At 36.7% G+C, this 144179-nt stretch overlaps 6 protein-coding genes across 7 annotated transcripts; 5 read left to right on the top strand and 1 right to left on the bottom strand.

The window, feature by feature from the left end:
- The first annotated feature begins 26434 nt into the window (after positions 1 to 26434).
- On the top strand, positions 26435 to 77443 carry LOC141326235 (all trans-polyprenyl-diphosphate synthase PDSS2-like). The gene is made up of 8 exons (XM_073834955.1): positions 26435 to 26975; positions 41938 to 42072; positions 58677 to 58875; positions 68077 to 68151; positions 71261 to 71422; positions 71563 to 71691; positions 72414 to 72449; positions 77166 to 77443. The coding sequence occupies exons 1-8, from the start codon at positions 26749 to 26751 to the stop codon at positions 77319 to 77321; spliced, it is 1119 nt and encodes a 372-aa protein (XP_073691056.1). The 5' UTR covers positions 26435 to 26748; the 3' UTR covers positions 77322 to 77443.
- Positions 77444 to 83271: 5828 nt separating this feature from the next.
- LOC141326236 (BEN domain-containing protein 3-like) lies at positions 83272 to 88074 on the top strand. The gene is made up of 4 exons (XM_073834956.1): positions 83272 to 83429; positions 84133 to 84187; positions 85235 to 85389; positions 85494 to 88074. The coding sequence occupies exons 2-4, from the start codon at positions 84136 to 84138 to the stop codon at positions 87753 to 87755; spliced, it is 2469 nt and encodes an 822-aa protein (XP_073691057.1). The 5' UTR covers positions 83272 to 83429; positions 84133 to 84135; the 3' UTR covers positions 87756 to 88074.
- An 834-nt stretch (positions 88075 to 88908) lies between these two features.
- mtres1 (mitochondrial transcription rescue factor 1) lies at positions 88909 to 91013 on the bottom strand. The gene is made up of 4 exons (XM_073835189.1): positions 90925 to 91013; positions 89695 to 90134; positions 89404 to 89476; positions 88909 to 89224 (listed from the first exon to the last, which is right to left on the bottom strand). Exons 2-4 carry the CDS (start codon positions 90123 to 90125, stop codon positions 89042 to 89044), a joined length of 687 nt encoding a protein of 228 aa, XP_073691290.1. The 5' UTR covers positions 90126 to 90134; positions 90925 to 91013; the 3' UTR covers positions 88909 to 89041.
- A 354-nt stretch (positions 91014 to 91367) lies between these two features.
- On the top strand, positions 91368 to 96420 carry matn3b (matrilin 3b). Its single transcript, XM_073834958.1, has 5 exons — positions 91368 to 91578; positions 93036 to 93542; positions 94275 to 94850; positions 95519 to 95618; positions 96029 to 96420. The coding sequence occupies exons 1-5, from the start codon at positions 91410 to 91412 to the stop codon at positions 96072 to 96074; spliced, it is 1398 nt and encodes a 465-aa protein (XP_073691059.1). The 5' UTR covers positions 91368 to 91409; the 3' UTR covers positions 96075 to 96420.
- A 478-nt stretch (positions 96421 to 96898) lies between these two features.
- Positions 96899 to 121408, top strand: wdr35 (WD repeat domain 35). 2 transcript variants are annotated; one of them, XM_073834959.1, is made up of 29 exons: positions 96899 to 97106; positions 97306 to 97423; positions 97548 to 97619; positions 97733 to 97825; positions 97935 to 98063; positions 98895 to 99028; positions 99199 to 99364; positions 100999 to 101147; positions 101737 to 101862; positions 101936 to 102121; positions 102596 to 102628; positions 102968 to 103024; positions 103132 to 103192; positions 103988 to 104132; positions 106291 to 106360; positions 106819 to 106872; positions 106950 to 107059; positions 107600 to 107816; positions 108567 to 108647; positions 109275 to 109411; positions 110831 to 111034; positions 112592 to 112738; positions 112936 to 113068; positions 113187 to 113297; positions 115416 to 115580; positions 116155 to 116295; positions 116568 to 116724; positions 118877 to 119117; positions 119477 to 121408. In XM_073834959.1, the coding sequence occupies exons 1-29, from the start codon at positions 97083 to 97085 to the stop codon at positions 119625 to 119627; spliced, it is 3612 nt and encodes a 1203-aa protein (XP_073691060.1). In that variant the 5' UTR covers positions 96899 to 97082; the 3' UTR covers positions 119628 to 121408. The 2 variants fall into 2 exon arrangements, with proteins under 2 accessions (XP_073691060.1, XP_073691061.1); XM_073834960.1 differs by lacking the exon at positions 102968 to 103024.
- Positions 121409 to 124282: 2874 nt separating this feature from the next.
- Positions 124283 to 125848, top strand: kcns3a (potassium voltage-gated channel, delayed-rectifier, subfamily S, member 3a). Its single transcript, XM_073834617.1, has one exon. The coding sequence runs from the start codon at positions 124340 to 124342 to the stop codon at positions 125846 to 125848; it is 1509 nt and encodes a 502-aa protein (XP_073690718.1). The 5' UTR covers positions 124283 to 124339.
- Positions 125849 to 144179: the final 18331 nt, after the last annotated feature.

Consider the following 144179-nt stretch of genomic DNA (forward strand, 5'->3'; position numbering starts at 1 on the left):
CTCTTACCCAACAATTAGAGTGAACTCTCATTGTCAAAATGCAAGCTCAAATGCATTTTATTTACATTTCTGTTTAAGGACCTTTATTTACAGTGGAGGCCAAAATTATTAGAACACTAGTATTTTCCCTTATTAAAAAATGGTTTTAAGTCAGTCTTTTTCTGTAGTGTGTCAGTAGGAAATATCAGTTTACATTTCCAAACATTCATTTTGCCATTAATTGTAAAAATCCAGTGAGATTTGCACAAGGAGTTTGACAACAGCCAGTGCTTCACACAGAGATCTGATCTCCTCATCATCCAGTCTGTCTGTCTGGAATGACATGAAGAAACAAAACAAACTGAGACAGACTAAAAAGGTTTAAATGCAAAGGATGGTCACACCAAATAATGATTTAATTTAGGTAATAGAAGTTAATTGATGAAGAAAATCTATTTAGTGTATTATTTGTGACGGTATTTTCATTTTACAGCAAGTTTACACAACTGCCTAAAACTTTTTACAATACTGTAGCTTTGCAGGTAGGTTTCTTGAAGCATCTTGGAGACGTTGACACAGTTCTTCTGGATTTAGTCTCAGTTTGTTCTGTTTCTTCATGTCATTCCAGACAGACTGGATGATGATGATGAGATCAGATCTCTGTGTGGAGCACTGGCTGTTGTCAGACTCCTTGTGCAAACAAAAATCTCACTGGATTATTACAATTAATGGCAAAATAAATGTTTGGAAATGTAAATTGATATTTCCTACAGACACACTACAGCAAAAGATAGAAATAGGTTGTCGTTGAGGGTGCCTCGTAAATGGTGTAAAACAGTGATTTATTTACATGGCTAGTCCGATGCCCGAGGCACCCTCAACAACAACCTGTTGTTAGCATCGGCTAACTAGCGCCAGATTTCGGAGTGCAGGGGACAAGCCGAGATGAGATACAAAAGGTAAGTTCACACTCGGTATCAGTGTTGTTTTCGTCAACGATGACGATGACGAAATCATTTCGCTGACGCCACTTTTTTTCATGACGATAACGAGACGATGACGAGATAAAAATGGCTCGTTGATGACTAAAACATGACGAGACGTGTGTGAGTTTTCGTTGACGAGACGAGAATAGACGAAAATGTTAGTGGGTGGTCCGTCAGACGTTTAAAATGCATGACATTTCCGCTTATTGTGCATGCCAATTAAAACTTAAAAAGTATCTGACGCTATGGCATTATTGTAATTATTGGTGAAAATAGTCGATCCGGAAGCTCACATTGTGTTGAACTATAGATCTGCTATTTTCAGAACTTATAAGTGACACTACCCAACAGCAAAATACTTACTGACCTACATTAATTTGTTAAAAGACTACTTTTTTCCCTTTTTTTGACTAAAACTAGACTAAAACCTTTTTGACTTTTCGTCGACTAAAACTAGACTAAAACCTTTTTGACTTTTCGTTGACTAAAATTGGACTAAAACTATCACATATAGAAGTGACTAAAATTTGACTAAAACTAAGAAGCATTTTAGTCCAAAAGACTAAGACTAAGACTAAATCTAAGATGGTTGTCAAAAACAACACTGCTCGGTATCATGATTCAACACACTCTAGGTCAATATCACACCGGACTTCTCCTTTAAGCAGTGTTGCCAGACGTACGATAATTATCGTATTTGTACCATAATTTTGACCTCTGTACGATGTACGATCAATAATACCACAATGTACGATAATTTCAGAATTTTGTGACACCATGGTCGTTGTAATTATAGAGTTTCTATTCTCATCTAGCTGTGTGGATCCTACGTCTACCTTCATGATTGTGAGGAGACGTGAGCGTGGCGTTACGCATGTCTTTCATCCAATCTTACGTCTTCTCAACCAATCATCATAGAGAATGGCTCTCTCTCACGAGCACAAGTTAACGTTCCTGTCGCAACTAGGTCAGTTGTCTCAAAACTGAGGTTGTTAGTTTAACATAAAGTATAGAAAATGAGTGCTGAAAAGGATAAATAACTGTAACATCTAGATTAATAGCTGTATTTTGAACGTTTGACTCGGGTAAGATAATTAGTTTAGCATTGCAACAAGGTATAGAAAATGAGTGCTGAAAAGGAGAAATAGCTGTAAAACCTAGATAAATATCTTTATTTTGAATGTTTGACTCAAATACGATAATTTTCTCCCAAATACGATAATTTTGAGCTTCTGGTACGATACTTGGACATTTCCAATCTGGCAACACTGCCTTTAAGAGACATTGTTGTCACTACAGCTGCTTGAGCACGGAGAAAATGGTGGACAGTGTACAGATGGTTAAGGGTGGAAAAGTTGCTAATATAGGACAGTGTGTCAGTGGTTGTGAGTGGGGACTGAGCATTATGATGTCATACTGCTTAGAAAATCAAAATGGCTTGATAATTGAAAAAAAGATTTTTTGAGGATTAAAAAAACAGTGAATGGATTTTTATCATTGTAGGGTGGTTGTGTCCACACACTGCTAAGACACATTTAAATGCAAACACCATGTAAAAGTGAATTTTGCATCCGATGTCCCCTTTAAAGAAAAAATAAGGAATAAATACAAATCCATTTATTTTGTTCAGTTGAATGTGCGCTTGTAAGTTCGATACTCAAATACTGCTTGTGCCACTGTGTTTCTTACCTGCTGGTGCTTTGATCAGAGGGGGCGGGATTAAGGGCACTATGATTGGCATGCCTCCGTGCTCCTTAGAGGAGGAGGGGTTTGCGGACGCCTCGGATGTCACTCCATTCCGTGAATTTGGAGTAGAGCCAGAGCTGTTGGCGTGTGGTGGAGAACCACTGCTGTTCTCCACTGTGGATGCTTTTGGCAAAGAGTTCTCTAGAGAGGAGAGAAAACCAGTGGTGGGTCGTTTATGATGCTGTCGTAAACCACTCACAGTGTGAAATACATAAGGTTAGCGGGATCTATATTTGTTGTGTGAAATGTCATTGGTGGGTTTGACTGTCATGGAATTCAAATGGCCACGATCAATATGAATTCTTAGCTGACCCTGTTTACATTCTCAATAGATTTATTGATTTATTTTCCTCTGAAACTATTTTCTTTTTGTACTGACTTCACTTAGGCCACAGGGCTGTTGGATTTTTTTTTTTTTTTTCTGAAGAAACCATGTAGAGTGTTTTCACAACGTGTCATCAATTGGACATAATAGCGGCACTGAACGTAACAATGCCACTGAACCGAACAAAACGTGCATATTTTGCTAATTATTTGCATATTATTGCTGCTTTAATGTTTAATGTTTTGGGCTGTACTAATCGGACCAGTAAAAACATTTGAAATACTATAGACTGCCAAAAGTTCTAACAAACCAAGGAGAAGAGTGCAAAAACTGTCTGTGGAACAGAAGACGTTTGTGGTTGGCCAAACTAAACGAGGATCACCAGGGCAGTAATCTTGACAACATTCATGTTTGTTCTTATCGTTTTCAGTCAGGTATGTGAAATATTAGGCTAATATCTTAATTAATACCGCTTGTACGTATCTTTACCACCTATTAACTTTAGTTTGTCAAAATATTGCACCCTTTCCTGCTTCCTAAGTCCTTCTCTATGTGATTTAGCAGCTTCCACAATTTTTTCCATGGTTTAGACAGCTTAAATTAGCAGAACAACATATTCAGTAGTATATTGACCGTGCAATCCATGCTGTTGTTTACATCTGAGCATTGCCAATATGGCCATGCATCCGGGCAACTGACCAAACGGTGAAGTAAGTGCAAACCCTCTATCATTTTCAGATATTATTATTCATATTCTATATTTTTTCTGATTAATGTACTGTTTTGCTTAGAGATACCAATGGGTAAAAAATGGGTTGTGTATTGTTGTGGCTTTATATTGACTAAAAGAGCTTGGTATGTATTTACTGCATAAGAAATTGTTAAAATACAGCTAAACATATTTTCTTGAGGATCAGTGTTTAATTTTTAATTCACAAGTCATTCACATCTCTGGGACCCTGAGACTCTAGCAGTATCTCAAACGTACATCTCACATTACTGTTTTGATTTGTAACACAACAGAAATCCGATTAAAATAGCTCTTACAGAGTCCAGAGACGACATTCCCATACTACACACATACACCTCCACCTGCAGCAAATAAGACAAGATTCAACAAGGGCACCCAAACAGATTACTGGTAGATAGCAGAAAAGCCCATTTGTAACTCTAACGGCAGGCTCGTTTAGAGACGATCACGGCTAAACGAGTTAATTAAGTCTGATTGTCCTTTGCCTAATCTCTCCACTTCCAGCAACATCAACTAACAATAGTGAAATATCGTAATCTGCGGCTGCGGATTTGTCTGACGGCAGAAAGTAATTACGGCGAGCATCACATGGCAGGCGTGGTAGGTTGGAGAAATGTGGCGCTAGCTGGGAACCGTCTAATGCCTAAATCACCATTTTCTTTAATGGAGGCTGGAGTATGGACTTAGCAAGGAATTAGCCAGCTCATTGTTTCGGCATCTCTTTCTCTGTCCCCACAGGGCCGCAGAAAAAAATGGCTGACAGTTTAAGACTCTCTAATGCTCTGGCACAGAGGCCAGCCAGGAGACAAGCATGGAGGGTGCAAAGATAAAGCTGTTGGTTTATCGGAGTGCTCTCGGGGGAACGGCGGAGGAAGTTCAGGAATTTAACGGTGCATTCTCTTTTTAACAACAGTTCAAATCTGACAGTCCTTGTTTTCGCTCCTGTCCTTGTCAGGATTTTGTGTCTTATTACCGCTCTAGAATTCCCTCTAGGCTCTTTCTGGTGGCAAACAGGTTTGTGAAATTAACCTGCCACAAAGAACCTATGGGGAATTAAGGGATGATAATATGATAAAAATTAATGCAAGTTCTGCATATTAGTGTCAACTGTTCAGAAGATACAGAATATATACATAAGATACTGAAACTTTCTCTGAATTTAAATCTTAAGTGTGAGCAGAGAAGAAGAAGATTTCAGGTGCCCAAATAATCGTGTCTAGACAACTAATCAAAATTACACTATTGCTCAAAAGTTTGGGGTCTGTAAGATTTTTTTGGTAACACTTTACACTAAGGTTCATTAGATTACATTAGTTAACATGAACTAAAAATAATACTTCAACACTAAGTCTTAGTTGTGTTTGTTAACATTAGTTAATGCACTTTGAACTAACATGAACAAACAATGAATGACTGTATTTTTATTAACTAACATTAACAAAGTTGAATAAATAGTGTAATAAATGCATTGTTCATTATTCATTCTTTTTAGTTAATTATTATCATTATAATACTAATGTTAAAAAATGACACCTTATTGTAAAGTTTCACTGTTTCACTTGTACAATTTGGTAACACTTTACAATAAGGTGTCATGCATTTATTACACTATTTATTCATCTTTGGTCATTTTAGTTAATAAAAAATACAGTTGTTCATTGTTTATTCATGTTAGTTCACAGTGCATTAAATAATGTTAACAAAGACAACTTTAATCTTAATAATTCATTAGTAATTGCTGAAATGAACATTAACTAAGATTAATAAATGCTGGACAACTATTGTTCATTCTTAGTTCATGCTAACTAATGAACCTTATTGTAAAATGTTGCACTCAATTTAAAATAAGTTTTTTTTAAAATGTAAATTGTGATGGCAAAGCTGAATTTTTAGCGGTCATCAATGCCACATGGTCCTTAAAAAAATAAGATCCTTCTCATATGCTGATTTGGTGCTCAGTATTTCTTATTAATATTAATGGTAAAAACATTCGTTTTTAGGATTCTCTTATGGATACAAAGTTAAAACATAATTTATTTAAAATACAAATCTTTTGTAACACTATAAATGTTTTTACTGTCACTTTTGATTAGTTTATTGTAGTCTCGCTGAATAAAAGTATTAATTTCCTTTCCAAAAGAAATAAATCTTACCAACCCCTGAATTTTGAACAGTACTACTATATGCTATGTGTAAATGTGTAAAAGATAAAGTTCTGTGTCTGTGTCAGATCTCACCTTTCAGGACAGAGATGTGTTGCCGCATTTCTCCATCAGGGTAGTTGCGGATCTCTATGTCATCTGAGTCTCGTAACTCCACTTTGTCGTATCCGTACCATCCAAGCAACTCATTCATGGTGTTTTCGGCAAAGCTCTACAGAGAGAGAAAAACAGAAAACAATTTAAAATGCAAATTTACTTTTTGGAAGTTGATTTTTATTGTAAGCTGTAAGGAGTCAACTAATTTATGCTCACGTATCATAGGTTAATCCTACTGAAACCTATTTTTTGATTACAGTATTAGTCATTTCATAATGTTCTTACTGAAAATGCCTCCACACACATACACAGAGGGAATCTGAAAGAGTGAATAATTGCAGTCTGTTTGGGAGGTGTACTGTGCTGAGACAATCGATGTAAAAACCTCTGAGTGGCAGATTTTGCAATGCGGATAAACAAAATCTCCACAGGGAATCTTATGTTTGCATGGCTACTGTGAACCAAGGCCAAAAGTAGTTTCATCCAAGAAATCCACTAGCTCATCAATAGACCAAATCTGACTTGAAAATAGCTTCAAACATTTCAGCTCCATATCCTTTTAAGAATGAAATCTGGAGAGGCTATAGACTGACCAGGGCATCAAACAAACATCTTGCAAACAACACTAAGCCAGACAACCGGAGAACAGAAGAGGAAAAAGCATTATTAACAAATCAGAGCTGAGCTGACCGGACCAAAGCCCAATCTGTGAAGCTTCAACCTGCTAGCCAAAAAACATAGGTCATAGTTTATGAGATTTTAATGTCCATTTGCCCTGTCTCTGGCAACAATTTATTTTTTTTTAAATTACCTCAAAATGTGCCAAACATCTCTGTAAATGTTTGCTTAATGAATAGAAAACTGCTTATATGTAGAAAACAGTAAGATTTTTGATGCTTTTTAAAGGACATGTTTATTTGATTAAAAATACAGGAAAAAATGTAATATTGCTGTTTCAATATACTTTAAAATATAATTTATTCCTGTGATGCAAAACTGTATTTTCAGCATCATTACTCCAGTATTCAGTGTCACATGATCCTTCAGAAATCATTCTAATATGCTGATTTATTATCAGTGTTGGAAACCGTTGTGCTGCTTAATATATTGTTTTTGAACCTGTTAATTTTTTTTTTCTGAATTCTTTGATAAATAAAATGTTAAAAAGAGCATCATTTATTTAAAATAGAAAACTTTTGTAACAATAAACTCTTTCTAAGTTTTGACAGAAATTAATACTTTTGTTTAACAAGGATGTGTTAAATTGATAAAAAGTGATAGTAAAGACTTTTGTTAGAAAAGATTTCTATTTGAATGAATGCTGCTCTTTTTAACTTTTTATTCACCAAAGAATCCTGAAAAAAGTATCAGAGGTTCCAAAAAAATATTAAGCAGCACAACTGTTTCTAACATTGATAATAGCAATAAATCAGTATATTAGAATGATTTCTGAAGAATCATGTGACACTGAAGACTGGAGTAATGGCTGATGAAAATATAGCTTTGCATCACAGAAATAAATTATATTTTAAAGTATATTAAAAATGTTATTTTGAATTGCAATGATATTTCATAAAATTACTTTTTTCTGTATTTTCAATCAAATAATTGGAACTTTGAAAAACATGAAAAATCTTACTGATCACATACTTTTGAGTGGCAGTGTATATGAAATGATATTTTTTTAAATTTTGTTTTAAAATCTCAATGTATTCAACTCTAAGACATAAGGGAGCATCTAAACATTCAGATATTTATTTCTATACATGTATTATTTATTCTTGTCACTTTTTCTGTTTTAGTCAGTCTGAGGGAGGCTCTCACCATCAAGTAGGGCGAGTTGCCATGGAGATTGCCTGCCTGCCCCGCCCCTGGGTGGGGCCGATTGGACGGGACCTGATGAGACACGAGTCAACAACTGTCAATCAAACATAGAAACTGTCAGTCAATCGCATTAACTGTCAAGCAGCATGTATTTTGGGACATAAACATATTAGATTTATATGGGCCTTTACTCTTTAACATATTTACTCTCCAGGATACACTACACCACTACATTAATGAACACACATAGACATGTAATCTAACAAAAAAAAACAAAAAACAGGCTAAATAAGGGATACACTTTAATGTTATATGTTATAATGTAATATAATCTTTCATAACTGTTGGATTGTTCTACAGCGTATTTAATATCACACATCTACTTTTTACAGTACAAACTGATGAACCACTTTTCCACTCCTTCCCTGCACTTCTGCTGTACCGCCACCAGGTGTCTGTCCTGCCTCTGGTCTGTAAGGTGAGGCGTCTGTTTTAGGATTGAGTTCACAAGGTCAGTCACAATGCAGTAATCACACCCTGTCCACAGGAAACCCTACTAGACTGTATCAGCACAGCACGGATCAATCCAGAATCACCTGAGCTCCGCTCTAAAGTGTTTTCAGGCACTTCTAAAGTTCTGATTGTCTGGGAACACCAGCTGAGCTGAGTTCAAGGGGCCCAACAGTTCCTCAAGAGTGCTTACTTGACTTAGAGTGTTAACATGGGGTCACACAGTCAAAGCTAAGGTCACATGTATATACAGTAATTATTCAAATATATACAAGTGCCCAGAAAACTAATTTTGGGACTTAAAGGGTATTACTCACCATTATGTCATTCCAAAACCTTCGTTCATCTTCGGAACACATATTAAGATATTTTTGATGAAATCTGAAAGCTTTCTGACCCTGCATACACAGCAATGCAACTGACACGTTCAAGGCCCAGAAAGGTAGTAGGACATTGTTAAAATAGTCCATGTGACATCAGTGGTTCAACTGGAATTTTATGCAGCTATGTGAATACTTTTTGTGCGCAAAGAAAACAAAAATAATGACTTTATTCAAAAGATTTCTCTCTGTCCAGTCAGTTTTCGGTGTGTGTTCTCGATAGTATCACGGCGCATGTGTGTGGTGCTGCTGGCGCAGGAGACGGCGTTCTGATGTAGAACCCAGATGCGCTGTGCCTTGTTTACAAGCAGAGGTATGCTCACACATGTGTCATTACTTTTGTTTTCTTTGCACACAAATAGTATTCTTGTAAGTTCATAACATTATGAATGAACCTCTGATATCACATGGAATATTTTAATGTTCAGAATGGTTCTTACCACCTTTCTGGGCCTGGGAACATTTAAGTTGCATTGCTGTCTATGCAGGGTCAGAAAGCTCTTGGATTCCATCAAAAATATCTTAATTTGTGTTTCAAAGATGAACAATGGTCTCACAGGTTTGGAACGACTTGAGAGTGAGTAATTAATGATAGAATGTTCATTTTTTGGTGAAATATCCCTTTAACATTTAATTAAACTTTTTTTTATTTTAACAAATGTTTATACATTTATTACAGTGCCCAGTGTTCACTTTTAAATACAAAGGGCCAAAAATCAGTCACACTTGTTTGAGGGCTGTGGATCAAAAGTAAATGTTATGTTATTTTTAACTATATTGTATTAAAATCTTTTTTTTTTTATTACTTTTTATTAACACTTAAAATTATTTTTATACAAATGTATTGTCATTATTGTTTATAGTGTAAAAACTTTATAAAACTAAAGCATGTTAAAAAATTATAATGAAATTAAAATATGCTTTAATAGCATATTAAATGCCTCTATTTTTCCCTCCTCTTGTGATAAGGAATGGCAGGGCAGGTCAATTTAAAGGTCATCACGGACCAACTTTGTTGTTGGTTGATGTTAGCTTCTAATTGAAACACTCTTAAAGAGATAGATCACCCAAAAATGAAAATTCTGTTGTTAATTACTCACCCTCATTTTCCAAACCCATAAGACCTTCGTTCATCTTTGAAACACAAATTAAGATATTTTGGATGAAATCTGAGAGCTTTCTGACCCTGCATAGACGGCAAAGGGTCCTACCACAGTCAAGGCCCAGAAACACAGTAAGGACATAGTTAAAATAGTCCATGTGACATCAGTGGTTCAACTGCAATTTGAAGCTACAAGACTTTGTTCAACAATTCTTCTTCTATGGTTGAACCACTGAGGTCACATGGACTATTTTGTTGATGTTTTTGGTACCTTTCTGGACCTTAACTGTGGAAGGACCCTTGCTGTCTATGGAGGGTCAGAAAGCTCTCGGATTTCATCAAAAATATCTTAATTTGTGTTCTGAAGATGAACGAATGTCTTACGGGTTTGGCAGCATGAGGGTGAGTAATTAATGACAGAATTTTAATTTTTAGGTGAACTAACCTTTTAAAAATGGAGAAACGGCTATTAAAGTGACACAATAAAAGGTTTGTTATACATGTTTTTTTTTCATCCAATCGAAGTGCATGCACAAATCTATGCATGCACATGTAACCATTACAAAACAAGTTGAGAAAACATTGTTACAAAGCACAGAGGAAATCTGCCAATTTAAATCGTCCCCATGTGCATCACTGCTGTGAGTTAGTCTTTAATAAGTGCTGCTTGAGTTCTGTCAAATGCTCTGGATCCTGCACTAAATGTTACTCTATACACATAATTGCAATCTGAAATTCCCTGCACTCCTCCCCTCAGAAGGCCGCCCGGTAATTACACACGCTCTGATAAAACCAAAAAATCACTATGAAAAAAAAAAAAAAAAACAGATAGAGAGAGAAAAAAATACTGCTGTGCTTCTTCCCTTATAGAGACTAAATGAAATGGGAAATGTTTGGAGAGAACGCTTTTCATGGTAGACTGAAACATCAGCGAGAAAAGTTACAAGATACGAAGCGGCAAATCTCATTCCCTCTCTGCCGCCTTCCCTCTCTGTTCGCCGTGATTGTGACGGCAGGGGGAATCGGACACCCTGCGCGCAGTAACAAGAGTAGGTCACTGTACACCATGATAAAATTCCCTCCTCCCTTCACCAACTTTCCTTCTGACCAACCTCGTCTCCCTCTCTCTCTCCTCCCAACCCACACTTTTCCATTCCCTTCTTGCTTTTTTCTCTTGTCCCTCTCTCATCCTGAATATCACTTTCTTTTTCTCTCCTCCATACTCTCTCCCTCTTTCTTTCTCCCCCCCCCCCCCACCACCACTATGCTCTGCTTTCATTTCCATCTACCTTCCTTGATATCCGATCTGGCCTGTATTCTCAGCTTTCAGTTTTTACAGCTTAGGCTGCCTATTGCTGTATACATTCCTTTCTCCTCTCCCTCTCTCTCATCCCCCTCTCCGTCGGGGCAATCACCAGCACGGGGCTTATTTTACCATGCTGCACATGAAAGCAGACGGAGATGAAGGCAACACTGTCAGACGTCTCTTCTGTGTATCTCTCTCAGAGGTATAATCCTCCACAAGGCCACATTGTGTACAATCTACCATATCTCTTTGGTTGCTTCTTTCCTTTTGCTATTTTTCCTTTGTCTCATTTCTCAGAAGTAAGAGAAAAATTAAACAGAGATTTGTTTTAAGCAGCACCAAAGCAAGGGACTCCTCATAGGCTGGGTGTGTATGTGTGTGTGTGTGTGTGTGTGTGTGTGTTGGTGGAAATCTGATACGTGAGAGGGAGAAATTCATAATGCTCAGGTCTCAAGTTCTCACTGAGGCAATAAGAGAGAAGTGCAGAGTAAAACGCAGATTATATTTATACACACACGCTCTTTATGTGTTACAGTATGCTTTGTTTGTGCATGTCGGGGGTTATTTACATAGGTACAGACCCTCAAACAGGAAGTGACTGTGGTAAAAAAGTGAAGACTTTTCCTTCACCTTCAAAGAACAAGCAACCAGACTTCCTAAATACACACATATATACTTTCAAGAAAAAAGCTACAAAGCTGTCACTAGGTTGGTTTTCTAAGGTGCAAAAGCTAATAGGTACCTTATTTACCCCTTTAAAGCTTCTTTATAAGTATATATTAGTGTCTAAAGTGTCCATATTAGTACATTTGAAAAGGGTACTGAGAGTGTAGAGCTCACAGTTGAAAGCATGAAAGAGTTTAAGCCTGAAAAAAATGACGCATTTGATAATACAGCTGGGATGGGAGTATTCAACCTCGCTGTGATTTTCGCCCCTGTTACTGACACCTGTTCGCGCATGTATCTCAGACCCCTCAAACAGACCCTTGCTCTAAACCCTCCTCTGGTTACTCTACACCGCATATCAAATTTAGCTTTGATTCCACAGAACCTGATCTGTGTCTGTTGACGCAAATGTTTGGGGAAAAGTTTTGTTTTGTCTCCATGGCTTTGCTGTTTCCTGTTTTTCATGTTACATGGGGCGTGACACGCGCACATTGTTCATCTGCGCCGTTTGCATATGCATAGGACCACCGCCCTCAGCTGTGGCGGCGTCTCTGTGGTCTATCTGTGGTAGCTGTATGGGGTATCTGCATGGGGTATCTAGGGCACCTGCATGTGTCTGGCGAAGACGTATGGGATGTTGTTGTACGGATGTAACCACATATGCAGGACTAGGGAAATCAAAAGTGATAATTTAAGAACTAATCTTTGTTAGTCAAACCACTATTTTGAATTATACACTCCTAAATCTGTGGCATTTGTGGTTTTACATTACACAAAAGGTTCTTCAGATTATTTAAGAACTGTTCACTGAAAGGTTCTTTGGGGAACCCAAAGGTTCTTCCATGGAAATGCTGCAAAGGAACCTTTTGGAACCTATGGACTCCTAAAAGCTCCACTGAAGTGCATTGAAACACGCAATGTTATTATGTATTGACGTAATTTCAACTGAAACAGGAAAAAAGGGCAGGACATATCAAGCAGTCCCGCCTCCTTTTTAAAATAACGCAAATAGCGTTTTGTTTGTATCACAGCTTGGGCTACAGCCGTTGAGCCGTTGAGCCGCTGAGTATGACAACCACAATCTCATCCATATCGCTGTAAAATATACCATTCGGTGTAGAATTCAAATGAGTCCGATACGCTTTGTGGTCTGCGCTGACTCATATGCGCATATGATCCGTTCCGTACCATCGTGTCTTTAGACTTGGGCAGACTGTGTGTGCACGCTGCGGCGTGCGAAACCATACTTCATTCACCCCAATGCATATTTACACTGTCTGAATCGTTCCCTATCCCATATTTAGTGCACTACGTGCCATTCACCGTACAGAAAATACCAATTCTGTGATCAAGTGACCGATTTCAGCTGCAGCTACAGCGTCTATTTATAGTGTAGGGGGCGGGACATTTTGGATTCTAGAGAGCATTTGATTGGACAGAAAGTTTGATGAGATGCTGAAGTGCAGGGTAATGTCATCAAAATCGTTGACCAATATTTGTGGAAGGCTTATGTCTTGTAAATGTGAATTTTGTCACTGTTTTGAAACACATAACTTTAAGGCTAACATATTCATACTAAAAGCCAAAAAACTTCCATTTTGATTTCATGGGGACTTTAAAGAATATTTTTCTAGGGTATGATCTTTTAAATTATCTTTCAGGCAGCAATTTGTAACTTTTTGGTAACACTTTACAATAAGGTTGATTAGTTAACATTAATTAACTACATTAGTCAACATGAACTTAGTTAATGTTAATTTTAGCATTTACTAATGCATTATTACAAACTTGTACACAAGTTGTGTTTGTTAACATTAGTTAATGCACTGTGAAGTAACATGAACAAACAATGCACGACTGTATTTTTATTAACTAACATTAACTAAGATTAAAAAATATTGTAATGTATTGTTTATTGTTTGTTCCTGTTATTTAATACATTAACTGATGCCAACAAATGACACCTTATTATAAAGTGTTAGCAGTGTGTATAAGATTACAGTCAATCTCACACTTCATCACATAACTGCTTTAAAAATCTCTTCATTATTCATTTTTGCAAATTTTAGTTAGTTGAATCCCATCAGAGAGATCGAAGGGTGAGAAGGTTTGTTGTGGGTGGTTGTCTGTGAAAAACACCTGTGTGTTTCAGAATAGCTGAGGCAATTATGATCATCATCTGTCAATTATTTGAGAAGTTCCCTAGTTGACGCATATCAGCATATCAGTGTGAAAAGCTGTGCCTAAGTCCAGCTAGTACACTATAAATGACAAAAAAGATATACCACAGAATTAATGTGTGTGTATAAACTGTAGTACAACCCATTACCCAGCATGCTCAGCTAATTTGCTGTTGTATTTGCATGTTTGTATATGTTACCAAAGAAGGTGGTGCCTGATCACGGCACTGTTTTGTTATGGTGTTTGACTATGTTATCTTTTTTTGTTACCGTAAATGATGAGTGTAATGTTAATATTATATAAAATCTGTTATATAGGTGTAATTTAAAAAAAATAATAATCCTGAGGTGAATTGCTGCTGAATGCTGTCTGGAGCGTTTGGCTTGAAATAGTTGGTAGGGTTAAAATGTGGTCTAATGGTCTCACAAATGGCTCTCTCTGTCAAAAGCAAGGCAGAGATCAGCTTCATCCACAGCCCTGTGGTAAAAATGACAACTGTACGGATAAAATAACAGACTTGTGCTTGACTGGTACACACAACACCCCTTACAAAGCCAGCACTCACCACAGACCTTTGGAGATGAGCATAGTAAATTACAGAAGACAACAAAGACTAAACAGAGTGTGACACATTTGAATTATCGGGAGAAATCACTAAATTATGCACCAAATTCAACAGATTAAAGACGAACAGTGCACAAGCTGTTATGTATAAGCCACAGTGTTTAAACTGAGTTTTATAAGTCGCTGCCTACCTCACTCAGGTGACAGTTTTTCCAGCATCCTTCATCAACACCTTTATTCTTGCCATATTTTAATCTCCTATTTAGTAACCCAAAAGGGTATATTACAGCTTCTTCTGTAAGCTGACAAAATGCCAAATCTTTTTAACTTATCATGTGCATATTTGATAATGCTTTTGATAGCACCCATTGTCCAGGCTTTTATTTGTTCTACTTTTAGAACGGGAAGGAAAAAAACATAATGGAAAACAAGTAAATGGAAGATTCACACCATTTGAGAAGCAAGGTATTTGTTCTAATCGCTTTCTGTCAGAAACTGACTGTACAAAAATTGATTCCTTATTAAAGGAAAGGTCAGCAGTGTGAAAGACAATGTAAACTTGTTATAAGGCAGCGATGTGTTTTCACTTCAATTAATTGATAAAAAAAGCAGCAGACAAAGGAAAAAACTCAAACGCTCAAAAAATAAATAAAAATAAAAATAAAAATTCCAGATCTATTAATTTTATTTATTGATTACAACTGCAAGTAATATTCGCACAGATATTAAACTTTTGATGATGAACGTTTTTCAGTTTCTAAATTAAAATTAAGTTTCTAAATTTTAAAGTTCGAAAACATCTAAGACTGCAAAAAAAGAAAAAGGTGTGATGAAAAGGCTGAAATTCTTGAAACAAAATATCAATTTGTTTTTATTATAATTTATATAAAAAAAATAAAGTGGTTTTGTTTTATTAAGTAATATTTGAAAAAACATTTGTCAGCCAAATCAAAGTTAGTTATGTAACCAACATGCATGCAGCGGTTTTGTTGTCATTTGACATAAACAGGAAATGATATCACAGTAAAGACCTATACAGACCCTGGTGTCTGTACTGTTTTTTTTTTTTGTTTTTTGTTTTTTTGTTTTTTGTTTTTGTTTTTTGTTAATGAAAATGCAAGGTTAGGTGAAGTCAAACAGAATAACCTGAATGAAACTTTAAGATTCATGAGATTCATGATAAACAAAAATGTATGATAACTGTAAATAAAACACCAAACCTAACTAAAAATAGATAACAGACACATTCTTTTTAAATAATGACTAAATAATTCGGTGGGTTCAGGCCCCCTGAAACCTCCAATAATTCACACCTCACATGAAACAGCTTCAGAATAAGTCAGTTTCTGCAAGGGCAGCATTGCATCCCTCTCTTGTGTATGTGCGTGTGTGTGTGTGAGCGTTACGTCAAACTGAAAGATCGGTGGCGTTTAAGGAGACCGGGGAGACGCACGTGTGTATCTCCGCTACAGGTCGATCAATATCTGTCAAATTTAGAGCCCCGGTGGACCTGTGAGCATCGCGCAGGTTCCGTTAAATAATCACTGTCAAGAAAAGAAAGCAAACGGAGCAAATTCACCAAAGACACACATGCGTTTACAGTGACCCAAACACGTTATCAAATTAATAATAACAATAATGAAATGCGTCTCTGTGTACCACAATGTTGCTATCAGAATGAACGTAGCTCGATCTGATAAAGAGCACAGATAAATTCTGGCGTTTCCAAAACATTAGGCTGCATGGCAGCTGATGCAAACGCTTCAGACAATGAGCACCACAAAACCAGGAGACAAAGCGCCTGTGTGCGCCTTCAAAACATACTAACGCACGGCTCTCCTCAAACAGAAAAAAAGTGAAAGAATGTCCCTAGTTCTTGAATAAACGAAACTATGATTGTATAAACCAAATACCCCCAAAAGGCTTTTTAAATGTGCATTTGTCACGATCAGACAGCGCTCAGTCAGTGTAGAACAGATGAACATCTGGAGTGACCAGCGCTTCTCATCGGAACAGCTGGACAGCTGCACCCTTCCAGCATGTTTTCCATTTCATTATTGAGTTTTACGCTGTTCTGGTGCTTCTGTGTTGTTTAGCAGAGTGATAGTAACGCGCTAGTAGTAGTAGTAACGCAGCAGTTTGACGCGGAGACTGACGCACTGGATTTTCCATCAACTACAGTGGGGATTTCACTCTAAACCATCTCGTGATGTGACTGTGGACATTTTATACTTTAGGCGCGTATGACATGGAAAGGCACATAAATATGTGTTTAAATAAAATCCATAATGCAGTGTACAACTAAATGGATTATCTCAAGCATTGGAAAGCAAGACTGGAGAGGTTTGGAACGTGTGTGAATTAAGCTGAAAAAAGAAACGGGAGGAAAATAATGCCGACCTGTTCTGCAACCCAGAAAAAAAAAATCAAAGTTAGCTGATTAACCCCAAACACACAGCGCTTGAATGAATCGGTTCTCTATATTCAGTCCGAGGGCGGAGCGGCGGTGCGCTCAACGCATCCAAAAATGACAAGCCTTTATGGGCGCCAGTGAGAGAGAGCGCACGCACAGCCTACCTTCATCTCTGCGTTAATTTCCCTCTTCACGGGGTGAGCTGGCTTTCTGCTCCTCTTGTTTTCCGGAGGTCTTCCCTCTTTCTCCATCTCAGCCATGTTTTCTTTAAATCTCTGTCAATATTTGGGGGTAAAAACCCCGCGGGCGCACGGCACGGAGCGAGGCGGGGCCGTTTCAGAGTTGCGGAGTGGCAGCGAATGGCAGGCGTGCGAGAAGCCTCAGTGAAGTTGATGCTGCTGGTGCTGCTGCTGCTGCTGCTGTTGCGGGCTCACCGTGCCCGGTCGAGTCAGCCATCTTCTGCCTGCTATTTCTCAGCGGTCTGAGCGTAAGCAGGATCGAGCCCTCTCGGAAAGCCAACCGAGAGGTTGAGAAAAAAAAGAGCGAGCCAGACAGGGGGAGGGGCCTCCGCCGTAACTCTATACGGCCACGCTGATCCCGGGAAGGCTATTTCCTCCCCAATTTTCCACAGATCGGTTTTCACTCAGGACTCCACGCGTGGCGGAGGTTGTCGCGCGATAGGAGTGAATAGGTGCCGTTGTCTGATGTGTTATCGTTCACCCCGAGCGCGTTATCAGCGCTCCGCAGGGGGTGCTTGATATTGTCAGACGAGACAATTAATAGAAATAAAACAGTCAAGGGGTCCTTTTAATTAAACATCTTTGAATGGGTGGAATTATCATAATGGCTGTTAGTGTTTAGAAGACAGATATCTGCAGGTAATTAAAACCCACTCTGAAGGTGTATGTGTGAGTGACAGACAAGGATTTTACAGAGGCAAAACGAATGGGTTACAAGTAAGGGAATGAGGTGTATGCCTCAATAAGACTTTATAAGCACTGTGTTTCCCATTAAAATTTGTCCCTTAACACTGTCTTTTAATTTAGCTTGTCTGATAAGATGATCAAAAAAGTTCTTAAATCATTTTTTTTAATTACCATGAATTTTATGGGTCCAACAATAAGCAAACAGAAAATCCATAATCCATAAATCCATAAAACTTGACAGAAAAATGCGCTGTAAAAGTCTTTTAAGTCTTTCTGCTTAATTTTTTTGTTACTTGTCCTGTCTTTGTAGGTGAAAATTGAGTGAACGTTTACAGCGTGGTTGAATTTGTACACTCTAAAAAATTCTGGGTTAAAAACAACCCAACTTGGGCAATTTGTCAACCCAGCGCTGGGTAAACATTGGACAGAACACATGCTGGGTTATTTTGACCCAGCTGGTTGGGTTAAATACTTTTACTCAACATGCTGGATTGTTTTATTTAAGCCATTTATTCAACCATTGTTTAAAAATTATTATATTGCTGGCTTAAAATGACACAGAATTATAAAGGCAACAGCAATAATCAAAAGATTAACATTGATTATTAAGCAAGAACACGCATATGGACAAAAATATAAGACAAACTGAATTAATTTGGGTGATAGGCGTTTCCATCATGCGAAGGACTACAGCTGACGCAGATGATTGATATCTTGTCCTTATTTGTTGCATTGCATAAAATAATATAATTTACAGTAAAGTCTTTATAAATGAAATAAAATGTATACAAACTGAATAAGTGCACAGCGGCGCTTTACAGCGGCTGAGAACCGCTTGCTCCTGTAGAGGATGCAAAAAGCCAGCGCTCTGACTGTAACTCAACAGCTGGGTTATTTTGTCAGAGACAGGCTCAACCCAGCAGGGTTAACCCAGCATTAAAAATGACCCAGCAGCTTAGTTACAGGAAAACTACCCAGCACCAGAGTAAAAATATTAAAAACAACCCTTTAAAATGACCCAACAAGCTGAACCCAGCATTTGGGTTTTAAAAAACATAGCATTAAAATGACCCAGCAGCTTAGTTAAAGAAAAACTACCCAGCACCTGGGTAAAAATGTTAAAAAAAAAAACAACCCATTAAAATGACCCAACAAGCTAAACCCAGCATTTGGGTTTAAAAACACATAGTGTTAAAATGACCCAGCAGCTTAGTTACAGAAAAACTACCCAGCACCTGTGTGAAAATGTTAAAAAAACAACCCATTAAAATGACCCAACAAGCTAAACCCAGCATTTGGGTTTAAAAACACATAGAGTTAAAATGACCCAGCAGCTTAGTTAAAGAAAAACTACCCAGCACCTGAGTAAAAATATTCAAATTAACCTAATAAAATAACCCAACAAGCTGAACCCAGCATTTGGGTTGAAAAAAAATAACCCAGCATTAAAAATGACCCAGCACCTTAGTTACAGAAGAACTACCTAGCTCCTGAGTAAAAATATTAAAAACAACTCAATAAAATAACCCAACAGGCTGAACCCAGCATTAAAAACGACCCAGCACCTTAGTTACAGAAAAACTACCCAGCACCCAAGTAAAAATATTACAAATAACCGAATAAAATGACCCAACAAGCTGAACCCAGCATTTAGGTAAAAAATAAAAATAACCCAGCATTTTTTAGAGTGCAGAAAAACTACCTAGCACCTGAGTAAAAATATTAAAAACAACTCGATTTAATAACCCAACAGGATGAACCCAGCATTAAAAATTACCCAGCAGCTTAGTTACAGAAAATCTACCCAGCACCTGAGTAAAAATATTAAAAACAACCTAATAAAATGACCCAACAAGCTGAACCCAGCATTTGGATAAAAAATAAAAAATAACCCAGCATTTTTTAGAATGCAGAAAAACTACCCAGCACCTGGGTAAAAATATTAAAAAACAACCCAATAAAATGACCCAACAGGATGAACCCAGCACTTGGGTTAAAAAAATAACCCAGCATTTTTAGAGTGCAGAAGAAATACCCAGCACCTGGGTAAAAACTATTAAAAACAACCCATTAAAATGACCCAACAGGCTGAACCCAGCATTAAAAATGACCCAGCAGCTTAGTTACAGAAAATCTACCCAGCACCTGAGCAAAAATATTAAAAACAACCTAATAAAATGACCCAACAAGCTGAACCCAGCATTTGGATAAAAAATAAAAATAACCCTGCATTTTATTTAGAGTGCAGAAAAACTACCCAGAACCTGGGTAAAAATATTAAAAAACAACCCATTAAAATGACCCAACAGGATGAACCCAGCACTTGGGTTAAAAAAATAACCCAGCATTTTTAGAGTGCAGAAGAAGTACCCAGCACCTGGGTAAAATATTAAAAACAACCTAATAAAATGACCCAACAGGCTAAACCCAGCATTAAAAATGACCCAGCAGCTTAGTTACAGAAAAACTACCCAGCACCTGGCCCAACAGGATGAACCCAGCAAATGGGTTAAAAAAAAATACCCATTATTTTTTAGTGTATGAAGTAAAAAGAAATGGAACAAACACAGGTGAATCTGCAGCAAAATATAAAAGTATAATTATTTTATTTATTTATATATTTATTTTTTAACTGACACATGCACTCTAAAAATGCTGGGTTAAAAACAAACCCAGTGATTGTGTTGTTTTGACTCAGTGGTTGGGTTAAATGTTTAACCCAGCTTTTTGGGAAGTTTTATTTAACTCAACTGTTAAAAAATTAAAAATTACTAGGCTGGCTTAAAATGAACCCAAAATAGATTGTAAATTAAAAAATCACATAGAGTCATCAGCAATAATCAAAAGGTGAACATTTATTAATAAGGAATTTAAAAATGTTTATTATTTAATTATTATTTATTCAACTTGATAAATGTTAATTTATTCAACATATTAATAAATTATTAATAAATTATATTCAAACTATTTTGATTTAGTTTTAAGCAAAAACAGTAACTTTTAAGCAATTGTTTAGTTAAATAAAACGTCCCAGAAGGATTAAACATTTAACTCAGTCGCTGACTTTGTCCATATTTCACCAAATGCTTGGCTGTTTTTAGAGTCTGACTTTTGACACCAACAGCAACAGATATGGAAAACATTTTCTTTTTATTTTGCTTTTGCTTTTCTGGCTATGTACTTGATTGCGTGAGTAACATTTTTTTCACCTGCTATGCTTCATCCCTGTCAGAACTCAACTGTAACCCCTTTTGGGGTCACAACCTACTGGTTACATCTTGGATTGCACACAGAGGTCCACCTGCAACAAACAAATCAGTTTCTTCATCACTTTGACTTAAGTAGTAAGGTTAGGCTTCTCTCTGTGAATCAAACTTAAGCTTCTGTGAGGAAGATGGAGCCTAAAAGTCTGGACAGAAAGAGTTAATGGAGTGTAAAGATGGAGACGAAAATTTTAAAAATGGGTTTAACCGTAAAAACATCACGTTTCCCGGTTCCCTCCTTCTCGTTTTCTCCATCGCCAATCCACTGGTGGATTGGCTCTGAAGCATGGCACACGTTGGTTAGGATGGCACAAGACCTCCTCTCTCTTCTGGATCGGACCAGAGGCCGTCGTCCTTGAAAGCGTATCGACGTCCCGTCCCAGATCACTAGCAGATGCGCGACGGCCTGAATGAGTGCATTGTTTAGCACACACAGCTCTGGCAGCCCCTGCCGAACATTAGCCCATGATAAACAGTTACATTCTAGCAGGGATACTGTTACCCCTCTTGATACTAGAGGAGGTGCTTCAGTCCGTTTCTCTAACAGGCCAAACTGTGTTTTCTCCAGCGTGGATTGGCTTTCACTCCGATTCGATTCCATAGCTCTTAGCCTTGTGTATCAAGTGCAGAGGAATATGGTTTGTAAACACAAGTAAGGCTCTAATATGCAATGACAAATAAGATTAGAGGATGGAATTTACATCTCTTGGGAAATGCCTGGTGGAAAAAGTGTGGTCATGAGACAACATCAGCCTTTTCTGTTCTCATTGTAATCCCTGCTTGTTTATACTGTGTGTGTATTGTGTCCGTCGGAGTGTGTGTGTGTGAGAAAATGCGTGTGTTAGTGTGTCTCCATTTCAAAAAGATACTTATGGGATTTCTACAAGAGGGAAGTATTACAAAAGGAATTAAAAGTAGATGTAAAACAGCTGGATGCCGAATCCGTCACTGCTTCGGGAAAAATAAACATTCGTTTTACAATCACAGCGACAGATGAAGCTTTAAAATGCAATATTCTCTCTGAAATGCGGTTGTTTCATGTATGCACCACAACTTAATGCAGAAACTCACCTTGTATTCTCTTTAGATGGGACTTGGATCACCCACAGAGTCTATGCAAAATACAGCTCTCCATTGAAGCCGCCAAATGAGGGTCAGCCTTGCCTCCGCACAATCTTTTCAGGAATTCAAAAAGTACAGAATGACCGTTTGAAAAGTAGGTTTCCAGTGCTGATTGCTTTCAGTCATTTAGTAACCAGACAATTTTCATTTTACCTTGGATGATTTTTATGCCTGCTCTTTAATTAAATGGTGCAATGACAGAAATTCTGTTGTCCATATCAAACACGAACTCAATTCAATTTCAGTTTTTCCCCATGAATTCCTCTTTATGCACTGAGGTTTACCATTATACAACAAACTAGATACTATGGTTGAACAGCAACTTTCAAATGTACCAAAATAGCTTGCTGTCTTGGTTACCTCCAGGCTTATCGAAGACAACTCTATAGAAAGACAAATGTTGCTTGTGAAATTTTGGTTTGATTAAATGACTTCATGGAGCACAACAGACCTCTTAATTACGTGATGATTACAGCTTTAATTTGTTAATTAATCATAAGTGACAACAATTGAAAGAATGACAAAGATTGGATCGAAAAGACAAATGAAGCAGCGAGCAAACACTGTACTGCAGCAAATAAAGAACGACAGGTGAATTGAATGTGGATACCCAAAATGCAGAGCTCTGCTGCAGGAATCATGTAGCAGATGGTTGATTATTTAGGCGTTGGTATAATTTCATTGAGTGCCATTAGAAAGACTGAGTGGAGGATTTGTAGATGCAGTAAACAGCCATTTTTTAACCTGTGGAGGTGTTTGTTGACAAATGAGCAGAACTTTATGCTAAACGTGAAGGTTTTGAACAGAATAAGGCAGAGGCAGAGATGGAACAATTTCTAGTTTGGTTCCTAGTTTAGTAGCTTCAGCTTAGTGAGATAACAAAAACCCAGAGACAGCATGAAGTGGGTGTGGTGTGGAATGATCCAGAAACTCTCTTAACAGAAGGAAGAGATTCACGGATCCTATTCAGAATCAGAAATTAAAAGTTGTTCGCAGTGCCATTATATCTGTGATGATGAGGGCGTCTGTCAGAGTTACCATGTAGACTTTTGGTAAATAACTTCTGAGACAGTTGACTGTAAAATAGGTGAGTGGGGAATCTGAGATTCATGTGCCATGTGTTGTTGATTAAAGTAATGCAACCCAGTCTTAAATAGAAGGTCGAATTTATTGAATTTCAAAGGGAGAGGAGAGCAAAGAGGCCCTTGATTTTTTCCCTTTCTGTCAGTCGCTCTTTATGCCCACAGCAGCATGTGTGAATGTGTGATCAACAGTTTGTTTCTCTCTCATTATTCTCAAACCTATAGGTTCATTTAATGTCTACAGAATGGGGTGGTGTGGCATTATGATTAACAGTGCTGGAAAATTGCCAGTTAAATGTAATGAGCAAGCCATGATCTTACAATTATACTCATAATCCCATATTATTTTTCATTTAAAAGATATGTTAAAAATACAAAAATGACCAAAATACATTGTAAATACAGTTAAACATATACAGTACATTGTGAATACAGATACATACACACATAAATAAGACCTTAAAAAAGACCAAAAATCTCTTTAACCCCTCAGAAGCTCTGTTTTATATTCATATATATATGAATGGTACCATGAATGGTAAAAAAAAATTAACTGAACTAATGGAAACAGAACCTAACTATAAAATGTATATGGAAGTAACATTTTAGATTTTTCATATTTTATTTGGACAATTACAAAACAATATTATGGTAACATTCATGACATTAAAATAATGCAATAAACATTCATTTAACAAGGATTTCTGGGTATGTCAATTTATGGTTTTTCACTGTTAAAAAAAGGTGTTTTGTTTCTTTTCACTTCCAAAAAATTGTAAAATTAAACAAAATGTCCTGTTCAATTTATTACAGTTTTTTTACAGCGTACAGTTGAGGTCAAAAGTTTACATACACCTTGCAGAATCTGCAAAATGTTAATTATTTTACCAAAATAAAAGAGATCATATACAAAATGCATGTTATTTTTTATTTGGTACGGACTTGAATAAGATATTTTACATTAAAGACGTTTACATAGTCCACAAGAGAAAATAATAGTTCAGAAGTTTACACACACTTGACTCTTAATACTGTGTTGTTACCTGAATAATCCACAGCTGTGTTTTTTTGTTTAGTGATAGTTGTTCATGAGTCCCTTGTTTGTCCTGAACAGTTAAACTGCCTGCTGTTCTTCAGAAATATCCTTCAGGTCCCACAAATTCTTTCCAACCCTTTCCAGCAATGACTGTATGATTTTGAGATCCAACTTTTCACACTGAGGACAACTGAGAGACTCAGAGGTTGAACGCTCACTGATGCTTCAGACGGAAACACAACGCATTAAGAGCCAGGGGGTAAAAACTTATTGAATTTGAAGATTGAAGTAAATTTAACTTATTTTGTCTTCTGGGAAATATGTAAGTATCTTCTGTTGCGTCTGAAGGGCAGTACTAAATGAAAAAAATATGATATTTAGGCAAAATAAGAAAAATGTTCACATCTTCATTGCTGTTCAAAAGTTTACACCCCTGGCTCTTAATGCATCGTTTTTCCTTCAGAAGCATTAGTGAGCGTTCAACCTTCCGTAATAGTTGCATATGAGTCACTCAGTTGTCCTCAGAGTGAAAAGATGGATCTCAAAATCATACAGTTATTGTTGGAAAGGGTTCAAATACACAAAAATGCTGAAACACCAAAGAATTTGTGGAACCTGAAGGATTTTCCTGAAGAACAGCACGCAGTTTAACTGTTCAGGACAAACAAGGGACAACTATCACTAAAAAATCTGTGGATCATTCAGGTAACAACACAGTATTAAGAATCAAGTGCATGTAACATTTTCAACTATTATTTTCTCCTGTGGACTATATGTAAACATCTTTTATGTGAAATATCTTATTCAGGTAAGCACTAAATAAAATATAACATGCATTTAAATGCCTCTTACTTTGGTAACATTTAGCAGATTCTGTATTGTGTATGTAATTTTTTGACCCAGAATCTTGATCAGCTTAAAGAGATGAAATGATGATTGAAATAATAGATGCACTGCAATAGAGTGAAATAGGATAGCACAAATTTACTAGTTTGACCCAAGGCATCAGTTTAACAGACAGAACTGGGCTAATGTTCTTAATCTGTTAACCTCACTGCATGAAATATACAAGCCCATAGTTAAATTCAGCTGAAGTAAACTAGATAATCTTAAAAGAATAAAAACATGTGTAATAGAATAAAAAGCATGTGTAATAGAATAACAATGTCAACTCTTTTCTGCTTCAAACACAGTAACCCTGAAAAGTAACTTCTGTCTGAGTAGTAACATTGTGGCCATTCAAGAGTGTCACAAAGGCTGCAGTGTCAAAATAAAAACATTATATGTCAGTTACACAACTCACGTTGTGTAAAAAAAAAAAAACCTTTTGACATCATTAAGGTTCTTGCGCTTAAGTGAAATTCCCTCCTGGCTTTTAACAGTTGATACAGCTGAAGTTAACATTGTTATCCCACGGGATTCATTTGACTGGCGTGATCTCAATATGGGGATTATCACAAATCCGGAATAATCACACCACGACATGCAATACAGAGCTGTGTTTCTCAACCGGTGGGTCACAACCCAAAAAATGGGTCACAGGTCTGTTCTAACAGGGTCATGCACAGCAGACTAGAAACAATGGCAAATGCAAACAATTACATGCAACTAACCATATAATCGCACGTTTAGGATGGCTTATCGACCTTTAAAAGGGAGAAGAAACCTCATAGATTTTATTGTTGTTTTCAAGGGATGTGAGTGTAGACCTAATCCAAGTATTTTGCAGTATTTTGGTGCAAATTTATCTGTCAAAACAACCCTTGGCAGGTAGCCTACCAACATGGAAAGGTTAACTTTCACTGTGTCAGGAAAAAATAAACTCTGAAACATATGTTGTTCTAATCGACTAAGGAATAAAAAAAAAACGAAATAAAGGAAATGTATGACACTTAAAATAGTCACTTTTTCACGTTTTCTTGAGTTTAGCAGTTTTCAGAGGGTTTTGGTGACGAAAGGGTTAACCGCGCAGTCTTTACGACAGGCCGTAAAGTGATTCGTAAAAGATGGCGACCCGGTGCAGCTGTCAAAACGTGAGAGTTTAATGTTGTGGGAATGCATACTTAGAAACCAGCACGGACTATCTATTTGGAATAATCTACTTGCATTAATTAAAAAAACAACTTTCGACCAGCGGAGGTGACTTCTGTGTAGAAGAAAAGGATGTTTTCTTCCCTAAGGAGGTGACATTGGAGAGGACAGAGGCTGCTGGATTTGACAGTAAATAAGTGAAAGTGCGTGTAAGATCTCTGATGTGAACTTCTCTGAAGTACCAGTGAACATTTATACATTGAAATAACTGGTCTATTAGTTTTATTTGCTTTTAAAATGGCTTGGAGGTCAAGGCTCTCTTATATTGGATGGAGGCATCTGAGTATTTTTTCCAACCCCTCTCCCTCTAACTGGACTAAAGTGGTGTCTGATGCTGAGAAGATCGTAGGATATCCAACTTCATTCATGAGTTTACGCTGTTTACTCAGCGACGAGCTCAGCAATGTGGCTATGCATGTCAGGAAACTGGTGGGAACGAAACACCCTCTGCTGAACACCGCCAGGTAAGTTACTGTGTTGCATTCACGTCCTTCTAGCTTCTAGTATGAATCTCGTTTGAGTTGGATTTTTTCATTAATCTGTCGAACCGGTTCACAAAACTAGTCTGAACGATTCGATCACGAATCAGTCCAAGTGGTTCTTGAGTTGTTTGACTCAACCGAATGGAGCTAAATGTAATTTGGACTAAACGAGGGTTTGGACGGTTGTGTGAAACGTTAGTTACTTTAATAGCTGACTATTTCAAATAAATGTAAAAAAAAAAAAAAAAAAACATACTGGAAATATGGTTGCGACGGTTTTTATTAACATACATATTAAACAGAGTTGTGTACGATTATTTATATATAATGAGCACAAAATCAGCATATATTATGATTTTTTTTAAAGAATGATTTTTGAAGGATCATGTGACACTGAAGATTGGAGTAATGGGTGGTGAAAATTCACCTTTACCATCACAGGAATAAATTGCATTTCAAAATATTATTCATTATATTATTCACTATTTAAATGATATTTCACAATATTTTATAGCATTTTTAACCAAGTAAATGCATCTTTGGTGAGCAAAAAAAAAAAAAAAAAAATCAAATAAACAAATTTTTTTTCTATTTGAATATATTTTAAAATGTAATTTATTTCTGTGATCAAAGCAAAATTTTCTGCGTCATTACTCCAGTCTTCAGTGTCACATGATCATTCAGAAATTATTCTAATATACTGATTTACTGTTAAAGAAACATGTATTATTATTATTATTGTTGTAAATATATACAATAAAACAGTTGAGCACATTTTTTGCAGGGTTCTTTGATGAATAGAAAGATTCAAAGAGCAGCATTTATCTGAAATAAAAAGTTTTTGGAACATTATGCACTATACCATTCTAAAGCTTGGAGTCAGTATATTTTTTATTTTTTTTGTGTGTGTGGGGGGGGGGTTATAGAAATTAATACTTTTATTTTGCAAGGATGCTTTACATTGATCAAAAGTTATGATAAAAGACATTTATAATCTTACAAAATATTTCTATTTTAGATAAATGCTGTTTTTCTGAACATTAAAGTAACCTGAAAAAGCTGTTTTCAGCATTATAATAAATGTTTTTTGAACAGCAAATCAGAATATTAGAATGATTTCTAAAGGATCATGTAACAATGGAGTGAAATCACAGGAATAAATTACATTTTAAAATGTATTCAAATAGAAATCAGTTATTTTAAATAGTAAAAATAATTCAAAATTCTACTGTTGCTGCTGTACTTTATGCATTCAAATAAATGCATAAATATAAATACACACACCCACACAAATTATGATTTACTTAACGGTATGTATTGTTTGAATGAACCATTTCAAGGAAATAAATTGGACTTCTTATAACCAACATTTATGTACGTCTAGCGTTCATGAGGCCAATTTATGAACCCCACTTATATGGACAAGAGTTAGTTTGTGAATATTGATTAGGTCAGACTGACATTGCTTTGTAACCTCCTTAGAATGGTCTGACATGTGACTAAATTATTGTTAATGAAACCAAGCCTTTAGCATAGTAGCACTGCTTAACTGACTTCTTGACTATTCCCAATATAGAGGGTTTGTTTACGTCACGGTTTGGTCAGGTACTCGAATGAGCAGCCATATTAGAGATACTCGGATGTAAACAACATCATGTTTGCACTGTTATTGTATTACTGAATACTTTGTTCTGCTAATTTATGCTGTCTAAACCACGGAACAACCATGTGGAGGCTGCTAAATCATATAGAGAATGACTTAGTAGGCAGGAAAAAGTGCAATAGTTTGACAAACTAAAGTTAATAGGTGGTAAAGATACGTTTGAGCAGTATTAATTAAGATATTAGCCTAATATTTCACCTACCTGACTGGAAATGATCAGAACAAACACAAATTTTGTCAAGATTCTTGCCCTGGAAATCCCGGTTCAGTTTGGCCAACCACAAATGTCTTTTGTTCCTCAGACAGTTTTTTGCATTCTGTTGTTCAGTATGACTGATGACGCGTTGTGAAAAAACTCTATACTATCATCTGCACTTCAGCCAATCAGTTCTAATACAACCTGATTAATATTCATGATTCATATTCATTACTCACACACTGAGTATTACCTGCATGTAGTGGTTAATGATGTAAGTCCTTAACATAAGTGGCCCTCAGAGGACAAACTAAGACCACACAGCTTTATAGGCATCATATGAGTTTACATCCTGCATGAATTTCTGGGTAATCTCCAGTACCAACCTGTTCCCTTTGTTAATTGACAAAGCAGTACAAGTCAAGTAATTTCAATAAATCAATAAGATGGTTGATGTTTACTTGGAATCCCTCATTGTAGTCCTACATGTAAAGCTGTTAAGTATCATTACTGCAAGTCAGCACTTCTTGGTGACATGCACCTTTTTTAAGTAGGTTAATGAATAGTAAAAGAATGAAATTAAGATGACAATTCTTGTACAGATTGTATTTTTCAGGCTTGCATAGTTAAAGCACATTCATTGAGCTTGGAAAGCTTAGTTCACTTCCAGAATAAAAATTTCCAGATAATTGAATCACCTCCATGTTATCCAAGATGTTCATGTCTTTCTTTCTTCAGTTGAAAAGAAATTAAGGTTTTTAAAAAAAACATTCCAGGATTTTTCTCCATATAGTGGACTTTAATGGAAGCCAATGGGTTGAAGGTCCAAATTGCAGTTTCAATGCAGCTTCAAAAGGCTCTGTAGGATCTTAGCTGAGAGTAAGGGTCTTATCTAACAAAACGAACAGTCATTTTCTAAAAAAAAACAAAAACAAATAAAAATGTATATACTTTTAACCACAAATTCTTGTCTAGCACCAGCTTGACTTCACACATTACATAGTCATGTTGGAAAGGTCACGCGTGGTGTTGGCAGAAGTACCCTTTACAAAAAAAGGTAAAACAATGATGAAATATGACCGAACGTTTCGCTAAATAACACCCTTGTTCTTTGGCTGGGATCGTGTAGAGCCCTTTGAAGCTGCGTTGAACCTGCAGTTTGGACCTTCAACCCGTTGATCCCCATTGAAGTCCACTATATGGAGAAAAATCCTGGAATGTTTTCCTCAAAAACTTAATTTCTTTTCGACAAAAAGAAAGATATGAAAAGATTTGATGACATGCAGGTGAGTAAATCATCAGGATTTTTTTATTCTGGAAGTGAACTAATCCTTAAACAAATGACACTTTTGTCCTCTCCTATGTCTACAGGTGTGTGTAACCTAATGATTTTGCATCTTGACTCCAGAAGTCACTAGTTCAGTTTGGGTTAGGGGTGATTGGGAAATGGGAGATTTATTAAATTCACTTGAGTATGGCACTTAACCCCTAGGGTACTTCAAGGAGATTGACCCTGGAGGTAAAGTACTTAAAAGTCACTTTCAAGTGGCCAAATTAAAGCTGTCTCCCCCCAGTGGCTACCATTTGCAGTTCTAGTCTGATTTTGTGCAACTTTGAGACAGACAGCTCCCTCTGTGATACTGTGGATCAGATTTGTTCCTGGACTTTTCTTTAGTATAGTACTCTGTCTGCTTTTTTACACTGCTGTGAGCTTTATTTTATTTATCCTATAATGTGTGTGGTATTAGCTTTAGGTGATTTTGTGTAGTAACTTGGCTAAGTCAAATCATATTCTGATCAGTCAGTGATATTACAGTTTTTAACAGTCAGAACTCAAGGGGTGTAAATGGAATTTTATTCTAAACCAGAATTTACCACAACCACAAAATAGGATTAACAAGATAAAAGCAAAAAAAAAAAAAAAAAAAAAAATCCCCTGCTGCCTATAATTCACTAAAAATGAAAATTCTGTCATGCTTATGTCGTTCCAAACCCATATGACTTTCTTTCTTCTGTGGAACACAAACTCACAAAGAAGATATTTTGGTGACCGCTGGCTTGACATGAGGGTGAGAAAATGATGACAGAATTTTATTTCCGGGTGAACTAACCCTTGAACTTTTATTCACCTGAGTGCTGTCCAACCGAATGACATGCAGAAAGTTTTACGAGGAAATAAAGACTGAGTGTTTGTGTGTGTGTGTTTGGTTTTAGAGGGAGAGGGAGAGAGTTCGGGAACCCAATCCGGCCCATCCAGACGACAGTGCTGGAAACAGTAGCCCAAGGGTGTAATAACCTATACACCTAAATCTGATATGACAATCCATTTGGGAGGGGACCCTGTCTTCTCCCCTCAGCGTCAGTGCAGATTCAGCCGTCTCCTAAGACGCGCCAAAGATATTTATACGCACAATTGCAGGCTGGCGAGTCGGGCAGTGCCAGCTCACGTTCCGCTTCGCCTTTCTGTTCATTCTTAAAAAAAACACAGACCTCAGCGAAGTTCAGAGCAGTTTGCGGTTGCGGTAAGAGCTTGCGGAGATGTCCGTGACACGTCAGGGGAAGACCTTCACAGCTCCACACACATACAAAGGCCCTGTGATGCTCTCACGTAGGTTCTTTATAGCAGAGGTTTTAAATCTTTTATATGACACAGAACCCAAATATTAACATCTTAATTTAACATTCTAAATTTAAAAGGCACTTTTTACTTATACTGTGACAAATATTCGGATGTAAACAACAGCATTCTTTCCAAAGTTAATGTACTACAGAATAAGTTGTTCTGTAGTTTTTTTTTATTTTTTTTATGCTGTCTAAACCATAGAAAAAACGTGTGGAAGCTGCTAAATCATATAGAGAAGGACTTAGTAAGCAGAAAAGGGAGCAAGATTTTGACAAAATAAGGTAAATAGGTGGTAAAAATATGTGCAAGCAGTATTAATTACGATTTTAGCCTATTATTTCACGTACCTGACTGGAAATGATAAGAACAAACAAATGTTGTCAAGATTCTTACCCTGGAAATGCTGGTTCAGTTTGGCCAACCACGCTTTTTGTTCCTCAGTTTTTTGCACTCTTCTCCTTTATTTATTTTTTTACTTTTGGCAGTTGATAGTACTCTACGTTCAGTGCCGCCAATATGGCTGATTGATGACGCTTCATGAAAACACCCTATCATTTATTTATTTATTTACTTATTTGGATCTATTTTAATTTATTTTAGTATTATTTATTTATTTACACTTTTTCCACCAACATGTTTCTATGGACCCTCAGTTTGAAAACTCCTGTTCTTTGGTACTCATTGGGGCCACCCATAAAATTTTGTCCCAGTCCACATATAAAGGGACAGCCCAGCTGCATACACGCATAATATTCCAGACGAACAGAGTGCAGTGATGTAATGTCACATTTTCCCTGACATCATTCGCTGTGGCGTTTTGATTGATTTTTACAGCATTTTTCTCTTAGTAGTTAATGCAGTAAAAGCAGCTAGATGTAGAGTTCAATGTATTTAAAAAATATCTTCTACACACTACTGTGAATATAAATCCTCAGTATGTTTGTCTGTAAACTTATTATACGATGAGGAAAAAAAATATTTGATCCACTGCTAATTTTTGTACGTTTGCCTACTGACAAAGAAATCTATAATTTTATTGGCAGCTTTATTTTCACAGTGAGAAACAGAATAACAAAAAAATAAAAAATAAAAATCCAGAAAAAAGCATTTCAAAAAAGTTAGAAATTGATTTTCATATTAATGCGTGAATTAAGTATTTGAACCCCTATCAATCAGCAAGATTTCTGGCTTTTTTCCCAGGTGTCTTTTATACAGGTCACGAGCTGGGATTAGGAACACTCTTTTAAAGGGAGTGCTCCTAATCTCAGTTTGTTACCTGTATAAAAGACATCTGTCCACAGAAGCAATCAGTCAATCAGATTCCAAACTCTACACCATGCCCAAGACCATAAAACTGATGTAGATTGTAGACCTACACAAGGCTGGAATGGGCTACAAGACCATCGCCAAGCAGATTGGTGAGAAGGTGACAACAGTTTGTGCGATTATTCGCAAATGGAAGAAACACAAAACAACTGTCAGTTTCCCTCGGTCTGTGGCTGCATGCAAGATCTCACCTTGTGGAGTTTCAATGATCATGAGAACGGTGAGGAATCAGGACTACAAGGATCTTGTCAATGATCTCAAGGCAGCTGGGACCATAGTCACCAAGAAAACAATTGGTAACACACTACGCCGTGAAGGACTGATATCCTGCAGCACCTGCAAGGTCCCCCTGCTTAAGAAAGCACATATACAGGCCTGTCTGAAATTTGCCAATGAACATCTGAATGATTCAGAAGAGAACTGGGTGAAAGTGTTGTGGTCAGATGAGACCAAAATTGAGCTCTTAAAATGGGTCCTGCATGGCTATGACCCAAAACACACAGCCAAGGCAACAAAGGAGTGGCTCAAGAAGAAGCACATTGAGGTCCTGGAGTGGCCTTGCCAGTCTCCAGACCTTAATCCCATAGAAAATCTGTGGAGGGAGCTGAAGCAAAACCTTAATGACTTGGAGAGGATCTGCAAGTGGGACATAATCCCTCCTGGGATGTGTGCAAACCTGGTGGCCAACTACAAAAATCATCTAACCTCTGATTCCCAACAAGGGTTTTGCTAAGTGGTCAAATACTTATTTCACTCATTAAAATGCAAATCAATTTATAACTTTATAGAATTTTTCTTCCTGGATTTGTTTAGTTATTCTGTCTCTCACTGTTAAAATAAACCTACTATTAAAATTATAGACTGATAATTTCTTTAGACAGTGGGCAAACTTAAAAAATCAGCAGAGCAACAAATAATTTTTTTTTCCTCATTGTAAATATGCAAATATGCTCATCCCACCCCCAGATTTATCTGATTGGTTCACTGACTTTTATCCACTGTATCATCAAAAAATGGTTTTAACCTTACATAGCGTCTTAGAAATGCACTGCTCACGCTGTAGGATGTGAAAAAAAGAAAGAAAGATGCACTACAGGGAACAAAAACGTCCATCTAGTGCATGTTTTCATTGGCTAACCAAAAAGCAGTGTTGTGTGTGAACAGGCCCTTTGAATGTTTCACACATATTAAGTGTACTTCACTGCGCGCTCCTTGTTCGTGAGGGTCATAAACACTTTCCAGCTGGTCTGTAACGTTCCATCACTCTTTCATTCCCGCTTTCCAATCATTTCTTATCACCACTCGTCTTGTTTTAATGACTCCCTGCTCCTCCCTTTGCAGTAGAGTGAGTTTGTGATTTAATGATGTGTGTGTTTGTGTGCATGTTTTGAGATGCAGTTTCTGTCGGATTGAGTGATGATGTGTGTGTTTCTGGGTGGTGGATGTGACCAGATTATTTCAGACCACTCTAGTCTGACCTTTGCATCAGTATGTTTTTAAAATGCTGGCTGAAGCCATCTGGGCTGGTGGACAGGAGGATGTTAAAATCCTGATTGTTCAATGGGATGGTCTTTTATATTTTGGGATGTGACTTGGTGTACTGTATATGAGCACTGCTTGACAACATTTTATTGTTTATTTAGTACTGAGCTGAATAAGATATTTCACATAAAAGATGTTTACATATAGTCCACAAGAGAAAATAATAGTTGAATTTATAAAAATGACTCTGTTCAAAAGTTTACATTCCCTTGATTCTTAATACTGTGTTGTTCCTCGAATGATCCACAGATGTTTTTTTTTTAGTGATAGTTGTCCCTTGTTTGTCCTGAACAGTTAAACAGCCCGCTGTTCTTCAGAAAAACCTTCAGGTCCCACAAATTCTTTGGTTTTCCAGCATTTTTGCATATTTGAACCCTTTCCAACAATGACTGTATGATTTTGAGATCCATCTTTTCACACTGAGGGACTCATATGCAACTACAGAAGGTTCAAATGCTCACAGATGCTTCAAAAGGAAACACAATACACTAAGAGCCATGTAATTTGAAATCAGTAATGGATTACAAATTGTAATCAATCTACTCAGCTCTGAATATATATATAAAATACTAATACAAGCCAATAGCAAAACACTGAAATCAGAGTAATGGGTGTGTGCTGACCAGGTTTCGCTTAAACTATTTATGACCTTTACCTGATAAGTATACAGTTTAAGGCGTTTACATGACCTGCACAGTATTGGGTTATTATTAAGCATAATCTATGTATGTAAGAGGATCTGTGTAACCGCATTCATTGATTGTCCTGTTATCAGCCACTTTTATGTATTTCCATGTATTTCCATCTCTCTCTTGGATATATTTCTCGTTTGTATCTTAAATGTCTCCAGTCTCTCCTTTATTCTTTCATTCTGTCATGATATGTCCTGCCCACCTCTCTCGCTCTCGCTCTCTCTCCTCTCTCTCTTGTGCTGGGCTGTTTGGAAGTGGGCGTGTCTGGGTGTCATCTCATCTCGATTACCACAGTTGTGATTCATGACAAGTGACTCTCTGCCTAGAGACGGGATTACAGCCTTGTCGTCACGGGAACTGCATTGTGCCTCATTGCCCAATGCCCAGCAACCAGAGACGATTGTAGCCCTGGAACGCTAGTGATATGTACATCCTGCACGACCTGCACACTACCTTAGATTCATATCAGTCAGAATTGAAACTTTCTGTTGCTTCACCCTTACTAAGTGCACACAAAAACAAACATACAGCACAAGGTTAGGCTCAATTTGCCAGTGAAACTCTCAACTGGAGCGCTCAGACAATTCACTTCCTCACTGATACGGCTCAGATGACTAGTTTGATCACTGAACAGTAGGTTGTCATTCACAAAGAACACGTTTTCGCGTTCCACTGCAGTGCTTTTCCATTCAGTAGACGAATGTGTTTGACTGTTGTGCTTGTGTATGTTGCATCGTTTTTATCACACGTTCTAAAAATGTGGCACTCAAGTCAGAAAAATGCAACTTCTTTTTTTATTCCACTGCCCAGAGTTTTCTGTGTTTTATGTGAATGGTACCTTAGGGGGCTGTTCAAATGTGTTGCTTTTCCATTGTTTTTCTATGTAAATTTGCGCAAGATGGATGTGATTATGCTTCCAGCGTCTCAGTGTCGTACAAAAAGTTAAAAGAATTTTGTGTTTTTTTTCTTTTCACTGAGACGTCTTGCATTTTTAAAAGGATAGTTCACCCAAAAAAGAAAATTCTATCATTAATTACTCACCCTAATGTCGTTCCAAACCCGTAAGACCTTCGTTTATCTTCGAAACACAAATTAAGAGATTTTCGTGAAATCTGAGACCTTTTTGACCCTGCATAGACAGCAACAGTACTACCACATTTAAGGCCCAGAAAGGTAGTAAGGACATTGTTAAAATAGTCCATGTGACATCAGTGATTCAACCGTCATTTTATGACACTACGAGAGTACTTTTTGTGCGCAAAGTAAACAAAAAATAATGATTTTTTTCAACAATTTCTTCTCTTCCATGTTAGTCATTGACCTACGTTTACGAAAGTACGTTTTAATATTACGCCATGTTGGACAATTAATATGGGCCATTCTACAGAATTGGCTCAAAGTTGGAAACGTCTTAAAAAAAAATTTCCACAAATTTTGTATGTATGCAAATTGTGTAATATCCAAGGTACACGTTTCTAGTTATTGTACAGTTAATTTTCTTATTGTATTTTGAGTAAGTAATATTTGTCCTCTCCCCAATTTTGTCACTACGGAAACACAGTAATGTAAAACTTAATAGGAAGAAGGGTTATATTGATTTAAGATTTTGCTTACATCTTCCTTGTAAATATATTTTTTTCTGTTTTATTAAAACGTTTCAGTGGTAAATCAATAACAATTACAATTTGAACAATATTTCAAGTGTGATTTTTATGAGATTTGTTGTATTTTGAATCCATTTTTTCTTTGTAAAAGGCAAAAAGATGATCATGCTGATATCAAACTTAAGGATTATACATTATCATAACATCTTCGTTGAAAATTCAATATACTTTATTTCTGACAAAACATTCCATGTTTCAGTAATGACAGTAATGTTTTGGTAGCGACCACATAACATTACAGAATTTTAACCCACATACTAAAACACTAAAGCATACTAAAATACTGAAAATTGTCATAACTGTACTAAAATTTAGTTTATTTTCCCCAAATAAAGGATTGTGTGTTCCCTTTTGTCACTATAGGAACAATGATGACGTTACAGTCGTGACTATTACGGTAGTGACTGTTTCGGTAGTGACAATTTAGGCATGTTTGAACCTAGCTCAAAGATGCTAATCAGCACATAGTTAGCTAGCACAGTTCTGAACGGCACATATAAAAACTAAATGTTATGGAATAAATCAAAAAAGTGTTTAATTATAGAATAGTGCTCGGTAGTGACATTCTGTAGAATTGCACACAGATTTTTCTGACTTCAGACGCATTTACCTTAAAATGATGGGCCTATCTATCTACTCACCATGTAGCTATAAGAGAGAGAGAGACACAGGAATCCTAATCATAAATGTAGGGGTGTAGTTAAAATCAGTCTCAGACAATGCACTGTTTTGGTAGTGACATTAAAATGTGGGGCACGTTTTTTATTTTAATATAAAACATCTAAGATTTGAATGCTTAAATGCTTTTTAAATGTGTTTTTTGGTTTTGGGACAGCAGTTTGCCCCAATTCTGTAGAATGGCCCATAATATCGACAACAGAGTTTTGTATTTTTGCCATAAATGTTACTTTAATTTAATTTAGTTTGAAATATAATAGTATTGCAGGGCACTCATTTAGAAGAAAAAGAAATATGTTTTATATTAAAGATAGTCAGCTGTTTTTTTTTTTTTTTTTTTTTTTTTAAAGTGGGATTTAAAAAAACAAGTTATTTATGCAAGGACATTGTCAGTTGAAGTGTCTCTAAAATGATCAAAATGCAAAGTATTTGTTTCAGAGGAAAGAGGCCTTTGGCCATTTTTGCTACTGTGTCCTTTGGAGGCAATTATAAGAAAGTTATTTGTATTATATGTGTATTTTAAACAGATAATAGAGCCCAGTAAAAGGTCGGTGGAGTTGGACGCCTTTGCACAGAACCAACCACCAACTGTCATACAGATGCAAATTAATCATGATGTTGAAAGGCAGGCTAGCTCATAACAGCGATGACCTCTGCCTCCGAGACCCCCTCGTGGAACTGTGATTAACAAGCCCGCGAGTGTCTTTGTGTGTGTGTGTGTGTGTGTGTGTGTGTGTGTGTATCCTCCTCCGTAGAGAGAAAGAGACAGTGAAAGATGGAGAGATGGGAGGTGAAAAGAGGGCGAGACTGTATTGGAACGACATGCTGGCTCATTAATATGACACTGTGCATTTCATTTAAACACAATTAGGATATGGCGAGGCCTGACGGTCACACACTCGATCACACACACATACTAGAAACTTTTATTTTCATAAAGTTGCCAGATGACAGTATTAGGCAAATTTTAGTTTTAGAGGCTGTACAAACACAATGTGTTTTTGCGTTCCACTGCACTGCTTTGTTGTTTTTCTATGTAAACATGCGCTAGATGGATGTCTTTGTTGCAATCTTGGCTTGCGCATAACATGACATTTTAAAAACACAACATTCAAGTTAAAAGTTCAACTTCAAAACATTTCACTACCTGCAAAAATGTGTTCTTTGTGAATGGCCTCTTATTGAACTAGAATTTTTACATGCTTGCTAGGGTGTTGCCATGTGATTGCTAATGTGTTCTGAGTGTTTTTGTTTGTGTGTTTCGGTTTACAATCTCATATTAGTTCCATCCATGTGTTTTTAGGGCGTTTGCTAGGGTTTTCTGGGTAGTTGCTTAGCAGTCCATGTAATCCTCTGTAGCTGCATTCAGGTAACAGCATAATACAGTTGTCAATCCAATCACACTTTATGTGCTAACTGGAGTGACCTAACATATAACCAAATTCCATCAAGATTTGGCTATGAAAATGTATTTAATCACTGTCACTATGGTTACAGGTGTTATTAATGGCTACGATGAGAATAGAAATGGGGATGCACTTTATTGACTCATTCACACAGACCGTATTCAAGCTGTTCCTGGCTGCTGTTATAGGAACAGGATATTTTGAGAGCCACACCTGCTAGTAAATACTGTTGTCAATTCCAAACACTGTGTGAATATACCCTGGTTCTTAGATACATCTTGGGTCCCTCCTTTAATGCAAGTCTATTTACAGTTGTATATGGAGATCAGTCTGTGGCACTGTTGAGGTGGTATGGATGCCCAGATTTCTTTGACAATGGGCTTCAGCTCATCTGAAATTTTTGGTCTCATTTTCTCATTTTCCTCTTGACAATACCCCATAGATTCTCAATGGGGTTCAGGACTAATGATGAGTTTGCTGGCCAGTCAAGCACACCAACACCATGTTCATTTAACCAACGTTTGGTGCTTTTGGCAGTGTGGGCAGGTGGCAAATCCTGCTGGAAAATGAAATCAGCATCTTTAAAAAGCTGGTCAGCAGAAGGAAGCATGAAGTACTCTAAAATTTCTTTGGTAAACGAGTGCAGTGACTTGTGGGTTTTCAAAAAACACAGTGGACCAACACCAGCAGATGACATTGCACCCCAAATCATCAGACTGTGGAAACTTAACACTGGACTTCAAGCAACTTGGGCTATGAGCTTCTCCACCCTTCCTCCAGACTCTAGGACCTTGGTTTCCAAATGAAATACAAAACTTGCTCTCATCTGAAAAGATGACTTTGGACCACTGAACAACAGTCCGTTTCTTCTTCTCCTTAGCCCAGGTAAGTCGCCTCTGACGTTGTCTGTGGTTCAGGAGTGGCTTAACAAGAGAAATACAACTGTAGCCAAATTCCTTGACACGTCTGTATGTGGTGGCTTTTGATGCCTGGACCCCAGCCTCAGTCCATTCCGTGTTAAGTTCACCCAAATTCTTGAATCAGTTTTGCTTGACAAGCCTCTCAAGGCTGCGGTTCTCTCGGTTGGTTGTGCATCTTTTTCTTCTACACTTTTTCCTTCCACTCAACTTTCTGTTAACATGCTTGGATGCAGCACTCTGTGAACAACCAGCTTTTTTGGCAGTGAATGTTTGCGGCTTACCCTCCTTGTGAAGGGTAACAACGATTGTCTTCTGGACAACTGTCAGATCAGCAGTCTTCCCCATGATTGTGTAGCCTAGTGAACCAAACTGAGCGACCATTTTTTAAAGGCTCAGGAAACCATTGGAGGTGTTTTGAGTTGATTAGCTGATTGGCATGTCACCATATTCTAATTTGTTGAGATATAAATTGGTGTTTTTTTGTTAAATGTGAGCCAAATCATCACAATTAAAAGAACCAAAGACTTGAACTACTTCAGTCTGTGTGGATTGAATTTATTTATAAAACGGTTAGTTCCATTCCTCAATTCTGATTGGTCAGCAGCTGTGTCGTATTCATGATACGGCACTGCTATGACCGCTTCACTCAACGGTTTTGTGTATCATTGAACCCCCTTAGCAACCACCCTTAGCAATGTAAACACAGCTGCAGCAGTTAGGGACTACTTTTTACAGCGGAAGGCAGTTAAATGATTTTACTTTATGAAAACATACAACTTAATATATATAAATTAATATATATTTTTGATTTTAATATTTTTATTGTGTGGTAACCGTTTTATAAAAGCAATAAGGTACTTGAGGCCGTGCTGTATCGTGAATAAATCAAACAACGCCCTACAGCCGTGATTTATTCACGATACAGCACCGCCTCTCGTACCTTATTGCTTAATTAATACACGAGTTTCACAATTTCAGTTGAATTACTGAAATGAACTTATCCACGACATTCTAATTTATTAAGATGTACCTATATATGTAAATGTCTTTTGTGTGAAATATCTTATTCAGGTCAGTACTAAATAACATGCATTTTGCATGACTCCTCTTATTTTGGTAAAATAATTAACATTTTGCAGATTCTACAAGGTGTATGTAAACTTTTGACTTCAACTGTATTTTAAGTCTATTTTTAAGTTGTTGTTTTTTTTCCTTGCAAGAGGTTCAGTGGAGATATGTGGCCTTGATTTATAGAATTACATAGTTGTTTTTCTAGTGGCTGTTCTTATATGCCTTAAGTGCAAGTATCATTTCAGTAATTTAGTGTGTTCCATTAGTTGTGAGCAAAGCACTGTTTTTAAAGCGGATCCTGGAGAAACTCAACAATCTCTAGCTGCTTTTGATCGTTATGGCTTTTTAATTAGCTGATGAATCACATTTCTGCTCTTCATAGCACCATTATTTCTCATTCCGAAGGGTTTGATGGGGAGTCATGGCCATCAGCACAGAGTACTGACCAATAGTTGGACTGACTCATTAATGGATCTCACATATGACTCAGTGAAAATGTTCAGTTGATGCTGTTGCCTTGGAACACTTGTGTGTATTTTGGGAAAACTACAGGAAGTTTTTATATCTTCTGTATACACATTACTGTTCAAAAATTGGGGGTCAGTAAAGTTTTTAAAAAAAATCTTTCTTATTCAGCAAGGATGAATGAAAAAAAAAAAAATCTTGGATCGCTGTTTTCAACATTGAAAAAAAGTAATGTTCCTGAGAACCAAATTACCATATTAGAAATATTTCTAAATGGTTGTGTGACACAGATTTAATAAAAAAAAAAAAATCACACTATAACGCTAGTTAAAGGGATGGTTCACCCTAAATGAAAATTCTGTCATTAATTACTCACCCTCGTGTCATTTCAAATCCATAAGACCTTCCTTGTAGCTTCGTAAAATTACGGTTGAACCACTCTTGTCACATAGATTATTTACAACGTTTCTGGACCTGGGAACATTTCAGTTACATTGCTGTCTATACAGGGTCTGAAAACTTTCAGATTTCATCAAAAATATCTTAATTTGTGTTTCAAAGATGAACAAAGGTCTTGCAGGTTTGGAACAACATGAGGGTGAGTAAATAAGGACAGGATTTTAATTTTGGGTGAGCTATCCCTATAAGAAAGACATGTTATGTGATGATAATCTTTTTTTTTTTTTTTTTTTTAATAGAGGTTTCGTGTACGACAGCCGGAATAATCTACAGATGCGAGGTCTCATCGTGCTACTGATGTCAAAAGCAGCCGGTCCATGTCACGGTACCAGTGACCCGATTCATGACAGTATGGTCAGCGGCATCTACCCCAGGTAAAGATACCTTTCTTTCCTATTTTTACAGTTTTTTCCCTCTTTCTCAGGGTCATGGGGCTCTAACAGCTTGTAGCTTTGGCCATTAGTGAGAAATGATGCAACCACACTCTTAGAGGCTTAGAGAAAGTGAGAGAGGGAGAAAGACCAGACAGAAAGATGTTTGAAAGACAGCAAGAGGAAAGAATATAGAGAGGGGAAGGACTGTGCTATGCATGAACATCACTAGTTTACACATACAGTTTAGGTCAAAAGTTTACATCCCCCTTTCAGAATCTTCAAAATGTTAATTATTTTGCCATAAGAGGGATCATACAAAAAGGCATGTTATTTTTTTTATTTAGTACTGACCTGAATAAGATATTTTACATAAAAGATGTTTACATAGTAATTATAGTTGAATTGATAAAAATGATTTACTTGCCTTTGATTTTTAATACTGTGTTGTTACCTGAATGATCAACAGCTGTGTTTTTTTGTTTAGTGATAGTTGTTCATGAGTCCCTTGTTTGTCCTGAACAGTTAAACTGCCTGCTGTTCTTCAGAAAAAATCCTTCAGATCCATAAACTATTTGGTTTTCCAGCATTTTTATGTATTTGAACACTTTCCAAAAATGAGTGTAAATTTTGAGATCCATCTTTTTACACTGAGGACAACTGAAGGACTCATATGCAACTATTACAGAAGGTTCAAACGCTCACTGATGCTCCAGAAGAAAAAAAAAATGCATTAAGAGGCGGGGGTGAAAACTTTTGAACAGAATGGAGATGTGTAACTTTTTCTTATTTTGCCTAAATATCATATTTGCTTCATTTACTACTGCCCTTCAGAGGCTTCAGAAGATTACCTAGAGACATCAGTATTATTGGTTTTAGTGATACACTGTTCTTATGCTGTTTCTAAATTAATTTGAAAACTGGATGTGAAATTATTGCACTATAAAAGTATGATTAAAAACTTTAATGTTAGGTGGTATTAATCATTATTATTTCAGAAATTTGCGATTAATTAGGCATTTTGATTGATTGACGGCACTAATCATAATATATGGACTATAAAATCCAGATGTATAAAATATGATATAAAAAATAAATATATTTTGTTTAAAGTTTCGGTAAACTCTTTCAGGCTTTACAGGGTTAGACACATTTTGCCCTTAGTAGATAATGTTAAATGATCTTTTCTGGTAACAAATGCATTTTTAGAAGTACAGATATTCCATGCTGTCTGTCAAGGTCATGGAAAGTCATAGTAATTACAAAAGAACTGGCAAAATATTGTTCAAGCAATCAAAAAATATACTGTTACCTTCTTTGCTGCTCTGTGGAGAAGCCTTTGCAGTTGAAACAAATCTAATACTCTTGCGAGGTATTATATTACAGCGGACACTGTTTGTTAAAGTTGTCTTCGACTCTTTAAATAAAGTTTGCCTGCTGAAATCCACACCCTGATGAAGGATCTTCAAGCCGCAGTGCGTTAGTTGTGGTTTTTAAAGTTGTAGCTGGATTTTAATATAGCCGTTTTAATATCATACCTCAATTATTGTGTTTTATGGATTGCTGTCAGTAGTTTTAGATATAGTATAGCATGTCAGTTTTAAGAGTATAGCATGTCACACCGCAGGACATGTCAACTTCCTAAAAGTATTCAATGTCAGCATATAAGAGCTTGCCTATGTGTGTTCAGAGGTGGGAAAGGTGGAGAGAGATTAATATAAACTTAAAAAAAAATCTTGGCCGGTACCCGGGCATTAGGTTTAGAGAAATTTTTCATTTGGACACCTTGAAAGCTACAGGCTGCTGAGGATTTTATTTCGGAGCCGATGAGGTTTACATTTCACCTGAGGCCAATTAGAAATGTAGCCAGTTTCTCTTTCCATACTCGAAAGTGAAAAAAAGAGCATGACATTTGTTTTCAAAACGTAGCATTGAATTCGGAGAGAACAAGGTTTATTGGAAAACAAGATCTATGGTAACCGTGTTGCATGCGTGTGTGTAATAGACAGATCATCGGAAACAGGATATGAAAGTGTGTAGGGTAAATTATGTCCAGTTAAGGACAAGAAACCGACACACACTGCACACACACACACACACACACACACACTTGTGCATCCACTTCCACTGGTGCGCCTCAGAAGGACTCTTGCTCTAAACAGGCTGGTGTGTGTGTGTGTGTGAGTCCTTTGGCTGCAGTGCCAGGGAGTTACCAGAAGCGGCTGTTGTACTTGGCAGAGTGTGTGTATGTGTGTGTGCGAGCACACAAGCCGTCTGAATGAACTCTGAATGAACCGTCTGAATGAAGCGCTGATGGCCTGCACCCCAGCAGAGTCGGAGCAGAACTGCTGTCGGACAACATCTCCAGGACGCTGCGCTCCATTTGACTAGTAAGCAATTCTTCAAATAGTTGCGATGATGGCTTTTGTTATGCACATTTAAACGATAGTACTGGTGCTGTCCAATCTATAAAGACTGTGTCTGTTCCTCGAATAGTGAGGTCAAAACAAAAATTTAATGCAGGATCTAGAAAAAATCTAATCGTGATTAAACCAGAAAAATGCACAATAAATGAACAAAAACAATTTTTAAAGCTTGGGCTCCTAAATATTAGATCACTCGCACCCAAAGCACTTATTGTAAATGAAATAATCACAGATAATAGTTTTGATGTACTCTGCTTGACTGAAACTTGGCTAAAACCAAATGATTTTATTGGTCTGAATGAGTCTACTCCACCAAACTACTGTTATAAGCATGAGCCTCGTCAGATCGGTCGTGGCGGTGGTGTTGCAACAATTTATAGTGATATTTTCAATGTTACTCAGAAAACAGGGTACAGGTTTAATTCATTTGAAGTACTCCTACTTAATGTTACTCTGTCAGATATGCAAAATAAATCTCTCCTATCACTTGCTCTGGCTACTGTGTATAGACCTCCAGGGACGTATACAGACTTCCTAAAAGAATTTGCAGATTTCCTTTCTGACCTATTGGTTAATTTTGATAAAGCATTAATTGTTGGAGATTTTAACATTCATGTTGATAATACAAATGATGCGTTAGGACTTGCGTTTACTGACCTGTTAAACTCTTTTGGAGTCAAACAAAAAGTCACTGGGCCCACTCATCGTTTTAATCATACACTAGATCTAATTATATCGCACGGACTTGATCTTACTGATATAGATATCGTACCTCAAAGCGATGATGTTACCGATCATTTCCTCGTATCGTGCATGCTGCGTATCACTGATGTTAACTATATAGCTCCGCGCTATCGTCTGGGCAGAACTATTGTTCCTGCTACCAAAGATAGATTCGCAAATAACCTGCCTGACTTATCTCAACTGCTCTGTGCACCCATAAATAAACATGAACTAGACAAAATGACTAGTAACATAGGCACTATCTTCTCTAATACATTAGAAGCTGTTGCCCCAATCAAGCTAAAAAAGGTTAGAGAAAAACGTACTGCGCCATGGTACAACAGTAATACCCATTCTCTAAAAAAAGAAACTCGTAATCTTGAGCGTAAATGGAGAAAAACTAACTTAGAAGTTTTTAAAATTGCGTGGAAAAACAGTATGTCCAGCTATAGACGGGCTTTAAAAGCTGCTAGAGCCGAGTATATCCACCAACTCATAGAAAAAAACCAAAACAATCCAAGGTTTTTATTTAGCACAGTGGCTAGATTAACAAATAACCAAACACCTCCTGACCTGAATATTCCTGCACAGTTTAATAGTAATGTCTTTATGAATTTCTTTACTGATAAAATAGACAACATTAGAAATACAATAACAAATATAGTTACTACTGCAACTGATACTTCAACATTAGTCATTACACCGGAAGAAAAACTGCAGTGCTTTACAACTATAGAACAGAAAGAATTAAATAAACTTATCACCACATCTAAACCAACAACATGCCTATTAGATCCTGTACCCACTAAATTACTAAAAGAGTTGTTACCTGTAGCAGAAGTACCGCTTCTTAATATTGTTAACTCATCATTATCTTTAGGTCATGTCCCAAAACCATTCAAACTAGCAGTTATTAAACCTCTTATTAAGAAACCACAGCTAGACCCTAGTGAACTGGCAAATTACAGACCCATTTCTAATCTTCCATTTATGTCTAAAATTCTAGAAAAAGTTGTGTCTGCTCAATTGTGCTCCTTCTTGCAAAATAATAATATCTTTGAAGAATTTCAGTCAGGTTTCAGGCCCCATCATAGCACAGAAACTGCACTTGTAAAAATCACAAACGACTTGCTACTTGCGGCAGATCAAGGCTGCGTCTCATTGCTAGTTTTACTTGATCTTAGTGCTGCGTTCGACACTATAGATCATGAAATACTCATAGATCGATTACAAAACTATACAGGTATTCAAGGGCAGGCATTAAGATGGTTCAGATCATACCTGTCCGATCGCTATCACTTTGTGTATTTAAATGGGGAGTCATCGCAGCTAACACCAGTAAAGTATGGAGTGCCACAAGGATCTGTCCTAGGTCCTCTACTATTTTCAATTTACATGTTACCCCTTGGTAATATTATTAGGAAATATGGGATTAGTTTCCATTGTTATGCTGATGACACTCAACTATATATTTCAACAAGACCAGATGAAACTTCTAACTTAGCAAAGTTAACAGAGTGTGTTAAAAATGTGAAAGACTGGATGACCAATAATTTTCTACTGTTAAATTCAGATAAGACTGAGATATTACTTATTGGACCAAAAAAGAGTACACAGAATCTCCTAAACTACAACTTGCAATTAGACGGATGTACTGTTGTTTCCTCTACAGTCAAAAATCTGGGTGTTATATTAGACAGCAACCTGTCTTTTGAAAATCATATTTCCTATGTTACTAAAACAGCATTCTTCCATCTTAGAAACATTGCTAAGCTACGGAACATGTTACCTGTTTCTGATGCAGAAAAGTTAGTTCATGCATTCATGACGTCTAGACTGGACTATTGTAATGCACTACTAGGTGGTTGTCCTGCTTCTTCAATAAATAAGCTACAGGTAGTCCAAAATGCAGCTGCTAGAGTCCTTACCAGATCAAGAAAATATGATCATATTACCCCAGTTTTACAGTCTCTACACTGGCTACCTATTAGGTTCCGTATCACTTACAAAATATTACTTCTTACCTTTAAGGCCCTTAATGGTTTAGCTCCTGCATACCTAACTAGTCTCCTACTACGCTACAATCCCTCACGCTCCCTAAGGTCGCAAAACTCTGGACTTTTAGTAGTACCTAGGATAGCAAAGTCCACTAAAGGAGGGAGAGCCTTTTCTCATTTGGGTCCCAAACTCTGGAATAGCCTTCCTGATAACGTTCGGGGTTCAGACACACTCTCTATGTTTAAATCTAGATTAAAGACTCATCTCTTTAGCCAAGCATTCACATAATGTATCTCATAACGTTGTACTTCAGTTACATCTGATCAAATGCACATTAATATTCTTCGGCTTGGGCTAAACACATCATTTTTGTTTGGTTGGAAGTTGGAACAGCAGCTACGCTAATTATTTCTCTATTTGTTTCTCTGTTTCTGCCACGGGATTTCCATCCCGTGGTAACTAGGATTTACACAAGATTCAGTCTGGATTCAGAAGAAGAGATGATGCCGACCCCTCAGAGGACCGCAGATGATGCCAGCCTTGAAACAACATACAGCACTACATAATTTTCTTACAAGTTTGATCACAGCACATAATCATTGCAATTAGTGTTCATCATCTGTTTGATTACACAGTTACTGATTTTAACATTTATATCATATGTACATCGACTTGACATACAGTATTCACCACTAAATACTAAAATTACTAAATATATTGTAGTAGCCTAAACTTTTGTACAGCGCTTTGCAACGATTCGTATTGTGAAAAGCGCTATACAAATAAACTTGAATTGAATTGAATTGAATTGAACTCTTTCTCTCTTGCTGAGCGGGGAAAGAGAGTGTCAAAGCAAGTGAGGAGGGACCGGCACTCATCGCTACACTCCTCTGTTTTTTCCTTCGGTTTCTTGCTTCTACAACCCCACGTTTCCCTCTAAACAGGAAGTGACCTCATAGTTCCACAGCTGGGAAGTGGGTGTCATGGAAACTAGGTGATGTAGTTGCCCTGAGAATTGTAAGACTCAAGGCTGACCCATTGTGGGTATGTGTGTGTGTTAAAAAAGGGTGAGGTGTGAGTGATGGTGGCACACACACACACACACACACACACACACACACACACACACACACACACACGTTGGGTTTACATGTTTTATGGGGACATTCCATAGGTGTAATGGTTTTTATACTGTACAAACCGTACTTTCTATGGCCCTACACCTACCCTACACCTAAACCTAGCCCTCACAGGAGATTGTGCATACTTTTACTTCCTCCAAAAAAAACTCATTGTGCATGATTTATAAGCCTGTTTCCTCATGGGGACCTAAGAAATGTCCCCACCAGGTCAAAATCTACTGGTATTCCTATCCTTGTGGGGACATTTGGTCCCCACAACGTGATGAATACCAGGCACACACACACACACACACACACACACACACACACACACACACACACACACACACACACACACACACACACACACACACACACGTTGGGTTTACATGTTTTATGGGGACATTCCATAGGTGTAATGGTTTTTATACTGTACAAACCGTACTTTCTATGGCCCTACACCTACCCTACACCTAAACCTAGCCCTCACAGGAGATTGTGCATACTTTTACTTCCTCCAAAAAAAACTCATTGTGCATGATTTATAAGCCTGTTTCCTCATGGGGACCTAAGAAATGTCCCCACCAGGTCAAAATCTACTGGTATTCCTATCCTTGTGGGGACATTTGGTCCCCACAACGTGATGAATACCAGGCACACACACACACACACACACACACACACACACACACACACACACACACACACACACACACACACATACACACACACACACACACACACACACACACACACACACACACGTTGGGTTTACATGTTTTATGGGGACATTCCATAGGTGTAATGGTTTTTATACTGTACAAACCGTACTTTCTATGGCCCTACACCTACCCTACACCTAAACCTAGCCCTCACAGGAGATTGTGCATACTTTTACTTCCTCCAAAAAAACTCATTGTGCATGATTTATAAGCCTGTTTCCTCATGGGGACCTAAGAAATGTCCCCACCAGGTCAAAATCTACTGGTATTCCTATCCTTGTGGGGACATTTGGTCCCCACAACGTGATGAATACCAGGCACACACACACACACACACACACACACACACACACACACACACACACACACACACACACACACACACTTGCACACATACAATTACTCACATTTAAAGGGATAGTTTACACAAAATGTCATTATTTACTCTTGTCCTGTATGACTTTACTCTTCTGTGTAACACAAAAATTGTGGCTGTAGGTTTAAATATAATTAAAATCAATTAGGACTGAAGCTTTGAAGCTATAGAAGCCCCCCATAACAGGTGGGCCATATGACTTGTGTGCTATATTTCAAAAGAGAGAATGATCATCATGACATTCTTCTGAATCTGATATTTTCTTTGAAACGCTTGAATAATTTTGAATGGTTAATTTACAATCTGACTGAACTGTTCAGCTCACAATAGATACGAATTTAAGAGAGAAGTAGCAACTGTTTGTTCATGATTCAGACGTTCTTCTGAATCAGATCTTTTCAATGAATCTGTTGATTTGGTTTACAGTGAATGATTCTGAATGATTCATTTAAAACCTTACTAAACTGTTCAGCTCACTGATGAATAGATCAACATTTAAGAAAGATGTAGCAAGGATTTGTTCTTGAATCGTTCCTCTGAATCAAATATTTTCAATGAATCAGTTGATCTGGTTCACAGTGAATGATTTGGATTGAACTGTTTATTTTAATTATAAATAGACAAAAATTTAGGAGAAGAGAGACAAGTAATAATGATTCAGTCATGAATCAGACATTCTTCTGAATCTGATCTTTTCAACGAATCACTTGATCTGGTTTATAAATGAATAATTCTAAATGATTGATTTTCAATCTGACTGAACTCTGTTTCGCTCACTGATGAATAGGCAAAAATTAAGGAGAGAAGTAGCAACTATTTATTCATGAATCAGACATTCTTCTGAATCAAAGCTTTTTAATGAATCCCTTGATCTGGTTTATAAATTAATGATTCTGAATGATTCATTTACATTCTAACTAAACTGTACAGCGCACTGACAAATAGATCAAAATTTAAGAAAGAAGTAGCAAGGATTTGTTCATGAATCAAATATGAATCAGGAATCAGACATTTTTCTGAATCAAATCTTTTCAATGAATCAGCGGATCTGGTTCACAGTGAATAATTCTGAATGATTCATTTACAATGTGATTGAACTATTTAGCTCACTGATGAATTGGTCAAAATTTAGAAAGAAGTAGCAAGGATTTGTTCATAAATCAGACATTTTTCTGAATCTGATCTTTTTAATGAATCACTTGATCTGGTTTATGAATGAATAATTCTAAATGATTAATTTTCAATCTGACTGAACTCTGTGTAGCTCACTGATGAATAGGCAAACATTAAGGACAGAAGTAGCAACTATTCATGGATCAGACATTCTTCTGAATCAAAGCTTTTCAATGAAACGGTTAATCTGGTTCACAGTGAATGATTCTGAATGATTCATTCACATTTTGATTGAACTGTTTAATTTAATGATAAATAGACAACTTAGTAGAGAAGAGAGAAGTAATGAAGATTTATTCATGAATCAGACATTTTTCTGAATCTGATCTTTTCAATGAATCCCTTGATCTGGTTTATAAATGAACGATTCGGAATGATTCATTTTCATTCTAACTAAACTGTTCCGCACACTGGCATAGATCAAAATTTAAGAGAGAAGTAGCAAGGATTTGTTCATGAATCAAATATGAATCAGGAATCAGACAATCAGGAATCAGACACTGATGAATAGATCAACATTTAAGAAAGATGTAGCAAGGATTTGTTCTTGAATCATTCCTCTGAATCAAATCTTTTCAACGAATCAGTTGATCTGGTTCACAGTGAATAATTCTGAATGATTCATTTAGTGGATTGAACTGTTTAATTTAATGATGAATAGACAAAACATAGCAACTATTTGATCATATATCATTTGAATCTGATCTTTTCAGCGAATCGGTTGATTTGGTTTACAGTAAATGATTCTGAATGATTCATTTACATTCGGATTGAACTGTTTAATTGTATATTAATGATAAATAAATGAAACTTTAGTGAAAAGTAAAAGGTAGTGAAGATTCATTCATGAACCAGACTTTCTTCTGAATCTGGTTCACAATTAATATTATTGGACTGAACTCAATGATCCCAATATAAGTTTACTGGAGGGAAATGTAAATATGATGCATACATTATCTGGAACCCTTTTATGATACTATTTTTGTGTATTTGAGTAAAAACATAAAGTAAAGTAAATTTGTGTTCAGAAGAAAAAAGAAAGTCATATGGTTTGAAACAACATGAGGGTGAGTAAAGAATAAACGTGTCTCTTTCTAACATATAGAGCTTTTTTCTTCCTCCCTGTCTGTATTTTTCTCTTTCTTTGTCGGTCGTCTTTCTTTCCTTTCAGCTCCCCCCCTCTCCCTCCGTCCTCCGATGACACCTTTCGCTCTCTCGTTCCTGGTTAGAGGTGTGTTTGATGGTGGTGATGGATGAATTGCTGTGCTGCTCTCCTCCTCCTTGACATGCAGCATTTGTAAAATGTCCCTTCGAGTCACTTTCTGCCTCACACACACACAGTGTTGTGTGCTTGTGTGTGCATGTGAGGTGGATGGTACGTGTGTGTGTTCACTTCTGACAGAAATGCTCATGGTTTGGGGGGGTGTATGATCGCATACATGCATCTTGCTGAGAGAGACGTCTGTTTGAATGATTGCTCGACAGTTCTTTTAAGAGACGTGTGGAGCACAAGTGTGACATTCAGCAGACTTTGGCCGTGTCCGAAAGCTGAAAATCAGCATTGTAGTCACTAAATGTTAGCTTGGTTATCTCCTAAAGTCCTCTTGAATTTGTTTTAGATCATTAGGCATTATGGCATCATCAAAGCCTGTCTAGTTTTTAAGGTTTGTACCACCATATACCAAATACTACCTGTTTAGTCACTAGGGTTTCCATCCATATGTTTTAATGCAAATTTTAGGATTTCGGTAAATGGAAAGACCAGCATGTGAATGAAATTTCTCAAAAGTGCATGAAAAATGTGTACATTCACTTAAGATGGTTACATTGTTTAAGAAGATTTGCTTCAGAGAAGTGCCTGAAGTCAGGTGACCGGGGTTCATACAAGGTGTTTAAAGTGCTTGAAGTACTTGAATGTGACTGAAAAGGCCTGTAAAACCCTTAGCAAGGGTAAAAGCAAGGGTATTACCCTTAGCAATATTCCTGAAGAGGTACTTGAATGTGTCTAAGTGTTTAATTTTTTTTCAATAAGCACATATCATATAATTTACGCATTTTTACCAAGGTAAAACGCTTATGCTGAAGACTTGAAAATAGGAACAGATGAACCAGATCAGTTGTGTCATTTACGCTGGAACTGCTTTGGTTCAAACTTGTGACTTCGATCATTCATTTCAAGCGATTTAGCAAATGCCAGATCAAATTAAAAGAGCCATTCATTTTCGAATTTCAACATGTAATGATTGAAATGATTTTCAGATTGGGACTTCGGAGTGTACATCACAAATAATTTGATTTGGATTGGAACGGGTTCATCAGTCATTTCACGAATTGAATGATTTAAATCAAATCATAATTCAGATCAGGACTTCTGAGCATGGATCCCAAATCGTTTGATTTAGATTGGTACTTCGGTGTGGATTTGATTTAAGATCGAACTTCGGAGCGTGGAGTGTGAATCATTTGATTTAGATTGGTACTTTGGTGTGTGTTTGCGAATCATTTGATTCGGTTCGGGGCTTGAAACTGCTTAAATGTTCTGGAATTTCATTTTACAGTATCTATAGGAACCCTCTGTCACTGAATAATTTCATATTTTATTTTTTTTTTCACCAATTTCCCTAAAAGAGATGGATTGCTGCTATGGGTGTGCAATATATATCTTCTGTGATAATATTGTAATTGTTGTTTTAACGATGTGCGATTTGACATTATGGAGTATATTGCAAAAAACAAAACACACGACAGAGTGCACGCATAACGTTACATTAAGTCTAGGAAGTACGCATTTAGAGTGCGTTCTTTCACTGCCTGATTCAGTTTATTAAAATGCATTTAGAATGATCCCATAATTCAAGATATGGTCAGAAAATGTATATATTTATATCATTTCATATAGTTAATATCACACGAAGAGTGACTTTTTTCCTGATTTTCCTTCAAAAATCAGCATGACTACAAATGTTATGTGATTTTATACAACAGTTCAATAAACAAGAAGTTAATATTAAAAGACTTACGTTTTAGACAGCATATTTCCTGTTTTTGCTCAATTTCGCCAACAAAAATCATTCCAAACACAGCCACAGCACTGTTTTGGTTCTCTGAGCAACATGACGGTGTTTCATTCCTGAATGAATCCACCGCTTAAATGATTCGGTTCAAATGCAATGACTCCCTTATTAACAGCGACTTGCTGCCATCTCCTGGTGATTTTGATTTCACATTCAAAGTATCTTTCCACTTTTAAAATAATTTCAAATATAGCTGCATTAACATGTGTAAATGCATCTAAATGCCACTTTATATGCAACTTCTGCAAAGATTAATTTTGTTGATACTGACTTAATTTGTTTGGTAACAGCTTAAATGTATTATTATTGTTATAAATGACTGATTAAAAAGTATTTGACTCAAAAGATGATGCACAATTTTAGAAAAAATGGCTTTATAAAAGTAAAAATGCCCCAAAAGGTAATTTTTTTTTATCCTTATTGAAAAGAATATTTTCTATCACTGCTATGAACTGACCACAAAGAATATCAAAAACTTTAGGAGTCAGCATGGTAGTCCTTAAGCACTAAAACACACATAGCAAAAAAATTGTCTAATTGTCGTTATCCATAAAATCCCAGAGAATATCGAGATATTATTTTTATGTCAATATCGCACACCTCAATTGCTGCGTTATTCACAAATAGTTTTTGCAATGTTTAGATTTTTGCGACCTGATGTTTAAGGTTTATTTATTTATTTATTTATTTATTTATTTATTTTTGTTATGAACATTACAGAATTTAATTGATTGACAAATTTAAGGAGTGCAGAAGTTTTACTGAAAATGAATTTTTTTACTACTGTTCAAAAGTTTGGGGTCAAGTTTTTTTTTTTCCCCGCAGGATATTAATTTTTTAATTCAGGAAGGATGCATTAAATTGATCAAACGTGCCAATAAAGACATTTATAGAGTTACAAAAATTACATTTCAAATAAATCCTGTTCTTTTGAACTTTCTATTCATCAAAGAATCCTAAATAAAAATGTATCACTGTTTCAAAAAAAAAAGAAAGAAAAAAAAACTGAAAAGTTTTCAATGTTGAAAATGGTATGTTTCTTGAGCACCAAATCAGCATATTAAAATGATTTCTGAAGGATCATATGACACAAAATTCAGCTTTGGCTTCACAGGAATACATTTTATTTTAAAATATACAGTTATTTTAAATTATAATCATATATCATATGTGACCCTGGACCAAAAAACCAGTCATAAGGTTAAATTTTACAAAACTGAGATGTATACATCACATGAAAGCTCAATAAATAAGCTTTCTATTGATTGTTTGTATTGTTTGTTAGGATAGGACAATATTTAGTCGAGATACATCTATTTGAAAATCTGGAATCTAAGGGTGCAAAAAAATCAAAATACTGAGAAAATCACCTTTAAAGTTCTCCAAATTAAGTTCTTAACAATGCATATTACTAATCAAAAATTACATTTTGATATATTTATAGTATGAATTTTACAAAAAATCTTCATGGAACATGATCTTTACTTAATTTCCTAATGATTTTTGGCATAAAAGAAAAATCAATAATTTTGACCCATACAATGTATTTTTGGCTATTGCTACAAATATACCCCAGCGACTTAAGACTGGTTTTGTGGTCCAGGGTCACATATATTGGTGAGTGTAAGAGAATTCATTAATTAACATTTAAAAAAAAAAGACTTACCAACCCTAACATATGGAATGCCATATATTTATTTATTTTTTTGAATATCATATTTTTATTTTTATTTTGCCATATATTTATTTTTAATATATATGACATACCATATGCTGAATGGAGTAAACCTAACCGAAGAAACAGTCTTATTTAGTGCTGGCATGTATATAGGTTGTTTCTGTGGTGTTGTGTGTGTGTGTGTGTGTCTTGTGTTAAGATTTGAACTCCCATCAAAACGAGTTTAGAAGCAAAGCCATCTCTGAACTTTCATTAAAACATCATGTGGCTGAGAAGCTGTGTGACAGCTTTAGTGATGCTTTTGGTCAACTGACATCTTGACCTCTAAGGTGATCTGCTGTGAGCTTGCAGGCACACGCTCCACTGCACTTCAGGGATAAATTGGCAGAGAAAATGGAGCAGACAGAGAAAGGGGGCGTGTCAGGGGGCGGAACCCCTCTGCGCCATGGCATCGGTTGCTATGCAACTGAGTTCTGAGGCTATTTATACTCCCTGTGCTGCCCCTCCCACTGACTTCAAAAAAACCGTAGACGGCATAGCTGCAGATTTGGGGGAAAATTAGATTTCGATTCAACTCTGTCTGTCTGCACACAGCCAAAACACTGCAGCCACTTCAAGGATGAAGAAGACAAAGCCTTAAAAAAAATCATTTCAGGATAGAAAACTATTCATTCAAGAATGCTAGTCACAAATATCATCACTATTACTAGTAAGTGGTCACATCAGCAACTCAGTACTGGCAGCCACAAGGTGTTGAGAAGGACACAAGCACACTTTTGCAGCTGAATGTGGCCCAATCTTTTTTCTTTTTTTTTTTTAAATAGTCAAACTTAGCATGTTAATCTGAATTAAATAAATGGAGGCAATCATTATGAACTCGATGTTCTGTGGAGGCTGCTGTGAAATTACACATCAATTAAGAACAAGCGCAAGGAGGCGGAAAAGGGACAAAATTGTATTATTGGCATTCTGTGGACTCATTGTCTTCCACACTAATGGAATTGAAGCATGCCAATGATGGTAAATGATTATGAATTAGGGCCCTATGATTTCTGAATTCACGGAATCCGGTCATAAAAATGTAATTTACTGTATAATGCAGAATGTCATGGAATTTGCTAAATTTTGGATGAGTAAATCAAACGTAGGTCAGTACACTTAAATCAAAACGTGATATGGACTAGTGTCTGTGAATATTAAGCCGCAAAAATACTATTTAAATATAAATCCTGCATGTTCTGCGCGTCTCTGTGTGAATGAATGCCGCAGACTCACGGTTTCGTTTGTTCACGTTACACACATACAAAAATGTGCGTGACTCTTGTTATGTTTTCAGTCTCTGCCGCCTAAATATATGAGAAGGTGAACACATAAACAAATGTCTAAAACTGCTCTGAGAGTCACTTTATGAGCATTTTACAGTTTCTTGTGAGAAAAACCAAAACTAACTTCCGATCATTTGCAAACAAAAACTTAAAGGTCTTCACAGCAAAATAATCGTCAAAATAAAAGTTTGGTTTAACTTGAAGAAACTGTGACAGAAATATTTTGTTTAATGTAATGATAGTGCCACTACTACTACTACTACTACTTAAAGTATTATTAAAACATTATTTTTTAAGGAATATCTACTAGAAAAATAGTTTACCAGAATTGATTTAACTGAAAATGTAAATACACAGCCAGTATTTCTAAAAAAAATAAATAAATAATAATAATAATAATAAAACATTAATAAATTCATTTTTTATAAAATTAATTATTTAGAGATGCTTTTGATCATTAAAATGGGAGGAAACCATTAAAATGGAATGCAGAAAATTTACAGAAAATTGGTAAAAATAAAACTAAATTCATGGGGGAAAAATTAAGTAATTCAAATGAAAAAAACTGAATTTGATTAAAAAAAATGTAATTTGGGAAAAAATATAACAAATTTCATAGGACCTTAAAAATGTAATTCTTAAACGTTTAATAAACTGCTGTTAATTGTGTCAGTTTCATGATTTCTAATAATTAGAAATGCTTTTTGATTATTAAAATTTAATATAACCATTCAAGTAGAGTCTAGAAAATTTAAAATGGAATTTTGAAAAAAAAAAAAAAACATTTAATAGGGAATGAATGAATGATAGCACGTACATTATATCAGACTGTATTTTTTTAAAATGTTAATTTAATTTTTGCATTTGTAATTTTATTTTATTTATTTTTTTTACAGTATTTTACAAAACTGAATAAAAAATTTCACATTTATTGCATTTTGCACTGTTCATGTTGTATTTTAAATACTTATTTTTTCCTGTATCATTTTTTTTTTATGTGAAAGTTTGGTTTATTTTTAAATAAAAAAAAAATGTCACATTTAAAGCATTTTAGGGCAGTTCACGTTGTATTTTTTTTAATTCACTACACATTTTACTTCTGCAATCAGATGCATTTCTGAGTAAAACAGGATATTCATTGAGAAAAATGTTAAGTGAGAAAAAGTGGACATTTCATATTTACCAAGATAAAAACAACTCTTGACCTGAGATGATAGATACATACAACAACACTTCTTTAAAGTATGTTTGAGTTTCCCCAGTAATCCTTATCCATTGTAAACCACATCAACATCTCAGATCTGTATTTCCTCAGCCAGCGTGCCCGTGTCAGCTGAAGTGAAACGGACCGGGATCGGTGGCTGCGTGGACAAGAGAGCCCTGCACAATAGGGATGATTGAGCCCAGGAGATGGTCCATTAAAAAACAGCATTTAATAACAACAAGAATTATTGCAGTGCTTTGTAATTACCCAAGCATTGACTAGCACGTGTGTGAGTGTGTGTGTGAGCAGAAACGGCGACAGCGATTCTCTCACATCGCCAAACTGAAGAGAATCCCTTCATCAGAGATGCTTTTTCTTCATTCTCTCATCCTCTTTTCTTTGCATGTCTCTCCCTCTGAAGGAGGGGTAAGTGGTCATCAGCGCTAACGTCTCTCTCTTGTGTCTGGAAGGTGGTTATCGCTGAGACCTCAATGGTCCAAGCTGATTATGGTCCTGAACCCGGCAAATCAACATTTGATTATAACGTCTGTGTGATGGCGTTGTGATAATCGGGCTCGTCTGATAATCAGTGGCAGTTGGTATTTTGTGAAGTGCATTATGGTCACCAGGACACTTGACACTCTCTCTGGTTTATTTGCTCTGCAGACGAACGTTTGGGCTAAAATCACTCCCTTTCCGTAAAAGTGTGCTATAGCATCTGGGACTGTTTATAGATCTAATACCCTCTCAGAATCACAATATTTCTCTCTTTCTTTCTCTTTGTCAGTCAGAGGAACTTGGCTGAGATCACAGAGCTGATTCACACGGCCTTTCTGGTGCATCGTGGGATTGTTAATCTGAAGGAGTTGACAAATTCAGACGGCCCCCTCAAAGACATGCAGTTTGGGAACAAGATGGCTGTTCTGAGTGGCGATTTCCTGTTGGCGAACGCCTGCACGGGACTGGCCCAGCTCAATGACACCAAGGTATGAAATGAGCTCTGTAAAAAAGTCTCCAGGTTTTTCCATTTCCTGATCTTTACTTGTTCCATGCTCAGTAATTAAAGAAACCCTGCTCTGAGTTAGCTGTTGTAAAATTTTGCACAAATAATAATAAATACACATTTTCCTAGCTATCCACACTACCATTCAAAGGTTTGGGAACAGTATTTTTATTTATTTTTTTTAAAGGAAATTAACACTTTTTATTCAGTAGGATTGCATTAAATTGATCAAAGGTGACATTTGAAGGCATTTATAATGTTACGAAATACCTGTGTTTCAAATAAATGCTGGGCTGTTGAACTTTCAATTCATCAAAGAATCCTGAAAGAAAAAAAAATGTCAAGGTTTCTGAAAAAAAGCAGCACATCGGTTTTCTACATAGGTGGTGCTCAAGAAACATTTTTTATTATCATCTAAGCATTTTAGAATGATTTCTGAAGGATCATGTGACAGGAAAATTCAGCTTTGCCATTAAAGAAATAAATAAAAAGTTACTTTTGATCAATGTAAAGCATCCTTACTAAATACAATAATTAATTTCTAAAAAATTTCAGACCCCGAAAAGAATGGTACAATGTATAATGTTACAAAAGCTTTTTATTTCAGATAAATGCTGATTTTTGGATCTTTCTATTCATCAAAGAATCCTGAAAAAAAAAAAGTACTCCGCTGTTTTAAATATTGATAATAGTAATAATAATGTTTTTAGAACAGCAAATCAGCAGGTGACACTGAAGACTGGAGAAATGATGCTGAAAATTTAGCTTTGATCAAAGGAATAAAATGTGTTTTAAAATATATTCAAATAGAAAGCTGTTATTTTAAATAGTAAAAATATTTCACAATATTACTCTTTTTGCTGTATTTTGGATCAAATAAATACAGGCTTGGTGAGCAGAAAAGAATTCTTTTTAAAACATAAATCTTACTGTTCAAAAACTTTTGTAAATACAACCTTGCTAAGCATGAGTATTTTTCTTTTTTAACAAAACATTTAGAAATCAGATCATCCCAGACTGTAGTGAAAATGAGAACATATATTTCAGTTGTTTTTAACAATATAAAAACAATTATAAATATGGACTAGTATCCATTAATCTTAAGAAATTATTATTATTTTATTTTTTTTGCATTTTTAAGGATTAAGAAATACAGTACTATGAATAATTTATGCAACTAAAAACATCCCAGTAATCCCCAAATAGAGGTTTTGTCAGATTTAGCTTACTTCTAGTATTTTTGCACCAAAACCATAGCTAAATAAACAAATGCATCTCTTCATGCTGTAGGTGTGAGCCACTTTTTTTCCATCACATTTGTGATTTTTATGCAAAACATGAAGAAAATCATACGGCTTCTGACTTCCTTTTCAAAGACTTTTCTCTGCGCGTTCTCCGCGCTGTACGCCGTGTGTGTCCTCTCTTGCTAATTTCCATACACTTGCATTCTCCCTCATTCTCCTGCGCTCTTTATATGTGTGTGTGCGCACGCGAGTGTGTGAGCATATGTCTCCTACACCCCTCATTAAGTGTCAGTGTTCTCCTCCAGCTCTAATTAGAGTCGCAGTCAAAGCACCGTCTAACTGCATGCGGCCAGCAGCCCCACTGCCTCACTCCGCTCAGGGATACAGCATCTCACTAGAGGATCTTTTTGAATATCTTACAGCGTTATGAATGGCCAGTACAGATATAAAGTGGTGGAGGAATACATTCGGATATTTTAGAACAGTGTTTCCCAACCTATTTTGTGCTATGCGCTTGCTAGAGTCCTATTGATTTTGGTCAAATAGCTATGAAGGTTTACTTTTAACTTGAAAGGTTTTGTTCAAGTTGTTTGCTATTTAGGCTTGAAATAAAACAGACTATTATAGGTTACTGTACTGAAATGTGCTGTTTTCCAAACTAAAAATATTACAAAATATGACAAAAAATGCATAAATCACGTTTTCTGAAGTAAAACTGTCCAACAGTGACACCAACAGGTAAAGTTACAGCGGGAGTCCGCATCTTTCTTGCCTCCTCTGAGCCCGTTGAGTTTTAACAGACTTCCTAAAGCGCACGGTGAGTTTGGTGGGGAAGTAATTGAGAATGAATTGAGGAAGTCATGTGAGAGGAGGTAATGCCTCCATCGCAATATGACTAGTTATGACTGGCTGTGATTGGTTCATATGATAAATCCCGCCTCGTGTTCGAGCGCATTCTGCTTTCGCAGTTCAGTCTAAATGAACAATCTAATTTTGTTAATAGGAAGACTACTTTAAAAGATGATCTGCTGGGAGTTTTAGTGAGTAATCAGCTTGGTGACATTTAAAGTAAATCTCTAAAGTGTCTGTGACCAGTACTTGCCAAGTTTTGATGACTAATGATCTGACATGTTCAAAAATAGTTCAAAGTTAACTATTAAAAAGAATAGCTGAACATAAGTTCACAAATAAAATATACTGTTTAAATTGTTAAGGTCATTGCACGTTAACAAATAAAAACGACACACACTGCCTCCGAAACTTTCAAGGTTCAATTTTCTGCTTTTTCGCATCCATAGCATACATTTTGATGGGAAAGGATGACAAATACAAAAAAACCCATACGAAATTTCGGACTCAGTTGTGCATTGAGCTCTACTGCTTTTGATGTAAAATGTAAAATGCTTAAAAACGCTAAACCTGTGAGATTTAGACTACTCTTGGTTTTAATAAATGTGACCCTGGACTACAAAACCAGTCATAAGGGTCAGTTTTATTTTAATTGATGATCTTCATCTAACATGATCTTAATATCCTAATGATTTTTGGCATAAAAGAAAAATTGATAATTTTGACCCATACGATGTATTTTTGGCTATTGCTACAAATATGCCCATGCTGCTTAAAGGAGTAGTTCGCTTTCAGAACAAAAATTTACAGATAATGTACTCACCCCCTTGTCATCCAAGATGTTCATGTCTTTCTTTCTTCAGTCGTAAAGAAATGGTGTTTTTTGAGGAAAACATTCCAGGATTTCTCTCCATATCATGGACTTCTATGGTGCCCCCGGGTTTGAGCTTCCAAAACGCAGTTTAAATCCAGCTTCTTAGGGCTCTAAATGATCCCAGCCGAGAAAGAAGGATCTTTTCTAGCAAAACTATCGGTTATTTTCTAAAAACATTTACAACTTATATAGTTTTTAATCTCAAACACTTTTCTTGCTGAGCTAGACAAGACAAGCATTTGAGGTTAAAAAGTATATAAATTGTAATTATTATTATTATTTTTTTTTAAATAACCCATTGTTTTGCTACATAAGACCCTTCTTTCCTCGGCTGGGATCGTTTAGAGCCCTTTGAAGCTGCATTTTGGAAGTTCAAACTCGGGGGCACCATAGAAGTCCATTGTATGAAGAGAAATCCTGGAATGTTTTACCGAAGAAAGAAAGACATGAACATCTTGGATGACAAGGGAGTGAGTACATTATCTGTAAATTTTTGTTCTGAAAGTGAACTACTCCTTTAAGACTGGTTTTGTGGTCCAGGGTCACACATAGAGTAGCCTATTAATTAACGTTACACTGTAAAAGTAAAAATACAATATAGATTTTGATTCTGGCAGTGTGAGTGTAAATGTGACTGGGACATGAATTTAATTTAAAAAATAATAAATAAAAAAATGTGAGGACTTTGCCTTCTCGTTTCAGAACACCATTGTAAGCCACTAGCTGGGATTCATGGTTTTAGAGGAAATTGCTTGTCATATCATAATCTTAACAGACTAAATAAAAAGGGATTTGCACTAGAAACCTAACATTTCATCTCTCTGTGTCTGTGTAACACACACAGACACACTCAGATGCACTAAGCGGGAGTTCGCTGACAGGATCTGTCACCAAGTGCGGCTCTAGAATGCAGCTCTCCCCGTGGAGGAAAACAAACTCTTTTCCCTTCTGCGTAGCCTCAGACACACGCACGCACACTCGAGCTCACTTTAATGCCTGCATGAGCGGACATGGAAATGACTGCAGGGGATTTAGATGATCAACAGATTGTGCGACTAATATAAAAAACAGATTCTGTTTTTTCTCAAGAGAAGCTCAGCAGCCAGACATCCAGACATCTTACTGTTGGGACACACACCTGATTTTTGGCTGTGTGTTTAATAAAGACTCTTTAGCTAGACGGTGTGGTGGAATACAGTGGGTTTAGAAGTGTGCATTGGCATGTTCTATAGCACCTCCTGCTGGAAGAAAATGGAAATCTCACACCTGTTTAGTGTTTTTTGAGGCCTGGATGTCCACCGCAACTCTAGTTTAAGGATTTAAGGAAAGGTTTATTTATTTATTTATTTATTAAAACTGTACATTTTTGGTCTGGTTCTGTCTTAGTCTGTGGTTAAATATTAAGTTTTCCTCATTTTTGACACAAATGGACACTGCAACGATAGTTTGAACCTTGTAAATGTCTTTTACAGACAGGTACACTACGGTTCAAAGGTTTGTTCTTTTTTTTTAAAACGAAATTAATACTTTCATTCTACAAGGATCTATTCAATTGATTAAAATAATGACATTAAAAGGATTTATAATGTAGCAAAATATTTCTATTTAAAAAAAATGCTGTTCTTTTGAACTTTTAATTAAAAAGCAACAAAAAGCAACATGTAGTTTTATGGTCATTTAGAAATATACACTACCAGTCAAAAGTTTTTAAACAGTAGGATTTTTAACAGTTTTCAAAGTCTCTTCTGCTCACCAAACCAGCATTTATTTGTTCCAAAATACATCAAAAGCAGTAATATTGTGAAATATTTTCACTATTTAAAATATCTGCTTTCTATTAAAATATATTTTAAAACCTTCTTTATTTCTGTGATCAAAGCTACATTTTCAGCATCATTACTGCAGTCTTGTGTCACATGATCCGTCAGAAATCATTCTAATATGCTGATTTGCTGTTCAAAAAACATTTTTATTATTATTACTGTTATATTATATTTAATAAGTCGACTTTTTTCAGGATTCTTTGATGAATAGAAAGATCCAAAGATCAGCATCTATCTGAAATAAAAAGCTTTTGTAACATTATAGACTATACCATTCAAAAGCTTCAGAGAAGTCAGTATTTATATAAGAAATGATAGAAATAAATAGATGCATGCCGTTCTTCTGAACTTTTATATTCATCAAAGAAACTTGAAAAAAAAAATTATACCCAGCTGTTTTAACATAATAATAACAATAATAAATGTTTTTTTTTTTTTGAGCAGCAAATCAGAATACTATAATTATTTCTGAAGGATGATGTGAATCGGAGTAATTATGCTAAAAATTCAGCTTTGAAATCACAGGAATAAATTACATTTTAATATTTATTCAAATAGAAAACAGTTATTTTAAATAGTAAAATTATTTCAAAATATTACCGTTTTTGCTATACTTTAGATCAAATAAATGCAGGCTTGGTAAGCAGAAGAGTCAACATTAAAAACATTAAAAATCTTACTGTTCAAAAACTTTTGACCGGTAGTGTATATGCTTAATGAATTCTCTCAGTTCAGTCACCATTAGCAGCTGTGGACAGAAGGTCGTTTTGAGCCCTCGTTTTTAGTGAACACACACACATATGCTGAAGAGAGTGTGAGGAAAATCCTTTTTGTGTGAAACTGAACCTGTTGTGCAGCGAACCGTCATTAAAGCCACACACGGTCTGTTCTGACCCACTGAAGTAGTGACTGACTGACAGGATGTCCATCCAATCAGAGATCAGACTCTTTAGCAAAAGATGTATTTACAATTAGCAAAAGTGATTCAAAAAATAAAAATGTGTTTTCTAATAGTCCCTTGATGTAACTGACATTCACCCAGCCGGAACCACCCGAACGCATCTTCCTCTTAACGCTGCTGTCTATGTAAATGAGGGCGAGGCCTCCTTGCATTAGCGGGTCAGTTAGCGTGAGAGCATTAGCGGTGGAAATCAGACGTTCCCTCTCCGCAGCAAAGCTCTTTTTCCCCCTGATTGATCTGTATTATGTATCGCGGCCTTGAGTGGGATCCTGACTTAGTAGACTGTGTGTGTGTGTGTGTGTGTGTGTGTGTGTGTGTGTGTGTGTGTGTGTGTGCGTGAGTGAGAGAGTGGGATTCTGGCTCAACACTAGTATAAACGGTAAAGGGATCCGCGAGCGGCTGTCTCCTCTTTCTTCTCCTCACAGACCTGTCGGCGAAACACGACTCCGGCTGGATTTGGGAATGAGACGAGACGGAGGGAGGGCAGCTTATCTGATACTTTCCAAAAAAAGCCCCCCCACTTCACACACACACACACACACACACACACACACACACACACGCAAAGTCACAGACGTATACAAACACACAGTTCAAACACGCATGCATTCTCTCTCACACACACTCACACGTGCACGCTTTAATTTCTCCGTGTGGAGTGTGTGAAGCCGCACATCTGGCTGCGCTATAGGGGCTCTCTGTCTTCTCTGGGCTCTGGGTAGAGGAGTCAAGTTCCTCACTGTTTCCTCAAAGATCTGGTTACTCAGAGGGCAGAGAGAAAAAGAGAGAGAAGGAAAGAGTGAGAAAAACAAAGTTCGAGAGAGAAAGTTTGGGAAACGGAGAGGAGTAACATAATATTAAATATGAGGAATAGCTGAGTGTCTGGATGGAAGGCCTCTGCTATTCTAGTTCCCTGGAGATTCAGCCTGTGGTCTTGTGATTCAACAGGCAGGCCTTTCGGGAAAAGAGGAAAAAGAACGGCGAAGGGTGAAAAAGAGGTGGAGAATGTAGCCTAGGGCGATGGATGGAAGGGATAGGAAAGCATGTGATTGAATGAAAGAAGAAGCTGTCAGTGATTTTGTCCAGCTGACTGTTGTGGAGTAGATGTATCGGGGTAGCGCCCCCCTCAGGTGTGCTGTAGTTACTACATGATCGAAAATACTTCACAGCAATAATTGAGCCAAAAATGAATATTAACAAATTATGTATTCATAAATACAAAAGAATACAAAATAAGTAGTTTTGTACTGGCTCTTTTTAATTATATTTGATGAGGAATGATACGCTTGATACGCCTTACGAATGATACGCTTTAAAAGATGTAAAAACACTACCAAAAAAGTGATTCTTAAACCATCCTAACTGATTCATTTTAAAAAGATATGAATCAAAAGAATGATTAATTTTCAAATGCTACTTTCTCTCATAAAACTTCAATGAATGCATTATGGTAAACTAAGTGCATGTTTTTACAAAATGAAAAAAATAAAATGGCATGATTTTATTAGGTTTTATTCTTTGAACTGTTTTCTATTTGAATATATTTTAAAATGTAATTTATTCCTGTGATCAAAGCTAAATTTTAAGCATCATTACTCCCGTCTTCAGTGTCACATGATCCTTCAGAAATCATTCTAATATGCTGATTTTCTGTTCAAGAATATTTTTTTATTACATTATTTTTTTTTTAAGATTCTTTGATGAATAGAAAGATCCAAAGATACAAAGGCTTGTGTAACATAATAGACTACACTTTTCAAAAGCGTTTTTTCTTTTATTAAATTATAGAAATTAATACTTTTGTTTTGCAAGGATGCTTTAAATTGATCAAAAGTGATGATTAAGATATCGGAACTTTCTATTTATCAAAGAAACCTAAAAAAAAATTCTATTCAGCTGTTTTTAACATAATAATAATAATAATAATAATAATAATAATAATAATAATAGTAGTAATGTTTTTGAGCAGCAAATCAGAATATTAGAATGATTTCTGAAGGATCATCTGACTGGAGTAAGATGCTAAAAATTCAGCTTTGAAATCACAGGAATAAATGACATTTTAAAATGTATTCCAATAGAAAACAGTTATTTTAAATAGTAAAAATATTTAAATATTTTTAGCTGTACTTTGGATTAAATAAATGCAGGCTTGGTGAGCAAAAGAGACGACTTCTTCAAAAAACATTAAAAATCTTACTGTTCAAAAACTTTTGACTGGTCGTGTATAAATAGGTAAATGCATTTTATTTTTTAAGTTATTGATTGTATAATTTCAAAATGCATAGCAAAAAGAGAACGGTCCGAGCTTTGTGATATTATGCTACATAAAACATCTGAACGGAACAAAAACAACAAACAGGCTGAGTGAGATGCAAATCTTTCGAAAATACAGCAAAAACAATTTTTTACTATTTAAAATAACTGTTTTCTATTTTAATATATTTTAAAATGTAATTTATTTCAGTGATCAAAGCTATATTTTCAGCATCTTTGTATATTCACTCTCTGACAGCAGGTGGCACTTATGGAACAGCAGCAATACAGCGGTTTCCTTGATTACCGCTGTAAACAAAGCAGCGCTGCACTTTAAAATATAGATTAATATGCATTTTACGGAGTAAAGATGAAAAGAAAATACCATCTAAACTTTTCTGAAGACAGTCAGTTCCCCTCAATGATACATTCATAAAAACCCCTCATTTCCAGTTCAGTATTTAGAATTTACCTCTTTGCGTCCGTCTTCAGTTAATGGCCGATTACAGTTGGTTTATTTGCCCAGTTAAAGAATTGTGTGTTATTAATAGTTCTAAAAGTTTTCCAACCATTAGTCAGAAGTGTATGCAGTTAACAGGGATCTTCTCTCAATCTATGACGCTGGGTACGTTGCTTAGGCTCTTGTACCGATATGCCATTTGAATTCATACTGTTTGTGTAATTCAAACCAGCGTACCGTATATCGCCCAGCTCTAATTATGTTGAGATCATTTAAGATTGGTTTTCTTATTCTTTAGATTTCTTTATTGCATGATGGTGTTCAGTGTATGTGCTGTTTCTTTACTGTAGGTGTTATTTTTTGTGCTGGGAGTAGAGTTCTGTGGTTGTGTGTATTAAATAGAGAACTGAATCAATAAGCGTGTGCAGATGTCAGAGTCCTCATTAAGGTCTGTATCCTCTGGACATTGCGCTGTTTTGACTGGCCATCTGTTTAATAACTGAAGCCCTGGTTATTCTATCTGTCCCTCAGATGCTCTTTTAGACTGAGTGGACTGGAAAAAAGTCTTCCCATATTCCCAAATAGCTCATGTCCTAATAAATACTCATTTCAGAACAGATGGGGCTGATCTGTTATCAACACTCTTATTCTGGGAGTCTTCATTTATGTGGAAAATATTTTGCTAGCCGAAGTGTTATAATGTTATGTTTGTTCTAGGTGGTGGAGCTGATCTCCAGTGCAATCGGAGATGTGGTGCAAGGAATCTATCACGAGGGCTCCAGTTCTGCAGAGGTACGACATTCAGCCCACTGCACTTATCACATATATTGACAATAAAAAAAAGTTGAAATCTGCAATGACAGCTCAGCAAAATGCTATTTCTGCAGTCAAGTTGTACCTACATGTCTTTGAGTGATGATACATCACTTTACACATTTTTTTGGTCAATTTCACTTCACCAGGAAGCATATAGTGATATGCAGTGTTCAAAAGTTAGGACATCATTTTTTTAATTTTTTTTTTATTGTCTAATTTAAGACTTTCATTCAGCAAGAATGAATAAAGCTATCTATTTTAGCTCCCCAAATCATGTCGATAAACAATACCATATAAAAAATAGAGGTTTGTAAGACTGTTTTTGTTTTTTTAAAGAGTAGTCTAAACGCTCACCGAGACCAGGGTTGCCAGATTTTGACAACAAAACCTGCCCGATTGCTACTCAAATCTAGCCCAATCATAGTCCAGGGGGTAAGATACATGTTTTGTTTGCGGGTTCCTCTGGTAAAATTTGCTTTTAGGGGGTAAATATCACATTATTGGGGTCACTTCAACCCGCGGACATAAAAAACAACCCACGGCAATAGTGTCAAAGTAGCCCAATTTGGCAACGCTAACTAAGACCACAATTATTTGATAAAAATATGATAAAAACAGTAATATTATGAAACTGTACAACGTATTAAAAACAGATATTTTAATATGTAATTTATTTCTTTGATGCCGAAGCTGAATTTTCATTACTCAGCAAATATCTCTTATTAATATCAATGTTAAAAACAGTTGTACTGCTTATGCTTTTGGAAACCAAATAATGTATTCATTCAGTAGTTATTTTTCTTGTCATCAAAGAATCATGAAAAAATATATCACAATTTTCTCAAAAATATTAAGTAGCACAATTGTTTTTGACATTGACTATAATGAGAAAAGTTTCTTCGCAGGAATAACAGGAATAATTAATATTTTAAAATATATTAAAATCGACAAAAGTTGTAATTATATTTTACAATATTACTGTATTTACTATATATTTATTCAAATAAATGCAGACTTCCTTTAGAAACATTAGAGGACAGTATTGTGTTTGTTTATAAAACATTGTCTTTTTTTACTTTCCCAGTGTTATAAAAGCAACAACTCAAAGCCATATGTAAATTACTGTTAGGCATGACTTCTCTGCTTTATTGCTTTAATAAACTCGTGCCGTCTGTGAGATATAATGTGTCATTTCTAAGATTAAGCTTTATTTTCCTCATAAATTAATTAAAATCGAGAACCAGAGGAATCTTTTTAGTGTTTAATGTTTCATATTCAGAGCTTTCAAAACAGAGCTAAGACTGGACAAGCAAAACATCTCCAAACAGAGCGAAACACAGACTGACTTGAAACATCTGCAAACCGCTCGCAGTAAATAATGAATGACAAAGTTTCCTGTGTGAGGCGAGGAGGAGGAAAAGTGATGGAGAAGGCCATGTTTATGTGAGAGAAATGCAACAAGGGAGGGAGAGAGAGAACGATTCAAGTTTCTTTTACCCTTTTTAGAGGAGACGTTTCCGAGCAGAAGTTTGCATCACCTTCCCTCCTCGAGTTACACCAACCCGTCACCGCCATACCACCATTTTTTTTATTTTTATTTGCTCGGTTTGTTTAAAGTGGCATCTTTAAAGTTTCCAGCAACATTCTGCTTGTTTGGGAATTGAATTCAATGTTTTCCATTTGAAGTTTTTGCTTTTGAGGTATGTTTTGCAATCTATTTTAGCTCACCAAATCATCTTGATAAACAATACCATGTAAAAAAGAGAGGTTTGTTAGACTGTTTTTTTTTTTTTTTTTAAGAGTAGTATCTTATGCTCACCAAGACCAGGGTTGCCAGGTTTTGACAACAAAACCTGGCCAATTGCTACTCAAATCTAGCCTAATCATAGTTCGAGGGGTAAGATACACGTTTTGTTGGTGGGTTCCTCTGGTAAATTTTGCTTTTAGGGGCTAAATATCACATTATTACATAAAACACAAAAAACAACCTACGGCAATAGTGTCAAAGTAGCCCAATTTGGCAACGCTAACCAAGACCACAATTATTTGATAAAAATATGATAAAAACAGTAATATTATTAAATTATAAGATGTATTAAAACAGATATTTTAACATGTAATTTATTCCTTTGATGCCAAAGCTGAATTTTCATTACTCAGAAAACATCTCTTATTAATATCAATGTTAAAAACAGTTGTACTGCTTTATTTTTGTGGAAACCAAATTATGTATTTGGAATAAAAATCTTTTGCAAACATCTTTACTGTCACCTTTGATCAACTGAATACATCTTTTTCTGTTAAAGTATTATTTCTTTCAAAAAAAAAAAAAAGTTTTTGAAGAGTTGTGTACACTACCAGTCAAAGGTTTATGATGCTTTCTATTTGAATATATTTTAAAATTTATTTTATTCCTGCAATCAAAGCTAAATTCGTTGAAGAAATCATTGCTGTGCAAGAAACATTTATTATTATTATTATTATTATTATTATTAATATTTAAAACTGTTGAGTACTTTTTTTCAGGATTCTTTGATGAATAGAAAGATCCAAAGATCAGCATTTATCTGAAATAAAAAGTATTCGGAACATTATATTCAAAAGCTTGGAGTCAGTATAATTTTGTGGAAAGAAATGATAGAAATTAATACTTTAATTTAGCAAGGATGCTTTAAATTGACATTTTTAATGTTACAAAAGTTTTGTATTTCAGATAAATGCTGTTCTTCTAAACTTTCTATTCATCAAACGAACCTGAAAAAATTATACTCGGATGTTTTTTCGAACATAACCATAATAATAAATGTTTTTTAAGCAGTAAATCAGAATATCAGAATGATTTCTGAAGGATCATGTGACTGGAGTAATGATGCTAAAAATTCAGCTTTGAAATCACAGGAATAAATTACATTTTAAAATCTATTCAAATAGAAAACAGTTATTTTAAATAGTATAAAAATGCAGGCTTGGTGAGCATGAAAAACATTAAGAATCTTACTGTTCAAAAACTTTTGACTGGTAGTGTACATCCCAGTATTAATAATACATTAATGCCTGTTTAATTGAGTTTTTCTGTATTCTCAAGGAGGGCAGTCTAACAGTTGCATCCTGGGAAGACCAAACATTCCTCTCTCATGGTTCTTTGCTTGCCAAAAGTTGTCAAGCAGCGATGAAACTGGCCAGACATGGTACTGAGGCTCAGAATTTGGCTTTTCACTATGGAAAACACCTCGCTCTAGGACACAAGGTGTGTACACACAGTCACACACGTGCATTGTGGGTACAAACTGTTTGTCTGCTGTCTGCTCAAGTTACATTCTCCTATTTTTGCTTTGTATGGAAAGCTCATTTCATAACATTTGTGGATATATGTGTGTGTCTTTGTAGCTAAACTCTGATCTACAGCCATTCGTGAAGAGCGGGTCAGAACCGGCTGTGTTTAGTTTGGACTCGGCTCCTGTAGTCTTCCACAGACAGATCTTAGGACCTGAGAGATGGCGGCACCAGCTAAAACAGGTACCAGACAACCTTATAAGAACACTTGCAGCTGACTGTCATAACCTCTCTGTAAAATAACCTGGTAAATCTCACATATTGTAAAAAAAAAAAAAAAATATGACAATAAAAAAAAAAATCAGCATAAACTAATAAGCAATACAACATACGCTACCTGTCAAAAGTTTATGGTCAGTAAGTGTTTTTAAATAAATTAATCATTTTATTTAAAAAGGACAAATTAAACTGATGCAGAAAATACAGCTTTGCCATCACAAGAATACATTACATGATCAAATATATTAGAATAGAATTTGTTGAATAGAAAAGAGTTTAAATTGGAACAATATTTCACAAAATTACTGATTTTACTGCATTTTTCAGCCTTGGTAAACATGAGATTTTTTTTTTTTCAAATACATTATAAAACTTTACCAACCTAAACTTTTGAACAGTAGTGTACTACCATGATGCATAAATATTTTGCCAGTTTTAAATTATTTATTCACATTGCAGTGATAAAAAAGTGAGCTATATATATATGCGTTGTCTCAAGGCAGCTAGCAGACAAGTTTTAGTGCATAATGTTTAATATTCTAACTGAGCAGACAGTATTTATCATTAATTGATGTAATTCAATAAGATTTTAGCTTCTAGACTGGTGGCCAAACACCATTACGGTTCAGATTTCATTGTGTCAGCATGACGTTCTTTGGATTCACATTTTTCTCTCTTCATTTCAGGTCCAGAATATGGCTAGACAGATTGATTACACAAAGGTAAGCGACCCCTTTTTTTTTTTTTTATTAAAGGAGAAGGAAAACAAAGTAACGAGCGCCTCATTTTAGTGTCTTCTTATGCAGAGAACTTGTGTTCATGTGTTTCACTGTAAAAGCGGCTAAATCAATTGATTATTTTCACTCAGCCAATGAATAAGTGAGATTGTCTATCGAATTCAAAAGAAATCAATCCTTCTGGTCAAACCACTAATCAATGATTTCAGCCACAATCCTTCTGATGAAACATTCATATAGTTATGATACACATTGATTCCCCAGGAGTCACTCATGAAATCATTCCCAGGGTCCCAGCGTGTGTGTGAATGTGTGTGAATGTTTACAAACAGAAAGAAAGGTTAATTAATATACGATAAAATATATCATAAAAAAGTAAAAAATCAGTCAAAAGTTTACTTACACCTTGCAGAATCTGCAAAATGTTCATTATTTTACCAAAATAAGAGGGATCCTACAAAATGCATGTTTTTTATAGTACTGACCTGCATAAGATATTTCACATAAAGGACATTTACAAGAGAAAATAATAAAAAAATTACTGAACAGTTAAACTGCCTTCTGTTCTTTAGAAAAAATCTTCAGGTGATTCTTCAGAAGAAAACACGATGCTTTAAGAGCTGGGGGGAAAAAAGTTTTTGAATTTGAAAATCAGGGTAAATTTAACTTCTTTTGTCTTCTGGGAAACATTTAAGTATTTTTTGTAGCTTTTGAAGGGCAGTACTAAATAAAAAAAAAAAAGATATTTAGGCAAAATAAGACAAATGTACACATCTTCATTCTGTTCCAAAATTTTCACCCCCGGCTCTTAATGCATCGTGTTTCTTTCTGAAGCATCAGTGAGCTTTTGAACCTTCTGTAATAGTTGTCCTCAGTGTGAAAAGATGGATCTCAAAATCATACAGTCATTGTTGGGAAGGGTTCAAATACTAAAAAAACAAATAATTTGTGGGACCTGAAGGATTTTTCTGAAGGACAGCGGGCAGTTTAACTATTCATGATAAACAAGGGACTCAACTATCACAAAAAAAACAAAAAAACTGTGAATCATTTAGGTAACAACACAGTATTAAGAATCAAGTGTATGAAAACTTTTGAACGTGGTCATTTTCAGCTATTCAACTATTATTTTCTCCTGTGGACTACATGTAAACATCTTTTATGTGAAATATCTTATCCAGGTCAGTACTAGATAAAAAAAAATAACATGCATGTTGTTGTATGATCCCTCTTATTTTGTTAAAATAATTAACATTTTGCAGATTCTGCAAGGTGTATGTAAACTTTTGACTTTTTTGATTCAATACTTATTTTTCTATTTTCATTTTAAATTTATTTACAGTTTTTGTCATTTTGCTGTGTTTTTGTCATTTTTATATTAGTTTTTTATTTTAGTTCCACTTTCAGTTAGTTTTAGTTAACTACAATCCTGCTCAGTATAAAAAGCAATAGATGAAATGTAAGATCTGCACCAGTATATATCAAAAAACTACATTTCTGTGAGTAAGTTCAACAATTGAATCAAGTATTTGAATCTGAGGCATTTTAAAGTAAAAGTTTAAGAACCGGTCATTGAAAAACCCACACTGATCGACCGGTGCTGTGAATATTGGTGGTTACAGCCCTGAGTGAGCCGATAGGAGGTGTTTGTTCTCTGTAACTGATAGCAAGTTCAGAAATTTGATTTCCAAAGTCAGAAGGAGAAGAAAGACAGAAAGAAAGAAGGGGAGACAGTTAGAGGTGGTGGGGAGGGGGCAGGAAGAGGAGGAGGAGGAGGGCACAAGCAGCTCGGGTCGCCGTAGAAACAGGATATTAGGGGATAGAGTGGCAGGTTTATTTGTAGAGGAGACAGAGAGACGGTTTGACAGCAACATCACATAAGATTCTCCTTCAACAGGGCACAGACAGACACATCACCCCCCCTCCCCCCCCCCCCACACACACACACACACATCACATATCTCTGTTATCAGCACATAAATGCGACATTAATCTCTTCAGTATTCACTGTCTGGTTTGTTTTTTGGTGTAAATATGTCTCGGGAGGATCAGGAGGTCAAATATTCAGTTTAGCTCTTTAGTATGTTGTAATCAAAGAAAACTGGCTATACAAACAACAGTGAGAAAACATTTAATGTCTTCATCTACCTTTCCACATTCATGCCTCGCTTCGTCTCCCTCTCTTTTCAGCTTACTCTCACTCACATTAGTGAAAGCAGGTCTCTTCTGCTGTTTTTAACTCGAGGCCCCCCAAGGCCTTCTTAGCACAACACTTCCCAGAATTCATTTGGCAAAATGGCCTCCAGCAAAACATGTTTGTACGTGACAGTGGAGGACTAGACTAGAAGACCATTTGAGTGAGGGAGAGTGTAGAATATTCTGGGTTTTCATTTAATAGTAATTTATATGTTTAATATTATATGATGTATATTTTTGTTGTGATATTTTAGTATGTTATTTATGACATATTCATCATATATTTTTAATAATATATAAAAAATATACACTACTGTACAAAAGTTTACAGCCATACGATTTTATCGGAAGAAATTAATACTTTTATTCAATAAGCATGCATTAAAATGATCAAACGTGACTTTAAGATATAACTTATGGGTCATTCCATGTCAAATCAACCACATTTCAGAAACTTCCCTGGCTCAAATTTGTGATTTTGCTCTTTTTTTTTTCCCCTCTGAAGAAAGAAATACATGTAAAGTGATGAAAGCCAAATTATTAAAGTCATGGATGAATATTTACTGTGTAATCCACTCAATCGAGTTTCAAAACCGAATTTCAAGGGGGTAAAAATGACTTGAGAAAGACGGCAGCATCATAATGTTACTTTTACACAGAGATTGTTAGTTCTATTAGTAAAATCTGTTGACTTTAGCAATCTTTGTTACATTATGTGGATTCAAAAATGGGGAAACGGCACGTTCCAAGTTTTACTCCAAAGTTTCCATGCCTGTGAAGAACAAATAATGTTGAAACTAGTGATGGGTCTTGAAAACGAAGATTCTGAAAGAAAAGTTTATTAAGAGCTAGAATCTACAATCATATTGATATCTCTTTAATACTACTTGAGTTATAGGCTCACAAACTTTGGAAAAAGCACTTAGGCAGGTATGTTCAATGCAGTTGTCTTGACAGTAGGAAACAAGATATATCTCTAGTTTCAACATTATTTCTTCAGACATTCCTCTTTAAAAGAAAAGAAATATCATATTTTTGCGAGGTGACCCGCATTTGGTTTTTGACCACTGAAAATGTGTACAATTTAAAGATTTACTCCTGGAGCCATATTGAAATTTCAATATCTCTGGAACCAAATCATGTAGGGCCTTACAAATGAAGATGCCAAAGGGAAAGTTTGTTAAGACCCAGTATCTAAAGGGCATTAAGATATATTTAATATTTCTTGAGTTACAGACACACAAAAATTGCAGAGAAAAACTTGAAAAGTGCTTTTTTTCTCCATTTTTGAATGGTCACCATTGGCACATAATGCAACAAAGATTGCTAAAGTCAACAGATTTTACTAACAGACCTGCCAATCTCAGTGTAAAAATAACATTATGATGCTGCCAGTTTTCTGATGTTATTTTTACCCCCCTATAATTTGGCTCTGAATCACAGGTGAAAATTGTCATTGTGACCATTATGTCTTCATGTCTTTCTTTCTTCAGTCGAAAAGAAATTAAGGTTTTTGAGGAAAGGATTTCAGATTTTTTTCTCCATATAGTGGACTTCAATGGTGGCCAACAGGTTGAATGTCCAAATTGCAGTTTAAGTGCAGCTTCAAAGGGCTCTACACAATCCCAGAAGAGGAATAAGGGTTTTATCCAGCAAAATGATCTGTCATTTTCTAAAAATAAGAAATTATATTTAACTTCAAATGCTCATCTTGCACTACGTAGTCACGTTGGAAAGGTCATGCGTGACGTAGGCAGAAGTACTGACCCAGTGTTTACAAAAGCGAATGTGCAAAGAAAGTCAAACACCCGTTACAAAAAAGGTAAAAGGTAAAACAATGATGTGGGACGATTTAGAAGTTGGAAGAGAAAATTAGATTTTTCACCCTAGCCTAACTTTTTGAACCGAAGTACACAAAGAACCAACCGCGCATGATTCTGTAATGCGTAAAGGCGCGGACGAACGTCACAGAGCTAGTGCAAGATGAGCATTTGTTGTTAAAAAGTATATAAATGTTTGTTTTTTTTAGAAAATTATCAATTGCTTTGCTAGATAAGGCACTTATTCCTCAGCTGGGATTGTGTAGAGCACTTTGAAGCTGCATTGAAACTGCAATTTCGACCTTCAACCTGTTGGCCCCCATTTAAGTTGATTATATTGAGAAAAGTGAATGTTTTCCTCAAAACCTTAATTTCTTAAGGTTAAGAAAGACATAAACACCTTGAATGACATGGGGTGAGTAAATTATCAGGAAATGTTTATTCTGAAAGTGAGCTAATCCTTCAACTCATTTAAATTTTTATATTTTTTCATGATTCCAAACACATTAGCTAATGTTGTTATAATTTGTTTTGCAAGCAAATTCTTCTAATGTGTAGAAATTGACTGTTTCAAATGGTTCATTGCCTCTAAATTTGGTTAAAAGAATATTACCTTTCCCCTTTCAGTTTCATCAGTTTGATAGAGTGATATTCAAATTTCTCCTCATTCTTGTATGTTCTGCAGCTCCGGGGACTGATAAAGACGGAAAGAGGCGTGAGCCAGGCGCTTGACCTGTGCAGTTACCACGGCAACAAGGCCTTAGAGGCCATGAAGTGCTTCCCACCCTCCGAAGCTCGGTCGGCTTTGGAAAACATGGCCTGTGCGGTCACCAAGTTCTGAAGATGGGTTCAATCCAGATGTATATATGAATCAAATTCAGTTTGATTAATGCTGAAACTGAGCCTTCCTGGAGTTTCGTGATTTTTTTTTTTTTTTCGGGGTGCTGTTTTAAGAGGACTTACTTTGGAGTGCTTGTGGTTTGGATGATTGTCGCACACGGTTGAGTTTACTGGACTTATACACACTATGCATTTAGTCACCAAATCAGCTTTATCTTTTAAAATTAAATGCCTTTTTGAAAAAAACAAAACAAAATCTGTTTCTCTTTATTGTAAAATGTATGTGAATCCCTAACGGAGGTCAGTATTTCTATACACCACTTGAAAGAAGACAAGCAAACATTATTGATATCGTTGTAAGTTGATTCGTGAGCACAGAGAAACATACTGGTATTATAGTGGGTGGCATTAACTTAAATGTTTGTCCAAAAACCGATGACAGTGTGTGAGTGTGTTTGTGTGTGTGTGTGTTGTGGGTGCCCGGGGTGCTCCAGCAGCAGTGTTGGCAGTAATTATTAATGAGGTGAGTGTGTGACCTGAGTGAATGGGCAGGAAATGCTGCAGTATTGATCAGCTCAGCGAGAGGACTGGCGCCAGCCTGGGCAGCCTGCGGTTTCCCGGGTGACCACGGGGGGGACGACTAGGGTGTGAAGTGGGGCGTAGGGGAGTGACGGTCACCGCCGACAGCTGCCGGGCCACACACACACAAACACACACACACTTGAATCACTTGAAGGACAGTTGCATGCAGGAACATCAGTACCTCGAAGTTCCTTCCATGTCTCTCTCTGGCCTCAGATATGTAGGCAGGATATTACACTAAGTTTGCTCCGTAGGAGCGGGACAGCCCTCTGGTCATACATGAAAAATTCATTTTGGCCTCAAGCGGACCTGAGAAAAGTCCCTGTGAAAACCTACGAAGTCAGAAAGGACTTGACACAACACCTCCTGTCAGAGGCAAACTCTTGAGCTGTCTTGCTCTGATCAGAGTTTGTTCAGACTTTCTTATTAGTGTCACTGTGATCTGAATTACTTATCACAGATCCAAATATCAAACTAAGTGTAGAAAAACAGTACGAAAGGTCATGGGAGGTCTTTTGATCTCAATCATTGAGGTTGTTTGTATCACAGTTTAATGAGTTGTATGGAAGTTTGCTTCATTTAATCAGTCATAGCTAACACTTTACAGACTGGAGGAAATCAATGTGTTATTAAATTTTCTGGCCATTTTCGTTAGTTGATCAGTGCTGGCTTAGTTTGTACACGTCTTTCAGTGACCTGGCCTGAAAAACAAGCCCAAAATAAGCGACCCAGTCTGGGAAACTAAGCCCAAAACTGACGACGCCTGGTTTTTAAAATAATTATTGTATCTATTATTTAGAAAAAGTCTTAATATTGCGCTAAAAGCAGCTAGTAATAGCATAAAGATGCTGAAATCAAATGTTTTTTAGCTTTTAGTATGAATGTGTTAGCCTAAAGGTTATCTACAAGCTAGTGTCTTCCAAAACAATGAAAAAAATCGCATTTACAAGCTATAAGCATTCCGCCAATACGGATCAATGATTTTGATGACATCACCTTGTACTTCAGCTTCTCGTTAAACTTTCTGTCCAATTAAATGCTCTCTAGAATCTGATGTGTCCCGCTTCTTCACAATATAAAAAAGACGCTCGGTTAGTTTTCACAGATGCGAACAAACAAAGCTGCGATACAAACAAAACGCTATTGGCTATTTAAGAAAGGGGCGGGACTGCTGGATATGCCGCCCTGTCTTTCTGTTTCCATTGAAATTACGTCAAAGCACGTCAGTGGACCTTTAAGATGTCAAAACAGACTGGTACAAAAAGTTCCAGTCAGTTTGTGGGAACAAACAGAAAAAACACATATTTTGCTACACACAAAATAATGATTAACTTGTCACATGTTTTGTTCTATGAGAGGCAACCACTAATAGGCCCAAATAAACAATTGTATTATGCAAATATGCCCAAAAAACGCAACCCATGACTGCCCAAATCTTTAAGCAACTTCTGGGAAAAAAAATCACAAACAAGCCCAAACTTAAGCAGACTTGGCAACACTGCTGTGCTTTTGTTGAACTGGCAGACACTTCTCAGAATCCTCAAATGTTTTAAAAAATAAATAAATAAAAAAAGGTGAAGTTTGCACTTTACCAGCAGGGCTGCCAAATCTGCATGATAAACAAGCCAAAAACTAGTCCAGTACCAAAACACAAAATAAATCACTCCCATACCTAAAATATTATACATATTTTACAGCCGATGTTATGCATTACACGAACATTTGAACTTAACTGTGTAGTGATGATTTATAAACTGTCTGTTTTCGTAAATGAAATCATCTTACCCTATATTGACATCTATTTGGATATATGTGGCCCTGGACCACAAAACCAGTTTTAAGTAGCATGGGAATGTGAGCATGGGAGCATGTAGCAATAGCAAAAAAATACAGGTTTTGGGTTAAAATTATTGTTTTTTCTTTTATGCCAAAAATCATCAGGATATTAAGTAAAGATCATATTCCATAAAGATATTTGGTAAATATATCAGAACTTTATTTTTGATTAGTAATATGCATTGCTAAGAATTTAATTTTCTCAATATTTCGATTTTTTGCAACCTTAGATTCCATATTTTCAAATAGTTGTATCTCAGCCAAATATTGTCCTATCCTACCTTATTTATTCTGCTTTAAGATTATGTATAAATCTCAATTTCAAAAAACTGACCTTTATGACTGGTTTTGTGGTCCAGGGTCACATATATCAAATATAATTATCGAAATATGTCAAACCTATAGCCTGTGGTGGTAACTGTGTAGCCCAATTCTGCTGGAAAACCACGGACTTTGAACAGGAGCGTAAAAATAAGTACCGTTTCCAAGCAGGTTTCCCCAAGCTCTTCCTCTGTCTGCCAATGGTCACAAACCGATAGCCTCGCCCTAAACTCGCGCCATTCGTTCAGCCACTGTTATTAGTCAGAATGCCCAGACAGACATTTTTTGATAGCGTCAGTGTTTACTTTATAAGTCTTTGCTATTCACTTTTTTCTTCCTGTGTAAGTGGGCACGGCCATTTGTAAATTTTATGGGTCTGGCTTCTGGTCTCAGCTATTTTTAGCTGTACAAAATAGCTTGTTTTGCTGCTTGATATTGCAAATTGATGTGTCTTACCATATTATTTTAATGTATTATCTTAATTATGAGCACACTAGTTTGTAATGCAAACAGTTTTACTGTTTACTGCACGTTGTTATTCTTCTCTTTTTTCCCTATAGCGGATAATGATCCGGAAGTCTCACCCATTATAGGCTTATTTCAGCGTTAAAGAAAAAGGTGGCGATATATAACTTATATGTTTGTGTGTGTTATGAGGGTCAGACAGCGGCCTATCGAAAGTCAGACATACACATAGACTTGCAGTTTGAGTTTATGGCGGTCAGTATCATCACCCTGGTAACTTGATCCTGTCTCTGTTTTTGCGCATGGAAATGATTTTTGCGGTTTGGCAATTCGTGGTAATCCGATCCCCTGATGACATGGTGGCTGGATTCGCACAGGTAGAGCAAGCGAGAGAGTGTGTGTATGATAGCAGCTCCACTTCAGCAAAGCTCAAAGCTATTACAACACTCATTTATTCGATACAGACAGGCGACTCTCCGCCTTCTTTATGTGTTTGGGTCTGGGTGAGTTATTTTAGGACAGGAGGAGGCTGGTTCGAGATCACTCACCTAGATTTGGTCTCCGTGCATTGAAACGAAATTTGTAATATCGGTGTTTTAGGTCTTTGCATAATAAGATTAATAAGCGCTCTTGTTTTGCATTATGACTCGTGCATTTTCTCACGTTTGCTTATAGACCGAAAACATTTTATGGCATTTTTAACTGATGAAATGCAAAACAGTTGGACAGCAGTTTAGTCATGTTATCCAACAGTTTATTATTAAAACAATTGTGATTGTATTAGAGTTTTGCGTTTTGGGACAGAATTCATGACAATAATGGATTTAAGAGTGTTTTGAAGTACTGCAGGCGTTTGAAATGTCAGTGTTTTACTTCGGCACAAATGCACTAAAATGTCCTCTCTCGATTGACGGATGCAGTTCTTTCTCTCATGAGATAAAAAATGAGATGAGACGCAAGTTGAAATGAGTCTTTAACGAGTTCCGCGTTCACTGAGCGCGCGCGTCCCGTAACAGAGGTGCGAGCGTCATCGCATGAGTGCGTGATGGATCAAACAGCCCACATTACCTGAATAATGACCGGCGCCTCATCACACCCACATCTCAAAGAGCCATGGCTCCGTGACTTAATGCAGACATCACTAATGCAGACATTAGTAATGCGCGTTACGGGCCATTGGCCACATCGGGTGCCGGTGATGAGTGTCTGAGAACATAGTTTCAGAGGTGTGTGTTTGCGTGAGGGCAGCAGTGGACTGATTTCACCTATTTGCTTAGTGCTAGATGATGCTGTATGTTGTGTAGTGGTTTGGTTTTGTAACAATGTACGTCACCCGTTAATAGATCATGAATTAGATCTAGGCTATTTAGACCGTGTTGTTTATATAGATATTAGTTTTATTTTCCAGTTTCAAAGTACTTTATTTATGTGATTGTTTGCTTCCAACAATAAAATAAATAAATGTTGTTAATAAAAATAATGACAATATATACATTTAAATAAAATTACAGATTATTTATTTGACAGCAAAACATTTTACAATACAATAGCCCTGCAGTACTTGTCATATCCACTAGACGGCAGTTCTTTGTTAAACTGGCAGTAAACAACATAAAAGCGCTGACACTGTTGCGGTTAATTAAACTATCAATATGTTGTTGGCTAGTTGTAACTATCATGGACAAAAAAAATACGAAGATCACCTTATTGATGTGCTGATAAAAAATTTAATAATGGTTTTTCAAGATAACATAGTATGTGAAAGATTATTTATGTATAGGCTACAGAAGGCAATTTAGATCTGTAAATTAAAACGTAACCTAACGTATATTAGTTAAACAACCTGCATACTTTTCTTTAAAAAGTGAAAACTTAACTTAACCTTAATCCAGATTACTTTTTTAGCTGGTGAGAAACTGTGCAGAACAATACATTTAGGCTAATTGTAATGCTTTGGCGATTAGTATGCAAAATGCATACTACTACGTTATCACTTTGTTTTATTTATTGTTAAAACAACATTTTGAAATCTACAATTTGATAATAAGAATCATAACTTTTGGTCCTAAATGTTACAAATGAGATTAAATTCACTTTTGGCCAACATTTGGTTTAATGTGACCCTAGACCACGAAACCAGTCTTAAGTAGAACGGGTATTTATTTATTCAGTATTCAGTAAATATTAAATGCAAAGCCTTCTGTGAGAACAAAGTACATCCAAACAATTCGTGGTAGCCTATCATTTGGTTATCTTGGTGTTGCTTACATTTCCAATCTCATTACTCAGAATTTGCTGAACGTCATTTATGTAACTGTACCACCTCTAAATCAATAACGTTTTGGAATAAAACAACAGAATGTACTATAAAACGTAAAATAATAAACATAAACAATACACTGAATATCTCATATTTATGCATGATTATATCTAAAGTAAATTACGGTATAGTAGGCTATTTTTAAACATAAAGCATGGTTATTGCAAGTTGTCTCAAACAAATTAAACTATAAACTCTGATGTAGGATTGCACGGTCACGAGCGTCTATGACGCGGGTGATTTACACTCGTGGAACTCAGGCGCGCGACTCGAGGGGCCTCTTGAAATGACCAGTGTGTCACGAGAAGTCCCACGCCACAGCGCGCACTCCGCGCGTTTCTCTGCCACGGCACGGCAGCTCAGGGATCCACGTGGGGTGGGCTGGCAAAAACCCACAGCAAACCCACAGCTGTGCGGAAATGACACAGTACCGTCACGTCACGCGAGAGGGCACTGACTAGAGAAAAAAAGCAGCGGAGAGAAACACGGACAACAGTTACCCGTGGACAAATCCACTGGATTTAAAGACGCGACCATGGCTAATGCCTCCTAACCCACTGCACACGGCTGCCCGGAGTCGCAAAGGTGAGTTTGATTTCAGCCGCGCAGGTAGTTTATGCGCGCCGCGTTGCGGGAGACGGAGCGAAAACTCATCGGTGGATGTTTTTCTTGCCGCGTCACGCAAGAGGGAGAGTTGCGCACGGGGGAGGGAGGGGAAACACGAGAGAGAAGGGCAGCACTCGCGTATTACAGCAAAAGACATAAAGAGTACGTTATTTTCTTAAGACATATGCAGTCCACAGAAGGAACGCAGTAGGGAGCCCGCTTGTCCGTCTGTCTCCCCGGTTGTACCGATCCGTGGGGTTTCCACTGGAAGAATGAGGAAGTGGAGCCGGTGGACGGGGGTCGGTACGGTGAAGCAGCGCCTCTCCGGTGCTCTGGCGAGACTTCACGGTGCAAGACGTGAAAAACAAATAGGAAAACAATCTCACAGAACTTCACCGAAGAGAAAGTCCACTCCGAGAATAAAGTTTTACACGCATCATAATGTTCACACGCTTGTCATCTGTGACCAGTCGTTTGTAATGCTGACTTAACTGTCTAGCAAACAGGCCAAATGCTTCCTCTTTTTAAACAAATTATTATACCTAAAGATTTGTATCAATAAAGCAGTCAGATATTTCTAAACTTTCATTCCCTGTGGCTGACAAGTTTAAGAGAGATGTGCGTGGACAGATGAGATGTGCGACTATCAAATAATATCTGTAATTCTTGTGTCTTCTTCCAGGACATGAGCTCTTCTGTGTGCATGGTTAATGCAGATGGACAAGTGCCTGATAAAAGTATGTAAATAACAATTCACACTGAAATCATTCTTTGCCCTTTGTGAACTTTCATTAAACATCACAATATCTGTCTAGTAACAGGCGTCACATCAAAATGAACACAGTCCAGTTCAGCTTATATAGTGAAATGAACTGACACACCTTGTCATCAAATGTTGTATTTAACCTGCTTTTAGGATCACCTGAAATGGAAATCAGCACTACCACCCTACATTTTTTTCATGTTTGAGAAGAGTTTCAACTTGAAGAACTTGATCAGTATCCCTGATATTAATATGCAATAACAGGTCACCTAAAACACTTTATATTGTCTAGTTTATAGAGGTTCTTCACTAAAATAACTACTTGAATTCTTGTTGAAACATCACATTTACAAATAACACTACCAGTTGTGAATGTCTCAGCTGATCATTTGTGATTGTGTAATTACTCACCCTCATGTCTCGTCAAACCTGTAAGACATTCGTTCATCTTTGGAACACAAATTAAGATATTTTTGATGAAATCTGAGAGCTTCCTGACCCTCCTTAGACAGCAAGAAATGTTGTATCATATCGAAATGGGTATCGTTAAAATAGTCCATGTGGTTCAAACGTAGTTTTATGAAGCTACAAGACTACTTTTTGTGCACAAAGAAAAAAAGAACTATTCAATGATTTCTTCTCTGCCGAGAAGGTCCTCCGTCATTATGGAGAGCACCACAATGCATAACAATGTTACTTACAACCTTTCTGGACCTTGAATGTGGAAGGATCCTTGCTGTCTATGGAGGCTCAGAGAACTCTTGAATTTCATCAAAAATAACTTCATTTATGTTCTGAAGATTAAACGAAGGTCTTATGGATTTGGAGCGACATGAGTGTTGACTAATTAATCACAGAATTTTCATTTTTGGGTTAATTATCCCTTTAATACCAGATGTAAATTAGGCCAATGTGTTCTGTCTCCTCATTGGAGTTGTACAGAGTTGTGAGATGATATCTGTTGGCATTTCTCTGCATTCCTAAGTAGTTTTGAACTCTTGGTTTTTTTCTTTTTCTCCAGAAGTTAAAGTCGAGAAAGATGCAGAGGATGTTGTTGAAAACACAGCGGGAAAGATGGAGAGCTTCTTTAAGCGCATTGCAAAACGATCAGCAACACACACAAGCCCTGAGGTGGAAGGGCCTACAAGTGGGAAAAGGGTCAAGGTGACAACACAGGTAAGATGAAGTGCAAGGAACATTTGTTACAATCACAACTGGTCTGGTTTGATATCTCTTTTGGTACAAATGATTAACAGCAACATCTCACACTTACTTTTCAGGCAGGAGAACATCTCCTTGACAGCAGTTCAGATAATGGAAGCAGGTCATGTTCTCACAGCCACAGATTATCTCCACAGGAGCAGATTCCCATCTCTTCATACAGGAAACCACTCTACAGCATCACACATCGCATTTCTGAGCGCAAAGCTGCATCCAATCTGGACCAGCATGGAGCCCACAATGGAGTCAGAGCAAGCCATAATGGTGTCCACTTCCAAAATCTGGGCAACTCTAGAAAGCACCACATGTTTAAGGCCTCTCCTAATGTGGGGGTTACAGGGTCTCCTGCTGCCTTGGATTCTCACCTCTACCCGCTCATCGAGAAGATGTTCTTCCTCCTCAACTCGCTGAATTCCAGCATGACCCAGCTGCACAGTAAGGTGGATTTGCTCTCGCTTGAAGTGACACGCATCAAAAAGCAGATGAAACCCTCTGAGATGGTCATGGAGTTTCAACCTCCTCCTGAATACCAGCTGACCAGCGAAGAACTTACCCAGTTGATGGAGCAAACATCCACTGCTGGAGATCTTGGCTGCAGGCTTCTTGTTCAACTGTTCCCAGAACTTTTTACGGCAAAAGAATGCACGCATGGCTGCAGCACATGCAGCCTTACAACCAAACGGACTCTAGATTCATTGCACCTTCAGCTAATACGTAACTATGTGGAAGTCTGCTACCCATTGGTGAAAAACGAAAACGTCTGGCAGACAGAGTGCTTGCTGCAGATCAATGACTTCTTGAATCGTTTCTGGGCTCAGAAGGACATGGAAAGCGGTCAGATGTGTGACAAACAAGCTCCAGTGGTGGTCGGGTTCGACATGGAAGCAAATCATGCTTGCCACTTTATCAGTGAAGATGCTCAGGATGAGAATCTTTCCCTCAACTCCGGAGAGAACGATGTTCATCCAAACAATGTCAGTTCAGATATAGTATTTGAACAACATGAGGTTGCAGGTGATGACTCTGAAGACTTAACGTCGCCGGAGGAGCTTGTCGTGTTTTTGTTGAACAGGCTCTTCCCGGAGGTGTTTGAGGAGGGCAAGTTGCCGGAGGGCCACAACAGCATTGGACAGTTGATCATTGACTCGGACAGACTAGAAATTATACGAAAATACATGGAGGCAAATTTTCCTGATATCCCGGAAGAAACCTGGCTGCAGTTGTGCGTGCAACGTATGGAGGAAGCACTGGAGAACGCTTCAGTTAATGGCAGCGGTCGTGAAAACCGAGAGATGTATGACACCACCCGTCTCCCTGATAACATCTCCATTGTTAAGATCAGTGACCTGTGTGATTATGAGAAACCAAATCGCAGGTCGAAGAAAACGTGGCTGGAGCCTGTGGATTTTGACCAGCTAGAGATTCCCCCTCCGGAGTTTGATGTTCCTCATGAGTATTTACTTACTAAGGAACAGCTAAAGAATAACTACGAAAGCAGTTTATCCATTGGGAACTTTGCATCTCGACTTCTGGTTCTCATGTTCCCCGAGCTCTTTACTTACGAAAATGCACGGAAATACTACAACTGCAGTGGATCTCTAGGAAAGAAACAGCTGGATCCCCTACGAATCAATCTGATCCGGCATTACGTCCAGCTGCTTTACCCACAAGCTAAGAATGACCGCGTGTGGACCCTCGAGTTTGTCGGCAAACTTGATGAGCGCTGCAGGCGACGGGATACCGACCAACGGCGTTCGTACCAGCAACAACGGAAGGCCTGTTCACCTGACCAAGAGCCTGACTCAAAAGACTCACTGCTAACTGCTGGTCAAATCAATGTTCTCACTTCAGATCGCCTAAAAGAGGACTTTGAAGTCCTATCTTCACCTCTGGAGAAAAGCAGCAAGGACTTTTGCAAAATCCCTCTTGAGGACCTTTTGGTGTCCACCCCAGACTTCCCAGTGCCTTCCGAGTACCTGCTCACGGATGCTGAAGTAAGGGAGATTGTCCAACAGAGTCTTTCCGTGGGAAATTTTGCTGCTCGCCTTCTCGTCCGTCTCTTTCCAGAACTTTTCACACAGGAAAATTTACGGCTGCAGTACAACCACTCTGGGGCCTGCAACAAGAAACAGCTGGACCCTGTGCGTCTCCGACTCATCCGTCATTACGTGGAGGCTGTTTATCCAGTTGACAAAATGGAGGAGGTGTGGCACTATGAATGTGTGCCAAGCATTGACGAGCGCTGTAGGCGCCCCAATCGCAAGAAATGTGACATTCTAAAGAAGGCAAAGAGATCAAACAACACTGTGACTTATTCTTAGACAATGTTCCTGCAAAGTGCAGACATGTTTTCCTATATTTTACACAACATACCTGTTATTTGCACAAGTCCATAAGCTGAAGCATACTGAAACTCGGTCTCTGTTTAAGGTCTAGTTCGGCTGGTCGAGTTCACATCCATGGCCTTTAAACGGGATGGTTTAGATGGTGACAGGAAGTTGGTGATTGAAGCCACTATCACACGACAGTGAAATATTAGTGTTACTATTTATATGCCAAAATATTATTGATGTTATTCTAATGCCTAATTAATAGATAAGCTAAAGTTAGCCTTAATCAACTTAAATGTAAACATTTAGTTCTTTGAAAATAATAGGTCACTTTAGTTTGGGGTGAGGGCAGAGAAGATATATAAATATATTTTTTGTTTTAAGTTGTAGCAATGTTGCAGCACTGGCTTTTTCTAATTATCAATTGAAGTATGTCCTGCCTTACAGGAAGTAAATCTTATTCGTCTGTACTTAACTATAGCACCAGGTTATATGTTATATATTTTTAAATAAAAATCACTTCCTAGCCAAGATGGGTTTCATGTTCCTTTTTATTTTACTTCAGATACAGAAGTGAGGGTCATTAGGGCCTTTTAGGGCCTTGTCTTAGAAAATCATAAAAGTGAAAGGGGGAAGACATATTTGATCTTTGATGTTTAAATTCATTGTATACTCCACCTCTGACCATTATAATGAAGAGAAAAAAAAAGAAATAGTTTGAAAACGTATTTGTTTGGGTTTTGACTCATTTTTGAATCTTTGCCAAAATGCTGTGCAAAAACCTTTTAATATTTCATTTTTTTTTGTCTGGATCTCTTAGTGCAGTTGTATGCTCATTGAAAATCTACCAATGTCATAAAGACAATGGTAAAAACAAAAACAAGGTATCATAAAAGAAATAAAAAAACAACTAATATCCCAAATCTGATTCATCTCATAATGTGATTTTGTGAATCTAGTAAACAAACGCTAAATAAAAATAGAAAATGCAAATAACCAAAACCACCTCTAAACAAAAGGATGTGTTTGTGTTCCACTTGTGACCTGTAAAGTTAATAAAAAAAATCTTCAGGTAGTATGAAACAGTTACGAGAACTACTGTTAAGTGAATAGATGTGAGGACTTTCAGTCCTTTTCAGTTTTTGTTGGGCATAGAAAGCAACTTAAATCGTCAATCTGCAGTTTCAGAATCTAATGGTTGAAGAGTGGAATAGAAACTACCAGTTTTGTCCCACTTACTGACCTTTCACCCCTCAAACACACCACAGAACTGATCTTTACTGCTTATACACATCCTTTCTGGGAAGTTGAAGGTGTTTCCAACTTCTTAGGATGACTCTCTGCTTTTCTGCATCTTTTGTCTCTCCAACCACCTTTTTTAAGATCACTCTCTTTAGCAAGACCGTGTCCATTTCCTTGTCCTCATTTAGGATCAGATCCAGTGTATCCCCCTCTTTAACCTGTAGAAGGCAGGAGACCATGGATTGTTAAATTAAGGTGTCATTTTTGCTTATACTAATTGGTACTCAGATTAATTCAGTAATGAGAAGACTACCACAAGCAGGGTAGGTTTTATTGCATTCATAATTTGTTCAGCTAGTGTTCCTTCTGATTTTACCACTAGAGGGTGCTGACTTACCATTTTGCTCTTCTTGGTGAGTTTCTGACCATTCAGTCTTAATTTGAGGTTATAGAAAGCATCCTCCACGCCACTGTAAAAGAGATAAATCTGTTAGTTACAGCCACTGACCAAAACACCTAAACTAAACATACAGCCATTATGAGCAAAGATCATATACAAACGTCATCAGTCCATTCTCTCATCAGGTTCTATGAGACAAAACTAGGAGTTACATCTGCAAGTGGAACTGAAAACACTAATTTGTTTTCATCATTTGCTCTGAACATGATGAACAGTTCCCCCTCTTACTTTCGTGCAATGTCCAATCCGGTCTTCAAAACTAGATCGAAACGTAGAGATTGGACAGTTTTCTCATGGTCTTTATAGTCTTTTGGCAGGCCTGGGTCATCTGCAAGCTCATCCTCGTAATCACTAGCCTCTGCATCTTCCTGTTCCTCCTCCTCTTCCTCCTCCTGCTGCATTGCTTTTTGCTTTCCCTTCTTTCTCGTGCTCTTGAGTCGGGTCTGATGGAGCGACCAGCTCTGCCGAGAGTCCCATGATTTTGGCCACATAGCTGTCCGGTGTGTCTGGGGAGAGGCTGAACCCCACAGTTGACGCGCGTGTAACGTTCGTGGGCACCACATGCTGAGACCAGAGGCATGGCATGGTGTGAGCAGCTGGAGGGAGTTCAGTCTGCCCAGCTGCCGCAGGGCCAGCGCCTGCACTGACAGACTCTGCATACTGTGACACTGAACACAGACACAAGAGAAAAAGATCAGATGAAAAAGTTGACATAGATGCACACAAGTCTATATACATATATATTGTGAAAAATATTCAGCTTTTGTGTTTTGCGTGTATTCCTGCTGAAAAAAACAGCTAAAACCAGCCTAGGCTGGTATTAGCTGGTTTAAGCTGGAAGTGTCTGGTTTTAGCTGGTCTCCCAGCCTGGCCAGGCTGGTTTTAGCTGGTGGTTTTCCAGCCTGACCAGCTAAGACCAGCCTGGCCAGGCTGGAAAAGTGGCCAAAACCCCTCTAAAACCAGCCTGCTGACCAGCTAAAACCAGCCAACCAGCCTAGGCTGGTTTTAGCTGTTTTTTTCACCAGGGATAGCATTCTGTTGAGAAAATATATATATATGTTCAACAGAATGCTACCATACACAGAAAACGTAATTTTGAAATAATTTCCAGCTGAATGTTTTCCACATATTTGCATTTGAGTCTAGATGTAAACGTACAAGACATTCAGCTCGATATTTCGCCAAATGTTGTTTTTATGCTGTCTAAACTTCACACCGTTTAGTGCTAAAGGGTTTGTCTGTACACTTATCCAAATAACTAATTTGAGAACGGAAATGTAAGTAATATACGTAATGTAACGATATGTAATGTAACGATAACGTCTTCAGAATTTGCATAGACAGCAACTCATAATGTGTTTGTACCCCAGACCACTGCTCACGATAACTCTTCAGGATACTTAACCATCAACAAATACAAAAATAACACTTGAAAAGACATAAAAAGACTAATTTTACCTAACTGAGTTGAGTGATCTTCCTTTAACTCTCTAATCTTGAGCTGACAAACGACGAGCACAGTAAAAACAAACTAGCTGTCGCTGCTGCTGTAGTACTGAACATTTTACAGCGCCCTCTAGAGTCGGGATGAATTATTATACACAATGCAGAATTATATTTAATCATTATGGTTTTAGAAATATCATAAAGTTATAAAGTTTAGCTAATAAAAATTACACGTTTATTTTGGAATTTCCAGAATGCTTTGAGCACTATTTAATGTGTACTATCTATGCCGTTTTGTTGTTTTTCTGCACTACATTTATAGAAGACCAAACGCCCGCCCAGTCAAACGCACTTGTTTCTTTGGATTGGTGGCTGGCGCTGGACGTCTGGGGGCCAGCGGCTTTAAAACATCATGTGAGCGCCTCCTTCTGTCAAAACTCTTACAGTAGGTCGGAATAAACACAAGCACGGAGATTTCTGCATTCATCTTCATCAACATGACATGCTTTATTTGCATTTTTGTCTTTTGTTTGTCTGCATTTTTAATGGAGGCACAGGGTACGTATGGCCCTTACGTACGGAATCATAATCAGCTGTACGCGGACCGGCAGAGATCTCAATTTACCCCCAATATGCCTGGACACGGCAACTCCATCAACTTTGGAGGTATTTTCTTGACTGTTATTTGTAACTTTATTATTATTTTCTTTTTCAGCAGGGACAGTGTTAACATATTTTAAATATATAATTTAAATCAAAGCTTGAAAAGAATTACACGTGTGGATTTCACATGCTTTTAATAAATCTATAAACATGTGAAATCCACACGTGTAATTGTTTTCAAGCTTTGAATTTAATGAATATTTAAAACATGTTAACACTGTCCCTGCTGAAAAAGAAAATAGAAACCATCACATAATTTGTAATGGTTTTACTGGTTAAAATGGGAATTGTACTGTTTTAATGGAAACTGTAAAGGTGCCTATTGGTCTGTACTTGTAAATGATCGCCTTCTATTGGTGGCTTGTTAAAACCACTAAATCCTAATAGAATATGTCCCAAATCACACTACAGGAAACCATATTTTATTTGTGTTAATAGTTACAGGTTGATGGTTTGAAAACTATTAGAATTTCTGTGATGGTTTCTATTATCTTGTTTTGGGGTTTTTTTTCAGCAGAAGTCTGGTATTATTATTATTAAAAAAAAGCTAGTGAATACAGAAAAAACTGAGTTCTTTGTGTTGTAATGGCATTAGTGCTCTTCAGTAACAAAAAGTAACCTAGCCTAATGTAGTCCTGTAAAATTATGTAATATACTCACAGCTGGCCTTTTTATTTTACAGTAGGCCCATTAGCAGTTTTTTAAGTGCTTAATGACGGATCAGAGACCTTTAGACTTCTAAAACTTTGGGAAACAGTGGTTCTATTGAGTAGTACATTACAGGAGTAATTAAATAAAAAAAAACAACTTGTTTTTATTGTTCATTAAAAATCTTTTTCACATTCTTTAATCTTTCATGATTTGAAAAATATGATTTGTGATTTTATGATTTAAGACATATCCTCCAAATATGTACTACAATGACTATTTTTCTTTCAATGACATATAACTATTTTTCTTTCTGACATATATTTCTGACATATCTGAAATAATTAATTTAGTAATGTTATATACTTCTAAACAGAAGTATTTTGTTTTATATGAAATTTTGTTTTATATGAGAAGTGGATCTGCTGCTATAACATGTTTCTCCTTCAGGTTGACATGTTAAATTGCAGTCATTCACAGAGAACTTCTGAACAGGCCACTGACTTTGCCTCACTGCTTGCAAATGGAGAGTTTTAGCTTATGCTTTTGCTAACAACCAAAAAGTGTCATCACAAACCCATATCAATATCATATTGCTTTAGTTTAAACCAATAGAGTAATGGCTTACTTTACTGCTTCTCTCCCTCCTTTTCTCATTCTAAATCTCCTTTTTATGCTGTCTTTCTACTCTATTTTATTTTTCATCTGCCTATGGATTCTTGACATTTTTTCCCTCTCTCCTTCTTTGTATTTCTATATATCTGTTTACTCCATCTTTCTCTCTTTCTCTCTCTTTCTATAACCAAACAAAGCTCATGGCTTTAATCACAGGGTTTACAGCTATCATCATCGCAACCCTCATCAACATCATCACCAGCGGCCACCCTGGAAAGGGCCTCCTTTTATCCACCACCGTCCTGCCTTACCTGTACGGCCAATCTCACCTGTCCATCCTGTCTGGCCAGTCGTGCCCACACCGCCCAGAATACCAGTGGTGTTACCTGCCCCCACAGTGCCCATGCCACTCACCAAGGTAGCCACCCTACCCCCACCACCTCCAACACAGACTACAACCACTACAGCCACAACAACCACAGCAACCACAACAACCACAGCAACCACAACATCCAAAGCAACCACAACAACCAAAGCAACCACAACAACCAAAGCATCCACAACAACCAAAGCATCCACAACAACCAAAGCAACCACAACAACCAAAGCAACCACAACAACCAAAGCAACCACAACAACCACTCCAGAGCCGGTCAGTACCCCTCATGGCACACCTGCCCCTGCCGAACCTTCCACTGACCCAGGTAGACCAATCCCACTGGTTGCAGACGACCAGTCTGGTTCTCTTCAATCCGTCTTAATAATCTTTCTCTTCTTTCTTTCTCTCTTTTCAAGGTCATTTATAGGGGTATAACAATATATTCATGTCACAATTCGGTTTTATACACAGTACTGATCTTGCTCTCACAATACTATAGTATCACAATTAAAACTGTATGATTTTTAGATATTACTTATAAGATGCATGTTAAACAGGTAAAAAAACTGTTTACCCAAAAATGAGGATTTGCTAAAAATGACTAATCCTTGGACCATCCGAGATGTAGCTGAGTTTGTTTCCTCAGCAGACCAAATTTGGAGAAATTAAACATTACATCACGTCTTCTATCAAAAATATTGCATATTTTTTCTTTATTATGCACAATATTGTAACTCTCCATCATACATTTTGTATTGCAATATATTGTGACACTATATATTGTTTCACCCCTAGTCATTTAGCATTAAACAACCTGGATAAAAAGCAATAATGAGGCAATCTTATCATCTTATTGTCTACAGAAATGCAATTATTTAGCACAAATGGGATTAACTGACTCAGTTTCTTTCCTTTTTCAGTCACAATGCTGCACTGCTAACTGAGGATCCTCTCTTTTCAATAAACAAACTTTTTTTTACACATTAATCTCTTTCAGCATCACTCTGCATTTTTTTAATGTGACACTAATTTTCAATAAACCATTTCTCCCTTACAGCTCCAGCCGAGCTCTGCAAGAGCCGTCCTCTAGACCTGGTTTTTATCATTGACAGTTCTCGCAGTGTCCGCCCTGCAGAGTTCGAGAAGGTCAAAATCTTCCTCTCTGAAATGGTTGACACTCTTGATATTGGATCCGATGCCACACGAGTCGCCCTGGTCAACTACGCCAGCACCGTCAACATTGAGTTCCTACTAAAAAAGTACTTCAGTAAGGCTGAGGTCAAGCAGGCCTTCTCCCGTATCGATCCACTCTCAACGGGAACCATGACTGGCCTGGCCATTAAAACCACCATGGAGCAGGTTTTTACAGAGAATGCTGGGGCCAGGCCACTGAAGAAGAACATTGGTAAGGTGGCCATCATTGTGACTGATGGACGGCCGCAAGATAAAGTTGAAGAGGTGGCAGCAGCAGCAAGGGCTTCTGGGATTGAAATATATGCTGTCGGAGTGGATAGAGCAGATATGCGGTCTCTCAAACTGATGGCCAGTCAGCCTCTTGATGACCATGTGTTCTATGTGGAGACATACGGCGTGATCGAAAAACTCACATCTAAGTTCAGGGAGACTCTCTGTGGTAAGAGAATGAAGATCCTTTTTTGGGGGAATACAGTTTAGAATGAACTGGATCATATTTTAATTTGTTCTAGAATCATAAGGCAATCAAAATTAAATGAATGCATTATTAACTATTATCAATATCATTCAATAGAAGGAATCTTTTGCATGTATAGTATTATTTCATATATAATATTTCATTTTTTGTGGTTTTTGGTTGATCAGTAGTAAAATGATTTTTGCTCATTCAGCTGATTTTGCAGGTTTCGATGCTTGTGCGCTTGGACACAACTGTGAACATATCTGTGTCAACAACAATGCCTCTTATTTCTGCAAGTGCAGAGAAGGATATGTTATCAACTCTGACAAGAAAACATGCTCTAAGCAGGCCAATGGTTTGTCATGAAAATATGCATCAAATATATATATATAAAAAAATTTGATGCATATCCTAAAGGATTTTATTTGATGCATACTAAAGAAATGCATCCTTAAGTGTTTTTTGATTTTTGGCTCAAACTAAATGCCATATAAATGCGGTATTGAAATCAGACATTGTATCTGAATTATAAATCATTTAAATAAGTATGTGTTTAATGACATGTTGATAGCATATGCAGTGATCATATTTGTGTCATTTTTTTAGCATTGTAAGTATACAGTAAAACATGTCTGTTTCTTTTACAGAAGAGGCAAGAGGAGATCTGACTGAGAATGCCTGCATGTGTGAAGCTCAGATTGCATTTCAGAGGAAGGTTCAGAACAGCATACAGACACTTACTGGCAGACATATCCTTTCAGATTAATACAGCATGTGTTTGTCACCTATCCTGATTCAATAACTTTCTCACCCTGTTGAAAAAAAAATCAGTATGTGGTGGTTAGGTATGTTTTGAAGCATGGCAGCTGGTTTGAGCTGGTTTAAGCTGGTCCTGAGTTGGTTATAAGCTGGCTATGAGGTGGTTTAAGATGGTCATGTGCCGGTTCTAAGCCACTAGCTTCTGCTCAGGAGGACCAGCTCATAACCATCTTATAACCAGCTTAGAACCAGCTCAAACCAGCAGCAGTCTGATAAACTTGCAATGTCCTGAGAGAGTTTTCACATTCACATACTGGACAGAGTTTATGGTGTGTTTTTGATGTCTTTTAAAGACATTTATTGCTCCAATAGTCATATTGTTTTTCTTAACTGTTCTTACTGGATGACATCTCAAATAGAGTGCAGCATCTCCGTCGTGCCTAGAGTGGAAGATGGGACTCTGAACAGCTTGTTCTGGAAAAAAAAAGAAAATCTCTTAATAGATGCCTACAATGTATCCCATTCATTCCTCATTTTGTTTACTTAATGAAAATGCGCTTATAATTCTTTATGTTCTGAGTATGATCATCATATATCAAATTATCTGTTGACACAAAGTGTTACATGTTTTTAAGTAAATTTTTCCTTTATTTTGGGAAAAAATAGTGTCATAGTAATATGCAAAGTATACGCACATCATTTTATGTTGTTGTCTATTTTGAATACTTGTACACATATATGAATGAATATATAAAGAAATTATAACAAATAAAAATATTCCTTGATGTTATTTTTTTGTTTTGTGTTATCTTTGCATTATATAATGGGTTAGCTAAAGACTATAATATAATATAATATAATACAATACGAGGGTGATTGGTGTGAAAGTGACTGTACAACTATTGCAAAGGCTTTCACCTTTTGTCTCTGTAACTAGCTAATGAATACTATTTAAAAAAAATACTGTTAAAATTACTTTGAGATGGAGTTTAACATGTCAAAATGCAGGTAATGGAAATTTTTCCGTGATCTATTTCATGTCAGCCTCATATAATCATAATTAGGCTGAAAATCCATTCAGATAATTTTATAATTAATTAGAATTTTTAAAAAATAATATTATCACAAGCGATTCAGTTAAAAAAGTGTACTACAAAGTAATGAGTGGAGAATTACTAAAAGAACTACAAATACCGTGGACGCCTTAGTCAAATATCATTTCCGGGCCAATTGGTTACCTAGAAACCAAGCAAACCGTTTTACAGCAGCATACATGCATGGGACATACACTAAAAATGCAAATGCCGTGAAGAACGGATTTATTAATCAGTTCCTTTAAAAGAAGACAACGCTTCAGTCATCGGGAACAAAAAACTCCATTTAGCATCCAAAAAAACGACAAAATTGGTTATTAAACGCTGAGGCAGGCTAGCAAGCTAAGCTAAAGCAAAGATGTTTATTTATCTCAGTAAGAAGGTAAGCGTAAAATCTTGCATTATAACTGTATCGCTGTTGACATTATAACAATATTGACGTTACTGTTATATAAATAATTTTCGTTTTATTTATTTTTTTAGTTCCCTTTTCTTAAAAAGGCGTTTTTTATGATTATGATAGCTGTTTCTGCGTATACGACTTGTTTATCAGGGGTGTTGGCTTTGTTGTGTGTCCTCAGATTGCAATTCCGAACAATACAGTTTTAAAGTGTGTGTCATGGAACAAAGACCAGGGTTTCATCGCCTGTGGAGGAGAGGATGGGCTTTTAAAAGTTCTCAAACTTGAGACTTACACAGGTGGGAACCTGGGACTGCCAGTATGTCAATATAGAGACAATCAAAATATGAGCTCCTATTTAACGTAGAATGTTTGAATGAAATCCATCAGTCAACCAATAGTTAATTACATTTTTTTTCTTAGATGATGCCAAACTGAAAGGCTTGGCAGCTCCCAGTAACCTCTCTATGAATCAGACACTGGAGGGCCACAGTGGTAAGAAAGACAGTAGAGATGTGTGACAAACTCTGTGTCTATGCGTTTTTTATTAGTCTTTGTGTGCATTGTTTTTGTGCTTTGACTCTCTGAGATTTAATTTTGCTATGCAGGTGCAGTGCAGGTTGTGACGTGGAATGAACAGTACCAGAAGCTAACCACCAGTGACCAGAATGGACTCATTATTGTCTGGATGCTTTACAAAGGTACAACTATGTAGAAAATACAGTAATATTTCATAAATATAAAACTCCAACCAGTTTTATGTGTGAATGCTCTTTTTGTGACACTTTTTTGTGATTGTGTGTCAAACAGGTTCATGGTATGAAGAAATGATTAATAACAGGAATAAATCTGTGGTGAGGAGCATGAGCTGGAATGCTGATGGTCTGAAGATCTGCATTGTGTATGAAGACGGTGCGGTGATTGTGGGCTCAGTGGATGGTAAGCACAGATATGGACTGTTTTTATTATAATTAGTATTTATTATTTTATTTTTAATTTAAAACGCTACAAGCAAAACTTTATTCATCAACTGCTCAAATTTGTGATTTTGTGTTATTTGGCGTTTTATAACAGAATAGTGGAAAGGAAACATCTAAAATGCACTTAGCACAATACAAAAGTTTTTAGTTAAATTAGATTTTAGTGCACTTTATTTATTTGTGTCTGTAGATTTCAATTACACTACATATCTTAAAAGGCCATTATTTCAAGATGAGCTTTTCTTTCTCCTGCACTGAGCCAGAAATCTCCACTTCAGTAGCACTTATGCACACTAGACTATATTCTGAAGTTTTTTTTAGGTGTTTGTTCATGTGTCATTTGGCTGATTTTATGCAACATTATTTTTCTGGCTGTTGACAGTGTTTTCTGATTTATGAAATAATAAAAAGAGATATTCAAACTGTAAAAAAGAAACAAAACACTTTAATATGTCAACAAAATTAAACAAGAATTTTGAACCTGACTTGAGCAATGTTCAGATTTCTGTTCTGGAAATGTATACAAATTAGTGCATATTTAATTTAATAACATTTCAGCAAAATCTGCAATTCTTTATATAATCAATCAATCTGGGAAAGTATGGTAATATCTATTTTTTTACCCTATTCACCTTGTGTGTTTTAGTAGTTTATTATTACATTATTTTATTTTTTAAAATAAAGCTACTATATACCATCAAGCTACTATATTATATAGTTTTGACTTTTCATGTTTGTACATTTTATTTGTGTTAATATAAATGTGTGTGTTTGTTTTGTGATCTTGCAGGGAACAGGATCTGGGGTAAAGAACTAAAGGGGACCCAGTTGGCACATGTGGCCTGGTCTCCAGACAGTAAGATCCTGCTGTTTGGAATGGCCAATGGAGAGATCCACATTTACGACAACCAAGGAAACTTCATTGTGAGTATTGAGATGCTGAAAAACACTTTTTGTTCACCATTGTGTCTTTAGTCAGCTACTTCTACAAGTTGTCCTCTGTGGATCCTCAGGTTTTTCACTTTTATCCAGTAAGTGGGTAGTACTGCTATTAAAAACACAATTTTGCTCTTATTGTGTGTGTTTATGCCCAGATGAAGATGACCATGAGTTGTTTGGCGAATGTAACGGGTGCCCTTAGTATAGCAGGTATTCACTGGTACCCCGGCACAGAGGGGTATCTGGAGCCAGACTGCCCCTGCCTTGCTGTTTGCTTTACTAACGGGCACTGCCAAGTGATGAGGCACGAAAGTGATGACAGTGAGTTTATGTTTCTTTATCTCTCTTTGTGCATGCTGAGTGACATACATTTTAGTACACAACTATGTGAAAGCCCTACCCTGGAAATCCAGAGATCTCGCGAGAGCACAATTTGAATTGTCTCTGCAAGACACTCTGGCCTCGAGCAATGATGCATGTTACTGCAATACGTAAGCAATTGTGGGAACCAATCAAATCGGTGTATCTGATGTAGGCGGGCCAGAGGCGAGCTAAGCTGATGACGACAGCGCTGCGACGTACGGAATCATTTAGTAAACATTGAAAGAGATCTATTCTACAGATGAAAATCAGTTGTTTGAAACGGCTTTGGCCGCTACTAAAGAGGAACAGAAAGCCACGCTCGAATCGTTCCTTTGCAAGAAGGACGTTTTTGCTGTTTTGCTGACTGGATACGGCAAGAGTTTAATCTATCAGTTAGCTCCGCTGGTAGTTAAGCATGAAGAGGAACAGATCCGAAGCGGGCAATGCCAGATAGCATTCGGCAGTCTTGAGTCCTGGCTGTTAAAAAAGAAGTGGTGATAAATGTTATCGAACAAGGTCTACCGGGACAACCTGATCGGGATTGTGGTGGATGAGGTCCATCTCATTTACAAATGGTAAGAGTCACTTGGTAAACTTACTGTAACGAAAAACGGAACTATTCAATAGTAATATACAGTAGCCTAACTTGAACAGGACGATATGTCTCGCTGCTGAATGAAACGCTAGTGCTAGCTTCTATCCACATATTAGTTGATAGTTAATGAATAGTTTGATCGGACCTAATTGTTTTAATGAGATTGATTCGGCTGTCGTAATTAATAGTTATTAATCTTGTCACATTGTTTATGTTATAACATTGAAATCCACTCTTATATGTTCACCGTCGCTCTGGATACGTCACACCATGTATTGTTGTGATTGGTCTGGAGTTATCCAATTGCGTGCAGTGAGAATTTCAAATGCATGCTTGGTGCCGCCCCTCGAGTTAGGTCCTTTTCATTGCTTGAGGCCAGACCCATAATCTTAATAGATTAGGGTCTGGATTTTTCCAGGCTATGAAAGCCTGTTTTCGCCCCTAAAAAAAAAAAAAAAAAAGGTTATTGTGACTTTTTATCTCACAATTCTGACTTTCTTTATCAGAATTGTGAGATATAAACTCAGTTCAGAATTGTTTGTCTCAGAATTGTAGGATATAAACTCACAGTTATGAGAAATAAAAAGAATTGAGAATTTTCTCATAAATGCAAGTTTATGTCTTGCAATTCTGACTTTTTTTCCCATCAAATTTGTAAGATATAAATTTGCACTTGCAAGTTATAAAGTCCAATTTTGAGGGGAAAAAAGACATATGTTCTAAAAATTGCAAGTTTATATCTTGCAATTCTGCTTGTATAACTCGCAATTGTGACTTTATATCTTCACAATCATGCAATTCTAAAAAAAAAGTCAGAATTGTAAGATGTAAAGTCGTAATTGGGAGAAAAAAAGTCAGAATTGTGAGAGTGAGATAAGTCACAATTACCTTTTTTTTTTTTAAATTCAGTAGCTGAAATGGGCTTCCATAGATATGAGTATGAGGGAGAAGAGGAAAGTGGAATAATTCATTTCTGTGTGTGCGTATATGTGTGTAGGTCCTGTGATCATTGAGACGGGTATGTGGCATGTGGCCAGTATCCAGTGGAATCACTGTGGCAGTGTTCTAGCTATAGCAGGATCACTCAGAAACAGCGGAGCAGAGAAAGACATGAATGTTGTTCACTTCTACACACCATTTGGAGAGGTTAGTACTAATCACACACATGCATCATATAGACACACCTTTTGAAAGTTCTACAAAGATAATACATCCTGTGATTATACAACTGTTCAAATGTTTGGGGTCGGTAAGACTTTTGTAATGTTTTCGAAAAAACTATTATGGTCATCAGGAATACAGTAAAAACAGCAATATTTTGAAATATTATTACAAATATGAATAACTTCTTTTCTATTTTAATTTATTTTACAATATAATTTATTTCTGTCATGGCAATGCTGGGAAGCCATTGCCCTAGTCTCTTCAGTGTCACATGGTCCTTCAGAAATCATTTTAATATGGTGATTTGGTGTTCAAGAAACATTTATTATTATTATTAGCAATGTTAAAAAAAAAATCCACAATATTTTCAGAGAACTGTGATAACTTTTTTCAGGATTATTTGATCACTAGAAAATTCAAAATAATTGAAAAAAAAAAAAAAAATAGAAATAGAATAAATAAAATATATAAAAATAAAATAATAATAAAAAAAAAAATAATACTCACCCCAGACTTTTTAACGACAATGTTTCTGTTGATGCACTGATGTATGATTTCATCATGTGTTTAGCATTTGCGGACTCTGAAGGTTCCAGGCAAGCAGATGACTGCTGTATCATGGGAAGGTGGGGGACTCCGAATTGGCCTAGCTGTAGATTCCTACATTTACTTTGCTAACATTCGGCCAGATTACAAGGTAATTTAGCTGTAAATAATAGCTATAAGAAACTTGAAAACAGCATTGAAAACATTTTACTTTGTCTTTGTAGTGGGGTTACTGCAGTAACACAGTGGTGTATGCATACACACGGCCTGATAGACTGGAGTACAGTGTGGTGTTCTGGGATACTAAGAATAATGAGAAGTTTGTAAAATATGTCAAGAGTCTCATGTCCATTACCACCTGTGGAGATTTTTGCATCTTGGCCACCAAAGCGGACGACACACATCCACAGGTACTGAAACCTTTTTTTCTGATCAAGAAGATTTAAATTTTAAAAGATTCATTTTAAATTAGCATATGTGACCCTGGACCACAAAACCAGTCGTAAGTAGGATGGGTATATATGTAGCAATAGCTAAGAATATATTGTATGGGTCAAAATTATCAATTTTTCTTTTATGCCAAAAATCGGTAGTAATGTAAAGATCATGTTCCATGAAGATATTTAGGATATTTCCTACTATAAATATATAAAAACTTAATTTTTGATTAGTAATATGCATCGCTAAGAACTTCGTTTGGACAACTTTGAAAGCGATTTTCTCAATATTTAGATTTTTTTGCACCCTCAGATTCCAGATTTTCAAATAGTTGTATCTAGGCCAAACCACACATAAATGGAAAGCTTATTTATTCTTATTGATGTATAAATCTCAATTTAAAAAGGTTGACCCTTACGATTGCTTTTTTGTCATTTCGTAAACAGGAGGACACTGAGGCTGAGGCTGGATCAGCTACGGTAAAGACACCACTCAAATCCTAATCTAGTAAAAAGATATGAAAATAATTCCATATGCAATCTAGTCACAGACACCAGAAAGCTACAGACAGGAGAGATTTAACAATAATACATGACTGTCGCTGTTTTATAGACCATAAGAAGACTGATTAAACAGACAGTTTTTGTTGTATCATGACATTTTACAAAGAAAGAATTAAACAACTAATAGTAGCTCTGAATCAGGGCTACTTCCAGTAGGACAGATAGTAGAAAGACATCATATTTTAATGCAAAATTTAATTACATCAAAATTGAGAAAGCTGTTCTTAAGCACCAGATGCAACCACTTTACCACAGGCATTTAATGAGCTGTCCAATCAAAACTCTTCAAAGGATCGGTCTAAGAGGAGAAAGGTATTATGACCATCTGCAAAAGATGCCTCTCAGATATTTCTGTAATTGCAATTGTTCTGAAGTGTACCCATGCAGTAAAGAGATGTCTGTCTGTACTTTGTCCATAGTATGTTCTGGTGTTGTGTAACTCCATTGGAACCCCACAGGACTCTAAATATATTGACATTGGTGAGTAAAACATGTTTCACTGATTCTATATGTATTCTTTATGCACATTCAGCAGGTCATTATTGCAAAATAAACTCTAAAAGCAAATAAACATATAAATGCACATTTTTGTTAAAATTATTTTATTATTTGAGATTTAGGAGAGCATTCTGTGATAGAAGAGATATAGCTAATGTTCCCTGGGACAATAGTCAGTTATGCATTTTAGAAAGTATTTATCATACAAAAATATTTGGTGGCGGGATGTGCCAACTGACTAATCAGAATCAAGTATCCCAGAGAGATGTGTATTAATGACCTTGCTTGTGTTTGTAATGATGAAACCCTTGTTATCTGATACAACACCAACATACATGGTGTGAAAGCTGCGGTGGGAATCCCGGCTCCTTTCCTCTCACTCTCATAGGCATCCTGCTAAATTCCTCCCCTGGTTGGTAGAGCATATCCGTTCCAGACATTCACCCTGATCTCTTTGTGGACAGATTCCAGAGTTGGAACAGCGACACATAACAGAATCTTTAGTTAAAAAAATCATAGAAAAACATATTTTTAGTTGAAGTCTGTCCCTGAATCCCACTCTGAATAAAGGTTTGTGTGATTGTCAGCAGCCTTTGAAATCACACAAAACTTCAACCGATATGCTATAAATATGCTAATGTCACATTTTTTTTTATTTTATATATATGATGTAACTGGTTAAAGGAAGTTGTCTTCTTCCATATGCCACAAAATGAGATTAATATATTGTAGCTGTTTTTTCATACATTTTTTTTGCTCTCTGTTTCACTGCCATAGACCCCTTGTTCGTCACCATGACAAAGACTCACGTGATTGCTGCATCTAAGGAGGCGTTTTACGTTTGGCAGTATCGTGTGGCTAAGAAACTCACTGCTCTTGAAATCAACCAGGTTGCCAAGACAAGAAAGGAAGGTCGAGAGAGGTGAGGGTCAAAGGTCACAGTAGCTTTTTTTCACGCTGTATTATCAGTGCTTATTTATATGTTGCACTGATTCTTTAGCACTGCCATGAAAGAGGATACACAATTAAAAAGCACTGCCATTTAAAACTTTGGGTTAGTAAGATTTTTGAAATATTTTTGAATCACTTATGCTCACCAAGGCTGCATTTATTTGATCATAAATGCAGTAAAAAGTGTAATATTGTGACATATTATTGCAATTTAAAATAGCTCTTTTATATTTTAATATATTTTAAAATGTAATAAATACCTATGATGGCAAATCTGAATTTTCTGCACTGATAATCTAGTTTTGACTCATGATCCTTCAGAAACCATTTTAATATGCTAAATTGGTGCTCGTGAAATACTACTTATTATTATCAATTTAGAAAACTATTGTGCTGCTTAATATTTTTTATGGAAACTGTGATTTATTATTTTTGGTGAGTACATGTAAATGTAGTTATGAACATAAAATGAATATATATATAAACATTGGATTATAAATATAATCACTTTTGAACAATTTAATGGGTTAGTTCACCCAAAAATGAAAAGTAGCCCATTATTTACTCACCCTCCAGGCATCTTTGGTGTAAATGACTTTCTTCTTTCAGACGATACCAAACGGAGTTATATTAAAAATTATCCTGGCATTTCCAAGTTTCTCTTTTTCAGTCTGAAACAAATCCAATAAAGTGCATCCATCCATAAAGTGTCTCACGTGGCTCTGGGAGGTGAGTAAAAGCCTTTAGCTTGAGCCAACTGGTTGTACACGGAATCCCTTCCGGGCGAATGGTGCAAGATGTCGGCGTTGAAGCAAAGTTTCCTTACTTGAGCAAAGGAAAACTAGGCTTCTCTTGGTTTATATTGAAATCCTCAGACATTTTTTACAAATCCTCATTTTGAACTTCTTATTCACAGCCATTGCTTTGTTTACCTTTCTCCATAGCGTGTCCGCATTTGTCACTTCTGAGCATCACATGGGCAACGCCGACATCATACATGCTTCCGTGTATGAGCAGTTGCCACAAGCTAGATTTCTCTTACGAAAACACATCGATTCACCACGGGAGGCCTTTATTCATCCCCTGGAGCCATGTGAGGCACTTTTTATTATGGATGGATGCACTTTATTGGACTTGTTTTGGACTGATGAAGAGAAACACCCACCTATGCCGTTCTAAAGCTTTGAAATGGCAGGATCATCTTAAAAATACTCTGATTGCATTCGTCTGAAAGAAAGAAGTCATATACACGTAGGATGTCTGGAAGGTGTGTAAATAATGGACTAACTTTCATTGTTGGGTGAACTATGCCTTTAATGCATGCTTGCTCAGTGGTATTTCTTTCTTTCAAAATTTTCAACAAATACTCAAGTATTAAAGGGATATTTCACCCAAAAATGTAAATACTGTAATTAATTGCTCACCCTCATGTTAGTCCAAACCCGTGAGACCTTTGTTCATCTTCAGAACACAAATTAAAATATTTTTGATGTATTCCGAGAACTTTCTTACACTGCATAGACATCAACGTAACTGACATGTTCAAGGCCCAAAAAGGTAGTAAGTACATTGTTAAAATAGTTCATATGACATCAGTGATTCATGACAGAATTTTAATTATTGAGTGAACTAACCGTTTAAATGCAGTAGGAAATAGTGATGATGTCATAATTTGAATGAGTTGTTTTAAAAACATTTTAATTAATATGTAGGTTCATTTCAGAGTGGAAATGTAGCTTTTTCAAATACTAACTGTATTTGTATACTAACATACTTTGTCCCATGTCTCAGACTCAGTGGCAAAATGAAAGTAGCAGATCTTTGTAATATGTAAGCTTTCATCAGAAGAAGTGATGTTTCCTATTGAGGCGTACAGTCTGTGGGCAGTCCTGTCTGCCCGTCTGTCTATCGGTACAGTGTGAGGGTGTGCTTGCTGACGGCAGCACTTTGGAAAAGTTCTGTTCGTGGCGGTGTGATGAAATCCTGCGACCCACACAGACTGGAACAGGACCCAGTGTTCTGTTTCCCTTCCACATGATAGAAATACAAGGCATTACCTCTCTTGCTTATTCCTCACTTTAACTGCACACTGTCTCTTTTCACTCCATCCTGCTGACTCTTTTCTCTAGGGTTTATCACATCGATGACAGTCCAAGCGGAACATCAGAAGGGACACTGAACTTTGCCAAAGCCTTCACAGTGAGTACACTCAGCTCAGACACTCACCTGTGGCTCTCTCAACCTCTCGTGAGAGGATTAGTGGGAAAAGCTGTCATAAAACACTGCTCAGCTCAGTCTGTTTATAAATTATTTTGTACTTGTGCTATGCTTTCTTTGATCCACACATCTTTAAGTGTCAAAGATGCTTCTAAGGGATCCAAATGTCAGAAAATGTCAGAGTATGGACCTTTTAATTTCATCCTGGCCAAATATATTCATATGACAGCTCCAGGGGAGCCGCTAAGGGGGGGAAAGTTAGGACAATTCTAAGGGCCCATGCCCTTTAGGGGCCCCCAGAGTCCTGGTTTGGTGTGGTAGGGGGGGCCCAACCTCATATTTTGTCATAGGGCCCAAAATTGCGAGCGGCGCCCCTGGACAGCTCTGAGAAAAGGGTCAAGAGAGTGAGATGTTTATGCTTTTTTTTTTGTGTTTCTCAGGCCACCAGAGATCCGATCTGCTGCATCACAGCATCAGACAGGATACTTATAGTGGTACGTCTGATTTGCACAAGGACACATGCTTTCTTTTAAAGTTTCTGTGCGATTGACGTGTGTTGTGATGTCTGCAGGGCCGTGAGTCTGGTATCTTACAGAGATACAGCCTGCCCAACATCAGCCTTCTGCAGAAATATTCCCTTACTTCCAGACCGTATCAGCTGTCCTTCAATTGTAACTCCAGGTCTGATTTCTCTCTCTCCTTTTTTTCTTCTCTTTTCTGATCCCATTTTAATTATATGTGACCCTGGACCACAAAACCAGCCATAAGGGTCAGTTTTTTTTTAAAATTGAGATTTGAACATCAGCTGAATAAATAAGCTTTCTATTGATGTATGGTTTGTTAGGATAGGACGATATTTGTACGAGATACAACTATTTGAAAATCTAGAATCTGAGTGTGCAAAAAAATTTGAATCTTGAGAAAATCGCCTTTTAAAGTTGAAGTGCTTAGCAATGCTTATTACTAATAAAAAAATTAATTTTGATATATTCATGGTTGTAAGTTTACAAAATGTTTTCATAGAACATGATCTTTACTTAATATCCTAATGTTTTTTGGCATAATTTTGACCCATACAATCTTTTGTTGGCTCTTGCTAGAAATATACCTGCTACTTATGACTGGTTTTGTGGTACAGGGTCACATATTGGCCATATTGGCACTGTTACTGTTAGGCTAATCACTCCTTTTTCCTGTTTTAAATGAATTGTATTTTTCTAGCCGACTGGCTATTATAGACATGACCGGGGTGTTGACGTTTTTGGATGTAGAACCTCGAGCTTCTTCAGGGGATGCAGAGGGCGGGTCGACAGCTGGAGACCCATCTAAATTCGAGCGCAAGGATGTCTGGGATATGAAGTGGGCTAATGATAACCCAGATCTGTTCTCCATGATGGAGAAAACTAGAATGTATGTTTTCAGAAACCTGGACCCTGAGGTGAGACATGGAGAAAAAGTTACATATTCATAATATCTGCATAGAGAAAACTCATAAATGGTAAGAAAGAAAGACTGAGAGTTTTGTCAGAGCTATTGCACTCTTAAGAATACAGGGTTCAGGAACTGCTGCCGTTTTCAAATAAACACACACGTGCACACACACACACACACACACACACACACACACACACACACACACACACACACACACACACACACACACACACACACACACACACCAGCCTCTGTAAATCACAGAGCACATGGGCTGTAGATCAGACCACCCACTGCAGAGATTCAGTAGAGCTTTTTTATTCCCACATAGAAAGATAGCAGGAAGTGTAGTTTACAGGTCTAGTTCACACATTATAAGCAATATCAGGGTTGCCAGGTTTTCACAACAAAACACGCCCAATTGCGAAACTAGCCCAAAACTAGCCCAATCACGGGGTTTCTCTGGTAAAATTGGCATTCCAGGGGCTAAATATCACATTATTAAGGTCACTTTGAACCACAGACCTAAAAAACAACCTGTTGCAACAGTGTTAAAGTAGCCCAATTCTGTGGGAAACCTGCAGACTTGGCAACACGAAGCAGGATTCACACAGATATTAAATATGTATATTTATAAATAACCAGTTTGAACTTTGATTTAAAAAGTCTATTTCATCAGTTGTTTTAATTTGCAACAGAATTAGTGTGAGTATTCTTTCCTGACAAGCTTATTTGTGTTGTGTATTGAACACAGGAACCAATTCAGACGTCTGGCTTCATCTGCCACTTTGAGGATCTAGAGATCAAATCTGTACTTTTGGATGAGATTATGAGGGTTGGTTGGAATATATCAGATTGAATATGAATTTATTTTTAACCAGTAAATGTCAGTGCATTTTAAAACAGATTTCCAGGGCTGAAAAATTAACACAATTGTATAATGGAAATGAACAAACCCTAAAAAAATTATATAGATATTAGCTGTGCCCTGCTAAATTGTTATGATGTCTATAAAATAATAATAATTACTTCTATTTGTAACCCTGAACCACAAAACCAGTCTCAAGTAGCACAGGTATTTTTGTAATAATAGCCCAATACACATTGTATGGGTCAAAATTATTTTACTTTTATGCCAATTGCCAAAAGTCATTGGGATATTAAGTAAAAATCATGTTCCATGAAGATATTTTGTAAATTTCCTACCGTAAATATATCAAATCTTAATTTTTGATTAGTAATGTGCATTTCTAAGAACTTTATTTGGACCACTTTAAAGGCAATTTTCTCAGTATTGAGATTTTTTTGCACCCTCAGATCCCCGATTTTCAAATAGTTGTATCTCGGAAAGCTTAAAATTGACCCTTACGACTGGTTTTATGGACCTGGGTCACATTTATGTGATCATAATTTGTCAGAAGTTGTGTGAACCCTTAATATAATTTTATATTTTATCTTTCAGGATCCAGAGGTTCCAAATAAAGATTATTTAATAAACTTTGAGATCCGTTCGCTGAGGGACAGCAGGGCACTTATTGAGAAGGTTGGGATTGAAGATGCTTCTCAGTTTATTGAGGACAATCCCCATCCACGTCTCTGGTGAGACACACACTCATTCCACACAATAAATGGGGCGGTTTATTTATTTATTCAAGCATACCTGCACACAAAAAGAGGAATGAATGAAAGCATAGACATAGGCAGTACGGAACAGTGTGTTAAAACATACTGTGTATTTGTGTATGTTTAGCAGGACTGTGTTTGTTATACATTCAAACACTCTTAAATGGTGATTTAAGAGTGTGCAACATGGCAATGTGTGAGTTTCCTGGAAGTGGAAAGCGTGAGGTCCAGATTTATAGTCTAAATAAAGTGTGAGGTACAGTTTTATGATCTGAATGATGATTCTGGCACTGGCAGGACAAAATGAAACCAGAAAGGCAGCACACTTCTGTACCTGCCTGACCATTAAGAAAGGGAAACCTAGATAAACTGGAATAAAATAAACTGTACTATTAACCACGCAGTTATTTAAGCTTGTGTTCATTTTAAAAAAATAAATCTTCAACTAAGACAGAGATGAAAGAGAGAAAGATGTTACCTGTAGTCATTAAGCATGGCAGTCTTGGAGTGGCTCTATTGATTTAGCAGCCCACTGGAGTTTTAGTGGCTCTGTCAGTTCTCACAGCACAAGGAGGAATTTCAGATTGGACTCTTGTTAGAGAAGCAGGGAGGTAAACCCAGCGATCTAACATACATTGACAGGACTCTTTACAATTTCCCCATTTGTTGAATAACTTATAAATGAATCTCTCGAAAGCAGTTAAGAACACATCCTGGTCACATTTGACCCCATAATCTAGCAAAAAAATAAATTGCATATCATATTATATTTTGCTAAATTGTATTTTTAGTTCAGTATTTGTTTTACTGCCTTTAATACAGCTTTTTAAATAAACATGACAATCCCTATTTAAGATTGCCATTTTTTCCCCCTTGATTTTGGGGTGAAATGAGAACAGTTTTGTGAGATTCACCTCTTGAGTGAGTTGTGAGTTGCTGTTAATGCTGTCAGACATGAACTGGAAAAGGAATCCTACAGAAATATGGTGTAAAGAAAAACAAGAGCTGTGTCAGCTCTCTTTCAGTCGGTGTGTGTTTGCTCTGATACAAGCGTGAGAGCTCAAAGGCTCTGTTGTTTGATTGTGCTCATCCTTTACATGCCAACATGTCAGAGGTCAAAGGTTTTCTTAGCTTTCCGTGAGTATATGAAAAGATTCACTTCACCCTCCTTGGCCACTTTTTGTGACTCAGTTCTCCAAAACTCTCCAAAACTCTTTCAGTCAAACAGATTTAGCTATATGCAGAATATGGTACAAATAAAAATACTTCAAATAAATAATTTCATCAGAACTAATGTATCATACACTGTGTCATAATCTCAAATTTGGTGCAATGTTTTAAACCTTTTTTGACAATTGAAAATTCAGTCAGTTGTATCTATGCTTGCACTTCCAGGCGTCTGTTGGCAGAAGCAGCGCTGCAGAAGCTGGATCTGAAGATGGCTGAACAGGCGTTTGTGCGCTGTAGAGACTACCAGGGCATTGAATTTGTGAAGAGATTGAGCAACCTACAGAGTGAAGCCATGAAACAAGCCGAGGTGGCCGCTTACTTTAGCAGGTTTGAGGAGGCAGAGAGGATGTACCTGGACATGGACCGCAGGTACGCAGAGACGTATGCATACTGTCATGCACAAACCTAGAGGAGATTCAGAAGTGTTTCTATCCTGTGTGAAATCTCTGTGGACAAGCACACTTTATTTAAAAAAATAATAATGTTAAATTGTTAAATTCCTTTGATTAAATTAAGAAAAAAAATACACAATTTAAGTGAAACCTTTTAAACAATATTTAAACAATTTTTTAAATGAAGCTAGTTATAAGACTAAATACACTACCAGTCAAAAGTTTTTGTACAGTAAGATGTTTAATGTTTAAGAAGTCTCTTCTGCTCACCAAGCCTGCATTTATTTGATCCAAAGTACAGCAAAAACAGTTGCATTTTAAAATATTTTTACCATTTAAAATAACAGTTGTCTATTTGATTATATTTTAAAATGTTATTTATTCCTGTGATTTCAAAGCTGAATTTTAGCATCATTACTCGAGTCACACGATCCTTCAGAAATCATTGTAATATTCTGATTCGCTACTCAAAAAAACATTTATTATTATTATGTTGAAAACAGCTGAATTTTTCAGGTTTCTTTGATGAATAAAATGTTAATTTAGAAAGCATTTATCTGAAATAGTAATTTTTTGTAACATAGCAAATGCCTTTATCGTCACTTTTGTTTAATTTAAAGCATCCTTGCTACTTTCTACAATCCCCCCACCCAAAAAAATATATAAAATAATAATAATAATAATAATAATAAAAAAATGTTTCTTCAACAGCAAATCAGCATATTAGAATGACTTCTGAAGTATCATGTGACACTGAAGACTGGAGTAATGCTGAAATTTAGCTTTGATTACAGGAATAAATTACATTTTAAAATATATTCAAATAGAAGGCATAGAATTGAATGAATAGTTATTTTTAAATAGTAAAAATATTTCACAAAAGCACTGATTTTGCTGTATTTTGGATCAAATAAAAGCAGGCTTGGTGAGCAGAAGATACTTTTTCAAAAAACAAATATTCTTAATGTCCAAAAACTTTTTACTGGTTGTGTAAATATAATAAAAATGACAAAAGCACGAAAACACATTGCAAGAACTACATTTAAAATGAAAAGCTAATTTAAAATATAAATATAAATATAAATAATACGAACACTGAAAATATAGAACTGAGCAGGATTCAAACTCATATGCCCCACCATGCAACATATACTTATGCAACATATAAGTCTCTACTTTAACACTGTATTACAAATCTTACAAATGTATATTTCTACATTACATACTTTTTATTTTTATTTTTTTTTTCTTCAGTTTTTTGGCTTTTTACCAAACAGAAGCTATTCATATTTCTTCTGGCATGCAACAAGGGATTACCATATTTTAATTTAATGGAGTACTAAATTAAATAAACTACATGGATGGATGACTTTTAGTTAAAAAACAAAACAAAACTTGTCTTCGAGTCATCTTCCATATGTGTCTCTGGAGTTTTGTTTATGCGGTTATGCCCAACATTTTAATTAACTAAATTGAAAAAGAAATCAATTATTTTTGAATGCTCATCTTTCATCTTTCTCCCTCTGGTCTCTAGGGATTTGGCGATTGGTTTGCGTATAAAGCTCGGTGATTGGTTCAGGGTTCTGCAGTTGTTGAAGACAGGATCAGGTGACTCTGATGATGCCCTTCTGGAGCAGGCCTACAACGCTATTGGAGACTACTTTGCAGACAGACAGAAATGGTAGGCTGTTTAAGTGCGAGTGTGCATAGTTGTTTATAAATATATGTATATGATTTGTTTGTTTTTATTTAAGCATAAAGGCATTAAATTAAACGTTTTTTAAGATGATGAGTAAGTTAATTCATGTGTTTTAATTAATTTAGTTATTATTATTTGAGTGCTGATACAGAGACCTGAAGTGTGTTTGTGTTCCACAGGTTGAATGCAGTGCAGTATTACCTGCAGGGTCGTAATCAGGAGCGTCTGGCTGAATGTTATTACATGCTGGAGGACTATGATGGTCTGGAGAGACTTGCAAACTCACTACCGGAAAACCATAAACTGCTACCAGTGTGTTCTTTCTCTTTTTTTCTCTCTCTTTCTACTTGTTTCAAAACAGACTGAGCAGTTATGTTTGGTTCAGGTTGTCTAAATGGCTTGAACTGTGCTTTATTGTGTGTGTGTGTAGGACATTGGTCAGATGTTTGTTACCGTGGGAATGTGTGAGCAGGCCGTCAGTGCATTTCTAAAATGCAACCAGCCCAAAGCAGCTGTGGATGCCTGTGTGCATCTAAACCAGGTGAGTTTTCATACACAAATATACACAGGGCTTTAGCTGGTTGTATGGCTTTGATATGTTAGGAATGTTAAAGGTATAACATGTATTAATAATATATTAATTATATTAAGATTACAGTATATTAGGGCTGTCAATTGATTTTAAAAAATGTGACCATGGACCACAAAACCAATCATAAGTAGCACAGGGTATATTTGTAGCAATAGCCAACAATAATAATAAGCCAACAACAATAGCCATCAAAATGATTGATTTTTCTTTTTATGCCATCATTAGGATATTAAGTAAAGATAGTGTTTCATTATTTTATTATTTAATATTTTCTACTTTCTAATTTCCTACTATAAATATATCAAAACTTAATTTTTGATTAGTAAAATGCATTGCTAAGAGCTTCATTTGGACAACTTTGAAAGCGATTTTCTCGATATTTAGATACATTTTTTTTATTTTTAGTACCCTTAGATTCCAGATTTTCAAATAGTTGTATCTCGGCCAAATATTGTTCTATTATTTTCTCTTGTGGACTATTTGTAAATGTCTTTTATGTGAAATATGTTATTCAGATTATAGGTTGTTTTTGCACCCTCAGACAGAGGCGGACAGTGTCTGTACTGTGTTTTTCTTTGGAAAACCTTCACTTCACTACATTTCCAAAAATAATATCGTACCATTTACTGCACTACATTTCATACATAAAAGTAGTTTTTTTTACCTTTAATACTTGAGAACATTAAAAATTTAGTACTTTCTTGTACTCAAGTAAATCTTTGAATTACTTTTACTTGAGTAAAAGTAAGAAAATACTAGATTTCTAATATAATTAAGTATTAATTAATATGAAACGTTGAGCAGTAAATACTTAATTACATTAGAAATCTAGTATTTTCTTACTTTTACTCAAGTAAAAGTAATTCAAAGATTTACTTGAGTACAAGAAAGTACTAAATTTTTAATGTTCTCAAGTATTAAAGGTAAAAAAAACTACTTTTATGTATGAAATGTAGTGCAGTAAATGGTACGATATTATTTTTGGAAATGTAGTGAAGTGAAGGTTTTCCAAAGAAAAACACTCTGATAAAGTACACTTTATTCTTATACTATTAATACTTTTTAAATTTACTTGAGCAAGTATGAATACTTCACTACTGTCCACCTCTGCCCTCAGATTCCAGATTTTAAAATAGTTGTATCTCTGCCAAATGTTGTCCTATTCTAATAAACCATACATCAATTGAAAGCTTATTTATTCAGATGTATAAATCTCTACCTCTATCTATAAACCCTCATGACTGGTTTTGTGGTCCAGGGTCACAATATAATTTTAATTTATCTGTTCATTGTAGTTAAAGCATCTGGATACTTTTTAAAGAAAAAAACAAAAGACAAGGAACAAGAGAGTGCTATTTGCTTTTCTAATTTCTTAGAAAACTCAGAATATATGTTTCTCACACCTAAACTCTAAATAATAAAGTAATATCAAATAATATAGTAACTTCCTGGATAGGTTTTTTGCAGATGGTATTGTCAGTCACACATACAAATTATGCCGTTCTTTACTTGCAGGTGATATTTAATATTTTTTAGTCTTTCATAAATTAATTCCACTGTACTGTAATTTGTTAAACATCTCTGGATATAATTTCTAGATACATTTTAAATAAAAAGCTATTTTCTTTATCATATACTGATCTGATAAACAACGTGCGCACACAGACACACACTTGTACTGCTTCTCTTGCAACAGTTTCTTTAGAAATCACACAATGAATGAAATAATTATTATCCATAATCTGCATTAAAGACATTGACAGCCCTATTTAATATGCATTTCTCAAAAGACCTCTTTCTCCCTTTCTTCACTGAATGCATTCTGACTCACTGCCTTTTCTTCTGCTTTTTTGGCCATTTAGAGATAATGATGCTTCTGTCATTAGTTTAAATGAGAGGTTCAGAGAGATAGTGCTCATCATCAGTTCTACTCAGAGATCCAGATGCAGCTGTAACGTCATCACACTCATCTGCTCATGAAACCTGTCTGTGATGAATGTTTAGATGTTTGATGGTAACAAATGTGTGAAACAGTAAAAATACATTTCAATTTTATGCACTTTTCAGTGGAACAAAGCTGTTGAACTCGCAAAAGACCACAGTATGAAGGAAATTGGACCTCTGCTGTCTAAATACGCCTCACATCTGCTGGAGAAAAACAAAACTCTAGAAGCTGTAGAGCTCTACAGAAAAGCCCATCACTTCCTGGATGCCGCCAAACTCATGTTTAAGGTATGTTAGTAACAGCTTGTGTAAAAATTGTCAGTGTTTTTTTTGTCATTTGTTACTCACCCTCATGTCGTTCCAAACCCTTAAGACCTTTGTTCATCCTGGGAACACAAAGAAATTTTTGATGAAATCCAAGAGCTTTCTGTCCCTGCATAGACAGCAACATAACTACTGTTCAAGGCCCAAAAAGGTAGTAAAGACATTGTTAAAATAGTCCATGTGACATCAGTGGTTCAGCCATAATGTTATGAAGCTGCGAGAATACTTTTTTTGTGAACATTAATGTGTGTCGAAGACTGACAAGGAAGAGAAGAAATTGTTAAATAAAGTTGTTATTTTTGTTTTCTTTGTGCAAAAAATTTTTTTTTGTAGCTTCATAAATTTACGGTTGAAACACAGATGTCCCATGGACTATTTCAACAATGTCCTTACTACCTTTTTGGGCCTTGAACATGGTATTTCCGTTGCTGTCTATGCAGGGTCAGAAAGCTCTCAGATTTTTGGGTGAACTATCCCAAAGTCAGGACGTTTTGAAACTGTAAAATATTTTTAGATTACACACTTTATTTCACCTCAGATTGCTGAAGAAGAGGCGAAAAAGAGAACACGACCTCTGCGAGTGAAGAAGCTGTATGTGCTTGCCGCCCTGCTGGTGGAGAACTTTCACACCCAGATCAAAAGCTCACAGCAAAGCAAAACCAAGGGCAAGAAATCAGAGGTACTCGAACTGTTCACACATCCTCATACAGTACATACTCAGAACTCTTGTTTTCTGGATGTACTTAGATTTAGTACAGGACTAACCAAGTACGGATTTGTTATCATTTGTGATCTTTGCAAAGAGCTCTGGTAGTTTGTAACTCTTGGTGCTGTGGTCTGCAGCTGCAGCCTGACTCAATCCGAAAGCATCAGAGCGGCAGGAAATCAGTTGTGATGAAGGGCTCATTTACAGCCTAGTGGTGGGTAATTTGTGTGTGTGATTTATTTCAGGCTACCAATGCATTAGCAGGGCTGTTAGAGGAAGATGAGTCGTCTTCAGACAGCCGTATCCTGGATGACGCCTGGCGTGGAGCAGAGGCCTATCATTTCTTCCTGCTTGCGCAGAGACAGCTGTACGAAGGCAAGGTGGAATCGGCCATGAGGACAGGTGACACATAAAACCCAATAAGTTGCGATAACATTCAGTTGAAGTCAGAAATTTACATACACCTTGCAGAATCTGCAAAATCTTAATTGTTTTACTAAAAAAAGAGAGATCATACAAAATGCATGCATTTTTATTTAGTACTGACCTGAATAAGATATTTCACATAAAATACATTTACATATAGTCCACAAGAGAAAATAGTAGTTGAATTCATAAAAACGACCCCATTCAAAATTTTACATACACTTGATTCTTAATACTGTATTGTTACCTGAATGATCCACAGCTGTTTTCTTTTTTGTTTAGTGACAGTTGTTCATGAGTCCCTTGTTTGTCCTGAACAGTTAAACTGCCCCCTGTTCTTTAGAAAAATCCTTCAGTTTCCACAAATTCTTTGGTTTTTCAACATTTTTGTTTGTTTGAACCCTTTCCAACAATGACTGTATGATTTTTGAGATCCACATTTTCACACTGAGGACATCTGAGGGACTCAGATGCACATATTACAGAAGGGTCAAACACTCACTGATGCTTCTGAAGGAGAAAGGATGCATTAAGAGCCGGGGTGTAAACTTTTGAACAGAATGAAGATGTGCACATTTTTCTTATTTCACCTAAATATATATATATTTTCATTTAGTACTGCCTTTCAGAAGCTACAGATGATACTTAAATGTTTTCTGGAAGACAAAATTCCTCAAATTCAAAAAGTTTTCACCCCCTGCTCTTAGTGCATCGTGTTTCCTTCTGAAGGGGATAGTTCACCCAAGATTATTCATTTGCTGAAAATGATAATGATCTCCATATAAATATTCAGAGTTTTGTAAGTGTGTGTGTGTGTGTGTGTGTGTGTGTGTGTGTGTGTGTGTGAATGCATGCATGGTATGTCTGGCCTTGTCTTGTGTTAAATCGCTCACCTGAACTGAGAAAATAAACACAAAGTGAAGTCTTTATAGCATTCGGTCCACACATACACGCTCGCAAAAAACGTTTGCTTACATGAAGGTCTAGACAAAATGTTTAAACCACAGATTACATCATACATATCCAAGACCACCTGGACAAGAGGTGTGCATGCATGTATGTATATGCGTGGGTTAATTTGTCTGTCTTTCAGTTAGCAGTGTTTTCAATGCATAATAATATTAAAATCTTAAAATGGTCTTTTAAAAGCTACTTAAGTTAGGGATGCACTGATATTAAAATTCAAAAAATATACACTGCTGTTCAAAAGTTTGGGATCAGTAAGATTTTTTATTTTTATTTTTTTAAAGAAGTATCTTATGCTCTTCAGAAATCATTCTAATATGCTGATTTTTTTAAATAATTTTTTTTATCAGTGTTGGAAACAGTTGTGCTGCTTAATATCTTTTGGAACCTGTGACCCTTTTCTTCTGTATTTTTTTATGAAAAAAACTTTAAAAAAAAAACAGCATTTAAAATAGAAATATTTTCTAATTATTAATTTCTTTCAAAGAAACAAACAAAGAAAGAAAAAATGTTCTTACCCCAAACTTTGAACAGTAGTGTGTATTGTTACAAAACATTTTTATTTAAAATTAATGCTGTTCTTCTTAATGTTTTATTCATCAAGAACCCTAAAAAAGTATCACAGGTTTCAAAAAAATATTAAGCAGCAGAACTGTTCTCAACAATGATTCTAAATTAGCATACACGAATGATTTACGAAGGATCATGTGACACTGAAGACTGGGTTAATGATGCTGAAAATTCAGCTTTGCATCACAGGAATAAATTCTATTTTAAAATATATTAAAACAGAAAACCACTATTTTAAATTAAAATAATATTTCACAATATTACCATTTTATTCTTTATTTTTAATCAAATAAATGCAGACTTGATGAGCAGAAAATACTTATTTAAAAGCATTAAAAATCGTACTGATTTCAAACTTTTGAACGGCAGCGTATATTAATAAGTTGATAATCATATTTGTGTCGTGACAGATAACCAATAAATAGCCATTATTAAAATTCCATACAAGTAAATTTAGGCAACACAACATTATATTGTACAGTATGAAAAATGTATATTCACATTTAAGATTTAATGAAAAAGATGTATTTAACATGTCTTTTATTCCTCAAATGTAAAGCAATGCAATAATTACTTAATTCTCTATTTCTAGCTCTCCATCTCCGGGACTATGAGGATATTATTCCTGCTGTAGAGATTTACTCTCTGCTAGCCATCTGCTCATCTACCAACTGTGCGTTTGGTATTTGCTCACGTGCCTTTATAAAGCTGGAGTCTCTGGAAACACTGACTCCAGATCAGAGGCAGCTTTATGAAGACCTGGCCCTGGAGATCTTCACCAAGCACAGCCCTCGAGACACCCGGCAAAGCCAGCAAGACAGTCTGACTGAAGGGTAAGACAGGAACGCAACAGCCAGATGTGCTTTACAACCTCACTGAGCGAACAACCACTGGAAACATTTCTCAGGCCCCGTTTAACAGATAACTGAGGTGAATCCTTCGTTGCGGTTGATACACAGAGCTGTGAGGTCACAGTGACGCAAGTGTAAAGTAGTGTGAGATGAGTAGCTAAGGGTCAGCGTACATGACGTAGGCCTGTATCACAGTGGTGTGCTTCTCTTTTCGTGATGTCTTCAACATGCATTCACCAGTTTGAAACAATGTTTAACTATATGAGGAAGCCTGATTAATGAATCAATCTCTCTCTTTGTCTTTTATTTTTTCCCTTTTTATCACTTCCTTTCCTTCTCAGGCCGGAGGGCAAGTTGCCCACCTGTATAGTGACAGGAAAAGTGATATCGGAGTACCAGTTCTGGCTGTGCAGTGTGTGTAAGCACTGTGCTTTGGAGCAGGATATCACACAACACAACTTCTGTCCTCTCTGTCACTCCCCAGTGGCATAGATTTTTACCATCTCTTTCCCAAACTCAGCTCTTGCTTCATCAAATGTCAGTCTTTTTGATGTATTGTGGGACATCAAAACTCTGCCATAGGGGATGGCTTAAAATATCTAATTTGGATATTCAAACTAATTATTATATATATATATTTATACATTTCATTTCTTTTATATGACATTTTCATATATTTATGTAAATAATAACATTATTTTCACTTGCCTAACAATATTCTGCGCAATAATTTCTCTGTAAATCAATTTATAGAATCATCACGTTCAACTCAATTTGGCAGTTGACATAAAAATTTGTAAAACATTGTTTAACAGTTTACTAAGGAATGAATGATCTGGGTAAGAGATACAGTTGAGGTCAAATGTTTACATACATATTGCAGAATCTCCAAAATGTTATTTTACCAAAATAAGAGGGATCATACAAAATGTGTGTTATTTTTTTATTTAGTACTGACTGAAATAAGATATTTCACATGAAAGAGTTTACCACAAAAGAAAATAGTAGTTAAATTGATAAAAAATTACACCGTTCAAAGGTTTACATACACTTGATTCTTAAAACTGTGTTGTTACCTGAATGATCCACAGCTGTGTTTTTTGTTTAGTGTTAGTTTTTTATGAGTCCCTTGTTTGTCCTGAACAGTTAAACTGCCAGCTGGTCTACAAAAAAAAAAAAAAAAATCCTTCAGGTCCCACAAATTCTTTGGTTTTTCAAAATTGTTTGTGTATTTAAACCTTTTCCAACAATGACTGTGTGATTTTGAGATCTATTTTTTCACACTGAGGACAACTGAGGGACTCATATGCAACTATTACAGAAGGTTTAAACGCTTACTGATTCTTCAGAAGGAAACACTATGCATAAGGAGCCTGGGGTAAATTTTCTTTTCTGAAAAACATTGAAGTAGCTTCTTAAGGGTAGTACTAAATGAAAAAAAATATGATATTTAGGCAAAATAAGAAAAATTTGCACATCTTCATTCTGTTCAAAAGTTTTCACACCCCAGCTCTTAATGCCTCGTTTTTCCTTCTGGGGCATCAGTAAGTGTTTGAACCTTCTGTAATAGTTGCATATGAGTCTCTTAGTTGTCCTCAGTGTGAAAAGATGGATCTCAAAATCATACAGTCATTGTTGGAAAGGGTTTAAATACACAAAAATGCTGAAAAACAAAAGAATTTGTGAGACAAAAGAATCATGATTTTTCTGAAGAATAGCAGGCAGTTTAACTGTTCAGGACAAACAAGGGACTCGTGAACAACTATCACGAAGCAAAAAAAAAAAAAAAAAAAACCCCAGCTGTGGATCATTCAGGTAACAACACAGTATCAAGAATCAAGTGTATGTAAACTTTTGAACAGGGTAATTTTTTATAAATTCAACTATTGTTTTCTTTGTGGACATTTTATGTGAAATATCTTATTCAGGTCAGTACTAAATAAAAAATAACACACATTTTGTATGATCCCTCTTATTTTGGCAAAATAATGAACACTTTGCAGTTTCTGCAAGGTGTATGTAAACTTTTGAACTCAAGTGTATAAAGACATTTCACTCAATTTGACAATTAAAAACGAGCACAAACATTGTTTAACTGTTTGCACAATTAAGAATGAATCATCTAGCTAATAACTGTATGTTTTTATTTGTGATGTTTTTTAGTTATAAAAACAAAATAAAATGGATTCAGTGTATCTTGTTATTTTAGCGAACAACAGAACATCAATTTTGCCTTGTAATCTGAAATGTTACTATATATACAAAAAAATGCCTCAAACAAGACAATCTTTTAAACTTTGCTGTTTAGTCAGTTCTGATTTGAATCGAAAATGTACGTATTTAATTTTTAGAAACCTGTACAGTAAAACTTTTACAGGTGATTTCTGTCTTTTACCTGATTTTCACCTTGTCGTATGTCACCCAATGCTGCCCTCTACAGTCGGTTTCGAGTACTGACGCTTTTGACTTAATGTATTTTGTTACTTGTTGCATATGCTTGATACATTCATATTTTTTCTCTCTGAGCATAACTGACGACATTGTTAATTACTGGACAATAATAGTTCATTTTTCTTTACTTTTTTTTTTTTTTTGCCTAAACCTATTTTAAAAATACATACTTAAGGTGACATTTAAACGGCGTACTCCTGACGGCCTCTAGAGGGCGGTATCTGTCAATTCCTTTTTGCTCGTGCGACAAGTGCTGCGCGGGAGAAATACTTCAGCTGAAGAAAGTGAACGCGTTCACAGACCACTCGCTGTTTACATGGTAACTTGACACTCATTAAAGTAATTTCAGTCGCCTGTCGATGCTGATATCCTTCCGTCCTGAAATAATTTCTAATTCTTGAAATGACACACTTGATGCTCATGGAAGAAACGAGACGACGATTCGTTTCCCCTTAAACTTTTCAGTGTCTTTCTTTCTTTTCTTTTCACTTTTCTTTCACAAACTGCAACCGACCTCTGTCGTCTTCCTCAGCAGTAACTGTTAGCTTACTCAAGGGATTTTTAATCTCAGTCTTTTATTAGTTTTCTAATCCTTTAACTGGCCTTCACGGGTGGTCAGAGTGTCTCTACCATTGATTTCACCTCTCTGTCCTCCCATTATTTTTCACTCAATCATTGTTCCTCCGCGGAGCTTGTGGAGGCGCGTCCTGAAACGCAAAGCGCAAGCGCGTTCCAGTTGCCACGGGCCAGTGACGCACGGACGCGCAGCTGCCCCGAGGCACCGCGAGTGCGTTAGCGGCACACTATGTGCCAAGTGTCCCACCCGACACAGTCTGCTGCGGGACATGGGGCAAGTATTGCGAACGAGCGCACACCGGACTCGACTTCACCAAGGAAGGCGCTGGAAGATGGCAATATCCACACCGAACGTCTTTGCAGTGCATTGATGCCGTCTGAAAAGAAAGGAAAACAGGTAATCTCTTATATTTGGTTTTGAGTAGTTTGGGTTACGCAGGGATGTTTTTTAACTTAACTTTAGTGCTGTCCTTGGTGCTGGAGTACGACCAGGCAGGGCGGAAGAACTTATACACACCTTGCAGAAACTTATCAACAATTTTATGTCATTTAGAAACTCAGTGTTGTAACCGCAATTAACAGTTAGGTGTTTTGAGGTCTATTGTGAGAATGCCGTTTTCTTTTTATACAGTTGCTTCTGTTGCTATCAAATCTGTTGAGTTATCACTGCATACTGTGAGGTCTAAAAGTCTGGACCGTATTGAAAATCTAGACTTTACAATCTTATTTAAAGCAAGAAACAATAAACAGTTTAAGACAAAAGTTTACATACCCTTGCAGAATCTGCAAAATGTTAATTATTTCACTAAAATAAGAGGAATCATACAAAATGCATGTTATATTTTATTCAGTAAAAATGTTTATAGTAATCCACAAGAGAAAATAATAGTTAAATTTGTTTGTTTTTTGTTTTGTGGTAGTCGTTTGTGAGTCCCTTGTTTGTCCTGAACAGTTAATCTGCCCGGTATTCGCCTTAAAAATCCTTCAGGTCCCACAAATTCTTTGGTTTGTCAGCTTTTTTGTGTATTTCAGCTCTTTCCAACAATGACTGTATGATTTTGAGATCCATCTTTTCACACTGAGGACAACTGAGGGACTCATATGCAACTATTACGGAATACTTAAATGCTCACTGATGCTTCAGAAGGAAACACAATGCATTAAGTTGATTTTGAAGATCAGAGTAAATTTAACTAATTTTGTCTTCTGGGAAACATGTAAGTATCTTCTGTAGCTTCTGAAGGGCAGTACTAAATAAAAAAAATAAAAATAAAAATAAGAAAAAAATAAGAAAAATGTACACATCCTCATTCCATTCAAATGTTTACACCCCTGGCACTTAATGCATAGTTTTATGTAATAGTTGCATATAAGTCCCTCAGTTGTCCTCAGTGTGAAAAGATGGCAAATCATACAGTCATTGTTGGAAAGTGTTCAAATACACAAAAATTCTGATTTTTTTTTACATTTAATTCTTTTTTTTTCTTTTTTTAATAAATGTATAATATTTAATGTTTTTTTAATGCAATTAAAATGTTCAATTCATCACACTTGATGTTGATGATAAAGATGTTTTTAATAAAAAAGAAAAATATGAGTATTTTCACAAGTGGTCTCACACTTTTAGACCCCACTGTAAATGTTTTATCATCTCAGAATAAAAATGTCAACTTTACCAAAGCACTGCACATCAGAACTGTCAAATATTCACTGAATAGTCCTGAAATCTTGACATGATATTGTGCTCAGCACTGCTGGGAGAGAAAGTCAGAGTTAGTGTTAAAATGCTCATAATGATCACTGAGTTTTTGTTTACGACACTGTACAAAATCAATATCCATTAGCAGCTATAAAGGCTGATTTGGGCTTCAGAATGCTTTTATCCCATCACAGTTGTTACAGTTAGAAGCAGTATATAATAGATTAGCTGTCTGTCTGTCTCTCGGTCTGTGTATTTAAATCTAATTAAGTTTTTGTCTTGTCATACACTTGAGTTCAGTACAGTGGCGAGAAGTGCTGAAAAAAAAGGTGAGCAGGAATTTGTTGTTTCGATAGCAACAGGTCAGTGCTAATCAGGCTTTTCTTTTCTTTGTTTTAGGCATGCAGCCATAGCTGAGTCTCTCCGAAACTGCTTAGCCCAACAGTCCTACTTACTCCTTCATGCACTGGCATCCATCATGGTGTATGGGCAGGTCCTGCACCGCCAAGGCCCCGAGGAGAGCTTCATCAACCTCAACGTCGGCGGCTTTAAGCAGCAAGTGGAACGAGTGGTCCTCCAACGCTTTCCCCACACGCGACTGGCCCAACTTCTGTATTGCAGCTCAGAGGCTGCTATTCTCCAGGTTTGTGATGACTATGCAGCAGCCGAACGCGAGTATTATTTTGACCGAAATCCATGTTTTTTCCGCTACGTGCTGAATTTTTACCATACCGGGAAGATCCACCTTATGGAGGAGTTGTGCGTGTTTAGCTTCAGCCAGGAGTTGGAATACTGGGGCATCAAAGAGCTTCACCTGGACACTTGCTGCAGCAACAGATTTCAAGAACAGAAAGAGTATGATGGAGATAACGACTGGGGAAATGACGATGACCCACAGAACCAGCTGCAGGACAGCTTAGATTCATCCATGGAGGAACTATCAGCGTTTGACAAAGACTTGGAAAAGTTTGAAGGCACCTGGTGCTCAGAGAAGCGCAAGGAACTCTGGCTGCGACTTGAAAACCCAGGATACTCGCTCTCTGCGAAAATCATGGCGGTGCTTTCGCTGAGTGTGGTACTGATGAGTATCATAGCCATGTGTGTTCATAGCATGCCTGAGTTCCACCAAGTGGACATTAATGATAAAGAAGTGGAGAACCCGGTGTTGGATGTGTTCGAGACTTTTTGCGTCCTCTGGTTCTCTATCGAGTTCGTCCTACGATTGGCTGTCACGCCATGTTTGTGCAAATTCCTGAGCAATGCACTAAACATTATTGATTTTGCATCTATTGTTCCATTTTATGCCACGTTGGCATTTGAAACCATGGATGCTGAGGAAAGCGAGGAGCTTGAGAATGTAGGAAGAGTTGTGCAAATCCTGCGCCTCATGCGTATCTTTCGAATCCTCAAACTGGCACGGCATTCGGTCGGGCTGCGTTCACTTGGGGCGACGCTCCGTCACAGCTACCACGAGGTCGGACTCCTCCTCCTCTTCCTTTCCGTGGGAATCTCCATTTTCTCAGTACTCATCTATTTTGTGGAGAAAGAGGACGATGAGTCGGAATTGCAGACCATACCGGTGGGCTGGTGGTGGGCGACGATCAGCATGACCACGGTGGGATACGGCGACACGTATCCTGTCACGCTGGCTGGGAAGCTCATCGCCACCTTGTGCATCATTTGCGGCCTGCTTGTAGTCGCCCTTCCCATCACTATCATCTTCAACAAGTTCTCCAAGTACTACCAGAGACAGAAAGCCCTGGTGGAGTCTGACCAGCTCCATCTAGAGGATGAAAAACTGCCTAATCTTAGCATGCCTTTTCTTTACATAGGAGACCTCTATGGACAAAATATGGCCTCTCTGGTGCACAGCGCGTCCTCCAGGAGTAGCGTGGGGAGCGAGGGAGACGTCACTGATGCTTCCAGCATTCAGGATGTCGAAATTGTCTGCCCTAGTAGGATACAACAGGCCGACAAAGCAACATAAATCAGGGTTCCTCAAATCTGGTCCTGGAGGGCCACTGCCCTGCACAGTTTAGCTCAAATCTAGATCATACTCACCTACTTGAAGTGTTAATTTAGTTGATGAATTATTTTTTTTATTTTTTTTTCACCAACAATAACGAGTCGATAACAAAATAAAACTCGTTTTGAATTACAAAAATGACGCAAATCTATTGACATTTTCGTCAGTGAATAAAAATAAGACGAAAATGTTAGGGAGGGATTTGGGAAGAGATTCATTCTGAACAAATCTGCTGCTTGGTTAGGAGGTTAAATGCGTACATTTGAACTGTATCATAGCTTATGGATCTATCCTGGGACAAAAGCTACATTCATATATTTGCTGCATGTCTCATAAAACGTTTAAAAATGTCAATATTGGGAAGTAAGAGAAGAGCAGACATAAATTTGACGACATAAAAGAACTCAATTGACCCTTTTCAAAAATCTGCCTTATTTAGTTAGTGTTTTCATGTCCGACAAACAATGGTGCTACCACACTACACATCATGTTCTCATGCAGCGAAAAATATTGCAGAATAAAGAGGAAACCAACAACATGCCGACAGACAAGACAGAGCAGGTTACTTTTGGTATGAAACAAGTTTTGCCAGTTTTACTAAACATGGCAAATTAGCGCAGATGGGAGGGAAGTTTCTGCCGGTGATTTACTAACAATGCACAAATTAAAGAACACAGACGCAACATCTCATTTAGATATTGACCAACTCAATATACCAAGCGCAGTGCAAATTAGCGTAGTCACAAATAAAGAATAAAGAAACCGCAGTACGTTGAAAAGAACCGGAGGCCAAAAAATGAAGGTTTGCTAGAAGTTTTGATAGACCTGGTGTTGCGTGACTCCTAGTTGAGGTTTCCAAGTCGTCTTTTATTTGAAGCAAATTAAAAATAACATGGCTTGGCAAACAATATGTTCGAATAATGTGTTCTTTTGGCATTCCAAATAAATTAGTGGAAAAAATCCTCTCCCTTCTACCACGCGCTCTCTGTTCCCTGCAGTGCCTCCTTTTAGCAACAGTAATTGCAGCCATTTCAAGCGCAAAATAGTTTAAGAGATGCCTTTTTGGGTGTTAAATAATGATGCAAATGCCAGTAATTTGACTAGCACAAATGTTAGTAAAATGCGTTGCGTGATTCAACTTGAATACTCTCCTCCCATTATTTTTGCGTCTGAAAGGGAAACTCCTACAAATGCATATTCAATAAGGTCAGGCGCAACACTAACTGTGTCCATGCCTTTTCAGCGCTAATTCTTCACTGCGCATCTTTAGTAAAACCTAACAGTACAATTTTAATGCCAAAAGACGGTCTATGCTGGCGCATACTGTTAGTAAAACAGATCTCAAGATCTCAGCTTTAAAATTTTGTCATTTTTCAAAAAAATTCAAACAACGAGTACCATTTTGTGGCTCTTTAGTGTGTTGTGACATCACTGTATTGCCTTATTATATCAATTGACTTTCACATTTTTAGTACCATTAGAGATTTTGCAATCAGAGTGTCTGAAAAATACAGAGAGAAATCTTGGTATTATTTGTTAAATAAACATGAATGGAAATCAGACACATTTTATTTCAACCACGGAAAGACGTCAGTACACACAATTTTTCAAGTTTAAGTCCACCAAAGTTAATCTACTCTCCTGTCTGATTTGTTTGTCGGACATAATGGTGGATTTGGCATTATGATTGGTCAGATTGCCTGTCAATCAAGCTGTTTGCGAAGGGTTGGTTTTCTGAGCGCACACACCAAAGCAGCGCCTCTCACACAGCGCACAAGTACTCTTTCGCATCAGAAGTGTAGCCTTGGATTACATTGCTAGGGATCTTGAAGACTTTGATGAGCTTGCTCAGGTGTTGGAGCTAGGCTATGCAGGGCACAAGATTTGAGGAACCCTGACATAAATGCTAATATGCACAACCTCAGCTGAACCTGAAATGAAAATAAACTTCCTTGCTTAGATCTGCAGCACACGAGGACCCTAAGACTCAAAGCTCTTGCTTCCTACTGAGCAACTCTTGGACCTTCATTCAAAAGCACTTTTACTCTTTAGTTCTCAGGGTGAAAATCTTCCATTATTTATGGATCAGAACCTGTTATGGAAACTAATCTAAACAACAGGCTAGCAAATAGCATTGATGCTCTATACCTAATTAACAGCACTGATTGACAGGTGTTTTTTTAATCCTTCGGACAAGCTGTTCATTTAATTACAAGTCTTTCTGCAGTGCCTGTGGGAAAAGAACTACGCTTAAATGTTTTATGGGCAATGACAGCATCTAAAATGCTGGACTTCAGATGGCATGTTGGTGTACACCATCCTCCCTAATGTGTCCATCAGAGAGAGGGAAGGACGGAAAGAGTGCATGCATATTTCAACAAGAGAGAGGAGAGGCCACAAGAAAAAGGAGAGAGGAAAGCAGGAAAGAGATGTTACAGTTGAATAAAGTGTTGATGTACAGTAGATTTATATATCTGCTCTTTGTTCTGAAATCACTGCATGAGTCTGTAGAGAGATGAAGAATCTTAAAAGAAATGGTTTACCCCAAAATAAAAAATGTTATTATTTACAAAACCTCTTGTCTTTGAAACCCACTGTGATCTGAAACACAAATGATACAGCTCTTTTCAATATAATGCAGTTTATTGTGACTATTATAAACATGCCTCCGTAAATGTCAAGAATATTGTGCCAAAATCAGGCTAAAATCGTGTAGTGTGAACTGGGCTTGAGTTGAATCTCGATTGAATCTCGACTTAATTGACTCAAAGGAACGATTCTTTTATTGATCCAACTCTTGAATTCAGTTCACTGACTCTTTTTTTAAAGTTCCACTGAAGTGCTTCATTTGCCCCAACAGAATGCATATTTACACTGTCTGAATTGTTTCCTATCCCCTATATAGTGCACTACACTGTAAAAGTTTTCACCAGTTTCAACTTAAAAACTTAAGTTTAGCAGCTGCCTTAAGATTTTAAGTTAAATCAACTTAAGTCATTTAAACTTAGAAGTTATATCAACTCATTTTTATTGTAATAAGTTAAAATGACTTGTAGTTTTAAGCTGATTTAACTTAAAAACTTAGCTGCTGAACTGAGGTTTTTAAGTTGAATCTGGTAAAAACTTTTTACAGTGTATGTGCCATTCATTCACCATACAGAAAATACAAATTCTGTGAACAACTTGCCAAATTCAGCTGCAGCTTCAGCGTCTATTTTATATTGTGAAGGGGCGGGACACTTCAGAATCTAGAGAGTATTTGATTGGACGGAAAGTTTGATGAGAAGCTGAAGTGCAGGGTGATGTCATCAAAATCGTTGATCCATATTGGTGGAAGTTAGAGACAGTAAGTTTGAATACTTATGTAAATGTGAATTTTGTCATTGTTTTGGAGCACACTAGTTTGTAGATAACCTTAAAGTTAACATTCATACTAAAAACCAAAAAACTTCAATTTTGATTTCATGGGGTCTTCTTTTTGCTTTACAGAAGAAGGAAAGTTATGCAGCCTTGAAATTACATGACTAAAAGTAAGTAAAACATAACTTTTCTAACTGAACTTTTCCTTGAACCTTTAAAATATTATTCTTTTTAATAAACTACTTCTTCACAGTGAGTTTTTCCCACCTTCTAAAATATGTCTCATGGGTAATGCCTTATGCATTATTGCATTAGTGCATTATCAATAATGCCTTATGAACATCAAGTTCACATATCCTCCGTCCTCTCCACAGAGGGAACACATTTTCTCTCCATCTTGCTGTCTCACTCATTTTTTTGAGAGTGACTTATGTCAGTAGGCTGTATTAGCAGCGGGAAGTGAGGTCCAAATGTTAGGGCCGTCTGCCACAGGGGATTTATTACTGCTGAAACGGCATCCGTTTGGCAAGTGGCTTTAACTTGGATAGATTGGTCTCTGTTTGAGACGTGCCCATTGATCAATGTGTCACACTTGTGTGCTCAAGTGTTTAAGGGCAGACCTGAATGTCTCATGAGTTACAGGAATGGTGCAGCTGATACTTTTCAGCTTCAGCAAACTTAGATATTTGGTGAAGTTTCAAGGGGAACGTGACTGGGAATAGAAAAATGTCCTTCATTACACTTCTCATACACACTCTTATATTACTGGGGCTTTTTTGTACCATTAGAGATTTTGCAATCAGAGTGTCTGAAAAACACAGAGAGAAATCTTGGTATTATTTGTTAAGGTTTCAAGAAATAATTTCCTTTTTGAGATTGATTACATGCCGTGTACTGTGGCAGGGTGACTCCTCTCCCTCCTCCGAGCCAGAAATACGAAGCCACCGCAAAGAGTCACATTTCTTGTTCAAACCACTGGTTTGGACAACTCGCACAAACCTGAGCATGTTGTTTGCAAAAATATATATGCAATCACAGCACCGTTCCTCTGACTATTCTTTGTTCTGTTCTGTTACAATATGAGCTGGTGGTTTAGGATGTGGGTTTTCACCCAGGGGAAAGCAAAACCCATAAACCAGCCAGTTTCCACATCTCTATGAATGTGGCACTTAAGCCTGAAGTGCTTCAGAAGTGAGGTGTGCCATTTCTGCATCACTTCCGGCACCAGACAAAATTGCAGAAAGAAATTTCCAAGACTTTTCATTTTCTATTATTTGGAGAAGCATATTTGGTTTTTGTCTTGCGCCAGAAATACACTATCGTTCAAATTTCAAATTTGGGATGAGTAAGATCTTTTTGAAAGAAATTAATATTTTTATTCAGCAAAGATTGATTAAATTGACAGTAAAAACATATATTATGTTACAAAACATGTTCGTCAGAACTTGTAAAACAATCCAGAAAAACAATGTATAATGGCTTCCACAAAAATATTAAGCAGCACAACTGTTTTGAACATTCATAGTAATATAATTTTTTCTTGAGCTCCAAATCAGCATATCAGAATGATTATTGAAAGATCACGTGAAACTGAAGACTGGAGTAATGACTGTTGAAAATTTAGATTTGCCATCACAGGATTGAATTACATTTAAAAAGTACAGTCGTGGCCAAAAGTTTTGAGAATGACACAAATATTAGTTTTCACAAAGTTTGCTGCTCAACTGCTTTTAGATCTTTGTTTCAGTTGTTTGTGTGATGTACTGAAATATAATTACAAGCACTTCATACGTTTCAAAGGCTTTTTTCGACAATTACATGACATTTATGCAAAGAGTCAGTATTTGCAGTGTTGGCCCTTCTTTTTCAGGACCTCTGCAATTCGACTGGGCATGCTCTCAATCAACTTCTGGGCCAAATCCTGACTGATAGCAACCCATTCTTTCATAATCACTTCTTGGAGTTTGTCAGAATTAGTGGGTTTTTGTTTGTCCACCCGCCTCTTGAGGATTGACCACAAGTTCTCAATGGGATTAAGATCTGGGGAGTTTCCAGGCCATGGACCCAAAATTTCAACGTTTTGGTCCCTGAGCCACTTAGTTATCACTTTTGCCTTATGGCACGGTGCTCCATCATACTGGCAAATGCATTGTTCTTCACCAAACTGTTGTTGGATTGTTGGAAGAAGTTGCTGTTGGAGGGTGTTTTTGTACCATTCTTTATTCATGGCTGTGTTTTTGGGCAAACTTGTGAGTGAGCCCACTCCCTTGGATGAGAAGCAACCCCACACATGAATGGTCTCAGGATGCTTTACTGTTGGCATGACACAGGACTGATGGTAGCACTCACCTTTTCTTCTCCGGACAAGCCTTTTTCCAGATGCCCCAAACAATCGGAAAGAGGCTTCATCTGAGAATATGACTTTGCCCCAGTCCTCAGCAGTCCAATCGCCATACTTTTTGCAGAAGATCAATCTGTCCCTGATGTTTTTTTTTTTTTGGAGAGAAGTGGCTTCTTTGCTGCCCTTCTTGACACCAGGCCATCTTCCAAAAGTCTTCGCTTCACTGTGCGTGCAGATGCGCTCACACCTGCCTGCTGCCATTCCTGAGCAAGCTCTGCACTGGTGGCACTCTGATCCCGCAGCTGAATCCTCTTTAGGAGACGATCCTGGCGCTTGCTGGACTTTCTTGGACGCCCTGAAGCCTTCTTAACAATGCAGTGGAAAGTTTTTTTCGGGATTAAGTTAATTTTCATGGCAAAGAAGGACTATGCAATTCATCTGATCACTCTTCATAACATTCTGGAGTATATGCAAATTGCTATTATAAAAACATAAGTAGCAACTTTTCCAATTTCCAATATTTATGTAATTCTCAAAACTTTTGGCCATGACTGTACACTACTAGTCAAAAGCTTTTGGACAGATTTTTAATGTTTTTTAAAGAAAACTCACCAAGCCTGCATAGATTTGATCCAAAGTACAGCAAAAACAGTCAAATTTAGAAAAATATTTACTATTTAAAACCGTTGTTTTCTATTTGAATATCTTTTAAAATATAATTTATTCCTGTGATTTCAAAGCTGAATTTTTTTTAGCATCATTACTCACATCAGTCACATGATTCTTTAGGAATCATCACTTTTGATCAATTTAAAGCATCCTTGCAAAATAAAAGTATTGATTTTACAACATTTCTACAATGTTAGAAACACTTTATTTCAGATAAAGGCTGATCTTTGGATCTTTCTATTCATTAAACAATCATGGAAAAAAAATACTCAACTATTTTAAATATTGATAATAATAAAAAATGTTAAAAATCTTACTGTTCAAAAACTTTTGACTGGTAGTGTATATATTAAAATTGAAAACAACAACAACAGAAGACAAAGACTGCCTTGGTGAGCATATGAGACTTGAGTCTTTCAAAATCATTAAAAAAAATCTTACCATCACACAGTCATAGTCATTGATTTTAGTCCATTTTAATCTACATTTAATTTTAGTTTGATGAAATGACAATGACCAGATTAGATGATCTGAAACAGTAATAATGTTCCTAGACTTTTCTTCTTCAAAAAACGTTGTTAGTAATAATCTAGCAGTGCTTTTTGTCATCTTTTCATCAACACTGTTTTCATTCAGAATTATGTATCATCATCATAAAGTTCTTCATTCGTTTAAAGTTAATTTAATCAGAAAATCCTATGTCAAATAACATTTTCATCAGTAATTTAGTTGCCAAGATTAACACACCCAAGCACTTCTGACTGCAGAAATGATACATTTTACCTTTAAGTTGCTTATGTTGATAGTTGATCCTAACCATTCAGTCACTTAATCACTGAATCAACCTTGTTTGACTCTTAACAGGGGCTGCAAACATATGAAACAAGCATTTTCTGTTAGTGGTCAGTTCTAGTGGTTCAGGTTATGAATAAATTTTTGTTTTTGGACCGTCAACTTATTTGTTTGCTAGAGTGATAAACCATCTTAACAGCACCTATAAATGTCCAGTTAAAATGCTTTTCAACAGATGATTAATCCAACTGCTGGATAAATCACCAGCCGAATGAGAGAGTAACAGGTGAGTTTGGAAGCATAACATCTTCAGTGCTGAATAAAGTCCTGTCTCGAGCAATTTGCCACCCCCTCTGCATGGGTCAGTACACATCCTACTCGCCAACACATTCTCTCTCTCTCTTTCTCTCTCCATTTCATTCGTCTCTCGCTTTTCCTTCTTTTCTTTTTTACCTCACACATAGAAAATTGGATGGAATCATCTGTCAGTGGCTGAAAATAGAGTAAAAAGGCTGCGAAAAGAAGTGTCTGAAGCTTTGGGGGGAAAACAGAGAGATGATTTTTTAAGTTCTGGGGTATCACAGTGAATAAGCCAAAAATGGATATATAATAGATTATAATTGATTCATGTTATCTATTGCACTGACAAGACAAAATCAATACAGCTACCCTGAAACAGACATTCCCAGTCTTCTTGTTGATCAATGAAACGGGTTCAGTGACTTGCTAAAGCTGTGCTTACAGCTCAAAACAGTCCTGTTTCTCACAATGAGAAGATTGCCTGTTAGCCATCAGACAGTTTACTAAAGCTAACCCCATCTGTTCCGCAGGGCTGATATGGATGTTATGGATCTCTGGCTGGAATGGTGTGATGTCGTGTTCAATCACCTGGAGATTTGGAATTGAATTCGGAATGTTGAGGAGGTCACATGCTTGGCCAGTGTTCCGTCTCCCCCTTTGGCCTTCAGCTGGGCGGTTCTACACTTCACACTATTTCCATCAACTGGAGGTCACCCTTCCACATAGTACGTTTACATGTATTGATTTTTTTCCCTTGTTTGAATACTTACAAAAATAGTAAGGCAACTAGCTACGAGTACTTTTTGTGGACAAAGAAAACAAAAATAATGACTTTATTGAATATTTTTTTGTCTTCTGTGTCAGTCTTTGACATGCGTTCACTGGAGTACCAAGAGTATGTGTGTACATTCCTCTGCTTGTAAACAAGGCACAGCGGATCTGGGTTTTAAGTCAGAACACTGGCTCCTATATCAGCAGGACCACGTGCATAAAGTTGTTATTTTGTTCTCTTTGCGCACAAAAAGTGTTATCTTAGCCTCACAAAAATTAAGGTTGAACCACTGATGTCACATGGACTATTTTAATAATGTCCTTACCAGGCCCGGTTCCAGAACTTAATCACTGAGGGTGCTTCCTAAATTAATGAGGGTGCTCTAAACTTATACCCATAGGCGACATTAGGGGGTAGGAGGGGGGATGGCGCGATAAATACAAGACTCATTGTGTAGTTTAGAAAGCTTTATTGATTATTATAACGGAATTTTGTGAGATCTCTATAAATTCAGTGCTTTTAGTGATGATAATAAAGGGACCGCGTATTGTAGCCTACACTTTCCAGGCTACAGTCCATTCAGAATTTGTATGAAACTGTCTTTTTTCGGACACATACACGCTGCCATGTTTAGGGAATTACATCTGCATATTTATGCTGGATTCATTCTCGAAATAGCAGTGACTAACACAGTGATATCAAAGTAATGTACGGGGCAAAAATATAAATGTGAAAGCAGCCTCAGGGATTTAATTCTGGAGCCGGTCTACCACTGATGTCGCGCGTCCTGAGCCAGATTTTAAAATCAAAATACTTAAGTTTGGTATGTAATGGCAAATTGATTATAATTAGTTTCGTTTTATTTTTAATTAAGTTAATTTAGAAAAAACGTTTGGAGCATATTTGTTCGTAAATATAAGTTTTTATTTTATTTTATTGTATATAGGCTATTATTATTATTTTTAACGAACAGCGCCCAGCGGTAGACTGTCTGTTTGATCAGTTTGCCTACTCAAATCATCATGATTTGCCTAAAATCTATAGATATAAAATAGTTCAAGTATAAAACAATGTTAGTTTAAACGTTAAACCTATATAAATGTGCGGTATTTAGGCGCATATCCAATAGTTTGTGTGGAAGCTAAAGACGCAGGACATGGGCGCCAGTGCATTTTTTTCAGTGGAAGCAATTTAAAATGTTCTGTCATTTTTGCTCACAAAGGTAAGAGTAATACATCATTCGGTACTGTAAAGGGTGTAGCGTACTTTTATTTGTGTGCACTTAACAAAACGTATAAAATAGTTTTACATTATTACTTAACGAAATAAAACAAATAGAAAACAAAAACTCTCTCATTATGTAATCCGTAAAGATAAATTTCTCTCTAAAGGATTTTTGTTACACTGACTCAGAATACACCAGTTTATTAATATATAATTTAAATAAGCTTTACTCTTTCCGGCCCGACACATTCAGTGTTATTTATTTATCTTTGTGGCAATTTTCAGCATATTGTGTGCTTGAGCGCGGATCTGTTCCAGCTGCGCTGCCGTCCGTAACGGTCTCGAAAGTGAAAGCAAAAGTGAAGTCTCCTGTTGTTTCCACCTGCACGGTATTTTTTTCTTCACCATAATTTGTGGATGTCTAAAATATTAAAATAAGGAGAAACCAAAAACAGATAAACCGGTGTCCGCCCGCCTCTGAACTTTGACGTGAAAATTGGCCTGAAGCCCAGCAACTAGAGGTGTAAAAAAGTCGGCCAGTCGGCCGGGGCTGAAATGCAACGCTCTAATTGACTGCTTTGATGCGTTACAATATGGTAGGGCATTGTTAATGCCTACAGCCGAAAAATAAATCGTTTTTTAACGATTATGCACTGGATTGTTATCTAAATCTGCAATAAAATAACATTATTACAGCTTTAAGTGAGGGTGCTATTGATTTCGTTTGAGGGTGCTTAGCACCCTCAAGCACCCCCGTAGAACCGGGCCTGGTCCTTACTATCTTTTAACGTAGTAGTTGCGTTGCAGAATCAGAAATCTCTTGGATTTCATTAAAAAAATATATATATAATTTGAGTCATGAAGATGAACAAATATCTTACAGGTTTGGAATGACACAAGGGTGAATAAATAATGACAGGACAGAATTTTCCTTTAATTAAATAAAAAAGAGCCCTACTGACCCAAACTTTGAACAGTAGTATGTGTGTCTGAATGTGAACATTAAAGGGTTAGTTCACCCAAAAATTTAAATTAGCCCATGATTTACTCACCCTCAAAGCATCCTAGGTGTATATGACTTTCTTCTTTCAGACGAATCCAATCAGAGTTACCGTATTGACCCAAATATAAGACAATGTTTTTTTTCTTGGAAATACATCTGAAAAAATGCATTTGACATGGCAATAATACACCCACAACTATAGGTGGCGCCAAATTCGTGTAAAACGAGTGTGCCAAGAAATACGTAATCCAATGTTTGTCGGCAATGTTACAGCAGCATGAGTCTTGACTGTCATGTTAGACTGTTGGGACCGGACTTCCTCTAAGTGTTTTTAAAACGTAAGACAGGACCCAGATTTGAAGACTACAATAAGATTTCACTTGTACTGTTAATGAAATGTTGGTAGGCTACTATGAGATGGATAGCCAAACTGTTATATGATTTAGATGAGCTACCTGTTATTTTTATGGTATATCAAAAAGTGTATATTTTTAAGTGTATATTTACCAAACCAAACTAAAAAAGGAAAAATATGCAAAATGAAAATAATTTAAGAAAAAAGTAAGTTTTTTTGAATAAACACAAGATTTGGTTTTCAGAAAGCTATTTTACAAAAGGTATATCTTGAAAAAGGGGGGTCGTCTTATAATCAGGGTCAGCTTATATTTAGGTCAGTGTGGTATATTAAAACATTTCCTGGCTCTTCCAAGCTTTATAATGGCAGTGGGTGGGTGTTTCTGTACAACAGTTCAAAAAGAAGTCCAATAAAGCGCATCCATCCATAATAAAAAGTGCCTCATACAGCTCCAGGGGGTGAATGAACACTTCCTGTAGCAAATCGATGCTTTTTTGCAAGAAAAATATGCATATTTAAAATGTTATAAACAGTTTTCTCTAGCTTGTGATAACTGTCGTCTGCTCGAATTGTACCGCATGCATCAGTAAGACTATGCTAGTCTTGTGAGAAACAGCGTTTGTTTACAGGATCAAAGCAAGCAAAGTTTTCTTACTTTAGTAAAGGAAAACCAGTCTCATTGTCTTATATCGAAATCCTCTGACATTTTTCTTTCCAAATCCTAATTTTTTACTTCTAATTTGTGACCGATTCGTGTTTTGTTTTGCTCTCTGCCTGGAATGGCTTGTGCGTATGACAGTAGCGTGAGCTATAAAACTGTTTATAACGTTTTAAATATGGATATTTCTTTTACAAAAATGCATCGATTTGCTACAGGAGGCCTTTATTCACCCCCAGGTGCTGTTTGAGCCACTTTTTATTATGGATGGATGTGGTTTATTGGACTTCTTTTGAACTGTTGAACAAAAACACCCACCCACTGGCATTACAAAGCTTGGAAGAGCCAGGACATTTTTTTAATATAACTCAGATTGGATTCATCTGAAAGAAAAAAGTCATATACACTTAGGATGCCTTGAGGCTGAGTAAATTATGGGCTAATTTTCATTTTTGGATGAACTAACCCTTTAAATTTAAACATAAATGAAAAAAGTTTACAAATGAATTTCTGAATAAATGACAAACTGTGAGTCATAAAGTAAGAGGTTAATGCTCACACTGTGTCTTTGCTGCTGTTCCAGTGAAGGTGAGGAAGATGATGGCGTCAGAATCCAATATTTGCTTTATCAGCAGTTTGTGCTTGTTTATCTCAGTCAAAGATCAGAGAATGGCCGATCACAGCCAAACATCAACAATGTCAGCCAATATCTGATAAGAAGTACATGGCAGAGGACACAGCAAAGAACTTACTGACACAAACACCCAAAAGCAAGCGTAGGTGTGTGTGTATCAAATCAATGGCGTGCAGAACAGGAGTTCCTGAAGAGATTCACACTCCGAAAAGTGAGACCTGGGTAACTGTGCTATTCGCACCTTGTTTTACAAAGTGAGAATTAGGAGACGTGTGTCTGCGAGACACCAGGATGCACACGTTCACACGTTAACTTTCAGTCTCCTTCAAAGAAATATCCCAGAGTCTCCTTCGTAACCTTCAGAGATGATCAGGAATGATGTTGAGGTTTGGACCGAAAGAGAGAGAGTGAGGGAAAATCGGGTGGCCCCAGCAGATGGAGGTTAGGGTTCTACAGTTTATTCTATTTCAAACAGGTAATGGGCTGTGAAATGAATACACAGTAAGCATTTTTCTTCAATGTGAGGGCAGTTTCATTCAACATATGGACACGGAGTGTGTATGTGTGTTGGTTTCTCTCGCATCTGTCAGTGTGTGTGTGTGTGTGTGTGTGTGTGTGTGTGTATGCGTGTACCTGGTATTCATCACGTTGTGGGGACCAAATGTCCCCACAAGGATAGGAATACCGGTAGATTTTGACCTTGTGGGGACATTTCTCAGGTCCCCATGAGGAAACAGGCTTATAAATCATGCTCAATTAGTTTTTTTGAGGAAGTAAAAGTGTGCCCAATCTCCTGTGAGGGCTAGGTTTACGTGTAGGGTAGGTGTAGGGCCATAGAAAGTACGGTTTGTACAGTATAAAAACCATTACGCCTATGGAATGTCCCCATAAAACATGTAAACCCAACATGTGTGTGTGTGTGTGTGTGTGTGTGTGTGTGTGTGTGTGTGTGTGTGTGTGTGTGTGTGTGTGTGTGTGTGTGTGTGTGTGTGTGTGTGTGTGTGTGTGTGTGTGTGTGTGTGTGAGAGAGCTATTATTAGTTATCCAACATTTTCTAATGAACCTGCTGCTATTAAAAGGCATAAATCACCTAACAATGAAAATTCTGTCATTAATTACTTACCCTCATGTCGTTCCAAACCTGTAAGATTCGTTCATCTTCAGAACACAAATTAAGATGTTTTGAAATGATGAAATCTGAGAGCTTTCTGAACCTGCATAGACAGCAATGCAACTGACATGTTCAAGGCCCAAAAAGATAGTAAGGACATTGTTAAAATAGCCAATGTGACATCAGTGGTTCAGCCATAATATTACAAAGCTACGAAATATTTTTTGTGCGCAAAGAAAACAAAAATAATGAATTTATACTTTCACGAGAATATCACAATGCATATGGTGCTGCTGTTGACAGAGGAGCTGGCATTGGCCTGAAAAAATATTATTTTAAAGGTGCGCATTAAATGTCAGATGTTTGATATAATTTCTAGTACGTGTATGAGTATGTGATTTACCACAAAAGGTCATTGGTTTTCATGAATGTTAAGCTCAAACACACGTCCCATTTCAGCGCATACAGTATGCATCTCACAGCTCTCTTTCTCTTCCCCCTGCACTCCTGAGATCAATTCCCATTTAATTAGGGTCTAAAAGTTGTTAGCGCTCACTGTGAAGTGCACACACATGTGAAATGGTTACTGATGACTAACACTTTCTCTTTCTTTACGGCCGCGTCACTTCTGCAGCTGCTGGCATTATTGCAGACTGCGCAATCTGCAGTGTGTGCGAGGTGTTTCATAATGCTACGCTGCTCGGATGACTTGACTCTAATTAAGAGCACAAATCATGTCTCTAGAGAGGAAACGCTCTATGGATCTCGTAGATCTTTGCTTGTGTTGCTTTTGACACATGTGAGTGTTTCAGGAAAGATGTTTGTCCTTCTGTAATAACATGGAATATATCTTGTTTTGGAGTGAAGCTCCAAAAAGAACATAATGCCATCTTTGGATGACATATGATAGCTTTGAAAAGCTTCCCTTCCACTGCAGCTCTCAAATAATCTCCATTCCACATGTTAAAGGATTAGTTCACTTCTAGAATAAAAATGTACTCACCACCATGTCATCCAAGATGTCCATGTCTTTCTTTTTTCAGTCGAAAAGATATTAAGGTTTGTGAGGAAAACATTCCAGGATTTTTCTCCATATAGTGGACTTCAATGGAGATCAGTGGGTTGAAGGTCGAAATTGCAGTTTCAATGCCGCTTCAAAGGGCTATACAAGATCCCAGCCGAGGAATAAGGGTCTTATCTAGTGAAAAAATTGGCCATTTTTAAAAATGTATATACTTTTTAACCACAAATACTCATCTTGCACTGGCTCTGCGATGCACATTTTCACACATGCTGTTCGTTCTTCGCCTGTGTACTTTAATCTAATTTTCTCCTCCAACTTCAAAATTGTTCAACATTTTTAGCTTTACGCTGCCATAGAAGATCCTTTTTGTCTAAATGGTTCCATGAAGAACCTTTAGCATCTGAAGAACCTTTCTGTTTCACAAAAGGTTCTTTGTGGCGAAAGAAGGTTCTTCAGATTATAAAAAGGTAAGAAAGAGATGGTTCTTTAAAAAAACTTTGACTGAATGGTTCTTTGTGGAATTGCTGTGAAGAACCTTTTAAAGCACCTTTATTTTTAAGAGTGTGCATGATTACGTAATGCGTGAAGTCAAGCTAGTTCAAGATGAGCATTTGTGGTTAAAAAGTATATAAATGTTTTTTTTTTTTGAAAATGACCAATTATTTCACTAGATAAGACCCTTATTCCTCGGCTCGGATCGTGTGGAGCCCTTTGAAGCTGCAGTGAAACTGCAATTTGGATCTTCAACCTGTTGATCAAGTCAAGTCAAGATTATTTATACAGCGCTTTTAACAATACAAGTTGTGTCAAAGCAACTTTACAGTATTAAAATACTGTAAATCCACTATAAGTCCATATATGGAGAAAAATCCTGGAACGGTTTCCTCGAAAACCTTAATTACTTTTCAACTGAAGAAAGACGTGAACATCTTGGATGACATAGGGTTGAGTAAATTATCTGGAAATGTTTATTCTGGAACTGAACTAATCATTTAAAGTGTTGTGCGATGTTTGGTTACAATGTGAGCAAGAACCAATATTGTATGGCTATGATTTCAAATGTGTTATGATGCATTAACGTGCCATTTTGAATCTGAATGTGGACATGAATAATATTCCAGATATTCATTTAGATTACCAGTGAAAATAAATCCACATTTTTAAGTTTTTGTTCAAAAAGTCATTTTTTGTGTTCCACTGAAAAAAATTACAGCAAACAAGTTAAAATCAGAGTACTTCCACTAAGCAGCTTCCTTGCTGAAGATTTCTAAGCATTAAATCCAAACAAATTTGCAATAGAAGTATTGATCTTCTCTTTGACAGACTTCTGACACTGCTTTTAACCCTAGCTTCGAATCTTCAGAGGACGAATGCCACAAACATTCTTCTTTAATGGTTCTTTTTGTCTTTCTGAGTGCTCTGTGTATTTAAATGCTTCAATCAGATGGAAGGATAAAGAGAGAAATGCTTTAATGGAATGTTTATTGCTTTGATGGAGAAATCAGGGAAGGCCTTTGGTTTTTATCCACTTGATAGGACAGCAAAAACACAATCAAATGGAAAATCTAATGTAATTGTAACAATGATAAGAAACAAATTATTCAATGTCACATGATCCTTCAGAAATCATTCTAATATGCTGATTTAGTGTTTAAGAAACGTTTCTTATTATCGATGTTATACACAATTGTGCTACTTTTTTTGGAAACCATTATATACTTTGTTCAGGATCTTTTATGAATAAAAAGTTCAAAAGAACTTGAGTTCAAACTTTCTTCTTCAGAACAGTATAAAGGTGAGTAAATGATGCCTCCAGAAAAAAATCTCTAGGTCAGCAGTCATATTCCACAGAAATATCAACTGTCAGATTGAATTCTGTTTCACAAATTTGATCTGAACTGAAATTTTCACTTCTACATTTCAGGTGCACATTTGCAGAAGGACACTGTTTTCCTCTTGTCCCATGAGGATGCAGCATTTGGCAGCCAAACGTTGCATTACTTTGCAGAAACTGTTCAGGCAGGCAGGTGAGTGAAACAGCGGTCAGCACGACTCACTGCGGGATGAATCGAGGGCTGTGACACTTCAATCTCACGTAAGCGTGACATCACTTTGTCAGCGTGTTTTTTTTGTCTCTGTCTTTCTCTCCTGGTAGGTAGGATAAGTCACGGGCAAATGATGGTCAATGCAATGCAGACGCATCCTGGCTGCGTTGAGTTCAATCTTGCACTACTGTGATGAGGATATGAGAAGGTTAGTTGAGAGTTTTTTTTTTTCACTGTGCACAAATCATAACTGGACTTTAGGGTTTACACATGCATACAAATACACTCAAGCAAAGTGGATATACGTACGTCTCTAACCAAATTGGACATGAAGCTAAATGACCTCCTGGCTGACTGATGCTTACTGGTGGTCCAGCAGCTCTGTAAATCAGACTTTCACCTTCAGGAGCAAATAAATGCTGACGGCACACAAAACAGCTGCTTTGCACTTGCTCTCTGTATATTATATGCATACAGCAGCTCTGATAGAAATATAGGTACTTCAGTTTGTGTGATTCTATCACAACATATTTTATTTTATGGCTAATTTAGATGGCTGTATGTGTGTTTTGCTGCTGTTTGTGTGGATGACATGACACTATTAGTTTGTGTTCATTAGATGTGAAGTATTCTAATCAATAATTCTAAATATTGGAGGCTGGCGAAGCTGTTGGATGTAGTCATAACCATATAGTTCAGGTTCAGAGGACACATTTAATAAAAATTTACTGAGTTAACATAGCAGTCAATACATGCCATCACTGTGACAGTGTCAACTCAATCTTTCTTTCTTTCTTTCTTTCTTTCTTTCTTTCTTTCTTTCTTTCTTTCTTTCTTTCTTTCTTTCTTTCTTTCTTTCTTTCTTTCTTTCCTTAAACATGGGCATTGTTAGTGGTTTCTGCTGGTTTTTGTAGTCATTAGGGCCCGAGCCCAAAAGGGCGAAGGCCCTCTTGTTTTCCTAAGGATTCTTATTTTTTTTTTTTTTTTTTTTGTTAACCTTCCGGGCACTTAAGGGGGTCTTAACATGCTCAAAAACTCTTGAAAATTTGCACACATGTCGGAATCTGCGGCCATCAGGACGTCACAGAGGCTGGTACCGGGGCGTGGCAAGGGGACTCTACAGCGCCCCCTGGAATTTTTAGGGCCATATCGCACACATACTTGAACGTACACATATGAAACTCGGTACACATATAGAACTCATTGAGCTGAACAACTTTTGTACTCTATGTCATTTTCTTAACGCAACAGGAAGTGAGATATTTAGGGCTGTTTAAAAAGCGCATGCTCTGGAATTTAACGTACTCCTCCCAGGATTTCCATACGATTGTCACCAAACTCGGTCAGCATGATCTCAAGACATTGGGGACGCTAAATTGCGAGGGGATTTTTGATATCTCGAACGGTTTGGCCGTGGCAAGGCGACAAAGTTATGGCGAGAAATGAGAAACAGGAAGTGTCTAATAACTGTTGCACACATTGCCTGATTCTGATGAAACTTCACCAGATTGTTCGTTGTATGATGCCGATTCCATAAATGTGACTATTATGAGTCAAAGTTATAGCGCCACCAACTGGTAGCAGGAAGCGTGTCATTTTCAAAATGCGTTGAAATCAGCCTCTTAATTTTACTTGATTTTCTTCAAACTTCATCAAAATAATGTCAAAACACGGCCGATAAGAATATGTAAAGGGTACGATGATAAATCAAATGCTGTTGCCATGGCAACGTGTTAAACTTTAAAATTAGATTCCTGTCTTTTCGAAGCAGATAACATGTTTAGAATTTCATGAAACTCAACACACACATCAATATTAATGATAGTTAGACACTGGCAAAAGGTCATAAATGGGCGTGGAGCAGGCACTCTATAGCGCCATCTTTTGACAAAAGTTGGGGGGTTAGTTTTTCCTACAGTCACCAAACTCTGTACATATATTGTTCTCATCAATCTGGACAACTTTCTAAATCAAACTCATTAGCTAAGACCAACAGGAAGCCGG

Source organism: Garra rufa, chromosome 2 (assembly GCF_049309525.1).
Source record: "Garra rufa chromosome 2, GarRuf1.0, whole genome shotgun sequence".
NCBI lineage: Eukaryota > Metazoa > Chordata > Actinopteri > Cypriniformes > Cyprinidae > Garra > Garra rufa.

Bases quoted from the DNA above. Each gene is read 5' to 3' on its own strand.
- LOC141326236 (XM_073834956.1), top strand. From the start codon at position 84,136: ATGAGCTCTTCTGTGTGCATGGTTAATGCAGATGGACAAGTGCCTGAT. The intron at 84,188-85,234 runs GTATGTAAATAA...CTTTTTCTCCAG, and splicing joins TGGACAAGTGCCTGATAAAA to AAGTTAAAGTCGAGAAAGAT. The intron at 85,390-85,493 runs GTAAGATGAAGT...CTTACTTTTCAG, and splicing joins GGGTCAAGGTGACAACACAG to GCAGGAGAACATCTCCTTGA.
- mtres1 (XM_073835189.1), bottom strand. From the start codon at position 90,125: ATGCAGAGTCTGTCAGTGCAGGCGCTGGCCCTGCGGCAGCTGGGCAGA. The intron at 89,477-89,694 runs GTAAGAGGGGGA...TCTCTTTTACAG, and splicing joins GGATTGGACATTGCACGAAA to TGGCGTGGAGGATGCTTTCT. The intron at 89,225-89,403 runs GTAAGTCAGCAC...TGCCTTCTACAG, and splicing joins TCACCAAGAAGAGCAAAATG to GTTAAAGAGGGGGATACACT.
- matn3b (XM_073834958.1), top strand. From the start codon at position 91,410: ATGACATGCTTTATTTGCATTTTTGTCTTTTGTTTGTCTGCATTTTTA. The intron at 93,543-94,274 runs GTAGACCAATCC...TCTCCCTTACAG, and splicing joins CGAACCTTCCACTGACCCAG to CTCCAGCCGAGCTCTGCAAG. The intron at 94,851-95,518 runs GTAAGAGAATGA...TTTCTTTTACAG, and splicing joins GTTCAGGGAGACTCTCTGTG to AAGAGGCAAGAGGAGATCTG.
- wdr35 (XM_073834959.1), top strand. From the start codon at position 97,083: ATGTTTATTTATCTCAGTAAGAAG. The intron at 97,424-97,547 runs GTGGGAACCTGG...TTTTTTTCTTAG, and splicing joins CAAACTTGAGACTTACACAG to ATGATGCCAAACTGAAAGGC. The intron at 107,060-107,599 runs GTCTGATTTCTC...GTATTTTTCTAG, and splicing joins TCCTTCAATTGTAACTCCAG to CCGACTGGCTATTATAGACA.
- LOC141326235 (XM_073834955.1), top strand. From the start codon at position 26,749: ATGGCTTGGAGGTCAAGGCTCTCTTATATTGGATGGAGGCATCTGAGT. The intron at 42,073-58,676 runs GTAAAGATACCT...TCTCTTTGTCAG, and splicing joins GTCAGCGGCATCTACCCCAG to TCAGAGGAACTTGGCTGAGA. The intron at 71,692-72,413 runs GTACCAGACAAC...TCTTCATTTCAG, and splicing joins GGCGGCACCAGCTAAAACAG to GTCCAGAATATGGCTAGACA.
- kcns3a (XM_073834617.1), top strand. From the start codon at position 124,340: ATGGTGTATGGGCAGGTCCTGCACCGCCAAGGCCCCGAGGAGAGCTTC.